This window comes from Ischnura elegans, chromosome 3 (genome assembly GCF_921293095.1).
Source record: "Ischnura elegans chromosome 3, ioIscEleg1.1, whole genome shotgun sequence".
NCBI lineage: Eukaryota > Metazoa > Arthropoda > Insecta > Odonata > Coenagrionidae > Ischnura > Ischnura elegans.
The window spans coordinates 39,835,915-39,957,702 of NC_060248.1; the positions used below are offsets into that span (position 1 = coordinate 39,835,915).

The window sequence follows — 121,788 nt, forward strand, 5'->3', positions numbered from 1 at the left end:
CAGTTTAGGCCCTGAGTATGTAAAGATGTTTCTTAAAAAACAACTTGAAAGCCTATAAAAATGATTTTTAATTTATAAAAATATTAAATTGTGTATGAAAATCTAAAAAGCATTCCATTAATTGTAAGTACCCAGAATAAACTTGAAAAATGACTTTGTTTAATGGCAGGAATTTGAAAATGCATTTGGATTCGAAAATATCCTATTGGAAAGATCAGGCTCCAAAAATCCTGGATCCGTCCATCCCTAGTTATTTTATTCCATTCAATTCTTAAATTTTAATGACAGCAATGCTACAGATAAATCAAAATCCCTCCTGTTAGAAGGAATAAGAATCGATGGAATCGGAATCGAGAATCGGGAATCGATTTGAAGGAATCGAAATTGGAATCGGAATCGAAAAAAAGTGGAATCGACTCATCCCTAGTTTCGATGACCAAGTCCGCCATCGTCTTCAGGGGTTGAATGTCGAGCCAAGTTCTTGCTGGTGTTTATACCCTTGAGAGCCGTTTAAGTGTGCCCTGATTGGTCCGTTCTCGATCGTTGAAACAAAAAAGAACATCAACAGAGAGATGTCACGCATTGGCAGCGCCGAAGGCGCGTGCAATTTACACTGTACCGGTGAGTCAACCTCACCTCCACCAGTCAGAATTACAAAGAATGAACGGTGGCGTGCGCATATGTTATGTTTTCGTCTGTGGTGTGGTTTGTGTGAAAAAGAAACTTACAAACTAAAACGACTTGAGATTTTACAAGAAGAAGCCAAAATATGATATACTTACTCGGATATGAGATACTTGGGTCGTAGTCCCATGTCTGTAATTAGCGTATTACCTGTGCCCTTCAGCCTGGACTTAAAGTTTATGCAGAGGTGGGAAATGAATTCATTGATTGTTGGAAGTTTGTGAGCTTTGCAGACATGGTGAGTATTGATTAATTTGCTGTTATTAAGAAGGAGATGGATGGGTTTATTTTGGAGACTCAATTTTTTTACGGATGTTTCTATTTTTGGCGAAGATTTCGCAACAAAGGCTTCCAGTTAAGTAATACGTGGAAGGGTGTCATCAACCACTATAAGCCACACCAATCAGGGCACACTTAAACGGATCTCAAGGTTATAAATATCAGCAAGGACTTTGCTCGACATTCAACCCCTGAAAACGATGGCGGGCTTAGTCATCGAAACGTTGGGACCTGTGACCCAAATCTACACCCGGTGCGAAACCCGAGAGCTATTCCTCCAGACTTTTATAATTAATAGTGGAACAAATAGGGTAGTTTCCTTCATCAAAGAAAACGAAATGCATTGATTGCGAGTCCTTACCCACCATTAGTGTATTCATAATATACAAATTATTTGGTTTTAGAAATCCCAGTTTAGACGAATGGCAACGGTCAATTTTAACCTCATTTGAAAAAGGCCCAGATTGGCGCCCATGCGATTCCACTCCACGTGACGTCACAGGGACCTAGTTTCTATACGAGTAGATAGGACTTTTACATTGTCTGAGATTACTTATGCATGCATGAGGCACAGAGCTAAGGGAAACATCTCTTAATAATCACACATTAAAATTACCTAAGTTAGGAGGGTTTCCTTCGTTTGATAGGGAAATAATAATCCTTATTTAAGCCAAGCGCTACCAGCTAGCAGGGTACTCAGCTATCTGCTAGCAGCCTCCGTCGTATCAGCGCTCAGAGCCTCGCCCCAAGGTCACCTCACACGCCGACAGCTGGAACCAGAAATACGTCACACGGACCTTTCCCATCATTCCTACTTAGCCGTCGCGTTTTCGCGCGCTTGAAAATTTTCACTTTTCGATTAATCGCGAAAAATAGATATCGTCATTCGAAAATCTAATAGCGTGAAATGCGCATTCCTGGATTAATAATCTTTCGATTTAGGCAATAAAAAAATAGTAGGAAACCACCCTATTGCACCCACTGCCCCCCTCCCATGCGAAGGAGGCAAGAAAGCAGGTCACTTGCCGAGGTACCATAAAAGTAACATAAACTTGCCGAATATTGTTTACACGTCAAAGCAGACAAATATGAAACAAAATTTGCTGCACAGCTACAAGTGATGCTGACGGAAAAATGTTACACAGGCGCGTGGGCCACACACGTGGTCCAAACACGCCCGCTTCCATTCGAGCGCTGTTTATTGCTAATCTTGTGCCGATTACTAACAAACAACTACGTGAGGCTTTCGAGGACTAAATAATGTGCAGCTACTGAAAATCACATGTATATTATGCCATCTTAAAAAAGACGGCACTGGAGTGAAACACAGTGGGCCACTCATACGGCCCATTCGCCCACTGAAAGCTTAAAACAGTCCCACCTTTGTAATGAATTCGCATTTCTTTTCCACCACTTTCCCACAAAAATAAACTGCATCTTGGAATTTTCATTCCAAAATATATAAAGATTATTTATTAAAATTAAGAATTAACTAACACAACAAAGGTTTTTCCTCCAGTATATATATATATTTTTTTTTTGTTCCGTACCGGCGTATGATACTGTTAAAATATTCTCGGGTTTTCCACCGGGTGAGTTGTTTGTAAGTCGACGTTTCGATAGGCCTACGCCTTTCGATAGGATCTACGTCTGCCATCCTCCTCTGGGCAAGTCTAGTTACTCAGCCGGTGAAAAACCTGAGAAGACTTCGCCTTTTTGTATTTCCTCCTTATCAGCAATGAATTAGTTCCATCCAGCTGCGAATGCAGTAAACTAGAACTTTACATCTACATAATACCCCGCAAGGCGCCTAAAAGGCGTTGTGGCAGGGGGTGTTAGGACACCAGCCGTTTACAAATAAAAAGGAAGTGCTCTAAGGAATGAACTTTACTAATGGACTTAACGAAGACACCATTAAACGAACTAGCAAGCATTTCACTTGCTCAATCATTTAATTTGCCCATTGAAATTGAGCATCTTCCGGAAGTCATACGTCAGAATTTCACGACGGAGATATGTATACGAAAGAAAATAATTGAATTCTTTCCGTCCAGCCATTTTAATATTTAACCACGTATCCTATGTAAGATAAAGTACGCCACATAAATAATTAGTTATCAATTATACGTGTTTAACGAATTGATAACGAAGAAAATATCTCTAATTGTTCGTACCTCATTTTGTGTATTATATAACATATATTATATAGCATTTCGTTTTCCAGCGACCAGTTTTTGTTCCTACACCTTAACGAAAATACCCTCTCCAAAATCATTGTCTTGTAGGATTTACTTATTGAGAAAGAATTTCATTTAAAATACTGAAATTTCTTTATTAATGATTGTGCACAAATAACTGTTTTAAGAATTTCTCACAGAAGATAGGTATACATCTTTGTTCACATTTCGTGAAAATTAAAATTATATAGCTGTAAAGTTGAATTTTTCCATTCTTACTTGAGCTGTCAGAAGTAGATGGAAAACCACTCGAAATGGCTTCATTTCCTTCTTTTAAATCCAGAATATGACTCATTTCATAAGATCATTGGCAGTTCCATTCCATTTGAAAGTCCAACTTTATGTTGTATGGTTATAATAGGATCCTAAATTCACCATTTAAGAAACCATAAATGCATTTAAAACATTTTGTTTTTGTCTGGGCGAAAAAATCTTATAAACTTGAGGTAAGACAATACAGACCACTAAACAGCATAAATTTATCCTCAAAAATGTTTTTTCCCCTACAGTTCATTTATATATTATAATATTATACGTATTACATACACATGTTTTACTTAAAATTATAAGAGGCATAAAATAATTCAAATCATAGACCTTGGGTCACCATGGCGACGAGTTACACATTGGTAACCGCACGGGTTTGAGCATCTTAATGTGATCAGTCTCAGGGTAGACGTATTATACATACTTGAAAGAGAATAAAATTACATTACACAGCTGAGAGTAAATAAAGTAGCCATAGAAATTCGGTGCGGACTAATGTACATAAACATTATTCCTGAAGTGTGATGATAACAAGAAAGATGAAAGACATCTCTCTCGTCAACATTAATAGCATTTAAATTCCAAAAAAATAAATCCTCAAGATCGCGATATTTCTCAATCAAAAATCTTATGCGTAGTGAAATAAGAAACTCATATAATCGCTTGCATGTGCATTCGGGGCTTTTTAATGCTTCATTAACAACCTCACGTTCTCAATACCTGCTTTAATGAGATTTGAACTTGACTTGATTATGCATTGAGGAGTCAATAAATGAATGAGAATGAAATGGGGAAACTTTGCCCTTTCCAAAACAATACCCATGAAATAGGCCTTAAAATATAGTTCTAATATTAATTAAATTAAATTAAACATGCGCCCCTTCTTCGCAAAAACTGACCTCTGGACCATATCTAAATGACTGTTGCAATGTTCTGTACGACCCTAATCTTCGCTACCCTAATGTAGGGAATTGGAACGCATGATTTTTTATTAATACCCATGGATTTATGTTTGTTACACAGCAGTCGCAGTTGTAACATATAAAAAAGCTAGAAAAGTCGCATCACAACGCACTGTCATCAATTACGCGAAAGGGCGCAAAATTAATGCACGGTCACCGTAGGATACACCCTTTCATTAGCTGAGCTGCGTTCTCGCAGGCATTCACGTATGTGCACACTGTCATCTAAGCATGCGGGATGCAAACAAGCCCCGCGGTCTAGCACAGGCATTCATTTAACTTCGGCTTGAATACCTAACGCACTAATATATTTTTTCCCTTGTTTTATCTACAGATAATTATTCTCTGAATTGCAGTTGAATGATTTCACTAAATTAGAAATGCCAGCATTTGGATCAATGGGAACTGAACTCTATCCTGTAAATTAAATATCAGGATAATCGACAAAAAAAATTATAGACAGGTTGGGCAGCTTAAAATAACGTTTTAAAATTCTTGACTACTGTGATGAGTAATTTAAAAACTTTTTTCTATATTTTACTACATATACAACTCATTAAAGTGAGTGCTGGAGTAAATCTGTCAACGCTAGTGTGTTGTAATGAATGTTTACCATGTAAAGCATACGTTTCCGGATCTATTTTTCTCCTCAGAAATGCTTCTTTAGTACAGCCCTAATAAAGCGTCAGCCATAGTTGCTGCACAGGACTAAACTTACAAGAGAGAAACTTTAAACGTGGGTGCGAACGGAAGCCGAGTATTTGGAGGGAATAAGGGTCGAAATAGGTTTAGTTGCCTGTTCAATTTATTTTAAGAATTTTATGGCCCCAACCTCCTCATAACAGGATAGCAAAGCAAAGGGTAAATTCTTTTCCATCATATATTCTCTCCATTTGGCTACCCCTTAACGTTGTGGGTACCCTTTCTATTTATGGCAAAAAAAACAACAGCTCCGAATGCGGTAAAAAGAACTCCGAAACCGCCTGAATCTTCTATATTTGCTGAAAACATTACTCACGATTTTTGAATAGGCAAAGGATGGTGTGATGGATAGATTGTTGGTGATGTGGTTATATCACTCCTCATGGGCCCGGGTTCCAATCCTGGGGGCAGCACAGATTTTGAACAGACTGTCCTATCCCTGCTTGAGTGTTTCGTGGAGGGCACTTGGCAAAGGCAAGTGTAGTACTCCGTCCGTTAGATGGGACGTTAAGCTGTGGGCACAGTAATGCCTTTTCTTATGAGCAGGCTAATAGCAGCGCCGGGTTCATTCACATCCTTCCTTTCCAATGGCGCAAATGAGCTGCCGACAGCCCTAATAGCCGTCGGTCGCCTCCTCCTAATACCATACCATATGAACCTTAGCATCATTACAAACCGACTTTTTATGAAGAAAACTTTTAATGCTGGAATTCAAAAAGTACGCGGGATTTTGACAAAGAATATATTTTTTGGTAAAACTGGTGACTAACCTTGTACACCGGGAAATGTTACATCGGGTGGATTTTATACGGGGCTATCCGGCACTAATTGATTAAATAAATATACCCTAGTATTGAATCGAGGCTGAACCGAATGAAGCTGTCTAGAATAAAATAAGTTATCAACATTTTTTTAGTAATTTCCACTAAGTTAGCTAAAAAAATTGAAAATGTACGGTATGTATTTCTTTTGGATTCTTTCAGTTTCAATAAAGACGCCCGAGGTAGCACAGATAACCGCGAATGCCTCCAGTCATCGAACGCACATGAAAGAATTTGGCCCGCAGCGACGACGCAAGAGGTTTCGAGGAGGGGCTGGCATGTGACCGTCAACTCCTCGATAGCTGCAGGGCTTCCCTCGGGCACACGCACCGCGGAGCGACCCCGAGAGGATCAGTCGAAGGCACGGATAGCGGAACACTTTCCCCCTTCACGGGCGCTCACTCTCGCTCAGGTTCGCGGGATGAGGAAAATTCAGCCTAATGAGAGGGACATTTTCTGTGCAATACTATACGCCTAACCATCCATTTTTGACTGATTGTGATATTTTTTCATGATGACGTCCCAGCTACTATGATAATACGGTGATCTAAGGTCATAAGACCGCATATTCTTTGCCCTTACGTAACCCACATTCGAGGAGGTAATTCGACAACAGGACGAAGCATAATATAAAGAACACTCATCTACCACACCATCGGCTCAGGAGGTTTAACGTGATCAGTGTATTGGAAACCTATTTCTACTCGAAATTCCACGGGAAGAAATTATTACCTTCTGTTAGCGCTGTAGTTGAGCTGGTACGGCGTATCTACCCCCTAAAATTCAAACTCGTCATAAGCGTACCGGTTAAAATACTTTCGCGGCCGGATGTATAATAAATGTTCAGCTATTGGAATTATTGGAGAGTACCGCCTAAATTTTTTTTCCAACTACAGCACTGCCTTCCTTGACGTTAAATTGGATGCGCCATATGTGCAGCATAAAAAAATGTTAAAAGATAACAGCACCAGGAATCCAATGATAAAATAGGAAAATAGTGTGGATGTAAACTATTAGACATAATTAAGATCACATATATGCACATATCGACCAAAATTTATGGAAAAAAGATATGCGACGGTGAATATGATTCCATATAGGTACTTATTGAAATCTTATCTAAAGACGAAGAAACTTATGAAACTTCGCTTATTAATTAGTAACAGTATTTTTTGATGCAAGAACAATCGCAAAAAAGTAATAAACATGAATGAGAACTCACCATCAAGGCATTAACACCACAAGAAATTCAAGTACAAATCATCGAAACGTAGAATAATGCGCAATATCATAGGAAGCACTATATTACTGAATGAAGCCGACACCAACGACACATGATATACATAAGGTTTGTTTTAACTGACTAGAGTCAATAGAGCTCCTTTGTAATTTCTTCGAGAAATGCTGAATATCCTCATTTCCGTTGTTCTAATCCTTTAAGTTCGCATTTTTCGCACGGTTCACAAGTAATTTTTCCTTTTCGCGCTAGTATCATACCACTTAGGAATGTAGGCACTCCGAAAATTGATGTGTTAATAACAGAAAAGTTAGATATTTATCTGGCATCCCTTAAAACAATTAAATGCTGAATTTTAGGATGCACTCAACATATTGGAGCATAATTTAACTTGGCGAATGTTAAAACCAAATTAATTTTACCATGGTGCCTCAACAAAATTACAAATATATCAATCAGACAGCCAAAAGAGTACCAATTGCTTTTCCAATACCACGAGATCATCAGAATGCACAATATTATCTACAGGATGATATTTCAAACAGTATCTGGATTCAACCATATACATTCCACAATCGATAAAATTAATGATAATAAAGAGAATCAACTTACGACGAAAAATCAGTCTCTGATGATTCATAAGAGAAATGGCCGTGAAGCCGGACCGTTTATCTTCCATCCCTTACCTAACCCTCTACCAAGCAATTGAATGTCTTCAGTGACTTCAATTATCATCGTGATCAACAAAACTATCACAGAGCGAAAACGGCGACCTACCGTAAGTTTCAGAACTTGCGATCACGATTTAAAAAATTACTTGTCATGAGGATATCACCCACCGATAATGTAGAGAGCGGTATTCAGGTCCGTGATCGCGTTACAAGAGAAAATACTAGCCTACCGGTCCAATATTGTTGCCATCCACTCAACAATAACAATAATTCAATGGCCTTGGTAAATACCTTCGTGAGTCTCATCCGACGAACTCATAAATAAGGGTAGAAAACCCCCTTTAAAATTAAAAATGTCTTAGCTTGGCTCTCTTTAATAATAATAATCAAGTAACAATGAATCCCTGCATTACCTACGTTTCCAGCAATATTAAAAGTACAGCCCTATCACAAGCATATGCCCTCACAGTTGTCTCGCAGAATGAAATAATTAGAATTTTTAAAGTAACTCCTAACTAATGAAACTTGCACGCGAACTTCGAAACTGCATTCAACCGCTACACGGGCATTAAAAATAAGGATAAAAATTCTTTCACAGGATTCGTCAAAATACGCAGAGAAATTAAATATGCCTATTGAATATCACACGTTACCTGTTATCAATGCAAGCTGAAGCACCAGCAGGGCCGAGATGAACACTGGTAGCCGGGAGGACCTCATGTCGATTGCGCAGATGTGTTGCTCTTAAAAAAAAACGCCGACAAATTATATGAAAATGATGTTTTACCGAAGCCTCAGTACCGACTTTTCTTCCTATGATAACATATCCCTAAGTCATAGCTGACGCTTCTTATTTCAAACCCTATGATGTTAAATCTTAGTGACTACGGAGAATTCAAACGCGCCAGTCTCAGCGGCAAGTCGTTCAGCCTGTTGCCCCGGCAACGACCCGGTTACGTTACACCTTCCACGAGGTGATGCAGAGAACTGAAACAACTCCACATGGGATCCCCCTGAGCGCTTTACTTGATCTCCCGTCCGCTAGGTGGAACCTAAGTATCGCGCAAGACCACACGACGGGTATTTCGAACGTCGGCGGCAATCAATCCATCGGCGTTCTGACCCTACCTCATACTTCAAGGACATTCTTTATGTTCGTTCTTGAAATCTCTCTCTACCAACCAAAAACAAAAAATTATTCACAAATCTAATCGGCGTCCTGAAGCAATACGAGCTAAAAAAAATTCCGGCGCTCCGTTTCCACAAATTATACAAATGTACCGCCCAGAAAATCTTTTGCAAACTGAACAATGCCACCAAAAGAGTGGAGTATGTAGCAAAAATTGTACTCAATACTCTTTCTCATAACTGAGTAATTACGAAGGCAGCTTTATCCTTGGTATTTTAATTGTAGCTACAACTTATTTTACTCATGAAGTTATCTAGTTTGATCCATGCATGGATCAAACTAGATAACTTCATAACTTAAATAAATTAACTAAAAAATGTATTAACTGCTTAAAACTGAAATAAGATTTCAATCTTTTCTCCGCGGGCCGTTAGGTTCATAATTTCGAATTTTCCGATTCAATTCAATGTTTTTCGCGAATTGTAAAGTATTTCAGATTAATAAACACTTCACAAACACAACTTAATTTTCCTCCGTGAATAGAACTGATCCTGCGCAATTTTCTGAGACCGAAAACTGTCTATTATCTCACTACTTATTGTTAGTAGTCTTTTATCCTATGATAAAAACAGAGTGATAAAATATGATTTAATATGGGCGAATATAATGGGGAGGCTCACACGAATTATTTACTTCCTGAAGCATTTATTGTGATTAATGATATCTTATTATTGGTATTGGCCCTACCAAAAAGTATTCTCTATGTTATTAATCATTGTGATTTAAAGTCAGCAAGGCAAATAGTATGCACCTCAAGATATGGCTGATAGAAATAGTTCAACAGGCTCATTCTGTTGAAAAAATAAAAAAAGAGAACCTGCACTGTATCCACTTTAGTCAATGTAATACATTTTCAACTCTGGTATAACAGTTAAAAGCCACATTCATCATGTTATTTAGCTAGCACATAAAATTTCAAATATATAGATGCATTTAGATAACTATAAGGATGTGACATTCATAACTGCTCAAGAATTTCAACCAGTTTCTTGGGATGGGTGAGGTAAAGCTCATCCAAGAGAAACCCACAAGCATGTGGATTTCACATACTTATTGTTAGTAAGGAAGGCTGCCACACACTCGGAGGATATTTTTTGGCTTGAAGAGTGACCAAGAGCTTCATCTGGGACACTTCAATCTTCACCCAAATGTTCTATTTAAAGTTCCTGACCCTTAAATGTACAGAAAGGCAAGAAAATGTTTTCAGGTAGGGAATGTTCCCCACCTGAAAATGAAATATGAATGTAATATAGATCAGCATTCTTTGATATTCCTGACACAATAAGTCTCCCTAACTGCCACTCACAACCAAAAATGGAGTTCCAACCTAGACATAGGTCTTTGATTGTCATAAAGGGAGCTTGGCAGCGTGTGCAAGCTTTTTCAACAGTCCTTGAAAGATTGATCGCATTTTCCCATTACTCGACACTACCTGCAGTTACCACAATTAGTTTGCAGCCATCCATGCAGGGGCGCAGCTAGGAAATGAGGCTAGGGGAGGTTTAGGGCACAACTAATACTGGGTAGTTAGGGCGTATGGAATAACCGCCAGGGGAAGCTGGAGGTGCGTGGCCCTCCCACAGAAAATTTTTAAGATAAATGGTTCAAAATGGTGAGTTTTACGGCCTTCTGAGGGATATTTTTATAATCCTTACATTATTCTAAAAGAAATATTAATCTAATTAAGTGAAATGGTTTCAACTTAGTAATTTCTCTGAGCTCTGGGGGGGGGGGGGGTTTATCCCCCAAAACCCCCTCCTTGCTGCACCACTGCATCCATGTACTGAACTATTATGGATCAAACATCCAATCTCGAGGGCCCCAAAAATGCTTGTCTATCGTGAGGCATATATGAAAGGTGTAGTAAAAAAAACTGATTACTTGGAACCAGTCTTCTTGTTATTACAAAATTCTACATATTGCATTAGTTACTTATTTACAACATACTCAAGTGCATAAAGATTATATAAAAAAATGTAATAAAAAGATAAAAGAGAACTTTTTGAAGTTAAGATAATGCTTTTTTGAAAGGGCTATCTTAGATTGGAGGGCAGTTTCGAGGAACAAATTCACTAAATAGATAACAGAGACATATAGTACATTATTAAATTTAATTAGCTGCAATATCTCACTTTGCATATTATTTCTTGCGAAATTGTGTTTTCTATAGTTTTAAAAAAGCCAGAAATGCATCAAAATCTATATACTCACCCCATCTCTTCATGAAGTGTTATATATAAAGACAATACACCCTCTCTTTAATCCAAAAAGATGCTTTCTACATTCTAGAAAGAAATATTCGCCTAAGTTCCCTATAATGAATCCCTTGAGGCCAGACATGACATCTTATATAATTTTATCCATCACTGGGCAAGCATCACTGGGCATTTGCCGACTGGCAAGTACCACATATTGGCCTTTTACACATACCGTCAATAGAATGATACTCAATAAGCTCTAGCTCTACCATTGAGATTGACCACTCACTCCCCATTTCTCATGGTCCTATAATAATGGTGTGAAAAAAACGACAGGGATTGGCGAGCTTCAGCAGATAATTTACAGCAGTTCTTGTTGAATAAACATAACTCATATCATGTTTAAAATAGCTCTACCAGTCAAATCCGTGGTCACTCTCCTCCAAACAGATTTACAAGAAACCTGATATAAACCTTGGTAGTGTGTAAACCATAACTGACCTACCTTTGGTTCAGGTAGCACCAAGGGCGTACCCAGGATGAAAACTAGGGGGGGGAGGGGAGGAAGCCAAGTTGTAGGTAAGATTTAAGCATGGAAAAGTTGGATGAAATTAACACTTTAAGGAAGCTGTAACAGCTCTTTAGTAATTTTAAAAATTATTTGCTTGAAAAAATATTAATTTCCTTGAAGACATTTGTGATTTATGCTTCCAAAGGGGGGCAGCTGCCCCCTCCTGCTCCTCGCTGGGTACGCCCATGGGTAGCACACTGCAATATTCTGTTTCCACTAAGCTTCTTGAAGAAAGCAAATGAAATCCTTGCATATTAGACTAATATACTTCAACATTCTTTGATATTCCTGACAAAATGTCTCCCTAACCACCACTCACTACCCGTGTAAATTATACAGCATGGGTAAGTAGTAAAAATAATGTTAAGTTTCTAACAGGTGCCCCCAACGACCAGTAATTTCATACGGCAAAAATCATGCCCTATTTGTAGACCCTCTCAACCCAACATTTGACACCCAACCTAGGACCTTCTAATTTGCTTAAGAATTCCTGGAACCTAAATAAACAGAAATTCATGGCACCCAAGGGAAAGTGACCATAATGTGCAGGTAGGGAGGGCATGAGTGCCTGGTGTTCTATACCCTAAAACGCAGGGTTGTTAGGAGACTAATTACGAATTGATAATTTCAAGCTTTAAATTTAACTTCAAGCTATATCTTAAAGTAATTGCTAGACTGCAGGCAGCAAAAGGTAGTGTTCTCAGTAGAATTCTGAAAGGGAATGATTTCCTCAACTCAAAATTAAGTTTTGCACAGGCAAAAAAAAAATGGAAGAATATGTAAGAATTTTTTAAAGAGCTCTATGTAACTGCCACAGAGGACATCCAGGAGAATTATTTCGCATTTTAAGAATCTTGAGATAGATGCATGCACATTGATGCGCACTCAAGCTGACAGATTCGCATGCTTGTTGGCAAATATAGCTATGATACTGAAAAGGAGACTTAAACATGGTACCATGACTGGGTCAAATATTCATTATCATTCGCTGGCATCAAAACATTGCCTACATCCTCTTATTTATGAGAAATGCCTATCATTAGATGAAACCCTGCAGTAAATTTCATCCCATGAAAGCCTCCTTTGAAATACTTGACTCTTGTCAAAGCACAACTCCTGATATATCACCGGACTTAGAAAAAACTCAATTATTGGTATGGTGACTAGCAGACCACCATTTCAGCCAGAGAGGAAATGGAAACATTTCATTTCGAAACAGACTATGGGGCGAGGTGTACATATTTTGAGAAGGCCAAAAGCAATTAATACTGAACAGAACAAAACCACTTGTCACCCTACACTTCGTAACTGGCCACTCCAGGTCTACCATTGGCGTAGTCTTAAAGTTTCCCACTCTGATTTTGGACACCCCCCCAAACGAAATTCCTGGCCTCTCCACTACATACTGGATTATCTAAGATCATTTTTAGATCAGAGGGTAAGGCCCACTATCTAACAAGTGCAAGGGACTGGTAGCCTTACCCTTCCTCTTCTATCCGAAGGGTTTACAGGAAGAGTAGTACTCACCTCAGCCTTACCCTTCCTCAACAAAGCACAGTTTACAGGAAGGGTACTACTACCTTCCTGTGAAAATTTGTTGTGCCCGATGTGTAGCTTATGGCAGGGGTGCAGCTAGGAATTAAGGCTAGTGGGGGTTTCAGGTGCAAAACCAAGAACCCTACATTTAGGATTCTTGTGCAAAACACTGGGGTATGAGGGTGTGGAATACCCACTAGGGTAAGCTGGAGGTGCAGGGACCCTCCCCTCGAATCTTTTTTAGATAAATGGTTCGAAATGGTGAGTTTTACGACCTTCTGAGGGATATTTTAGTTATATTTAAACTATTCTATAAGTAACATTAATCCAATTAAGTGAAATGGATTAAACTTAAAAAGTTCTCTCAGCTCTGGGGAGGGGTTTATCCCATAAAACGCCCCCCTCGCTGCGCCACTGGCTTATGGTGTGCTCACTGAGTGTAGAGGAAGGTTACACTCTAATGTGCCCATACTTTGTGGAGTGGACATGGGTAAGCATGTAAGTGACCATCAAATGTAGCACACTTTAACCACACTCAGCCTACTCAAAGTGATAACTCTGAAGCAAATGCATCAACCACACTTACTATATTTTATATACCTGATGGCATTAAAAGCAAACACACTCCAATAACGAATATTCTTTACCACTTATCCGAGGTTGAATGACAAAAAATAAAATTCGAACCAATGAATGGGAGGTTTTCTGTAGCAATATCATTTAGTATTCACTCCCCAACAGTTTTTCCATCAATCAATACTCTCTTTCATGTTGTCTATGAGACTGAAAGAATCAACATCATCCACCAGGGGTGTTGCCTTATAAAAAAGTATGTATATACTGGGGGTCGTGCCTGCGAAAATTTTATAAGTAACTGGCCACATAATTCACCCTCTCCTCAAAACAGTAGTAAAGTACCTTGGATTCATTCATTAGAATAAAAGTAATATTACTTCATATGGCACATGCCTTGTTTTTTCATATACCCTTTTTCCACATGCACTCCCACCGAAATTTACGAGTCAATAAGTTAGAAGAAATTCCACTTCTCAAGTATATTCCTAGTTCCTTCCTCGGCCAATGAAATTGTACTTAAAAAAACCCTGTACACAGCCACTAGCATAACATGCGATTAACACAGTGGCCCACATTAACTGTTACTGGCAGTAATATAATAAATAAAACCTCACAACGTACGAAGTGAAAACAACTTAATTTTCAAAGATTTGTAAGGTATTCAGTAATTCTTTACTCCCTCCTTACTATGATTACTCATACTGACCAAAATGTGAAGTCTATATGAAAGCAATTCACATCATGATGGAAACCAGAGAAGCCATTGTTTTAACTTTCATCTTAAAAGAGGAAGTTTCATCACACACTCAAGAAATATTTCTGGTGCAATGCACACGGCATTAGTTAATCACCATGGAAGTTAGTAAACAAATACGTAATCTAAATGAAATTCCAGAAAAAAATTGTTCTCATAAAAATTAGAAATGTCCCACCACTTTAAGCATAATACCTAAATGTAAAGCATAACAGACAATAAGAAAAAACAACAATTTCACCCCTAACATTAGAGACGATACAAATCATTTCACAGGCAGGTCTATGATGCAAGGAGGCATCTATAACTACAACGTAAAATGTAGTGAAATGGTTCAATTCAAGAGAGTGGCAATTCCAAAGGGATAAGTAACCAATAACATGTTCCACAAGCTGGATATATTGAGAAAAGGGTAAACAGAAAAAATAACTGGAGTACCTCTTGCTCTTAATTCAGAGGCAAGTTTGACATCCATTCAATTGTATAGCTTCCGTCCCTACCCTGAAGGTGGATGGTAGGCAGTCCGAAAAGAAAAAAAAGATTACATGCTCTTGCTGGCAATAGAAAATTATTTATTTTCAAACATTAATTGAATATATATTGGTATGTAAAGGGGTAAACCATCATTGCATTAAAATTAAATAAGAGTCACCTAACCCCGGGGTTAAGCTCATATCAGCAATTTTCCCCATCACCTGCTTCTTCATGCCCACCTCTTAAATTAAAGTGCAGATAGATATAAATAGTCCAAGAAATCTATTGTCCCCAACACTTGCAATTATGCAATCCAAAATATGAAAAATAGTGATCACAAAGATATTAACAAGACTTTTCATTTCATATATTGGCGATTAACAACTGCCAACTACACTCTCACAACTTTCTAGTATACTCAAGGTCACTGCAGGAATGTGGTGCATCGAACAGTTCTTAGAATTATGTGGTTTTTGAGTTTCATAATAGGATGTTTAAGTTTACAAAAATATAAGGGTATGCAAATGATATGCCTGACTACAAATGAACAAATATCATTAAAGGAAAGGACTCTTAACACCCATTGACTGCACCACACCACTGTCAGCAGTGAACTGAAAGCCCAGAAAGATAATCAATGTCAGATTCCCAAACCTTCAGAAGTAATAGCATGGAGTAGCTCATCGAGTGACCATATTTCTCTCATGAAATATTGTTATATCACAGTGAAATGTCGAAACATGTCAAGCGTTAAATTTTTGCTCTTAGTTTAACAAACACAATCTTTCAAGTCCAGGTAACTCATAACCATCACCAAACAATAAGCAAGAGAAATATTTTATGATAATGCCTCCCACCAGCAATGATATCAATAGAATACATTGTGTCAAGAAGTTCAAAATGATGCTATTGAAGCAATTTCCTCAACCTACCCATAGAATTTGACCATACCCTACACAAAGGCATTTACAGCAATTGAGCTGACAAACACGACTGAGAGGAAGTCGAAGTTCACTAATGTTTGAAAATAACTCCTCACCTTCAACAAATGCATCACTAGTCACTGCTTGCAAAATTCGAACACCAAATATCATACATTATCATGGAATATTAACTGCCTCTGCCACAAGGAAGTACACAAATTTACCCATCAAATGAATTATGATCATAATGTGACATGGTTGAACTAATTACTACTAAAGTGACTCCAGACTGAATGTAAGCCATGAACACAGAAAATAGGTTAAAACAGCAGCAATATTGACATTCTTGTCTTTACCCAACCATATGGGAAAATACAAAATGTACATAAAAATTGGATTATAGCAGCAACAACTGATCCACTGTCACATAAGAGAAATCCATTAAAGTTAAAATCGAATTACCCCAAGGAAATTAGAACACTGACATTGAATTCTTCGATAAGCAAGAATGGAAGTACCCAATCTCTTCACAAACATCCAATAACCATAGCCCTCAAGTGACGTCAACAGCAATGTGGTCCACTTGATCTATATGACTCTAAATTAATCCACATTACTGACCTGTCAAATACTACCTTGAAGTCTTTCCCTATAGTTCACATTTTCACAATGCAACCTGCTACAATTTGTTATGCTACAGAAAAATTGGGAATGGCCAGAAATTATTATTGTTTGCAACTGGATAAGGTATGTTTCCATGGAGTACTTAAGTATTCTGCGAGACTCCCTCCATTCACTATCTACTTAAAATTCGCTGTATGGACCATTCCCTTTCATTTTCTCTAATAATCCTATTCTTTTCCTTCCTCTCCACCATTTACCTAACATCCTTCTCCTCACAGTCTTATGCCCTGAAACGAATATCCCTAGCCCCAGAATATTTTGTCTAGTATTTTTACAATAAAAGATGCCCATAGTTATATTCCATGCACACCTAAAATTGGTTGAAAAAAGGCTGAAGTACCTCTACAGCAAAGATCACTGCACTGAACAGCCAGCTTGGTAGTGATCATGTGGTAGGATAGTACTGACTGGGATCTTTATCCTGTGACACAAAGTATTAAGTGGAATAAACAGGACTAATTAACTTCACGTCGCATCTAGGTAAGATAAAGGAAGAGAAAGTCTGGCTAATTAACTGAGCGACTTGGAAACTAGAACATTACTTGAGAAAGTTATTTTCTTCTATTTCCACTGTCTGAACTTGTACTTTCTAGATTAGCTGTTTAAGTGCAAATTAATTTTTCTCACAACACTTCATAATACTTACCTAAAATGTTCTCACCAAATGGAATAACCTCTCTCACATACTTGCCTGCGAACACCAATGCTATGCCACCACAGCAACGCAGTCACCAAGCACTCGCCAACATCTCTGCTACTACTACTACCCGCAAGTTATTTTGAAGGCTGGTCAGGTTTTCAAGATATTTTCTTTCCTTATTTTTAAGGAAAAAAGTATGTCTTATTTGAAGTAGTTTATTTCATAATGGCGAAGTAATACATTCATAGAAGAGTAGAAGGACTAATAAAGCATGTGCTCAAAAAATATGGCTATCAGTTTTAAAAATAAAACGGGAGCCCATTTGTACTTTTTTCAGTCCTGCATCAAAACAAAAAAACCTAAAACTCACAGAAATCACTGTACCACATCAACTTAGTAATTTTCATGAAGGGGATACTAATAGCTGCCTGTGCTTTGAGAGGCCAATTTAATGTTAAAATGAATTTTTTAAGTATGGCAATTTTCCAAAAAGCCCAGTTCCACATTAGCAGTACTTCACATTGGTAAATACAGGTTCTGCATTTTCACGCTGACTGATTGAACGTAATTCATGGTCTATGGAAATTATTTCTACACCAATGTTTGTTCTTATTCTCACAGTGCCTACCATAACCTAATTGAAATAGTGTACAAGCTGACAACTTAATTACGTATCCATATAGTGAAATCATAAGAGATCATTAACATCCTATCTCTCTATTAATAATTGCAGGTCATACACGCCCTGGACAAGAACAAGAATTAAAATATCCTTCAAAAGACTTCTCATACAAACATTCATCCGTTCAACAAATGACACTACTGAATCACTTATGCATGGTATAATGTGGTCATAAAACAAGGTCAAGAGAAAAATTCAAGAAAATTTAGGCTAAAATATGATGGCCAAAAATGGGGAAAATGTACTTCTTACTTGGTGACTCAAACATCCAATTCAGTCTGAAAGGGAAGGCCTATTGCGGTGTTTTGGCATGCCATCACTCACCATTCCTTTGCCAGTCCAAACAGGATGCACCGAGAAGTGTGCTTCGAGAGATCTGCAGAATATTTGAATGTCAGGCAAAGAAATAAATGGTATTTAACACATGACAAACAAACTGAAGACAATTGCGATGATAAAAGGAATCAAAAATGTTGAAGAGGGAAATCATTAAATCCTTAACTTGGAAACTAGCAATATCATCAACCCTAATTATATCAAGAGATGCAATATTTTTGCAAAGGACTTTCTAGAAAGGAAACTACTTGGCTATGCATTTCAGTTTTTACATATCAAATTGGCAAATATCACCACAGGAATATTCCATGAGCAAAATACAAGACATTATCTAAGAAAACATATTAACATATAATAAAACTAAACTGAAAGACTATATGTTATATTGTACATGGCTAAAAAGCATAACAAATGTCATTCCTAAAAACCCTGCAACAATATAGTTGCTCAGCAATTAATGTCATCACAAGAAAACAAATGGGCAAGTATCAGTCTACTATAAGTCAGCTCAAATAAACGTTGTATAAACCTGTTATGTTAAATATTAATACAATGCACTGATTGCAACAGTTACAGCAAACCTAACGAAGGTAAAAAAAGATTATAAAATCCCAAACAAATTGGAAATGACAATAGGGATAGGGTATAATGCCACATGATAATATATAACTCAAAAACTTCATCAATAATATAAACAGGTACTATAAGTAAATATGTATACTGGGCAGACAAGAAACAATGAAAATTCCTATGGAGCCTATCAATATCGGAATTAAACAAGTGCATATTATCATTATTTGCAGATATCATGGATACTTTTTCACAAATTTATAAGAAAAAGTAATTACTACCCAGAAGTCACTACTGGGAGGTATGTTACTATGATGACCTGACCAATTATGAGCCACAAAAACAATAAACACACAAGTTCTTTTATTCTCCGCCGACAATAAACTAAAAAGGCAGTTGCTGTAACAGAAGTCAAGGCAATAATTTTCATATATATTTCATAAATCTACAATGATTTCATTATCTACTCAAGAAATGACAAGCCCAGAAAATTCTCTCATCAACAATAATGTGTGTTGTCAAGGTGTAGACACATGAATATAAAAAGCAAAAACTTTGCATCTCTTCAGTTAAGGGTTCACGTACATTGTTTGGGTCCAAAGAATGCAACCTATTCATACACTCATATAATAGCTAAATGGTGTACTAAAATTCTGCTAACGATTCTAACTCAGGTAAAAACCCAACAAAATGAAATCACCAAAGAACGCAGCATAATAATCACATTTCAATCCTTCGAATCACTGAGATATTCTATCAAAAAAAAACAACAACAAGAAAATATTTTAGAAGAAATACAACTCCCACTCACAGAGGACGAAAGGAAAAATCCCATTAAAAGAATCATCTATGCAAGGAAAATTGTACACGATAGCATTGGTGTATAGGTAATACTCGCAATGGGATTTAAGATGGTATTAGACATGGGAATTCAATTGACTCAGAGATAGCCAAAATCTCCTATGTCGTACCTGTTAAGTTTCCTTTCGACAATTCTCCTTGTCCATCCCCTCCAAGCAGCTCAAGAGCTGAAGCTCCAAAATAGGAAAAGGCATGGTTGAAAACGAGTAAAAATGCATATTGAGACAGAGAATGTCCAATGACAATCTATCTCATAAGAAATCCTGAGAATGTCGATGCAGGATAATAAGAGTAGGGGGCAAGTATTCTCAGTAGAACAAGAAATAACCAACATATGTCAAAGACAAATATGCGCCATAGGAAATTCTGATAATCTATAATTCAGTATATGTACACAGGCATTTTAGTCAAAGTAATTAAGCATAATCCTATAAAGAGGGCATGACTTAAAAAAATCGAATGGAAAATATCACTTGAAATACGAATGCAAGATAACAATAAAGCACAAATTCAAATTGACTAAGTAAATTCCACAAGACTTCCACTATTGAACTATGAGAATCACAGCCGAAAATCAAATAAGCACACAGAAAAAGGTAAACCACAGGCATCAATATGAAAAAGACACAAAAAACTCGAAAGTTTGACAAAATGCAATAGTGAGACAGCATGTAATCCATAATAACCTAACACATGACGGAAAAATGTATAGGCAACGCTTCCTTTCTATTCTGCAGCATGGAACTGACAAAGATGCAAATATGGTTTCACTAGCCATGGGTCTTTATGATAATTATCAAAACAAATACCTACAGCAATTTAAAATGCGAGATTATCAAGTATCAATATCACGAGAACATTTGGCAGGTCACCTGAAATATCTATTTGGGAGTTCATTTAATTAAAAAACATTAGAACCTGAAATAATTAAATCCATAAAAACAGGCAATGAATCTGAAAATTTTGTGCGAAGTAGACAGCTCTGAAATGACATGAAAAACATATCATGCAATTGATTGAAATGGCCTTAAAATGCTCAATCTTAACCTATTTCATCACAACAAAAATAATATAACAAATAAAGAGGCCAACATCCAGTAAAATTAAGTCTGTGAATGTGCAGCAGGTAGAAAATGCAAATATGTAATTACATGTGAATATGAAACAAGTAATAAATGTCAGCTACCACAATCATTCATTGTTTTACAGTTGCAGGACAGAAAAATGATAGGTGATCCATCCTCACAGCATGGGCTATAAAATGTAGAAAGCAAAGATTTCATGAAGTGATGTCCTCGCGATGGTATCTGCCACACAGACTAAATGCAATTATTATGAGTGTCACTACATGAAACATTGGCATTCATCAAAATTACAAATTATGCAATTCTGTAGCTGTTATTTCAAAGATCTAAGAAAAGACAAGGCAAATAAGATAGGGAATATGGCATTAAGCAAAGCTAAGATAATCACTAGAGAAAGGAAAAAACCTATCATACAAGCATACAAGAATAAACATACTTTTAAATCTTAGCTTAAGACAGAACATAGGTCAAAATCTGTTAAATACACAAGGAAAAAAATAACCAAGAAACCATAAAGACAAAGTGAATCCCTTACATTAAACGTATTACCACAATCCCCAGGTAAATAAGGGAATATCTATTAATAATGAGTTTAAATGATAACATGGGGTCAAGGTTACTAAGATCACAGCTTTGCAAGTTGAGAAGGCAATTTATTACACTACTCCAACACCTTTATATAAATATGCATGTTAAAACAAAAATTAGAAAACGATAAAAAAAACTGTATTCCAATTATAAGTTAGTGAAGGTACCAAGCACAGCGAGGAAAATATTTCAAGTTTCAGTTTCTAGGTATGTCTTAGTGGTTTCAGACTTCAAATTATAAACTTGCAGCAAAGAATTTGTATGACTACGGGTTAAACAGTAAAAAAATAACCATTTAATGTAAAATTAACGAAGTAATCCCTTAAATTCAACTTTACTGTAGTATAGATTACATCAGCTCCCATTCTTCCTCCAAAAAAGTTCACAAATGCTTCTAGGATATCAATAATCATCACAGTAACATATATGGACATTACAAATACTATGTTAGCATCGGAAATAACAGCAAAGAACAAGAGCACCATTAGACAGTTTTAAGCCAAGTTTCTATGATAAGAAAAGTTGTTATACACAATTGCTGAATCTAAAAGCATGCATTAGCTATATTAGTTTTATAAAAAAACTTTCAATAACGCAAACGTTTCAATACATTGCATTCACAATATGGGGAGAAGCATGTTTACCTATGCTGAATGAAATTTGGTGTGGCAAAATTTGCGGTAGAAGAATGAAGTTATGTACTCCCTTGCTCACAATAACCTTCAAAGAATTGAGGAAATTGAAAGCCAGAATTTCTCCTTCTAGGTCATTATATTTCCATTCATGAAAAATGCCCTACTCAGCTGTGTCTGTTTGTAACTAATCCTCATTGGCACGCCACGGACCACAATTGAGTTCCACATTTAACATATAAGATATGCTGACAATACAGCCTTGTTTCAGAAATGATACATGTCACTCTTAAGCAAAAAACGTATGCAATAATTGTGTTCACCAGGGCTAGAGGAAATATATTTTTAAATGATTCATAGACCTTCCTCAAGACAAGAATGCATTCATCATAGTAACAGCATTTGAGCAACAACAGGAAAGCTTCTCCCAATGATAGAATACAGAAGGTGGCAAAGGAAGTGAATGAATAAGATGTACAGAATTCCCAATGGAATGGTAAGAGAGAAAATAACAGAAAATATTCAATACTTTATCATAACTTAGTTCTACAAAATGCATTGCTCAAAACAATATTGAACAGCGCTGAATCATTAAGTTTACAGCATATAGTGATATATTTACCGTATGAACACACAGAAATGTTACTCCTAAACAACAGCAACAACCCTAAAGCCATTTGAAGTACTTAAAAGTTAAAAATAACCTTATGTAAATGTATATAAATGTGTTTATGTAAATGTAGAAGGCTAAACTAAGGTCTACTCGTTCTCCTACACATTCTTAGGACGGATTTGAATAGTCCGTAGGCCTTTGATCATACAGAAACTTACCGTATATTTCCGAACATTATAGTAGACTCAACTCCGTTTCCATAACAGATTTCCCCTAATAAATTTTGTATAAACAACTTCCACAATATCAATTCAACTATATAGAAGATACTGTGCGACTTAAGCTAGTTGTGTCACATCAAGGCAAAAGATGGTAAGTTACTGCTGAAATGAGGTAGGTGAAAACTCAACAATGGTAGAACTTGAACTAGCCTTGAATATTAGGAGTTGTATCCAGGAATGGTGTGACTTAGATTACTGTAACTGTTAAGTACCAAACTAGAGCTAACACAATTATTTACAAGATTACAATTTAGGGTGACCAGATTCCCCAACATTTAACAAGACAACATTCTTTAAAGTTCATCAAGATCAAGAGAACCTTGAGGAAAGCTATATTATGAATATTTTTTGCAATTAGCCTGTTGCCTGCTCCACATTTACCACCGCTTTCACTTCAATATAATTTAGTGATTAAATGCTGATACTCGAGATCACCTTCAAACTGGTCCCTGAATAATTAAAAATTAAAATTGATATGGCTTATAGCCAAAAAACTACATAAAATTCAACCAGCATTATCACTTAACAGTATTAAACAGACTTCAAGGCACTGCAGCTCAAAACATCAAACAAACTTAAGAAGTGACATGAATTATTCCTAACTTCCATTTGATGTGCTTTTTTAAATAATTCATGGCTAACCTGCAATAACAAACTAAATTGTCTTTAAGGCTTTTCCACTTAGCTATCTTCAGGGCAAGATAGCCACAACTAATGACATCCCTCTCACATAGGCAGGTATATCCGAGTACTCTGTATGGACAACAGTTGAATAAGCACAGCAAAATCACTTCCACTGATAGAAAGGATATTCCCTTCTCGCCTATTTCCTTACATTTCAACTAAAATACCTCAATACAATGCCACATATCTCTAGTTCAGTATTCCCTTACAAATGTGGACCTTAACCGCAGACTCGCATTTTTAATGGCATAATGCAGTTTCAGTATAACGCAAAGAAAATCAGAATCATTGTATAAGCAATAAATGTATCTGTCTATGCATAAAAAATGTCTCTTAAAAGTTAAAAAGATTTTATTTTCACACCTTGTGAATATTGAATGCCAAATGAAATGCAGGATATTTGCTGTTATAACCAATTATCCCACAATTAGAAAAAACCTTGTGTCTCAGATTACCATTCTAACTCCGTGTGAAATTAATTGTAATTACCACGCAGATCTATTTAAGCAAATATGTTAGATTCTTAGGTTAATCTTACAAAAATCTCAAGAAAACTGAATTATAAAGACTACCCTCAAGATCAAATCACTTCAAGCAGCTCTATAGTAATCAATTTAATATAAGTTAAATGCTACCACAAATCAAAGATTGTATGTATTTGCATAGAAAGATAGACCCAATAGAAATGGCCTTTCAAAATAATTATAACAGAAACCTATGGATACTGACCGCATAAGGGAAATGTGTATCCAAAAATATATTACAGATAGGAAAGAATATTTAGACACCTCGAAGAAAAATGAACCTTACAGCACATTAGAAAAAATTCCATGGTACTGAATACCAAAGGCTTTTCCAATTCACAAAAAACCATTATCAGAACCCTGTATTAAAAAATTATTATGTATATATTCCAAAATAAGAATACATACTGAAACAGTCAATATTAACTTCACTAAAAATGCTTTCAAGGGTTCTAAAATATTCCCATCTATACAAGTAATGAGTCAGCAACTTTTAACACCAATTCCAGACAATTCTATTTCTTTTCTCTGGTCACCCTTACGCCAAGAGAATTTTTCTCATCTTATTGTTCGGAATTATACGGCAGAGGATGATTCTGTACCAATATTGTATTTCTATTGCTTTTTTTAGGGTTTGTTACAAAAGGACAACTAAGATTATTTAGAAACAGAACTTGCCATAATACCAAGGCAGTTTTTCAATGACACATTTTTAAATTAATCTCGTATTCTCTACCAGGCTTCTGACATGTAGAGAATGATATTGTCAAACTAATTTCACCAATTAGTAAATGCATATGATGGAAAACTTGCTTAATATTTCACACAACAATTTTGTTAGTAATAAATTCTGCTTAGATTAGTATAATAACTTTCTGATGAGAGCTTTTATACTAGTGATGTTCATTCTAGTCACTTTCAGATCATTTCCAATGCAGTTAATGTAAACATACAACAAAATCTTTGCAGGAATGCAGTAGTTAGGATTTTAGTGAAATCAATGTCCACAATTATCCCAATAAATTGACATTAAAGAATATAAAAAGCGTTTTGTAAAAAATCATTCTATTCATTATGAAATTGAAAATAATTCAACACTAAATAATATTCAATCAAATCACACAATGTAAATAATACTATTTCATCTTTAAAGTCTTCTCAAATAACTTAGGCATATACCATATTTGCGGACAGGAAAAGAAGGGTCACAGGAAAAATGAATCTCAACACCAGAAACAGAAAGCCTATTTTATCTACATTACAAAATGTACTTAACAATTCACTTCCACCTTCCTTGGTGCTTACTTTGGAGTTGCTAAGAATGAAATCACCAACAGCAGCATCTTGCTTACTAAGAGCCTAACTAAATAACTGATCACAACTGTGTGTGATACATACCAAGCTGAAAACACTCTTACCCCGAATGGTTCCGAATATCAATAACTTCTTCCCAAAGTATCCTCTTGAATTTATTTTCCTTTTTCTGGTTATTGACAGTACTAAAACATTTTCATATCCTACACAGTTATTTAATAGAAAACAAAACATTACATGCACATGAAATTAAAAGCCATACATTTGTGGTTGTTATAAACCTTTGTGAAATTATAATAATAATAATAATAATCTAAATGAAAAACCCTATGCATGATTTCAGACTTCACCTTTCCTAGAAATGTGTGATCCAGTACGTGAAAAGGAAACAGCTATGGGGGAGGCAGGCCTAGAGGAATTTAAGTATTGTTAAGGGCATGAGTCAAAAAAACTCTTCATTTGCCCATAGGTTGGTCTTTACACTTTAGCGGAATAGTCGTGGAGAGAACTAGCTTCTTTCCGGTCATGTATACACCACCTCCCCCATGGCAAAAATGAACAAATAGCAATTAACAAGAGGCACCATCTTTCTCAAGTTTTTCTCACATCTCATACTACCATCTTTTAATGTTTACTTTCAATATCAAGTACACACCTTATTTCTAGAGTAATGTGAGCATAGACACAAATCACACACACATATTTTTGTTTCATCTCTCTGTGAACATCTACAATGCAGAATCACACAATGTTTCACTCATTTGGAGGCAGAATCTTTATCTGGGGTTCAACCACATGGGGGCATATATCTGAAAAAAGACAAACATGGTATTTGTGCACTGTCCCCTCACATAATAAAAAAAGCAAAAAAAAATAACCTGTAAAAGAACTTATGATCTAATTATTAGCTCTTACATACTATTTTTAGCCTTTCTTACCTTGACCACCTAAGGATACTCACCACAGTACGACCCTTCCTAATTTGGATTAGGAGGCCATCTTTTGTGACCATGAAGCTGGTGATAATGGCAATAGGAGCAAAGCCTTGATGCTCACTATTACTTCTCTTATGTCACCTAGCTATTGACAGTGGGATAAGGTACAACCAAACCCAAAATTTTCCTCAAAATAACTATCTAAATCTCTATCAACTGATGATATTAAAAAAATAAGGTAGTGTGGAATGACAGGTTCCAGAATGACAGAGAATGCTTCAAAAATTTATGCTTAAACCAGAAAAGGCTGATATGAAGAACTTGCCATGAACTGTACTCATGGTTTCAATCAATGGCAAAAGTGGTGGTCAAGTTCTAGGCTCAAATACTTATCATAAAATTTCAGTACTGCTTTAAGAGCAAAATATCATGAAACTGTACACAGACTGCCCCTTTAAGTAATTAACCAAGCAATACTTACGGTCCTGACACTTCCCCATCACTTTCCTTGGGGGCACGAATGTACATAAACACATCACTGGTTTTCTGGCCCACCAGGCTGGCCTCCATATCCTCCATAGTTGGGATAACTATAAGGCTGTGCCTGCGGTCCTCCTGGTTGTCCTCCAGCTGGCTGGCCACCACCTCCATAGTAACCAGCAGCAGGATAACCATATGGTTGGTAAGCTTGTCCCGCTGGCATCTGGCCGGCAGCAGGGCCTCCCGCACCGGCACCAGGTCCTGGCTGGCCTGGTTGAGCACCCGTTCCCGGCTGCTGAGGATTAGGGCCACCTGTTGGCTGCCCAGGCTGAAAGTTCGCCATCTAAAGTAATCATTTGCTCTTGTCACAGCTACACAATCATTAAAACTAGCAATTCCAATTCAATTCCTTATCAATATATCCTTGACTGCTATGCCTACCAACACAGTAAAATTTCATTATTACGAGTGACCGATCTAAAACACCTAATACCAAAAAATATGATCCAATTTCTGATACAGTAGACTCTCGTTAATACAAACAACATTATTACGAAGCAATTTGTTGGTCCTGACGAAAAGGCCTATTTAATCTAATATAAAAGAAATGTTATTAGAAAATTACGAACCTCAGTCCCAGTCCCGGCGGTTACAAAATGAATTTTATTACAAAGTTCCACGAAAAAGCTACGGCATTTTAGGTGGATATACACTACGCTATGTTATCATCATTGATCTACGTTTAAGTTATCTTTTTTTACTGTGTCCAAGAGTATCAATTTTGGTTCTTACTTCAGTAGGAGATACTTCAATACGTGCACGCAATAGCATATAATAAGCTTCATTCCTGTGGAGTTATGGTGACCCACTCATTAACGCTCGTCAATTGGACGTACAGTTAGTCCTCTACCTACGCACATTAGATTTATGAACTTTCAGAGATACGAACATTTAAAAGAATTCAAGTGCACCCGAAATTTCAAATTTTGGTTTTTTCGGAGTTTGTCAATGGAGTTTGCCTTCGGAGTTTGCCAATGCGACACAACGAGCCGCAGAGGAACTCGCATTTTGGACATAATCTGAACAAAAGACCATTTAATCCTGTGTGAAGTCAGGAACTGTTCAATGTTTCACCCATTCTTTCTTCCTGTGAACAGCAATTTTTTCGGCTCTGGCTATGTTGCAAGCTGTAGTCTGTTCACTTCATGTCTGCGGGTGAGCTTTCGTGAGAGCCCCGACACTCTCAGATGGCTTTGCTGATAGGGGAGGGGTAGTACTGAGAGATAGAGGAGCGAACATAACGTTGCCTAATGTACATAACCACCCTACTTAGTCACTAAAAACGTGTGAGTCATAGGTGGCCACAGGTATTTTAGCCCCGGCACCGAGACAATGTAGCTACTCACTTGGAAGGCATTGGGGATAATCCTTTCACAGAAGCCCATGACATTGTCAGCTACTGAGCGGAATGAGGCACAGTTGGTGGAAGGCATACTTAGTCACATACAAGGAGACTGCGTGAGGCTTGGCAACACTGTTCCACAAGCAGAGTGACAATGTTCACTAAGTGGAGGTCAGAGCGACTCACTGAGGTCAGGCCTACTGTTTGCTGATTGGCAAATGCAAAGTCACAGGTCGAGAAACTTTCCCTCCCCTCCTCACTTGCTTTCCCATTTCCCTCACCACTTGCTTTGGCCTCACCAGCTCACCCGCAGAGATAAAATGAACAGAGTACAGATCAGTTCTTCACAATAATAAGTTAATGCAAGCTTGTGATGCAGTGTTGCATTCTGCAGGATAACCACTCTCCTCAATGCCTTGTATAATTTCCCCCTCCACTCTTCCACTGTTCGTGGCTTGGACAGTTCTCTTGCTAATCGGCGGTTGTTGCGATTGCATTGGTTGACTGAGAGAGTAATTTCTCAAAAATCATTTTTGGTGCTGGCAGGCAAACACAGCTTTGTACTTAGCTTAGTATTGGTTAGGTTCCTTATGAGATTATTAAATATCATCGTTGATTTTTGTAATAATTTTGACTTTGAATATTTCTACTTGGAATACATTGTGATTAGGGATGGTCGGATCGGATCCAAATATCCGCAGATATTGCACTTCATCGGATCCAAAGTTGAGGAAGACATCGGATCTGGATCCGAAATTAAATAATACCTTCAGTGAATGCAACGCCCCATAAGGGTGGAAAGAGTTCCGCTTCTCTTCGCTGCTACCTTAACTTTATATTAGTAATAGTCAAATCGAATTCTTAATTGTTCAGAGTAAACCTCGCGAACATATGTATTCTATTTCAAATATTGAGAATAAAGGGATGGCCTCGCGCTCACCGCCACGCTGCATACATTTTAGAAAACCGATTAAAAAGCACGCAAAGCGAGTGAATAATACGAACTGAGGCTTCCTAAATGTTGTCGATTTGCATTGCAGTTGAAGAAATCAGCACTGTTTTGAAGTATGCAAAGGTAGAATGAAGAAAGCGCATGCAGACTTGCTTCAATTTCTGTGCCCCTAGGATGATGCAACGTGCATATCACCTCCGGGGAATGAACTCCCGATCAATGAAACTGCAAAATTTCAGTCCCTCGAGTTTCATTTAAGAGAGGTTTCACTGTATGTATTCCGGGCTAGAGCTCAATTTAAACTTCATTATAGAATGCAAGGCAAAATTAATTTAGGCACCAAGGAACTGTTTAAGAGGCACATTTCTACTTAAAACAAAGCACAGTAGAACAAAGTTAACCTTATCAGAGGCCAACTAGGCTAACAATAGGTCTGGGCACTACATAATAAAACCTAAAATTATCAGCTAAATATTGATTAAGCTCAGCTTGATACAATTAATGTGAATTACTAAGGAAACCAGTAAAAATGGTCTGCTGGGGTAAAAAAAAAAAACACTTTTAGAATTATCTTCATGACTTAACATAGTTACAAAAAGAATTGCATTTTTTGTCTAGCTGACTGGCAACTAATATAATCCTGATATCAACAGAGGGTAAACAGTGTGAAAAATGCACAGAGAAATGGCTTTAAATATTTTGGAGCAAATATGAATGAACAAAAATTGTCTTTCCTGAAATAAAATTTAAATTTAATTCATTGACAGTTGAATTAAGTCTCTGGCTTCTGTAGCAGCCTTTATAGAAAGCACTTTCTTCATTAATTATCAACATGTGATTAAAATGAGCAAGAGAGAATATGGCTACATAAGATACTGAAAATTTAAGATAAGAAAAATGCTTACTGTCAACACTCAATACAAAATCATGACCACTACTTATCTACTCACCATATATGGTGTCAGATTCAACTTTTAGGCAATAATATCATAGGAAAATTTAATTATTCTATCATTCAATTTTTTTCATACACCTTCTTCCAATCATTATTCGTGAAATCAAATTGCAAATTTTACATTTAAACTTAATTCCTTAACAAAAGAGAGAATCACAACAAAAACAACAGAGCTTCAGGAAACAATCCTGATGATCCAAACGGAGAAGAAAGCCAGAACAAATAATTGAAACAAAGATTAGAAATCATTATTCACAAAATGTTAACAGTAGATTCTTATCACATCGCCTGTGCCCCATTAGTAAAAAAAACTAGTTGCCATAACACGTTGCGTACCAGGGTATTTAAATTCCTAGAAATTCTGGGAGGAGGTGTTGAGATTGGAAATATGTGCCTATTAGGGCGTAATGCCTTTGTTTTAAACATGGTTGAAAAGCTAATATTTAGAATATAACTTTACCCAATCAAATATTATCATGCATCAATTCATTATGAATAATGAACAACAACTGAAAACGTACTAACGAATACGTATTGTACGCTTTAAAATTGTTTAGGTTGACGCGCCTAAATGACGAGAATCTTCGTCATCCGTCCGGAACGTTCGGGAAAAAATGACGAGAATTCTTGCCATCCGTACGCAACGTGTTAATGTTGGTACAGGTTTGAAAGCTAGAATGGGATAGCAGCACCTGTGTCTAATGTGAGCGTCACTGGGAGATGAGCTGTTGCTAATATTGATTATATGCATTGAAGTTAATGGATTCGTAAAGGTTATCATTCGTTTAAGTGTTTCAAATAAAGTACAGGCGGTCCTCGACTTTCGTACAATTCGCACTTTCGTACGTTCAAAACTGACACCTTTTACTCGACTTTCGTACGCTAAATTCGGACTTTCGGACGCTGGTCTGTAATTTTTTTAAAATTCCCGCTATGTTTATTGCGCATCCCAACATTCAATTGTTTCAAATTGCAGTATCGGCAGTATATGCGAACAATATGAACGTATATAATGAAGGGAATTGTTGGTAATTGACTCTGATCTAGGTGATTTATTTGGGAGAGAGACTGCCTGCTATAGGCTCCTTTATCAAGAGAAGAGGAAAGCCTTCATTGAAGATATTTTTCAAAAGAAGTTGACTAGACATCATCGAATAGCTTTCAATAAAACTAGTAAGACCTTCTTTCTAATTGTGTTTTTTCGTTTGAGTGCTGTTTAATTCATGTAAACCTTCAGCAACGATATTGCACGACATATCACCCGAATTCCGTTTGTCTTTTGTCTTTTTTGAATAACATGCGGAATATACGCGATCACGAATGTCACCTGCCAAACATCGAATTTTGGTGTAAAAATTAAAAGGTATCCAGAGTGCGGATTCAATGAATACATTTTTTTATGCTACTTGATATGTCCTTTTATTTATAGTGGACGTAATAAGTGGAATGTCAACTTAAACACCAAGAGGAAGTCTCACTCGATAGCCAACGGAGTTCTTGTTTTTTAAACTTATATTTGCATTTTCTGCGTATTTTTGAAATAAATTATATGATTTGAGGAGTTTTATTAATATATTATTAAAATTAAGTCAATTGAAATGAATTCCGTGAAAAAAAAGGTTTTAGTACGTAAATTCTGCTCTTTTGGAACGTAACCCCTAATTAGTATGGAAGTCAATGGTTCGACTTTCGTACAAGTTTTCGGGAACGCATTGTGTACGAAAGTCGGGGACAGCTTATTTCGAGAAATATAACAGCCCTTTATTTGAAACACATAAACAAACGACATCCTATAAATAGGGATGTGCGTGTAGTGCTTTTTGATACTGAGTAGAGTAGAAAACTGCTTGCGAGTATTGAGTTGAGTCCAGTTTGGTCATTTCCGGATCTGGCAATGTGACTATGTTTGTACGAACTTATTCCCATTTTTCCAACCCCCTTGTGAATATTCTATTCTGAATGCTTAGCTTGATGTAAAATGCTAAAGAAAATGGGAATGTTGATAGTAATTGAGTCAGAATAAGGAGATGAATGTATTAAATAGTTCCTTATGTACAAATGAAACAAATTAACCTAAAGTAATGTGTCGTCAATTTAATTTCTAAATGTATATAAACTGCTAGAAAGAGCCCTGAGTAAAAGCACTTGCAGTATTTTAATAAAGATTACATACGTTAATGAATCCAAAAATATATTTCATCCTTTCAAATTCTCATGCAGAAAAAGCAATCGTTCTAAATGCTTAAGTAGCAGATTTTGACATATCCCTGTTACAGTACTACTGCCTGCAGAAAATTGTCTTTCTCTACTCGTGTGGCTGCATGAGTACTTCCTTGACAAAATTTCCATACTTGAGAACTATGAGAATTTTTATTAAAAATTATATCAACGTTTTTTAAGGATCTTGAATCTTCATGGAATTTAATTGGATGAAGTGAACTTAGCTTTAGCCTTGTGAATCAATTTTTTTTTCTCAAATTCTCACTTTGTTTAATCAACCTTAGCAACTCTCGTTTTGTTAGTTCAAGAAGGAAACAAAATGCAGCAAAGGAATAAGAAAATTAACACAGGATGTGGGTAATATTCAAATAGGCAAAATGATGGCACTACTTGTGACAGCAAACACAGGGTTTTCCCGGCACTGTCCGCTAAAAACCTAAAAGTTACATATTTTTTCCTGGAAATCTGTACAATTTTTACGTATTCAGTCGATGTTTGAGGTAAGAAAGCAGGGTAGGATATAAAAGTTTCGCAGAGCTAAGTATGAGTGACACCGAGGTTCACTCAGATTATTCCAAATATGCCACCTGGTCGGAAGACGGTCGGCCACCGCGGCTGACAGTAAGGTTTTTGCCACCCACAGTGACTACTAACTGCTACGTACACAGAAAGCTGAGACTTCACGGCCAAGGCATCAGAACGACTTATTGACTCTGGAAACGATATTATTGCATGGGTTTCATGATAGCACCTACTATCGGCAGATTCCTGAACTTACTGTCCTTGACAGCTCTGTAACCGAAAATACTACACTTGATATTTGCAATGCTACTTGAATCACTCAAGTCGAGTACCAACTACTCGACTCAAAATTTCGAGTACTCACACAACCCTTCCTATAAGAACCCATTAATATTAATGCAACCAAACAATATCAGCAATGCTGAAATAATAGTTTAATATCAAACTGATCAAAATGGAATGATCAAAAAGGAATAAGGAATAGGCTTGAGAAATGATTGATAAGGAAGGTTAAACAGATTATCGTGGCTTCACAATTACAACATTTACCACACAACAAGGAGCACAGTAGCCAATATGCAAAAATGTCTTACCTTTCCAGCCTTCATTTGAGCTTCAATAGCCTCTGCTTCCTTTATCTTCCCCATAGAGCGGTAATATTCTGCCCACTGGGCACTGTAGTCAGGAGATCCATTCTGGGCAGCAGTAGGAGCACCAGGTTGTGGGCCTGCAGGCTGTGGCCCGCCAGGGCCAGGTTGAGGCTGCGGTTGGCCTGGCTGAGGTTGCATGCCCTGGTAAGCCAATTGTGGGTTTAACTGTAAGACATCCCAAACTCAATAGTGTCAGACCTAACGTCAACAAATGGTATTCAGTCAACAACATTTACTATGGTATGAGGAATTACTTTTTCTGGGATAGTCGAGAGCTCTATGATTGAACTACACCAGTATTACATTTGAGCTGCTAGCATTATAATGGTGCGTACACTGGTAGGTCAGGAGATATCCTTGAAAAAATAGGGGTCTAATGGGGCTCTCTCATAAAATTAAAAAGGTAATTTTTTTACATGCCTAGATAAGTTATGCTGAAGTTATTAATGTCGGCAATACATTACTTAATTCTTTCACGCTATAAGAAAGGCCTGTGACGCCAGAATGTGAGTAAGCAGATTCGCTCCATTCGCGACGTTACCGATTCATAACATGAAGGGTGCATCAAAAACAGTTGTGAATGATTTTCAAGTTTTTAGGGCACGCATATAGCACAATTACTGACTCAGACTTCGTAAAGACACATTCTGGGAACATTCTGAAAGTATACTAGTTCTTGGTCACTTATTTCTTCTCCAGTAATGAAGATTTCAGGTGCGGAGTTGAGAAGATGTGAAATTTAAATGTAACATAAATTACACCAACAATCTCCTTCGCTAGTAATCCAAAGATTGGTTTCTATCTCATTTAATATGCTTGATGATTTGGCTATTTGAATGTTCCATCTCTTCTTGAGAGACAGCTTGCTTTCTAGGAAACTTAATAACAAGATACAGTAGAAGCCCGGTTTTCTGAGTGCTCATAATCCCTCGGATATTACTCGCAAAACCAAGCGCTCATTGTAGCTGAAAGCATTGAATAAACTGACCGAAGTCCCATAATCGTTCGTATTCACAGTTTTCTTTTGTTTCCGCAGTATTTAACGAAGCAAAACAACGAAAGAGTCATTATCAGGCACAATCTAGTTGACTATCAACATATTTGAAGAGAGAAATTTTTCAATTTTATAAAATAAAATTTTCAATTTTATAACATATTCATTACCCAGTTTCGGTGATTTTATTCCCGTTCTTGTATTTTTTGATCGCTGAATAAAGCTGTGAAAACTGTGTAATTATTCTTAATCAAGTGTTTGAAATGAGGTGGACGTTTGTGGATAATTTTGCGAATACATCATGCCGATAATATCAGTTTTGTCGAGTTTTCAAATCTTTATCCAGTACGTCAGTTGGAAAAGGTTCAGCGAAATACGGCATGATTCGGTGGTCGAAGATATTTCTCCCCATTGGAAATGATGTCAGCTTTCGTCTTTAACATGGCACCATTTATGGGTAGTCTTGGAAGACCTTTGTTGACAAAACCAATGGAAAAGTGCAGATTCCATTTATGGTCCCATGCCGCGAATGTTTTTGGCTGCTAGGGTGTTCCTAGTTCATTCACTACTGCACGAATTTTATCTTTAATATTGTGAACAATCTAAATGAAAAGACACCAAGCCGCCTCTCGATATCAGTCCTTAAAAGTCCAGCTACTTTCGCACTCATCTGTACTTTTAATTTTGGTATTGAGACCCAAATATTTATGTTTCCAGGACATAATGCACTCGTGCAAACAACCTGACACTACTAGACTCCTAAGACTTCAAACTACACTCCGCCCCTCCAAGTGAGTAAGATCCACCCCTTACCCGCACCCCAACTCTCCGTTGTCGTGTAATCGGGCACATCCAGTCCACAGGATGGTAGAAGTTTTTCAATCGCTCTATTCTGCTGAATGCTGAGGCCCCATCAGCCCTCTGCCTTGGATCGTGCTCAAAGGATCGGGTGCATTGAGTTCACCCCTCCATATAGTCCGGCCGCCGAGAATTGTCAGAGGACAGCCATAAAGGCCTAGTTTGGGGTATGGGGTATATTCCCGTCCCACTGATAACTGGGCATAACAAAAGAAGAACAAAATGGTAGCGCACGGAGCATACTTAAGGCTGTAAATCAGGTAAATGTTTGGACGTAACTGACTGTATATGTTTTAGATCTGACACACATCTTGTATTTTTAGTTTAATAAACAGACAATATAAAACATAATAGTTAATGCTTGGTCAGCGGTGCATCGCCCTCGAGAAATGTCTGTCGTAAAACGAGTACAAAGAGGAAGGAACTTTTTGACCTCACTAAATCAATTTATTTTAACTGTAAAACGTATGCCATTTGGTGGTACAAAGACTATCACTCGCAAAAATGCAATTCTCGTAAACCCAGGCTTCTACTGTATATGGAGGGAGAGAAGTAAGTGCTGAACTATTTCCCACCATACTTTGTCAACTTATGTTTTGTCCTGTGACATTGTCAGCATTCACAACTAATGAATAAACTAACTACATAATTCTGTGGCCCTAGATAAAAAATGAATCCGGAACATCTCATACAGTATGAGAAGAGGATATCACAAGCAATGATACTCACCTTGCTAGCTTTGGACTGTTGCTCTATCATCTCTGCCTCACGATGCATCCCCAAGGATCTGTAGTACTCAGCCCATTGGATGCTGTAGTCAGGCTGCCCCGTCTGAGGATTTACTTGAACCTGTCCACCACCATCTGAGGAAAATTGGGAAGTGTTCCAAAAGGCAACATCTGTTTTTGGACCAGACAAAAACACCACAAGCAAATATATAATATAATTCTAAATAGCAGCCATATATAGTATACAGCCTTGAAAAATTGCAGCCACTTACTAGGGTCAGTGGGATGTGCAGGATTCTGCCAGGCCTGGTATGCATTTCCCCATCCTTGAGGAGCATAATGCTGAGGTGGTGGCTGCTGACTAGAAGGTGAGCAATACAAAGATTGAATTTATTTTTATAGTTCCATACATTGTTTGACCTTAAGTAAAAGTAATTCCAAGCACTAATTACCATAAAACGTTTGCCACTAAAAAGATCACTTTCTAACGTAGTGGCGGCAAATGCAATTGGAGATGAGGTATCAGCATATACCGCCACCAATTAATAAACCATGTGAGAAATTCATCGTCATTTATTTCACAATTTTGACATCAAAGGTAACACAAACAGCTGAACACACTCAACCCAAGAAACCTTGATATGGTATCATCCATTACCAAGAAATAAACCTCCGGTAGACGGGGCAGAAAAATGATCAGAAAACACACAATTCGTATGGACCCTAGTGCTTAATGTGTATGTGGCTGAACCTCATTGCTGATATAAATGATACCATTAAAGTTCAAATTACGCAACTTAATGATACTTTCTCTATTACACTCAATTTTGAATTCAGGTCTGACACTAATACCAATTTTTTCTTGATAAATAGTTGGGCAAAATTACATTATCTGCATGTGATTAATTAAATCATTTTTAGCACTGACTAGCAAAGCATGTTTCATAATTAACTACAGTGCAACCTCGATATAACGACACCCCACGGTGCACTAATAAACACTCGCTATAGCGAATTGTAGCTTTACCGGAGGTGGAGCAAATAATAGCCAATATACCTGTTGCGAACAGATATACAGGAACAGGAGTGGTGCGGCGACAGATAAACATCTATCCGATAAACGTAAGCATAAATCCAGACAAAAGGCGATGTTTTTTTGCATCACTAAATTTCCTTACTCAAATAACGACTAACTATTCAAATTTATAAGTGCCGCACTGAATAAAAATCATGCAAAGCATTGTTTCGTCAATCATTGTATTTATCGAACGACAGTTTACCACATAAATTTGAGACTGAGCACTCCATTAACTTCATTTCTAACAGATCGCTAGCAATTACAGAGGTTAAGGAGTCTTGATGAAAGTCTTCCGGCGGTGAAACCCTCGCTATGGCGAGAGCCAACACCGAAAGGGTCTCGTAAAAAACGAATTTTTTAACACACTTATTATAGGGTCAATTGACGGTGCATCGGCTATCTCTCGTAATAGCGGGGGTGTCGCTATAGCCCGTACTCGCTTTAACGAGGTTCCACTGTACATATTCCTTTCGCACTATGTACTGACGCAGACAAAAATCTCACCACCAGGAAGCTGAAGGATAGATTCTCAAGTCCCAACCAGATGCCGCAGCCACATAAACAATTAAAATTATGAGCAAAGTGAAGCCTATTCTTCTAAGCAAGTCAAAAAGGGTTTCGAAACCCATTGATGACCTTTTGTCCTGCGATCTAGGGAGTGGTGCTCATGAGTCATACAGTAGATTTTTAGGGTTTGCCATTTTTTGCAATTGAACTCCATCTTCGTCAGCCAGGAAAGGCAATGGAGTAATCATAAAACCAGGGTTCCCTCTCTAACCTAAATAATGATACTCACAGTTTATTCCAGGTTTTCACATATTTTCTCAAGTTCTCGTGTTTTATTTGAGGTTTTCACGGTCTCAATGCCGTCAAATTAACGGTCCTTTAATAATCCAACAATAAAACAATCACAGGCCGTATATTAACAAATGACCAACGACAGACGCCGTGAATGTAAACGCAGCGATGAAAAATGATATCTGCTATGACATCACCTATCGTTTGCAAAATTCAGGGCTGACTCAAGGCCCGACCCAACCACGCTCTTGTCTGGATGCCAAATACATACTATGGCCTCCTTTAATATGTGAATCCCTTAGGTCTGGACACCGGAAGTCCTTTTTTGATTCATTGCCAAGGCATTTTTTTGCGCACTTTGCCATTACCGCACAGTAACTTAATTTGCCACACCCAATCTTTCTGAGATCACGGAAAATATTTTATTAAAATTGTTTATAGAATGTAATAAATCAAAAACTCAATTTCATATAATTATAAGGCACTTGGTTTGAAATATATGAAGACAAAATAAATACCAGCTGAAACAAGTTATTTTCGCTTTCACTTTATTATTCACATAAACTCAAACGATGTGAGTGCAGTCTATTGAGAGCTATTGCCATAAATTGAAAGCCTATTTGCCGTAAAAATGCTTTCTTAACCCTTTCACTCCCAAGCGGCCGATATATCGGCCGTGGCCTTCCTACCCAATACGCCCAAGCGGCCGATATATCGGCCGCTTGCTTAGAACAATATTTCACATAAACTATAATGTTTAATTATTTAATTTATTTTTATAATGAATGTATACATATTTTTCTATCCTTAAGTATTTTGAATATAATTTAATTTATACTTTTAACATTTTAATGGCCGTTATTTCGGCAACTCTTTGTAAAATGTAACTCGTATTTCGAAATTCTTACGCCACTTTATAACAATGCGAAATTAGAAAATTTGTCCGTCGTTGATGCTAGTTTTCGTTTATAATTTTCGTTTATAAGTGATATAGAGGATAAATTTTAATAATTTTCTAATTTAAATGTTCTTTGACTATAATTTTTTATGTACACTTACAGCTTATTGAACTTCTTTTTTTCCTCTCGTAAATTGCCGCGGCGGCTGACTTATGACCTTATGATATTCTCAACAAGCTTATGCACGCTTTTACGCGTGATTTATTGTATTCACTTGACTACATCACGTGCGTCTTTATTCATGTAATACATTGGTACCTTTGACTTCGTACTCTCCACGACGTAACATTTTATCCAACCTCTAATCTCTCGCCCGCTGCAATTATATTTTGGCGTCTCCTCATTACAATCAAATCCTTCTTCGGTATCGACATACATTTCAAAGGAATCTTCTTATCCGAATCAAATTACTAAATTTTATTCACACGGAAACAATACTTCTTGTTTACAGGAAGAGTACACAGTAAGATTATCGTGCGTAGCGCGGGAATAAAATGTTTTCAGCGAACCTCAGCAAGTGGCCGATAACGTCGCCGAATAGTCGCCGTGAAAGTGATGGCTTCACAGTTTTTTATCCTAATCTTCCTTATCTACGTAAGTGATTCATTGTATCACTGCTTTGCTAACACCTACTTTGTGGGCAACTCCTGAGAATGCGTCATCTAACGTCATGCGTTACTAATCTAATGGTTTGCATGCGGAGTCCCGACGGCTTATGTTTGCATCAGCTCGCGCGTATCAGAGGTTTGGATACGTTTCTTCGCGTTGTGTTTTCTGTGCATTGAGTCATTTGAATTTTCGTCAAAGTTCATCATTGCTGCGAAATCTGCACATAAAAGTCTAGCGCCTTTCTTGAGTGGTGTGTGATATTTTTCCCGAAAATATCACCCATAATGGCTGGAACATGGGCTGGGGTATACAGTGGTATTGAAACTCCTTCAGATGAACAATTATTTATACTAAGGCTACCATGTTTTTGTGGACAATTTTTTTATGTCAGTTCCCTTCGTGAACAAACTTTACCAAATGGGAACATATATTACAGGAACTATCACAAAAAACCGAAAATTTCTGCCCGTATTTTTCAAAAAGAAGTTCACCATCGGGGAAAAAATGTTTTGCCGTTCCGGGTGTATTCTAGCCAGTGCATTTAGGGAAAAAAATTCTCAATGAGGACCTGTGATCCTTCTTTCAAGCAAGGCGACTACAAAGCATAGTGAAGTGACAAAATTGAGACAAGGCTGCGAGAAAAAAACTGTGAAAACTGAAGTAATTTTGGAATATAACAAGTATATGGGAGGTATGGACTCTTCAGACTTGATGCTCTATGTATATTTAGATGAAAGGAAAAGAATAAGGAGAAAGAATAAGGAAACTGGGTGGGACATTAGAATACAGATGCTGTGTCTGCAGCACAAAGGAACAAAGAAGAAGATCCAGAACAGTGTGCGTCAGATACAACAGGGGTTTGCATGGGGAGCGTTTCCATAAGCATAAGTGCTGAAAGAGTGACTGTGAACAAAAGGAAAAATTTATTCCTACGTGATATTTTTATAAACTAATCAAAAGTGTACCTATGTACTTATTACATAAATAACTTGAACAAATAATGAAAAATCCTCCGTGAAACAATTTTCATCATATATGTTATCCTTCGTTTTTATAGAAAGAGCATTGCATATTTAATTCATTCATATGTATAAATAAATGCAATGTTAACATTTAAACAATTCCTTTAGCTATAATTTAAACTAACAATAATTTGTATTAATTAAGGCCTATATATATGACTATATACATATTTCATTGTTTTTTACAGAAGACTGGCTTAGGCACTGGTCGAAAGTGATTGAGAAAGATTTAAACAATTAAATTTTTATGGCAACATTTTTTCTGTTTATGCATAAAAAATTAAGTAGATCTGTCATAAACTAAATTCTTAATTAAATACAGTTTTCAATAATTGCAAAATAAAAACAATACTATGAATAAATAAGCCATAAAGTTGTGTTTTTCGTAAACATTTTTAAAAGTATTAAGTTTATAAATTTATTATTGCAAAACTGAAAATTATATATAATGATAATTAACATTTCTGAACACATCATTTATTTCTACATATGTGTGATTTTTTTCATGTCTATAAAGCCTAAAATAAATCCATAAGAATTTTTACAAAAAGTACTAACAATTTCATAAAAAAACCCTTGGGAATTTTTGGTATGGATATTGAAAAATGCTTGGGAGTGAAAGGGTTAAGTAAAATTCCAATGCCAAACTCAAACTTCGAAGCATAAGGCATGTGCCCTCATTTTGTGTGGGAACCGAACTTCAAGTTACAAATTAGATAGTTTTCGCAAAATTATTTTTCAATATAGTTTCCATGTAGATTACTAATTTGGTCCAACGAGATTCTAGTGCCTTGATCCCATCTAGAAAATGAGATTTCTTAGGCCTGCAAAATAGTGGTCAACTACGGCTATCAGTTCTTCATTTGAAGTAAATCATTTTATCCACCAGAGGTCCACCATCAAGAAATTTCAATTTGAGGAAGAGATGGAAGTCCTACGGAGGCAGACAGAGAGGTGAATAAAGCGGAAGTGGCAACAATTAATACCATGATTCGTGTTAATTTGCCATGGCGACAGCACATGTGTGCAGGCATGTATTGTATTGATGAAAGATGATATTTTTCCTTGCTACACCTGGCCTTTCTTCGCATATATTTTGTTGAAATTAGTCCAAGAGGTTAGCATAGTATCCTCTAGTAATTGTTTGACTAGTGGGGAGACAATCTATTCACAGAATCCCCTTCACATCCCAGAACACTGATACCATGACCTTTCCAGTCGAATTGTCTTTGCTTTCTTTGGTGGTGGATAATCACCATGCTTCCACAGCTTTCGCTGTTTTTTTGTCTCTGGGGAATAGTAATGGACCCAAGTTTCACCTCTGGTCATAAACCAGTGCAAAAAAAAAACTTGTTCGTTTTCCCTAAAACTGGTCAAACATTGTTCCGCTATACATTCTCATATATTTTTGATCCAGCATCAAGAGTCATCCTGCAGATAATTTTTTCATTTCTAATTTTTCAGTTAAAACATAATACAGTGGAACTTGGTTAGTACGTTTTCCTCCTTAGTACGACGATTTCTCTTGGTCCCGGTACCATCGGAACAAAATACAGGCAAAAGTATTTGGTTAGTACGTTTGAAAAAATTGCGCTTTCCTGGTTAGTACGCTCAATTGCTAGCCGTGACGCAACCCGCAATTCGTTCTCCAGTATCTTCTTAAGGGTCGTAAAGCTCTGAATTCATGATTTAATTTATTATTACTAGCCATTAACATTCTTGCATTCATTCTACATATCCTTCTTCGACCGTGATTAATGCAAATGCATTTCTCAATTCTTATGACGTGATGAATTTATCAGGAATGTCTGACTATGCAAAACTGCAGCCAACGAGAAGCCCCAATTTTCCCCACCCCGAGCTCCTCGCCTTCTGTTGCCTCTGGAGTGCCCACTGCGCACAAATTTCATGAGTGGGCAATTGTTGCTGTTGCACGAGTTATCATTATGAAGAAATGAGTCTTATCCAATTCCCACTTTATCTAAAGCAGTACTGCACGACGTCAATGCTATTGAGTACGTGCGTATTTGACTACTGCTGCGGGAGCAGACGATGTTCTGGATCTCCACGCGAAGCTTAGCTTAAAAATACTTGATCTCGGCACGAAAGCAGACGACATTAAACAAATTTTAAAAGTAAATTTCGACTGTATAATATAAAATCTTCTTGTAATTACGTCGTAATCTACTAATCTTGCGTGTTATTATTCGATATATCGATCGATATAACAATCGATATGGCTTTATTCCAGAAGCGAATGTGTACGGCTGTTGCCGTAATTTAAGGTTAATATAATTTTGTCCAATTTTTATGATGTTTAAAAACAACCCGTTGACATACTCAGGGTTGTTGTTATATTCTCCGAGTATACTGTGACAAAAAAGAAATGACTTAGCTTTACTTGTCCTCTTTCTATAAATACATATAGGATAAATCACAGGAGAAAGATGCCGTTTTCATGTAATTGTCTTCGGAAACTCTATGAAATATTGTGATTTTTATTCACATGGTATTGTTTTTCAAATTAGTGCCCATTTTCTTTATTTTAAAGGTGAAAAGAGTTCAGGAAGGCAATCCTACGAGAACTACCGATAGTAATTGTAATTGTGACGACTTTTCCACAGATTGCAATTACCCTGACAGCTATTTTTTACTTTCCTCGTTAGCACGTTTTCCTGGTTAGTACGTTCATTTTTTGTGGTCCCTTCAGAAACGTACTAAACAAGTTCCACTGTATACCCTTTTATATGACATCTAGCAAGTAAGAGCAATTTCACCCACATTCAATTGGCGATCCTCCATTACCATTTTGTGCACTTTTGCAATGCTTTCTGGATTAGTGACTCTTCTTGGATGACCTTTGCTCGTACCATCATCTATGCTCCCCCAACCAAATTTAAATTCTTTTGACCTCTTGGCAACAGTTGACTATGAAGGAGCAGAGTCCCCTAGTGTATTCTGGAAATTGGCATGAATGTCCTTTGCTTTCATACCTATTTTTACGAAGTACTTAATCACTGCACGAATCTCGATTTTTTTTATCTTCGAAAATCACTATGTGGGAACAACAAAAAAGCCATGTCTCCATCACAGTTCTTTTCCACGAGCATTGACGTGGCATGTGTTTACAGCGAACAGTCCTGTGGATATCATGTGAAAAGTTCATTGCACTAGTGCTGACAACACGTGGTGATTCCGAGAACTTTCCAAACCACCGGCCAATTTCGTAGTATTGCCAATTTACATTAGCAATAACGCATTTGTTTCTCCAGCTAGCATTAGTAGAAGTAACAGTTGACAGCCCAGCTTAAGTTTTATGTTATTTTTCAGTTTTTACAAATCTACAGGATCTTCAGAAGGAAAGGCAATTGAATAATCATGCAATTGTATACCCAAGATGATTATTCCTGATTCCATGTCTTTCAAACTGTGATAGATTATGGGCATTTATTTAGATAGTAAGAAACATTTGAATTTTGTTTGTCTATGGCTGACTACACTGCCCACAATTCAGAAGATTTTCAAAAATGGCATTGAATGTAATATTTGAAAAGTCAAAAACATTTCCTTTACTAAAACACCACTGACATGACTGGTTGTTTTAATACAGTGGAACTTGGTTAGTACGTTCCTCCTTAGTACGTTTTCCTCCTTAGTACGACGATTTCTCTCGGTCCCGGTACCATCGGAACAAAATACAGGTAAAAGTATTTGGTTAGTACGTTTGAAAAAATTGCGCTTTCCTGGTTAGTACGCTCAATTGCTAGCCGTGACGCAACCCGCAATTCGTTCTCCAGTATATTCTTAAGGGTCGTAAAGCTCCGAATTCATGATTTAATTTATTATTACTAGCCATTAAAATTCTTGCATTCATTCCACATATCTTTCTTCGACCGTGTTTTATCCAAATGCATTTTTCAATTGTTATGACGCGATGAATAATAAAATATGGCCATTTATCAGGAATGTCTGACTATGCAAAACTGCAGCCAATGAGAAGCCCCAATATTCCCCACCCCCAGCTTCTCACCTTCTGTTGCCTCTGGAGTGCCCACTGCGCACAAATTTAACGAGTGGGCAATTGTTGCTATTGCACGAGTTATCATGATGAAGAAATGAGTCTTATCCAATTCCCTCTTTATCTAAAGCAGTACTGCACGACGTCAATGCTACGTGGTACGTGCGTATTTGACTACTGCTGTGGGAGCAGACGATGCTCTGGATCTCCACGCGAAGCTTAGCTTAAAAATACTTGATCTCGGCACGAAAGCAGACGACATCAAACAAATTTTAAAAGTACATTTCAACTGTATAATATAAAATCTTGTAATTACCTCGTAATCTAATAATCTTGCGTGTTATTATTCGATATATCGATCGCTATAACAATCGATATGGCTTTATTCCAAAAGCGCGAATGTGTACGGCTGTTGCCGTAATTTAAGGTTAATATAATTTTGTCCAACTTTTATGATGTTTAAAAACAACCCGTTCACATACTCAGGGTTGTTTTTATATTCTCCGAGTATGCTGTGACAAAAAAGAAATGACTTATCTGTACTTGTCCTCTTTCTATAAATACATATAGGATAAATCACGGGAGAAAGATGCCGTTTTCATGTAATTGTCTTCGGGATATCTATGAAACATTGTGATTTTTTATTCACATGGTATTGTTTTTCAATGTAGTGCCCATTTTCTTTATTTTAATGGTGAAAAGAGTTCAGGAAGGCGATCCTACGAGAACTACCGATAGTAATTGTAATTATGACGACTTTTCCACAGATTGCAATAACCCCGACAGCTATTTTTTACTTTCCTCGTTAGCACGTTTTCCTGGTTAGTACGTTCATTTCTTGTGGTCCCTTCAGAAACGTACTAAACAGGTTCCACTGTAATTCAGGTATTGAGCACAAGCCAAGGCAGACAACTTTGATCCTGATTGCAACAAATTAAAGGCTCTAAGCATACAAAACACTACTATGATACCAGGGTTCCCACTCTACCTGAACAATGAAATTCACGGCTTTTTCCAGGTTTTCACGGTTATTTTTCACGTTTTCACGTTTTTTTAAGGTTTTCACGGTCTCAATTTTGCTAAATTCACGGTCCGTTAATAAGCCAACAATAAGAAAATCACTGGCCGTATATCAACAGAAAATTAACGTACGCGAAAAACGCCGTGAATGTTAACGCCGCAATGAAAAGTGATATCTGTTATGACGTGATCTATCGTTTGCAAAATTCAGGGCCGACTAAAGGACCAGCCCAACCGCACTCTTGCCCGGACGCCGAATACCCTTCGGACCTTCTTCCGTCCGGACACTTGAGGTCCTTTTTTAATTCCTCGCTGAGAGATTGTTTTTTGCGCACGTTGTTATTACTGCACAGTAACCGTATTTCCCCCACCCCAATATTTCTTATTTAACGGAAAATATTTTATTTAAATTGTTTATAGAATATAATAAATTGATTCTTTCTTATTCAGCGGAAAATATTTTATGAAAATTGTTAATAGAACATAATAAATCGAAAAACAATTTCATACACCGTATTAGCACGAATCTAAGACGAACACGATTCTAAGACTACCCTCCTATTTTGGAACTCCACTAGGGGACAATTTTTCTTTATTAATAACGATACGATTATAAAATGAATGCGAAAAAACGATCAATGCTTAATTTTTTTTGCTAGATTGCCTATGTCCCAGGAAACGCAGAATTTTGGCGAGTAATTAAGAAATTCATTAAAGGTTTCAAAACAATATTTTAGATAATAACAGGAATAGTAGTACTTTATCAAGATACATACGTCATATTGTTGATTCGACCCATGTCTCTTTCAAAATTCTGAATGTTTGCTCTCCACTCGGCATTTACACTGCTATTATGGATTTCAGTCAGATGTAAAAATTCTTATCCATCAAACACCATTTCCAGTACACGTATTCACGAGAGCAATGTGCATGTTGTGCCTAAAACAACCGCATTCGCCGGTGCAGTGACTGGTTGTGAGATGGATCACGAAGGCCAAAAATAGTCAATTACTTGAATTGTTCCTGTCTAATGAATATATTTTTAATACAATTGAGGTAGTGTGTAAAGCGTGAACAATGTTGCGTTAATCGTCAGCGGCACGCCCACCTGGATCTTCGCCTTCATATCTCTACTTGTTTTCTCCAGGTAGCTCACTCTACCCCCACCCCTACCGTCAGGTGCTAGCGGACAACCCAAGGCGCTCTGCAATATTCACGCGCATCTAGCCCGGATTCTTTTCTTCATGTTCAATTATTTTCAGTCCATCTCTTAAAGTTCTCAATAGTTTCTTCGGAGGGGCCATGGTCGGAAGACGACTAAAATTAAACTAGTGAAAATGACTTTATTAAACCCACATGGAAAACACTCGGTGGTTCGAAGTCCAGCCACCCCGGAAAGTAGGGAACCACTCAACCAGAGCACACTGCAGAGGGCGAAGCGTGACCATAGGACTGCGCCATGAAATTTTTTACCCTAAAGATGCCCATTCTTTTCTAATTAGCGTAGCGCCAGATGATCAGATGAATTCGGATTGTTAGTAGGGAGAAACAAATGTCCTGAGAAGATATCCCTTCGTCAGTAACTCTGATAAGTGAGACTAATAGTAGTAGTATAGCTCGTAAATTGATAACTGATAACAACCTGGTATCATGTTTTCGGAACAAAATGCCGAATTAACTGCCGTAAGCTCAGCTACGAGGATATCGCGTTTCGCCAAAAATCACCATCGTATTTTTCCATCTATTTCCTTGCTTAAAATACGTCATGTGTGGTCTCGTTTTTTTAACGTGCAAATTACTAACATTTCAATCTAATAAAAGCATAATAGCAATTACTGAATATCATTGTTAGATACCTTATGGGCTAATAGGTGATTCATGCAGCAGTTGACCTCCATAAACTGGGAACTTCGAAGCAGTTAGGCTGAAAAAGGTCAGTTGGTGAGAAGAGGGAGGAGCGCGAAACACGTTTCTATTGTTCTCGTGTAACTCGATATTTTTTTCGAAGCTAAGGTCTTCGTAATAAGATCCCTGCGCGAGCTGGGACCTGTTTTTATTTTGAAGAAGAGGAAAGCGTCAGAAGGGGGGAGGCGAATGGTGAATGGAGGGGGATAAAGGTTCTTGGGAAATGCGCTAATGTTACATTCCCACGGCACTGAGCTTCTCCCAATGGTAGTTCCATCTCTTGGAGAGGATTCCAACTACGTGCTTGTCGTTATTAGCCATAAATGACACATTGTATTTATTTCGTCTCATTTTCGTCAAACGATGGATGCGGGAAAATTCTGCGTCGGAACCGCGATCTTCAAACCATCAATGCGAGAAACGATACTTCGGGGAACGATAGATAAGGGAAAAAACTAAATTGTCTATAAGGAACTTTATTTGGGACCAGAAACGGCGAACGATCAATGCGGGAACGATAGATCGAGGTTCCACCGTATAACTTTCTTTTGAAAGCGGCAGTGTAATGACTTCTTTTCTCTGCTATTGTAATACTCTGAAACCAAAACTGAATCGATCTCTCTAATCAGAGGCAAATCATGTTCCCTTCTTACCGTTGCTCTGGGAAAAATGGAACGACTATGTAGCATAATTAATCGTATAGGGCGTAACTTGGTGGAAATCCATAATATCACGAATACAAGGATCAAGGAAATAGCAAAGTTCTTGATCCTTGTATTCGTGAGACTATGTAGCAGTTTATATCGCGACGGCATTGAGGCTTTAACGACACAAACAAACAGCATTACCTTAGATAGCACAAAGCGGAGGAACTGGATCACCACCGACAGTAAATAACTCCACTCAAACTTTCCGGTTGCGACGTAAAACTGGCAAGTTCCAGGTCGACGCATGCGACAATCGTGTAATGCTATGTTGCCATAAGCGGAAATCTTCTCTCGTTTTCAGGGCCGCAATGCGCGAGAATTAGTAACGTCACGCCGAAAGCTCGCTGTCACCCGGTTCAGACGCAGGGAGCGTAGTGTCCACAGCGCATGGCAGGTTGTCAAGGATAGCGGTCTTCCAGTCATAGGATTGAGGGTGTTGAATAAGCGTTCAAATTTTTCGACACAATGGCCATCTAGATTTAGTTTCGAAAGTGGTCGCTGCAGCCAGTGGGAAGGCTAATTGGGTGGAAGGGGGACTAAGCAGTGACCGAGGGAGGGGAAACCAAGCCATTTGAGGAAAGTAAACAAGCTGATGAGAAGTGGTGTCATATTTCAGGAGGGGGAGAGAAAAGGCCTGCGCTGGGGAAAGATGTTTTTTTCTTCAGGCAACATTCGTTCGCACGCTTTTCTGACCCATGCGACCGCATGCGACGATGCTCGCCACAATGAATAGAAGTGCGCTAGCTACGAACGAAGATGAAAATTTCTGGGAAGGTATTATTATCAAGATTGAGATATTTTTAAGGTCTTAAGACGAAATTCACGGCTATTTCCCGGTTTTTTCACGGTAGAGGAAATTCACGGCTAATTCACGGTTTTAAGGTTTTCACGGTTGAGTGGGAACCCTGGATACACAAACATACACAAGCAACGATTAAGTCATTATCATTAGGTCTTCTGCCTATCGACAGATCCCGTGCACCAACACTGTCTGGAGCCATTATTTCCTGTTTCCAGCCACTTCTGTTAACTCTCTGTATTTTCCCATTTACTATTAAGTAACAGGTGAATAACTTTTCACTTAACAAGAATAAAATTTCCATTAAAAATTCTGCATTTGTAACTGCCCATCTGAATTGAGAGGACAAGAACCACATAAACAAGAATGCCCTGAGTAAGGGTACTCACCATTATCCAGGACATATTGATCATGCTGGTCTTTACACATGCCAGAAAAGTGTGCTTCCACGAAGAACCCTGAAGGCAAAATATAATAACTCTTGTCACTATCAATACAACTCACCCGCCAGGTCCAGGCCCAGGATTAATTCCAGGATACTGAGTCGGAGGTTGAGTAGGTCCACCAGGTCCCGGAGGCTAAATAATAGTAAAAGTTATCTCATTAACTGGTATTAAGGAGAGGAAGAAAATAAATTAAATTATTAAATGATGCTGCTTACCATGCCTATCTTCTCATTGATGAGACGCTTTGCATGTTCTATTTGATCTGGTGTTCCACGAATAACAAACACCTTTTCATTTGGATTCAAAGGTGGCCGTCTGTCAAGCTCACAGTGAGCTCCAGTCTGCATATTTATTTGTTTGATTGTCTCCCCACCTGAAATATAAAGAAACATTCAGAACATTGAATAAAAATGCATAGCACTTTTTTGGCTTACTAATATTTTATCATGGCATACAGAGAAATGATAAACATAATTCACAGGGGACTCTGTCCCACCAGCATTAGTTTAGATAAACAGCTTCCTAGGATACATTGATTATGCTAAGGAGATATGCATAAGGTGAGAAATCAAAACTTGAAAGTCCCATATTAAACCGAAAGTGCACACCTGCAAACTATGATAGCCTCATCTTAACCAATGCTACTTCCTGAAAGGTTAGCAAATCTGGTTTAATTCAGACCTGATAGAAAAATAGAGATCTGATTTGGAGATCAATTTGAAATAAAATATAGATCAGATCCCACTAACTGCATTTTATGGAGTCCCAGTCGCCTGCTATCCCTCCTTTTAAGCTATCTACACCACCTCTAATGAATCTTCAATAGCCCTCCCTTAAGCATTAACACCTCTATCATTATTTCTGTCCCTCAGGAGTGATAGCTACAAGGATAGGTTCTCTATGACCAAAAGATTTCAAACTATCATTTTCGGAATCACACTAATTTCCATCATCCCTTTTCCCATCACTTCTCATATAACTGTTATTCAATTAAAGCCAAGCATAGTGTCACAATCGCCGTTAGTGAGCATGCATTCTGATTGGCTAAAGGACATTGCCGACGATGGTTTCAGCAGCAGTTAAGGGAAGTGCCAAGTGAGGTAAAACGAAATAGGATTTCCATTCCTTGAGCCTATGCAGAAAATGATCGCGTGAACTAGTCCTTTCTTTCTGCCATCATTGAAGCCATTACTGGAGATGTCCTTCAGAAGGGATGGGTAGAATAGTGGAGCGATTCAGCTTTAACCAAAGTAAAAAACACTAGCAGTATCATTTTGAAATCTTGGGGGAATAACATTTTTAGCACTAAATGAAAACCTGCCATTTTTTTGATCTTTGTGTAAGTAATGATCGGAATATCCTACCATGAATAAAAGTGAAATTTTAAGTCATACAAAGGAACCGCACGTAACAAAATTTTTTAAATGAAATGTAGTCTTCCCAAAAAAGTACAAGACACTTTTCAGAAAACTTTTAAAAACCGGGAAGCAAAATTAAATATTATAAGCAATTTGCTGTTGATATTTCAAGAATTATAATATCAATTACCTCGCAAACAGTCTCAATCAATATTTTTGTGAATGATTGCCACTACTGTTTTCAGTGAACGCCTGTTCAGTACTGCAGGAAATATTTTTACCTACACAATCACATTGTGGATTCAGAACGAGATTGTGAATAATTGATTTGTTAATTTAATTTTTCACCATTTCCCAGAGGTCTCCATGCAGTTCCACCGGTTTTAATAACTAAACGTGAGGTGTGGGTGGTTATGTACTAAAAAAATTATCAAGGCTTCACTTTAGCTGAACAATATAAAGAAACAGTAGACGATCAAGAATCAGGAATTATGAACTGGAGTCCAACAGCAAGTTTTCCAGAATTTTGCCAACTTGATATTTTCTGTCACACTGTGGTCTGAAAGCTGCCTGAATTTCACGTTTCAAGCAGCCTGCAAAAAAAGGCGTTTCTTCTGAATACAGGCTCAATGTAGCATTGTCTATATTTCAGTTTCATTGTTAGGCCGGATTGAAATGGGCCCTGTGCCATCAACAATGCTTTTCAACTCGTTTGAAGACATCCATAGAGACCCATGGCACAGTCTGAACATGTTTATGTTATGTTTAGACTGTGCCTATGGTAAGTTGAAAGAACGACACCGTACCATGTGCGGTGGCAGACAAAAAGTCAGCTCGTTTGAAAGCGGCCTAAGTGTGTGTTGCTACAGAAATGTTACAATGCTGGCGGGAGCAACGAACTAACGAACCCTTAAATGTGCGTGCTAGCACGCAACTCTCAAAAGGGAAAAAAAAAACTGGACACCATGCAATCAAGCATTAATATAAGCATTTAATTATTTCCCCACTTTTTGGCAGCAGTACCCAGAATCGACCCATCTCTAGTTAAACTATAGATTCACTCAACTCAAAAATTTATTTGGACACTCATGTAAATGAGTAGAAATTCGAGGTATTAGATAATCATTGGCAGGAACTGTCCTGAAAAATGATTTAATCTAGAGAGGGAAAATATTACAACCTAGATTTAGATAAGTCTCAGTATGTGTAAAAGTGAAATAAGCACAATTAGGTACGTACTGGGGTATGATTAATAGGGTACGGATAGGAGCATACCAATTACACAATCTTCAACACTATTTAAAATTCACATCAACAGTAAATTAGCACCATCTGAATATTAATTATTTTTTAATGCCTGACTTTCTATGATTTGCTAGACTAAGAAATTTCAACATTCTAGTGGACAGACTACCTAGATCCTTACATAAGAGACAAAAGTTTCATGTTCCTTCTGGAGTCTATTCCAGCGATTGAGATTGCTTGTTAAAGATATGACAGTAGTAAATATATACCACATACCTCGTCCAATGATAATTCCACACTTCCCTGCAGGGACTGAGAATGTGGCTTCTTGCTTATCGCCCATTGGGCCCCCGGGTCCACCCTGCATTCCTCCTGGTCTCCTCTCCCCCCAGCCACCTCCACCATATTGACCACCACCCCCAGCTCCTCCCCTTCCTCCACCCATTCTATCAAAGGGGGGCGGTGGGGGACCTCCACCACCTCCTCCCCTCCCCCGCCCTCTCCCCATCTCACTATCACGGCGCTGAAAATGCAACAAAAAATCATCAACAACGCCATATACACTAGGCTTATGAGCCATTACATTCAAAACCAAATGTAAGCCAAAAAGCAGTAACAAGTTCACACGTAAATGTCAATGACAAGGCCGATAAAAAAGACAACATTACCATGAATGGTCGGGGAAATTGATCTCCTTGCTACAAATGGCATACAGCAATGCCCATCAGCAAATTATTTCCAGAAGGTAGACCAAATCCCATGAAATAATTAAACGAAAGTTTTCTCACATCAAAAATTATAAATGCACTCAAAAATAAAACTTTTTTCAGACTTAATAAGAACACAAACGCACCACAGGCCTCAATAATAAATAAACAATTCAGTAACAAAAAATTCAATGCAGAGAAGTTTTCCTAATGTTTCTGGAGGGGTTAAACCTAGATACTCACCAAAACACTGTCTATTAGATCCTCTATCCGCTGTCTAGCCTGTTCCACCTGATTAGGCTTGCCTGTTAGGAGACACCGCCTTTCTCCTGGCCCATCATCTCTTCCCTGTTGGAATTGCACACGAGCTCCTGTCTCATTCTGGATTTTTTTGATCATGTCACCACCCTTGCCAATAACTACACCAACAGCTGCTCGTGGCACAGCAACCTGGTGAGATGAGCAGGGATGAAATGTTCAGTTAAACTAACATATCAACAGGATGAATTGATTGACACCATATTGAAAGTTACATCATGAATGCATGCATGGAAGGTATTGAAATTTTATGTTTACGATATGAAAAAATATCATAGTACAGTAGAACTCCATCACAGAGGCTGGCCTACAGCTAAATTCTTCTACAGTGTGTTCACAATTTTTTCTGATGGTTTGATAACATATTGAAATGCTAACAAGTTCAAGCAAAGCTAGGATTATAGGGATTTGAATGTTATAAGCATGTAACTAGAAGAGGTTTGATCGAAGAGAAATTGATCGATTTACATGCCCACAATAAAACCCTCCGCACTATGCTCCTATAACTAGTTAAGTCCAAATACATCTATTCCTCTAAATGAACAACATAACATCACTATAAGCCACAGGCAATCTATAATAAATGTAAGGAGACACTATCATATTTGTAAATTTTAGGCCAAACCAATGATTAAGTACGTACTCATAGCAAGCCAAAATTAAGTCGCCACATTAGTTAACATTGTTTAAATGGTTCACAGCCTCTCTGTCTATTTCTGATATAATATATTATTTAGAACTAAGAAATGAGTTCAACATCCTTGCTTAGAATTTAGAAGAGCAAAAAGATATAAAAAAAACTTATTATAAGAAGTTAACCCATAACATTAGGAGTAAGAATCATCCTGCACGGCATGAAAGAAAAATGCTTACATAACATGGTGACAGAAAATAAGAAAGTTTCCTGGCTTTAAGTTAATACCTTAAGACTTTAATCTTACAATTGCTTGAAAACAATGAACAAATTACATCACCATGATAACATTTAAATAAGGTCATAAACCTACATTATAAAAACAGTGAATTTTGAATTGACAGTAGCATTGTTTAAGCATTTCAGCAATCTGAATGTTATGAATTCACAGAAAGCAGGAGTACAACGTCACAGGATAGTTCACATAAAGGGGAATAAGGAAACTCTTAAGATACATACAAATACGAAAGTTTTCACCAACCTCTACAGAATCTCCTCCTCCAACACCGCCACCTCCCCCTCCGCCACCATACTCGTTGTATCCTCCAGGTCCTCCCTGGCCACTGCCTCGATTCTGTCCGTCATGATTATATGCCTGCTATCACATTATGTTTACCACATCGAAACAAATAAAGGAACTGACAAATCATACATATTTATATCCATAAAGAGATTGAATTACTAGTAAGGTACCAAAAAGACTCTCCAACCAGTTAACCATGAACTTCTACTACAGCACCAATTTACAATCAAGTTGGTTGAAATCTATGAGCATTACTTGGTATCTAATAATGGTCATTTACTCACCTGCATTTCTTTCTCTGCAATAAGGTCATACACTAGTTGCTTGGCGTACTGTAAAACAAAGAATGATTTAGTCTAGACCTGTGGAACAGGAGAAAAATACTCACTATAAGGAAAGCATAAGACAAGTTATATTTTACTATATGTTGCATGGTTATTATACCTCAACTTTCAGTGGTTCACCACTGATCCTCAGAGGTTTCTCCTGCTCTTGCTGCGGTCCATCTTGGATTACAACCATTTTTGCACCAGATTTCTCTTGAAGTTGCTTTATTGTTTCACCACCACGACCAATGATGAGACCAACTTTGGGCCCAGGGACCATAATCTCCACCTAAAATATGAAAGGGATGAGTGGTCTCACAGTAAAACCTATTACCTATTCAAAAAGTCAAAGGGGCCACAATTCCCTGAATTTGTAAATTAGAGCAGTTATACTAGTTAAGTTCCCACTATGAGCAGCATGGTTATATACATTTGACACCCTACAAATTGGTAACTAACCCAAAAAAATAGCACTCATCCTTGTGGCCAAAATTTAACTAAAAATGGGATAAAATTGAACGTACTAAGCATTAATATATAAATATATGAAATACAAGGCAGACACTGTGCATACTCCAAATTAAATTCAGCGATGAAGCTGGGCACAAACAAATAAGCTGATTCAATTGCAGCTCATTGATGGCTTTCTAATATTAACAGAGTTCATACCAACCTTCCCTTTTCAATCTCTCTAATTTCAAGCCCAGACTTTTTATTTCCATAACTTTAAATTAATAGCAAAGCACTAACACCGAATTAAAATTTTAAAATAAGATTCATTTCCCCCATGAGAGTAACAAATTCCATTCAGAATACATAAAATACAATACCCAAGTAGTCGAGGCCAAATATCCGAGATTATTATAAATCTCAAAATTCATCCAATATATCCAAAATATAAAATTGGCTTGCCATCACAGCCATTGTTTGAACTTATTTCTCGTTTGCTCACTTTCGACCTCTTGGTCTTCAGGTCAGCCACACTTTTATAAATAATCTTGTCTTCACCTTTTCTCTTTCCCTTTCATGCAAAAAAGGCAGCACACAAATAGCCTCACCATTTTCCGTACGTTCAACTACGACTTTAGCCATCATGCTGCTTCTATGAAGTTCTTCCCTGACCAAAATTATTTTCCCTGACATTCAGTCTCAACATAACTTCTCTGACCTATATGAAGCCTGATTAAATAAGCAGACAATCTGATTATCCCCTCAACCAATAAGCAATAACCCAGCCTGTTCCTCAAATTATTGATATTTATTCCTCTTTGAGAATGTTCAGATATATTCCTCGGCCCTTTGCTATGATCACACTAGGCTGTCAACCCCCAGCCACGAGCCAAGCTAGGCATGCCCTTTTAAACTTGCGCAGGGGAAGGCCCAAAAAAACCCTCTTATCTACCTCTGGACTGACATCTGCCGATCAAGTGTGGGTCATCTCATGGACTTGCACTTTGGACTAGCATGCCTACGTTCCAGCTCATGCGTAGCAATGGCTGCTGGATGCTACACAGTTGCTTCAGCCCCCTCATGAGCCAATTGCCTAATGAAACATAACAATGGGCTTCTAGATAGAGAATATACCATATATATATCTGAATATAGTCCCCCCTTTTTTTCCAAAAATGCCTATGGTAAAAGTAAAGGGGGGGACTATTTTCGGAGAAATACGGTATATCACTCCCATTCAGCCAAACTTTTTTCGGGTTAACATCTTCATTCAATACATAACTTGTTTAAAATTTTACCACCTTGAACTTAACAGCCTTCAGTAAACCCTAGACAAAACTTTCCTGCAAATCAAACAACCGACAGAATTTCTTTGATACAAACATTTATAAATGGGGACTGAGAGGGCAGTTTGTACACAGAGGAGTCACATTGTAGAGGTTCATGAATTGGAAGTTCTAAATTAATGCACAATCTGAAAAGATTAACACTTACATGTGCTGGATTACCACCACCCATGTTCATGTCACTCAAGCCCCCACCACTGCCTCCCCCACCCCCACCAACGCGGTCTCCTCCCCCACCTTCACTGCGACTCCTTTGGTGAACAATGTTTAGAATAAGTTCCCTAGCACGACTGTAAAAATATTAAGAACACACATTTAGAGCCATTACTAAACAGCATAGATAAAATCTTTTCTTTTAAAATTCAGAAAATTCAATTCTCAGACACACACAAAATTCTTTAAATAACAATAAGAATGCCTAAAATACACTATACATAAGTAAAAAATTAAAGATTCTCATTCACCAAGCATAATGTGACATAAGAAACAAACATAAATTTAATGTTTCATCTTGATATAAAGCTTTGAATGTCTTGTCTTAGACACATAAAAAGCATATTATCTAGGAATAAATGTACTGAATTATGTTTCATAATCTTTACTTAGATTAGTAATAATACAGAAAGGCTAACACTAACACCCGACTCTAAGCAATATTTGAATGATTGGCAAATTTGGAAAGTTAAATGACATATTAGTCCAAATTATTAGATAATATAGAAAGAGAACAGTTACTGAACTCAGAAAATAAATACCTCAATTCTTTAACTGATGGTGGGGCCAACTTTTGTTCAAACATGTTCACACTAGTAAGGTGCTGCCCCACAGGCTCAGTAGCCCTGGTATAAAGCAAATTCATTAGAAGTTCATGCACCAATCTAAATTCATCAACAGTGAGACAGGTAAAGATTAATCCTAAAATTTGTTCATAATCAAAACGGAAATACTCTGCAGACCACTAGTTTGAGGTAAAATAAACATTAGTATACCAGGGTTATTTCTTAAATGGCCCTTACATTGATTGCTAGATTATATTAAACCAGAGAATTAGATAACAGGTTTTCAAGAACCTTGCAACGCTAACTGAAAACAACATGTTGACACTTGACAAACCTTTTCGAGTTATATTCTAAGTTCGATTTCACCCCTAGCTAATCATTACTTCCACCATTGGATCTCAAAGCTGTTCAGTAACATTAAAGAATTATTTTGTCACATGTACATCAAAGACAGGAATTAGCATGAACTCATTGCACCATAATAAAAGGCAAAATAAATTGCAGCAGCCAAAGAGCGGGAAATTATAGATTTATTTCACTGTAACTCACTTACAAAATACAAATACCACCAGCATCAATATGCCCCATGCAATTTACTACAAGGCAAAGAACAAAAAATAATTATAAACCCGTTTCTTACTGACCCAAGTAATAAAGAGCATGCAATATGGGAATTTCATTAAGGGTATTCATTAAAACCACTATCAGAGCCCACTAGTGAAATTATTTAAACAAGATGCTTATATAACTTAGTGTAAACCCTTGATAATATGAAATCGTTAGGATTGAAAAATGTGCACCTCATGACATCAAATTAAGTAATTTCAAGACCTTTAATTAATGTCACATAACGTATCCTCTGGATTTTCCACCAACCTTGAAGCAATTGTATTGAATGTTACTGAATTTCATCCATCAGAATATTCCTAAATAAAAGCTTTTAAGCCATAAAATTTCAAAAACCTTGAAATAACTTAAGAAAAATGTATGTAATTGAGAAAAATAAAAAGATAACTGAGAAAATATTATTCCACTGATTATTAAGATCCCATCTCCACGAAGAATTCCTGTGTAATTTCTTATCTAATTCTTAAGTAAACACAATACCTTACCCTCTTTCATATTATAGATGATATTTCAGAACCCTTTGTCAAGATTGAAAAATATATTAACACAAAAAAAGTTGACTCCTATTCAATAAATAAGATAACATTCAGGATATGAATGCATCTTAAATCCGGAGTTGATAACAAGATTACAACGCAGTCGAGCTCTGCTCCCACTACGGCGAGATAAATGCTAACACATCTGCTGCCTTAACAGGTAAGGATGGACCCAGGAAGGGCATGGAGTATCTTGCCCCAAACATTTTTTTTATGAGGACAGCATTTTTCGAGTTCGCAAGCAAAAATTACAAGGATATTACCATCTGGCCATGAATCACTGGAACATATTTCGCTAAGTACATCGGGGAAATCTATTACATTGTTTTATTATGCTTATTCATTTTGCTCACACACTCACTGACCACAGTGAGTAGATAGTAGATTCAGTAGATAACCCTTTCCCCACTAGAACAATCAACGACCTGTACCTTATAAGTTACATTCTGGAATTGCTGAGAATTGAACCTCAAGTGACCATGTAACAAACCAAGTCAACGTAGTCAGGCACTACAACGCAATGAGAAATTTATGAGCTTGATTCCATTCCATCACAGTTGTCATCAGTCCACGGCAAGTCATTCTGTGTAATTCCCATCTTTCAGTCTTTCCATTCAAAGCAAGATACCATTTAAAAAATAAAGTAAACACATCACCTCCTTTAATAACTTTTGTTAAAAAATATACCTGATAACATTTTAATGCCCTTGTTCATAATAATGAATATAATTCTTCCAAGAGGTCAAGGTTTGCAATAAATTTTTTTTTCAAACCTTTTCATTTTCAAAGGTACCGTACATTTATCTAAGGCTTTTATAATGGTCCAATAGCTTCTTTTCATATAATCAAGAGTTTACTATAATATGTATGGAAAAACACCTAACTAGCATAAGTATCAATTTTAAATGCTTAGGGCTGTTAGCACATACTGAGCATTGATTAAGCAAGGGAAAAGAAAATAAGATAACAAAGCTAAAACGTTAGAAGTGCCCTAATGGTCCTTGATCTAAGTTCTTCAAATAAGTTAAAAGAAGTCTTCTGCAAGCAACTTTCACCATTATGAACTTCACATCCAGTCAGTCCAATTATTAATATTTTATGTATCTTAATTCAAATAGTCATACACCTCATCCTATAATACCATGTTTAATTGTTTCCATGAAAAGCTAATTATCACCACAGTATTGGAAATGCCCACTGATGTTGGACTAAAAAAACAATTTAATTTGTTCCGTTCTCAGAGATTCTCTTCTTCAACACTGTGGTAAAAACTAACAGAATTAGCATACATGAGCCATTTGCCATGGTCAATGTAGAAGTGCTGTTATATTTTTATGAGACTAAATGACCATAAAACCATTGGGAATGACCAATTTAAATAAAAAAATTACAAAATGGTCAGAATACTACAAAAAGAATCTTGAAGCTGGTAGAAAGGCAAACTATGGCATTAATATTCTACAAGGGCTATCATTAACCCTTTCTTCAGGTAAGAAAAAAAAACATATATAGTGTAGATTTAACTGAAAGTGTTTGCCAGATTGCAAGAATTTAACTTTAAACTGACTAGACACTACAGAGAAACTCCTTGCAACCTTTTTTCACATACATCTACTAATTCTTTTTCAATTCCTGCCCCATATTTCATGGAAATAATTAACATGAAAATTTAATAAATTCCATATTATCTCCATGCTTGACATGCACATGCTCTGAATAGTTAATAGAAAAAATAATTAAAAGGGACAAAGGAACCTGGCCATAATTTCTTACTTGATTGCATCCCTTGAACCAGTGAGTGTGCAATTACGATCTGGCATGCCACCACTGTCTGGGGCCATTTGAATTTTGCAACCGGATTCATTCTGCAATCTGCTTATTTGTTCACCACCACGTCCGATGACTGAAACATACACAAAAAATGATTACATCAATATTTACATCAAAATACATTCTTCGTAAAACAATAAAATGACAATTTTGCAAATCAGATATTCTTTTACAAAGCTTTCCCTTTACATAAGATTAGGAGCATTGTGACACTTTGCCAATGAGCTGTTGGTAAATTGGGATTTCAACTGTATTACCGTATAAGCGTGTGTAAAAGGCGCACCCCTATTTTGAGCATCGGAGCTATGAAGAAAAAAATTTTGCGGCATTTTTTTAATACTATCGCGAGGTGTTGCAGACGTACGCCTGGAATTACGACAGTTATCGCACTTTCCTCTTTCAATATTAATTGAAGGAGGAAATTATGATAACTGCGGCGGTAATAGCAGCATAAGAGGGAGTAGAAAGAGTTCCGATCCTCTCTTCGCATACGCCGTTGCTCTACGATGCTTGTCCTACTCACGAACAATTTTGTTTAAATGTTCTCGCAGGAGTATTGCAATAGAATTTTTTTTCCTATCCGAGACCCCACAGGAAAATAGGAAAACATCAAGTTACAGGGGAACAATGGAAACGTGTTTCATCCCTACCCCGTCTCACCAACTGACCTTGATCGATCTCCCAGTTTATGGAGGCCAAATGCAAGGTGAGTCATCTACTGAGCCTGAAGATATCTCGATAGCTTTCAATAATTGTATGACACGCACAAGGTTCAAAAAAATAAAGAGATCTAACGCATTACATATCTGACAGAATTTAAGTTTTTTAAGCTCTAATTGTTTGACACAAAGATTTATAGTTACAACAGGGCTACTAATATTCAAAATAGTCCAAACAGGACAATTTCGGAAGAAACAAGCGTAGCATAAGCGCATTCAAACAAGACGACACGGACTGGAAACTTTAGGCAACACAAACTACGAATATCACAATGTTGCACCTTCGCCCCTTCGCTTTGAAGGCAACGATGTCACATGCAATATCGGACATGTTCTTCCCATGCTCCTTCGCTCATAGCCTCGTAGCTTGAAATACGGAGAGGAGGAGCGCACTCCTTCCCCTCCGTATTTCGTTGCTTGCTTCGAAGACGGAGGGATCGCGCTCCTTCCCCTGGACATCTCTTTCCGTGCTCTTCACTTATAAGCATTTCTGATTTATTCCATCTACAATTTAGTCCAACAATGAACACACTCGTTCGAATTTTTTTAAGCGCAGGTTTTGACACCAATATAATTTTCAGTTGCAATAATCCTCATATTAGCGTCTGAAGATGATTTTTGGAAAAACAGGTCCTCAGCGTAATGGAAATTACTCGGCAAGACAGATATTGACTGTTAACCAGGTATGTCCTTCAAAAATACACGTTTATCTACGTTTGATAACCGATTACTATATGCAGTATAAATGTCGCGGGATGCCCACTCGCGGCAGTAAATTTAGCGCGCCCTCTGGAGCGAAAAACCCTGCACGATCTTCCATGTTCACCTCAGGGGTACCGACGTGACGGTGCGATGCGTACAAGTAAAGCAAACAGGAGCATTTTAAAAATACGTCACTAAGGGAGAAACTCCCCTGCCTGCCGCTTGTTTTTGACCTAGGATTACAGATGACTGACACACTGAAAACCAAGGCCACTCAGTTCTCCTTAGACTTGCGACCGGTGAAGGGGAGGGGGGAAGATAAGAAGTTTGTGTAAGAGGGAACCATCATTTTCGGCTGCAATTTCTGGGAAAAAAGGTGCGCCTCTTACACGCGCTTATACGGTACTCTTTATAAGATGTTCTACCTTCAAAGAAAAAGAAAAATGGTTAAATAACCATTTTGGAAATACTCACTGAGGCCAACCATTTTATCGGGAACCCTGATGTCTTCAGATTGTGTCCCACCTATGCTACCTCCTCCACCTAAAGATAATCGACCCTGTAAAATGAGTTAGTATGTAATTAAAAGTCATATTTGTTCTGCCAATTGACATTTTTTTGCAAAAAAAATAAAAATTTCAATTGAAAACCCCAGAATTTTTAAGTTAAGGGAGTTAATGAATAAAGTATGAAATAGTAACCGTAGTCAAATTTTTCTGGGGAAGAGCCATTCTTGCCCCCTTGAAATACTTGACCTATGGCTATAACAATTTTTCTTAAAAATTTCGGATGCTATATCAATAGAGTCAATTTGGAATCAGACACCTCATTTGCAGATGAGAATGAATAATTTATATCAGGCATAAGGCTAACTTGAGAAAACAGCAGGATAAGTCACAATAACAAACAAACGCATAACTCACTGAGGGTCCCCCACTACCACCCCCACCCGGAGGAGTCTGAGGTTGTTGCTGCTGTTGCTGCGATGATGAACCTGCTGTAGATGACGAGGACGACGAGGAAGACCCCGCCCCTGCAGCAGCTACCACGGCGGCGGCCGCTGCTGCCGCCGCCTGCTGCTGACGCAGGGCGACCGCCAGCGGGCTCCCACCTACGTCCCCCACCGCCGCCACCTTCTTCGCTTCCGGTTCTTCATTAGTAGAACAAGAAACCACACGTTAGACATTGTAAAAGAAAAATAAGCATGCTGGGGAATAACAAACAACATTCCAAGATAAGCATGCATTATGTATAAAGCTGGAATTCCACTGACAACATTTTGTTCTACTTTTTCAGGAACACGAAAATGAAGTCTTAAGGTTTGTTTACATGATACATTAACATGTACAGTAGGGCGGATCGCAAAAATCGATTTTTTTCAAATCCATCTGGCCCAATGAAAAAAAGTTGTGGGACCGATCAAAAATAAGGCCTGAAAATTTTCAGACCTGTACGTGAACCCCTGACCCTCGCTCAAATGCAACTTAGGGGGGGAAGGTCAAAATTCGAAAAATATAATATTTTATGGTCATTTCCTATAGATTTTGCCGAGTTACTGCCCTTTAGGGCAAAAATTTCGTGCATTTTGACGTATCTGCCACCGTTTAGCCACAAAATGCCTAATTTGAGTCCGCGAAGAAAATATTCCAACGCCCACGCAGCGTCGCGGATACCAGAGCCGCAGGCCGATCCCTTCCCCTCCACGCTCGCTTCTCCCCCTCCCACGCCTCTAATACAGCAAAATTCATTCCGCGCATGCTGCTAGGAGGTCGTTTATCTTTGATAATATAAATCAGAAGATGGTAGAAGGTAAAAAACGATGCGTAGTGAGACGACTTGTCCCTTATTTGGCGCCTCGTCGGCGTTAAACAAATCGATGTTACCAACTTTTAGAGAAGTGATGAAATATTTTCAGATCTGCGCACGCAGGAAAGGAGACTACGATCTATGAAGACGCCTCTCGAGTGGCTATGAAAGTTTGGGAACTTAGGTTATGCACTTCTATTCCGGTATTGTCCGACAGCTATGACTAAACGGATGAATAAGGGTGAAGGCCGCCGGCGTAACCTCCCCGCTCCCCTCTCGAACGCCCCAGATGCACCAAAATTCACACCAAGTGCGTCTTTCTTCGTTAGTCTTACTAATATTTGATGTATCAGCATCGTCCAGTGAGGAACAATCATGAAGGAATTACTCAATTGCCTGCTTTCCAGTCTGTTTTTCTCTTGTTGGTGTCATTCCTCGTCTTTTGCTGCCTTCAACAAAGTTTTGGCAAATTCTTTCGCGAATCTCTCGTCCGTATGTATAATAAAAGGAATGTTGAAATTCAAATTTGAACTTTCATCAATAGATTTTTAAATTCCACAGCTCTAAGCTCAGATATATCCGAAGGAACCGGAGTTTCTCTCCAATATATCATCAGCGGGTAGTCCTTTACGTCGATATTAAAATCCAGCAATTAAAAAATCTCGGATTGGTCGCCAAACGCATCCTTGCAGAAACGCAAATTGGGTCCCTAGATTACCCTCCCAACGTTTATGTAGCAAATCCAAGTCAACTTAGTGCAATTAGTAAATAGACCACTGTAAGGGATGAAATACAATTTGATGCTTTCCCGGCGAATGATGTGTGTAAACTCTTTTCGGGGTTCAACAAAATTTATCCCTTAGGATGAGCCCCCAGTCGGAGCTTGAAATGTTGGCCATTATGGAAAAATTAACCCGGTGGGAATCCCGAGAAGAGTCTACCCACACTGCAAGGGATGTTGTAATTATGCTTATAGCAAAGGGATGATGCCTCCTTTTTGGGCGCTATTCGCTTAGTACCATCATAATCAAATCCTTTTTAATTCTGTGTATCTAATTTTCACTCGGAAAGGAATCGATAATCGCAGATTTTATAACTTTTGCTAATCCTCCGACGGGGGAGGCAAACCTCCAAAAGAGGAACCCTGTTTCTTCAGCTAACACCACACATTCCCCTCTAAACTTGTATTGATAAGTCCTCTTCCCTTTTTTCATCAGACAAAAGTATAGTCTTTCATTCCAATAAAATAAGGCCCTTTGATGACACCTCTCTTTTCTTATTCACAGTAATTAGCATCTTTTCCGGTCTACGTAAGTAATTCTGGTAAACTAGCTTTGATGTATCTTACGAAGTTATGACTTTTGCGTCCGCTAAAATTGCGGGAACGATAATTGCTGTTGCTTGGTTCTTGCATATACCTCTATCACAGTTGGTAGACGCATTTTCCGCGAAGAAGTTCCAATTTGAGGTTATAGTCCTTAATGTTTATTTCATGAGGAAAGTAGAGATACAAATCGGCTAATTTCTCGCCAGTTTAATTTTCTTCGGATGAATAGATGAAGAAAATTTTTGATACTATTTTACCGTACAAGAATTGACGATGATGACTCAACGCTTTCCTACGATTCCCTTTTTTCCTCAGTTGTCGAGTTTCTTTAGGGTTCAATCCAGCAGCCATCATCTATCTTTTCGTCAGATTGTCTCTCAAAATACTTCTTCATTGGGGGAACCTTACGCTCCTCAATGCACTTACACGCAAAAATATCGCATAATTTAAAATGTTCCTTTAAAATTGTTTGAGTCTTTACTTCAATAAAACCCTACTTTTGGCAAATGACGATTTTCGTAAGTTTTAGTACTTCCTGTGGTACCGCTAAATCCATTTAGTCACATTCATAATGGAAGAGAAGCGCGTCACCATAGTTAGCACACCTTCATAGCCACTCGAGAGGTGTCTTCATAGATCGTAGTCTCCTTTCCTGCGTGCGTAGATCTGAAAATATTTCATCACTTCTCTAAAAGTTGGTAACATCGATTTGTTTAACGCCGACGAGGCGCCAAATAAGGGACAAGTCGTCTCACTACGCATCGTTTTTTACCTTCTACCATCTTCTGATTTATATTATCAAAGATAAACGACCTCCTAGCAGCATGCGCGGAATGAATTTTGCTGTATTGGAGGCGTGGGAGGGGTAGAAGCGAGCGGGGAGGGGAGGTGATCGGCCTGCGGCTCTTGTATCCGCGACGCTGCGTGGGCGTTGGAATATTTTCTTCGCGGACGCGGACTCAAATTAGGCATTTTGTGGCTAAACGGTGGCAGATACGTCAAAATGCACGAAATTTTTGCCCTAAAGGGCAGTAACTCGGCAAAATCTAAAGGAAATGACCATAAAATATTATATTTTTCGAATTTTGACCTTCCCCCCCTAAATTGCATTTGAGCGAGGGTCAGGGGTTCACGTACAGGTCTGAAAATTTTCAGGCCTTATTTTTGATCGGTCCCACAACTTTTTTTCATTGGGCCAGATGGATTTGAAAAAAATCGATTTTTGCGATCCGCCCTAATGTACAGGTTAATGTCTAAATTTACACGAACACATGAAGAGAAAATGGAACCTGTCCTAATTTGGTTCATACATTCACTCATGTTCCATTCCACCAAAGTTGTTCATGCATTCACACATTAACTCACGTGCTAATGTACAGTGTAACCAGGCCTTCCGGAAAATGTCTCACAAATTAGTGGTAATCAGATGCTGTTCACTAACAACAATGTGCCTCTGCATATGTATACATAGAAAAATTACAGCAACTTTTGCTAACTATTACTAAGAATTGAGAGTGTAAATCCAGCTTAGGAGAAAATTAACATCATTTGAATCATATCAACTGGCTCTAATACTACAACGTGGAGTTAGATAAAAAAAATCTAATGACACGAAAGAAGCCAAGAGACTACATAAAAGTCAACCTGCATATTTTGAACTAACATCTAAATTGGAATAGACAATGGCAATTCTTGAAGTAAGCTTAAACAACTTCTTCAATGACACTTATTTATTATTATATTTATCCCTTCTCAGGGTACTCGGCACATGCAAGGGGAACCAAAGAATGACATACCAAATCCATATGCGAGTACAACTTGCCCTAATAAAGAAACACAGAGAAAAATTTTCACTTCATCCCCAGTCCTAATGACAAAAAAGGACAAGAATAACAAATAACATCAACCTGCATATTTTGAAAGAATGCTAATGGGTATATTATTACATGTTAGTGGAATACTAAATTACTAAATACTTCAGGAAGCTCAAACAGCTTGTTAAGAGATGATACACTATCATTTGCAATAATCACGAAAGAAATTGAGCCACTTTCACTCCAATGTCAATTCTAACTCCAGTCAAGTTGTACCGGCCTACGTATAAATTCATGGCCCAAGATAGGTCCGTAATCTCACTGCAAATGGGTCATTATCACACGTATTCGAGGTGAATGAAATCATTCCAATGCTAAGTTCACTAAGACGAGAGCCATTAGACTAATATAATTTAATTAACTCTTTCCATCAGAATGTAATTCCAACATTTAAGACTACTTCCATTGGTGGCCAGGGAGGATTACTTGCTTCATGAACATAACAGCATGACAAAACAAGGGAGGGACAAACACTGTCTCTATTGATATCAGCTCACATGATGAACCTTCATTGGATTTAAGGTTAACTGGTGAGATAGCGGAAGGCATAACTCTCACACAGTTGTAGTCATGGCGATCTGATGCTAAGTTAGGCCTACCATACACATTCTGTCCTGGCCTCAAGGCTTAATCTAGAGGCCAGAACTGCGCAGTTTGGCCTCAAGGTCTGGACTGTTCAGTCCTGGACTGAAGGCAGAACTAAGAGTGTGTTGCGATTCCTTAAGGCTTAGCCTTGAGGCCGGACCTTATTGGATTCCCATCTGGCTGAAGATCCGCCTCAATGAATCACCACACATTGTCAGTTCTGCAATCAATCCAGGACTGAACAGTCCAGATCTTGAGGCCAAACTGAACGAGTATGGTAGGCCTTATTAAAATTTTAACTGCAACAATGATATCGCTAAGAATGGGCATATCCTTTCACTAGTCTGCCCAATAGGTGCTAATGTGGTGACTGCCTCATTTTACCTGTAGGAGGTCGACCGGAGTCTCGCCAAACAGTTAGAAAGAAAGAAGAATCCACCATAAAATGCCTTAGCTCATCAAAGTGGAGTGTGGGTATACTGACGAGCTGTACTTCACAGGTCATATATATAGTTTATTAATGAATTGTCTCTTACCCATGATTACACAAACATAGGCAAAGAAAGGAGATGTAGTGACTTCTTGATATATATTCATTTACAAACAACATTAATAGTGTCAGCTTCAGCAAATCACAAGAAAGCTGACTGTATGTTCAGAATAAATGGTAGATGGTCCAGGACTTTACTAGTGAGGAGATAAGTGAAGGTGAGATAAATCAGAAACCAGATGAGTTACTGGCAGAATTTTTGTACTACTTCTGTCAATGTGTATAGGCAGTTGAGTGCTTAAGAGCGGCAGACCATTGGGCCGTATTCGAATGTAAAGATGCAAGCTTTTTAAGTTCGAGGCAAAAGCATCGAGTGAAATGTTTGAGGTTAGTCTCCCTGAAAAAATGTGGGAAGGGGAGGGGAGATAAAGCAGTAGTACAGAGAAAGAGGCGAGTAAGGGCATAGTTATTTTTTACTTCAGAGGGGGAAGATCATTGAGTAATCGGCATTTTGGTACGTACTCATTTAAGAGTGCGCCCTGGGTTAGATTTCTTGATGTGTCCAACTCTAATCCTCTCCATTCCAAATTGTTAGCATGCAATATGACAGGTCTAGGTAGTTCTCAGTAAAGCAATTTTTACTTGTCAGCTTGGTTTAGACAAAGGCCTTCTATTGTCATAAAAGACTAGAAATAAGTTGGACCAGGGGCCGTACTCTGTATTTTGTCAGTACCACACCTGTCGGTTGCCATTGTGACCCCACCGACTGAACATCATTCTGAGCCGACAACGGTTTCCTGACCGACTATGGCACTTCCAGAGATTCCGTATGGTCGTTGAGTTTACAACCAGTCAGTACAGTTCTCCCTCCTTCACAAACAGGGAAAAACCGAATACGCCCGAAGTTAGAAGTCATGTGACGTGTCACCACCAATGAAAGAAGTGTAGAAACAAGTGAAGCCTTTAAATGCTCAATTCCAGCAGGTTCCAAGGATGGAAGCAATCGGTACACATTTTGTTGTCATTGAATTAAATCTTTTTTATTTGCGAAAGTTGTGATTTCGATTAAGATAATCAATATTGTATAACTGTTTATAGTGGTTATATAATGTGCAGTAGTAGTGCCCCAACTACAGAAGCGAAGGTAACTATCATAACATCAAAATATAGTTTGCATGTGATGGGGATTGTTGTTGGAATGAATAACTTCAATTATCCTTGAGATCATATTTTCTTTTTAAGATATTGGTACTGGAAATTGCTATTTATCCAAACCTTTGAAATGTATAGTTTTTATTAAGTAAGTTCTGTCCAAATGTTATCAATGGTAGGTTATTACAATGGCCCTGGGAGGTTGTAAATATAACTACAAACACTTCCAATAACATAGAAACAGTAAAACCTCCATGTAGTGAACCCCTTTACATCATCAACCTCCATACTTCACACCACCCCTACGGTCCCATCAGATTAACATGTTAATTTATTGGAAAACCTCTTTGTAGTGAACCTTTATCTCATAAAACCTTCACTTATCATACCAAGGAGACACCCCCGAGACTGCCAAACTACCTCCGCAAATCCTACTGAGACAACTAGACACTATTAATGCAGCCGCGGTTATGTACATGGAATGAAATTCTCAGCGATAAATGTTTCACCTGTATTTTTTACTTTATTATGCTGTAATTTTCACGTTAATCCTTAGTTCTGACCATTTTGTTCCATATGAGAGCATACCTAACAGTAAAAAAGGAAAAAGGTATCCAACTATCCAAATCATTTTAATTGACTGTTGAGGTAAGAGAGATCACATAGTTTTCTCTCGAATCGTGGCAAAAATCATGCAATAGCACTCGCTTTCTGTAATTATTAAATAATAAATGCATGGTCACTAATGCATGCATGTTTGTTTAAACACACAAATATAATGGTTTAAAAGACAGTAGTGCCTTCATTTCTGAAGGATATGATAAAAAGGTGCCTATCACAGAAACATCTCTATAGTGAACTTCCATACATCAAATTTTGGTCCCCTCCATTACGATGTAAAGAGGTTTTACTGTATTTACAATCTCCATTCATTAGCCCTATTGCAGATGAAAATCACACACCATGGAATATGAACAAAGGATTCAAAAGCAAACGTAAATGTTATATTGGAGGAACAAGGAAATTGTTATAAAAATATGGAGCTCGGAGTAATTAAAAGAAGAGTAATGATAAAGGAGTAAACACATAATTGGGTGAAATATAGCTGCCCATTTCAAGTTAGAGAAAGTGATAACACTGTGGTAAACCTCTTATTTAAAAAACAAATATCTTTCTCATTTTATCGTCTAGGGAATCAAAAGCTGACGATAAAAGGAAATATCTTTTTTATATTAAGGGGATTAATAAATGATGATTGAGTGATTTAAGTTGCCTAACACGAGTGAAAGAGATAACATTGAAACAAACCTCATATTTAACCCATTTATGCCCAAGGTTTATAAAATGTGAATTTTACCCTGATTTTTACATTTCGTAGATAAAAATACCAATGAAAACAATATCCAAAAGAAAAAACTATGTATCTCTTGCCAATTATTAATTACGAGGTGTTCCAAAAATGGATCACTAGGTAAATCCACTAAAATGACATACTCATTGATAACATGCAAGAACTTCGATTCAGACTTTAATTAAATCGCCATTAAGAATGATATCCAGGCGAACACTTGAAATGCAAGGATACATTGCAATTTTTACATTGAAAAGGGGTTTTTTATGACATTGGACACAGCAAGTTTGCTTTCCCTGCTTTACATTCTTATAATTCATTCCATCATGACGTGAGTCAAGTTTACTATTCATAGATGGTCTCCCTTTCCCACCAGTCTCAGCACTGTTACCATATGTCTCTATATATGGACAGGCCACACTGCGATGGTTCAATTTAGAATTATCAGCAAAATGCAAATTTGGAAATATTGTTTCAAATCTGTGATGTCTCATTGCACCACTAACTAGAGAATACGGCCCCAGGTACCTTTACATGTACTGTTCTGTAATTTAGATGATTGTGACATTTACCCTAGAGACACGACATGACCATAGCAAAAATTATTGAAGTCTTCATGAAAACAGTGCAAAAGGTTGCCAGTATAACAAAAACAGTTACCTCTTCCATAGATAATTATAGTTAATTTCGAAAATGTTGAATACTTGCTGATAAGAGTGCCCTTAGCAGAGCTGTAGTTTCCTAAAAGAATAGGGTAGTTTCCTTCATCATAATTTAAAAATCTAAAAGCGTGAAATACATACTCCAGGAGTCGATGTAGGCAATAAAAAAATAGGAAACCACCCTATTTGCCAGTGTTTAAACTCAATGTAAATCCATCAACATTACTTATTCATTCATTTGGCATTTGAAATGTGAAAAAATTGCCATTTGTTGGGGAAGAAAATGCATTCCTTCACAGAAATTTAAGCTTGCTACAAAAGAAATTTGTATGTTTTCTAAGACATGTATACCTACAGTTTTATAGTGCTGGCAGAGTTTCTGTGTGCTAGAGAGTTTCCCCGAGCCCAGTTGCCCATGGTAGAGGAACTCCTATTGGCTACCGGCGTCCAATCCCGTAAACTGGTTCTTCACTCAGTGCTAGCCGGGTACAACCTTCGAAAGTGGCGACCCTAAAGAATCACCAAAAGCGACCCCAATGCCTCGCAGGCACGCCTGTCTTTGACATAGAAATTCTTTGGATGAGTTACTACAATAAATAGTCTAAATTTACAATGATTCCTATATTCTTCGTTGGAGGTTGAGAAGATTATCCCCATCGGCCTACAGCCTGTCTCAAAGATTATGCAAACAAATGAAAACAACGTAAGACATCTTCAGCAACAAATTAAAAATTTGAGACTAACAGCAGAATTTAGACACCAGAAAAGGAATCAAATTAACCTCACAAGGCTTAATATTAACAAAAAAAGGTTTCTAAACGATACACGTTGCTGTTTTTTTATGGCTTTGCCGTTCTCATTGTGAGAGCATCTAATGTTGACAGCTGCTGATTTACTCCGATGCACCTTTCCATGGTTGGGGACGTTCCGGTAATTTTCAATTGACTTGATGCCGTTGGAGATTATGCGAGTGGATATAAATTGATTCCAAGGATTTCATAAATGCTCACTACTCGAAACTTCATCTAAACAGCCTTTCACGATCTGTGACAATCTCAGAGCATCTGTGCCAGTTGCAGTCACTATTTCTTCACAGAAGTATTGGTTAACGCAAATAACTCATTCCCTTAGCTCTGCAGAAAATTCCTTAGGTAAAACCTTAGGTATAATGGTAACACCAGAGAATTACACAAAACTACAGAAGACAAGATTTGCTTGGAAGGTTTTTATGGACTGACACATACAATGGTTTAGCCATAGTTCGAATAACATGGTTCCCACCCGAACTGAAATATAAAATTCACGGTCTAGATGTCGTCAAGTTCATGGTTTTTATATAAACTATTTTAGGCAGAAACATTGATCGCGTAACGATCATCAGCTGCAGGTTAACTAAAAATTTTGGTTCCCAGTCATTCGGCTTTGGTACAGGCTCTTTCAAACGTAGCTCTAAAAATCAAGTTTGAGAGATTTTTAAGGCTAAATGATGAAATTCACGGCTTTTTCCAGTTTTTTCAGGTAGAAGAAATTCACGGCTTATTCACGGTTGCGTGGGAACCCTGAATAATTGTACATAATTTAAATTTAGATCGGCTAGATGAACAGGCACCCATGGCGTACGAAGTACACCACGCAATGCCATGTACCTCTTGCTTTTCTTTACTTGAATGGCCTCATGTATTTTTACAATGATAATTTTACTGTCTAGCGTCAGCGAGACATTACGTTCGCTTTCGGATATTATTTCGGGTCGCCAATTTTGAAGGTTCGTACCTGGTACCGTGGTATGCACTAAGTCAAGAACCAGTTTAGGGGATTGGACGCCGGCAGCCAATCGCAGTTCCTCTACCATGGAAACTAAGCTTGGGGAAACTTTCTAGTGCACAGAAACTCTGCGAGCACTTTAGTACTTATTCTTGATTAAATAGATAATGGAAAAGTTTTGCAAACTATCAGTGAATCTGATATTTGATATCCATACATGCAATATCTGAATATGTACAGAAGGATTCTTCTGCAGAAGAATGCAGCTGCTACATTTGGAATAAGTTCATTGGTCTTTCTGTACTACACCACTCAAATGGAAGCTACTAAACTTCATCACAGTCAATAAATTGTACCAATATACAGTATTTCAGGACTAAAACTTTCGACTTAATGCAAGAAAATGCATCTGTGGATTGAAGCTCAAATGATATCCTTCAAGAGACAACTACAGCTGTTTGAAATCAAATACAGGCGGTCCCCGACTTTCGTACACAATGCGTTCCCGAAAACGTGTACGAAAGTCGAATGTACGAAAGTCGAATGTACGAAAGTCGAACCATTGACTTCCATACTAATTAGGAGTTACGTTCCCAAAGAGCGGAAACTACGTACTAAAACCTTTTTTTTCACGGAATTCATTTCAATTGACTTAATTTTAATAATATGTTAATAAAACTCCTCAAATCATCTAATTTCTTTCGAAAATACGCAGAAAATGCAAATAAAAGTTTAAAAAAACAAGAACTCCGTAGGCCATCGAGTGAAACTTCCTCTCGGCGTTTAGTTTGACATTCCACTTATTACGTCCACTATAAATAAAAAGACATCAAGAAGCATAATAAAATGTAGTTGTTGAACCCGCACTCTGGATACCTTTTAATTTTTGCACCAAAATTCGACATTTGGCAGGTGACATATTCGTGATCCCGTATATTTCGCATGTTATTCAAAAAAGACAAAAGACTAACGGAATTCGGGTGATATTTCGTGCAATATCGTTGCTGAAGGTGTACATGAATCAAACAGCACTCAAACGAAAAAACACAATTAGAAAGAAGATTTACTAGTTTTATTGAAAGCCATTTGATGATGTCTAGTCAACTTCTTTCGAAAAATATCTTCAATGAAGGCTTTCTTCTTCTCTTGATAAAGGAGCCTATAGCAGGCAGTTTCTCTCCCAAATAAATCACCTAAATTAGAGTCAACTACTAACAATTCCCTTTATTATATACGTTCGTATTGTTCGCATATACTGCCATTTGAAACAATTGAATGTTGGGATGCGCAATAAACATTGTGGGAATTTGAAAAAAATTACAAACCAACGTCCGAAAGTCCGAATTTAGAGTACGAAAGTCAAGTAAAAGGTGTCAATTTTGAACGTACGAAAGTGCGAATTGTACGAAAGTCGAGTGTAGGAAAGTCGAGGACCGCCTGTATTGTAGAATCAAATCCAAATTGTATGAATGGCAGGTTTTCTCCTCAGCCTATCATTAACAGACAGAAGTTATATTTACCACGTAAAAAAATGATTGATTTGCACATTCTACACATGGACGATACATTGACAGCTTCAACTTGAGAGGAGAAATTCAAGTTCATTAGTGACTTATCGCATGAAAAAGTTTTCCCTTAATACCTCAACTACTTACCAGTTTTCTTGTCAAGGGGTTATTGTACTCAATACAAAGCATTACTGCCAAACCAAAACTAATGAAAACTAAAAAAATATGAACGTTGTCACCAAAGTCAGCATTTTCAACTTAAAATAAATAATGAATGGAAAAAAACAAGCACACAAAATAAAAAATATATGCTTGTCTCTTGCAACCCATCGAGGAAAAACAACGACAGATATTATAACAAAAACAAGGATTTCAAAAGAGATTATTCATTAATAATGCAATCTCCAAAGGCAAGTTATTTACCTCACCATCAACTCCTTCAAAAGATAACACACATTTCAATTTTGAGCTTGACTTCATGCCTTAATATAATACAGTAATGAATAACAAAGAAAAGGAATAAGTGCTATATTTTAGTGTTAACAATAGATGCATGTTGTTCCCAAAAGAAGTTTCCTTGATCTTCTTAGAACTTACCAGGCAAGAAGCAAGATTTTTATTTTACACTGGCTGATTTGTGATCACCCCTATACTATGCATTTAAAACACAGCCAATGAAAAATCGAAGGTGATATTCCCCATAGAACTCAAAATTATGAACCAAGGACAAGCGTGCCACATTACTATAATCGACCTATGGCTAATAGCAGAGCCAGCCTTCACTCATGCACATACAACCAAGCTCTATTTAAGACGTAACATGTTTAAATATAAAATAACTGATGGAAAGTAATATGGGGGCAAAAGCACCATTTTTGCCATAAAGTCAAACATTTTAACAGCAAAACATCAAAGATTCATTTATTGAAAAAAACTCCTAACGATTCAAATTCTGGTAAATCAGAGAATGAAATGCGTTCATTACCGAAATAATTCATCACACGTTCGAAAGGAGAAAAATTCATTTGTCTGCAACAAGCACAGTATATTTACAATAATGATCTATGCGCATCAACGCAAACGCAACGTGTATTAACCCAAACCTTGAGACGAACCCTACGATTACCCATCAGACGAAAATAGCAAATGACCAAAACGGACTGCTTTCAAACAAACTCGCATGACTAGAGATATAATTCGTAAAAGTTAAAGGGCCAAGCACAACTAATAGATTCTGCAATGTTAAAAACGTCACTTGATAAAACTAGTAAGTGAAAAGAGAAAATATTCTCTACACCACAGTCATAAACGCATGCAATCGAATAAAAATATGAAACCGGCATGCACATTACCTTGGTTGCTTAAGGACCACTAGTGTAAAATCAAAATATGCAGGGGAAGGACGTAGCCAATTACTTACATGGCATTCTATCTACAAAAATGGCCAAGTCTCCATAATGCGACCATGAAAAACGGTGGGTCCATATGAGAGCAAGTCACCGAGAATGTTTGAAGCATTAGTAAAATAAACAACAATAAGCAGTATGAAAAACGATGACGAAATGATTAATTGATACCAAAAATTTCAAAATATTAAATTCATACATTAAATTTCATATACTGAAAACATGTTATGGTATGGAAACTTGGCCTATACTAAATTACCTGTCCATTCCATACCTGACCCGTCTTCCAACGGACGCTTCTGACCCACGCTTTCGCCGGCACTGCTAGGTTGGATCTTAGCAGCAACCTTCGCAAAATTAAACAAAATAAATACATTTAAGAGGTATTCTGGGAAATAAAATGATTATTTGCGGTACAATTCACCACTATCTATCAGTAAACTTGAGGAAATACTCCATAAAAATACATTTGTACACATGGCGATATCGAAATATTAATGCACAACTTAACATATAATAACATATCTTAGACCTAAAATCCATATAAAACTTAAAAGCTGGAATACTTTTGTCATGAGATACGATCATGGGTACTCTGTGAACTACAAAACATCAAAAAGTGACGCCGAAAATATTGAACTGGACAACGAAACGCCATTTAGGAAGCATGGCGCCAAATGACATACTCCGGTAGCCCTGACCAAGCCGACTGGTCAATAATGGTAATTTGAGTGTAGGGCTAAATATGACGAAAGAATACAAAACTAATGTTATTCCCACCTGTCTTGCACGTTGAACAGCAGCAAGAAAAGCTGAACTTTGAATAATACTCTGAGGCGGAGCAACCGCTGAATAATCACTCATGGTGAACCATGAAGCAGGATGGAGAAAATGGCGCCGAAGAAGTTAGAGAAAGCGCTAACTTGGCAATGGAGGCGCTACGAGCGTAACAAGAGACTGTTTTGACGCGCAACGAATGTGTCGCTGCAATCGCTGGCTTCAGGTTTTCTGCTGTTGGGCTGTGCGTAGATTATGGGGTTCTTGAGGAAGGACTATTTGGACGGGGATCGGTAGTTAAGGAAATTTCATTGCTCTTGAAAGAAACATAACATTTCCTATAGTAACCATGAAATTTATTTTAACTATACTAGATATTTTACTGATTTTATATTTTTTCTTTTAATATGTTCCGAATCTGGATTTTTTCCGATGATTTTCAAGTAATTTTTTTTCCGGTTTATGCTCATGTATGTATTTGATATTAGTAGTAAAAATCAATCGTAACATTTATTAATCTTTATTTTACGTATACATGTATAGAAATCAACATTTATCCTATAGAGCAAGGTAATAACACTTCTTCAATCAGTACACATTTGCCTTTTTTATCACTGTACAATTGCTTTTTATATTTCTTTCGATTTCCTTGAGTAGGTAAGTCTCATTTATTCGTTAAATAGTCTGGATAGTTAATCGATGGAAAGTTTGCGGAAAGATCCTTCCATGCCGAACAGTTCTGTTGCTCGCTCTCTGCTCCTCGAGTCTTGCCTTTTGGATTCATCAGCCTTCATATTATCAGTCTCGAAGAACCATGCCCTTCGGTCTTCAAAAGAAGCCTTAACTTTCTCTGAAATAAAATAAAATTTATGTTTACAAGTGGACCTGTAACTCTCCCATCTATGGCTACAGTTCCCTTCCTTTGCAACAAGTTAAAGTATCTCAAAAGAAGCAGGACTTGGTCCCAATATGATTTCCCATTCCTATATTATTATCCAACATTCTTTCTCGTAAATCACATTCAAGTCAGGGCACCAAAATGAGCACAGACTCATAACAGAATACAAATTCCATTGATTTATGTTTCAATTGGTAATTGAAAATCCTGAGGGACATAATATACCTCATAGAAGATAATGAGTACTTTTCACAACCTATTGTTTTTTAATGGGAAATGCTGATTACTTAAAGGTTTTTATAACCATCAAATGAGAAATTTTTATGAGCAGAGCTTCAATGGAAGTCTTATTTACCCTTTATTGCGGCCACAGTTTCCACATTTCCACCATAATCTGCTGGAAGTATCTCCTTGGGTATATATTTGTACAAAGTTGTGGATCCAGGTGTGTGAAAATGTAACTGATAAGGAGAAATAAATACTGTGATTAGCACAAAAAAAATTTACTGATGCAAATGAGCAATTGTTTGCTAGTACTTTTGTAGTAAATTACTGTCTCAGTTGTAATGAATTTCATTAATGTAGGATTGCTGTTATTAACCACGCAATTGCCAATTGTAAAAATTACTTCTTTGAGTCATCCTAATCACCTTACCATTTTTGCCATTTCTGCCTTCATGAATGGCCTCACTACTCCCATTAGCTTGTCAACAATGGGACTTGTGTTCATGATATGGATGCCTCTCAGCTTTACTGGATGTGCCTCCTAAAAGGGTAAAGAATTTTTTTTCAACAAGCACAATTCTATTGGAGCAAGTTGTCAATGTGGGTAATGGTACATGGCGGTGATTTGAAATGTGTCTTAACGAAATAATTTATAAGTTCTAAGTCATCATATTACTACAAATTTGGACTGTATTTGAAGATTCGTAGACATGCTTTGCCAGTAAAATTTGCACCCTTAACCTTGCTGGGCAAGTTTTGGCTAGAGATGTCAGGGATTTTTGCATGCAGAAGAAGCTGCTGAAAGCTATGTGAAAATGACCCCTACCAAAGAATCCAGGAAGGGTAATTTGTCAATCTTCCAGTCCCAACTTTGTGGGAGTCAAAACACTTTCCAGGTCATCTCAAGCCTCAATCTCAAAGCAAAGATCAAAGTAATTGTCTGTGCATATGTCTGCCCTCTCTAAATTTTTGAATTGTTTTTCCCAAAAGAATTCAAAACATACATCTATACAAAATTCATTGAAAGAAATTTCTCTTTATTATTTTTTAATATTCCTTAAATAATGATTTTACCATGAAAAATCACTTTATTAACTTCAGAGAATTATGATTTCTAGTTTGTGTTGAATAACTGCTGTAGGTAAAGATTGTGACTGCAAAAAATTGGTTGCAGGCATAGGTGGATCTAGGGGGGTGCCCCCCCCCCCCCCAGACCCTTAAAAAATATGCAAGATTTTACCTAAATACGGTCCCATTATCATTGCACTCGTTTGATATTACGAGGTGTCCTTGTGCCCCCCCAGAACAAAATCTTGGATATGGCTTGCTTGTGCCCCCCCAGAAAGAAATCCTGGATCTGCCCCTGGTTGTAAGCAATTGCATACTGTGAAAGAGTATGTGTATGAGCCGGAGGATGTTAAGAAAGGGATGGGAGTCCACTGAGCTTATTTAGCCCTTCCAAAGGTGGTTTCCTAACCATCCAAAAATGGAGATTTTCTGTCAGCCTCAGATTTGCTGAAAAATATAGATTTGAGACCTGCCTCAGTCCAAGATGTTTTAATTCCATGTTTGTGTTAAGCCTTGATAGTGTCAATAGTTTTTCTCGATTATCAAGTCAGTAAAATTGGTTTAAGTGGGGTAGTGGTTTAAGGAAATGATGAGCATTCCTTGAAAAATTTCATGCGTCTGCCTTCTTTTGTTGAAAAATAGGGTAGTATGTCATCACTTAAGCCACAATGATCTATAAAGTATGCATTAGACTTACTGGATCACCAGATATTTAGAGAAAGAAAAAAAAACATTGAGCTTGCGAGATTCCATAAAACAGAGTGTTGCTTAATGGTTATCATAGGTCAGGATCAGGATTACTTTTGTTCCCTGAAATGATAAACTTCTCTGCAGGAGTCCAACCCTCAGCCCAAGGTCTTAACCCTTACACCGGCACTGCTGACAGCAAAGGTGATATGTATGTATGTGTATGAAATTAATGTGTATGGGATATGAAATTAATTGAATGAATTAGTTAATAGATGTACCAGGGTTTTCTACTTCTACCTAAAACCATTAGAACCAAGTCATTGGAGATACAATCGTTGAGGATTAGATGATGCATCAGTGACACCTACCTGTGCATAGGTCATAAATTTCTTCAGAACAGGTGATGCCACCTTAGCTAGATGGGAAAGAGTAAAACCTTTCACATCGTACAAAGGGATATCACCAGCAGAAAAGCCATCTTCAAAATCATAGCGAGCTCTGCAGCCTTTAGGAAATTTGCTGGTGTCGATATCCAGTTCTCCATTAGCTTCAGCTCTCTTTCTGTTAGCCATGTACTCATCCTCTTCAGCCATCCTCATATCTCCCATCATTAGGAATACCTTTAAAAAAGTAGAAGGTCTTGAGGAAAGCGCACTACGCGATAGTATAAGTATGTGGCCGATCGAGGAGAACGGACAAAATAAACACTAATAAAAACATAGAAACACGTAGAAAAGGACACTCACAAGCGTTTGCAAGATTCTTTGTGAGTGTCCTTTCCTACGTGCTTCTATGTTTTTATTAGTGTTTATTTTGTCCGTTCTCCTCGATCGGCCACATACTTTAAAAAAAGTAGCATGCATATGATAGCTCATTCTAAATCTATTATTTCTGCAGTGTGCATCTACAAAATCACACTTGCTATATAATTACTTTATATTAGTGAACTGGATTTTAATGAACTCTTTTAAAGTATTATATTTATCTGTGTGCGGTGGTGGAGGGGGGGAAGGAGGAATGGGTGAGGGCATGAGCATAACTATAAGGGGTGGGGGTGAGGGGGATAGGTCTCTCCCAAAGCCTCAGTGAAATTCATAGTATATTAATGGTTTCCCTGTTGTGATGATTTCCTGCAAACTTATGAGTGAAACCCAAATTTTAACGCCGGAGAGAGCACGCAGTGAAATGTAACGTCACAATTTAAGGTGCGCGGGGTAGCATTGACACCCCAAAGAAAATATTTTTTTTTACTGGGAATGATACGATGATGATGTTGTGTTTGTTAATAAATAGGTCCACCGAATTAGGTTGATACTAAATATTTACTTTTACACTATTACCATAAAATTGATATTGGGAGAAATCTATTCAATGGAAGTTTTCTATGCTTGTTATTTGACATTGCCAACAAATTTAATGTTAACTTTACAACTTTGGGTTTCAAGGCATGAAATATCTTATAAAACATGCATAATGTAATGTTCTATGTGCTAAAAGAGAAAAAAAAATTAGCTCTAATGAAAGGAAATAGCTCAAGTGAAGTCCTATGGCTTGGAAGGGCACGTGGGGTGTAGATGACACCCCAGGACACTTTAACTCATTCCGATCCCGAAGCAAAATGAAAATTTTATGGGATACTGGCAGCATTTTGTCAAAATGTATGAGACTTGAAGGTATAAGAACTAACAACACTGTAGATACCACGATGTATTTACAATGGGTCAAAGAAGAATCATGGGGTGTCAGCAGTGGCGGATACAGAAAAAACTCAAGGGGGGGGCGCAACATATCTTGAGTTGTCTTTACTTTTATCGTAATAAAAGATGATCAAGTCACAGGTAAAGTATATGAAAATTTATTTAAAGTGATTATAAACATGTAAAAGACAATGCCATCTTATGAAATAAAAAAGTTACAATTGTGGTTTTGCAATGTTCGGCAATACAGGCGGACCCGCAAGGGGGGGGGGCGTGCGCCCCCCATCTGTATCCGCCACTGGGTGTCAGTAACACTCCACGTGCCCTTTCCCGGATTAATTGCCAAAATGATGTAAAATGCATTTCCAGGCATGTAATTTTTCAAAAATTTTACCCAGACTTCCCCGAATGAAAAATTTTTAAAGGTTGCTTGGGGGGAGGGGGCCACACCCCCCTCCCCTCAATCCCCTCCCAAAGCATATTCCTAGTTATTCCACTGGATGAGGGGGATAGAACCTCCCCAGAACCCTTTAAATAAATAAAATATTTGTGTCACAGCAATCCCTCTACATAGTTTGAAATATGTGCAGCAATCAAAAGTCGTGGTTGTAATTTTACACCTGTGATTCATACTAATTTGTAGTTTATTTGCACAGGGAATAAATTTTGGCAGATCTCTTCAGTTAATATGTACAGCCAATGTACCTACAGCAAAAAATTGTGTATCATCGTGTGGTGTGGTGTATCATTCAATCTAGTCCACCCGTCTCCCCCCCAGAGCCAAGTCCTAAACCACTTTAGTTGGAGGAATATAGTTGATTTTACATAGTATCATCTGAATTAGGTGCTATAATTTTTTAATTAAGAATTTTGAAGCTCTGCTTCACATTTTTTCTGGCAGCAGAAGGAGAGCCTAATACATTCCAGCGGCGTGGCCAGGAATTTCATGCTGCAGCATGAAATTCCTGGCCATTTTTCAAAACTTTTCCCATCCCATGGGATGGGAAAAGTTTTGAAAAACGGGGTACCTACTAAGTCGTGGGTTTTAAACTAATTTTAACACTTTTCATTTTTGAAAAAACTTAATTTGCTAAAGAAATATTTTGTAACTACATGATTTCTCAATATTTTGTTTTCTTTTGTGAAGGAAATTAATTATGTTTTTATATTTTTGGGGGGTCCCCCTGGCTATGCCACTGATACATTCAATATATAATTGTATAGGTGCTAGATGAGGAGTATGAAGTCCTCTAGCCAACTTCTGTTGTTTTAATTGAATTACATTCCTAATAAATGTAGTGAAGGTTGTGAGAACAGATGATGTCACATCAAGATGAAACCAGTTGTTAAAAATTATATGTGTGATATTTACAAAGTTTTTTCCCATTTCAACACGTTGTTACAAAGTCACACGGAAAATTACCTATTGCTTTTATTTTGCTGACACTTTATTTTTTTCTAAGTGCATCATGTTATAGAAGAAAATCACTGTCCTAAATTTTCTAATTAATACTTTGGAACTTGTATTCATAAAAATATTTAATTGAGAACCCAGCCTCAATAGCACTCAGTTAAAAATATCATAAGCATAAAATAATTCTAAATAAATTTATCTGTCATTGTTACCTTCCTCAAAAGTAGATATTTAATAGTATGTAGTTCTACATGAGGCAGTATTCCCTTCGGGCATTAGGCCTCTTGTTGTAAGGAAGAGCCTGACTGCATATATCCTTACCTATCAATGAGGAAAGGGAGGATTATGCTGAAGGAGGACTCATTTACATGGTGGGTCTTGGCAGTTGAGAAATCAATTTTGGAGTTTTTGGTTTTAACTTCATTTTATTGGTGTGGTAAGTAATCGATGATGGTGTGATTGTGAGACCATATATTGTCATTGAATTGGTATTATTTGATTGCTTTCATAATTTTGCCTCTGTCTCCCCTAGTAGAAAAAAGTGTGTTCATTCAGTGTTCTTTTTATGTGCATTTAATGTTCAAATTGTGTTCCTTCTATGTTCACCGAATGTTCACTTTATGTTCTTTTTATGTGTTTTGTGACAGAAAGAACATAAAAAGAACACAAAATGAACACTCGTCTGTGAACATAAAAAGAACATAATTTGAACACAAAATGAACACTTTTTTGAACATCAAAAGAAAACAAAATGAACATAAAAAGAACATTTTGTTGAACAACAAAGAAAAAGCTTTCACGGAAGTCCCATCATTACCATGAACACTTTCACATCTTTGTGAATCAGATGTCAGTGTTTGGATAAGTTTCAAATCATTTTATTTCCAGCTTTTTTTTATTAGAAACAAACTTATTTGCTGAAGCCAAATGCTCAGGCCTTATCCCTGTTTAGTATGCAATAAAGTACATATTGAGAGTGTTTTCAGGTGTTCCTTGATTGCATTCTCGGATCGTTCAATGTCCATTTTTTGATGATATGCCTTCATTTTGGGAAAATTTTCCTGGAAATTCATTATTTTAAATTTCTAGAAATATTATGGAAAACTGCTAAAAAAAATACAGTTTTGTGGATTTCAAGATGGCGAAATTCAAACTCATTTTTGGTAGACAAAGTCTCCAAAATCATCTGTATTACTTGTTTTATGTAAAGCTACTTGTCATGACACATGAACTGCAGTTATCCACAATCACCTCCAAGGAATGAGAATTTTTATACTGGTTTATTTTAAAGAACAACAAAGAAAAATGTTCATTTTGTGTTCAACATAGTGAACATAAAATGAACATATAAAAAAATGTTCAATTTGTGTTCACCATGGTGAACATAAAATGAACACAAAGTGAACATAAAATGAACGCATAAAAAAATGTTCATATTGTGTTCACCATGGTGAACATAAAATGAACTCAAAGGGAACACAAAATGAACATAAAGAAAAATGTTCATTTTGTGTTCACTGAGATGAACATAAAAAGAACATAAATTGAACATCAAAAGAACACACCAAGAAATTGTTGAACATAAAAGAACACCAAAAGAACATCAAAAGAACACTTGAACACTGAATGAACATATGAAGAACACCAAAAGAACACAATTTTTTCTACTAGGGTCATGACTGGGCAGATACACATGAGCACAATCTTTCGCTCTTAGTCAATTGAAAATTGCCAAAAATAGAACTATCCTCAATAGGAAAAAGGAGACTCATTGGTCGGGCTCCTAGATTATGGTAAATAAAAGCTTTACTAAATGGTATATGGACCAAAATTTGGTATATAAAGTCGGTAAAATGATCCATTTTGAGATAAAGGCGGTAAAAAAATCATTGAATGATTAAGCACAAATGGTAATATCCACACTATTTTATTTATCACTTAACCGACCATGGTTTCGACACTTGGTGTCATTTTCAAGGACACTAAGTGTCCTTGAAAAATAGTAATAAAATAGTGTGGATATTACCATTTGTACTTTAATCATGGATATAACATTATTCCAAAAAATTAAGCCGGAAACTATTTTTTTTTAAATCGTTGAATAAAACATCCTTTTCCAAGAAAAAAATGAACTTTTATCAAGCCAAATACTACTGAGCGCACACATACTGAAGGTAAAATACTGATCACAAGGTAATGCAAAATATTAAAAACTTCAAACTTAACTTAGCAAATTCCTAACATAGAAAATAATGAACAATGTACTTATGCATGCAATATTATAGATTATAACTTATCTCTTCATCCAAATAATAACAGGAGGCCCACCAACAAATGCCATTTCTTCGAGAAAAAAAAGCCACTGTTATAGCCCCCCGTTAATCTTAAGGTATGTTTTTGAGGAGAGTAGAAAGTGGAGCCTTCACTTCTCCACGTTGGAAATGACACTGCTTAAATACCTAAACGCCATTATGATGATAAAAAAATATTCTCATGTCTACCCTTGTCGCAGTTAAAATTAATGAAAAAGTTGACGCCGTACGGTCACAATGAAGACAACAAAATATACAGCTATCATGAAGGCCCTAACCCAGGTCCCCTGGGTGGTAGCCTTAAACGCTTCCACTACCCCACCTCACACATCTGCTGAGTGGTGCGATATTATGGAATTATACCCGGCTTGTGAAAAGTACTGCATGAAAATTAATTAATTACAGCCAAACTAAGGCCCATTCAACGGAACCACTACTAGTTCCGGGATGTGTTCACCATTCCAAAGGCAATAAAAAATACGGCGTTGAAAAAGGCTGAGCAAGTTTCGTGGTCTCCCCTTGTTAGACATGCCAAATTCAGGGATGCCTAGAAGAAAGGCCATCATATAGATCATCCTAATCAATAGTGCAGTTCTTGCTTATTAGTAGCATTAGTGTGGAATTAATTTTTCCATATTATGTTAATTGGTGTTTTAACTTTTAAATTACCTATATTGAATATCAATATTAAATTTCCTTTTTAATGTTAAATTTGATATCTTTGTGGAAGTATTCTAAAGCTATATTTATTAGTGTAGCATGTTTTAAAATTCTGTTTGAAAATATTACTTTAGTTGTTCCATTTTGGGCATTAAGATACATTAGAAAATAAATAGATATGTGATTACATAAATGCATAAAAGTACTAGAATTTATTTTTCTGTTAATAATCAAATGAGTTTGATTAATGGTTGATTTTTTCTAACTTCTGCTATAAAATGAGTCACCTAAAATTAACCATGCCCTGCCGCTTGCTGGGTACGCCCATGTACTGCACCACTTGCATTCCCCAAAACCCTAACTCCACTTATGTAAATACATTGCTTACTTGAGCAATTAAGTGGCTTTATAACAACAATGAAGATGGATTTCCCAGTTTGGTCAGTAGTTTCGTTGCTCATTATTCTAACCGCCTTATCTTTTCCAGCCTCTTTTCACTCCTAAGGAAAACTAACCAGGGCAGTTTTTGTTAAGGAAACCTCTTAGAGCAAGGTTTTCTATTTTTATAGTAGTATGACAGCCTTTATTAATGCTTCTGTTAAATCATAGTTGAACTGCTCTTTATCTAGCTTGATTGTCTTTGATTTATCCAGAGTCTTTCAGTGAAACCTGTTGTGCCGATGGTCAAGCTTCAAAGTAGCGTAACTAGGAATATGCTTCGGGGGGGATGGGGAAGAGCGACATCCCCCCTCCCCGTTTGGGTAAATTTTGTAAAAATGACATACCTGAAAGTAAATTTTACATAATTTTGGCACTTAAAATTTGGGTTTCATTAAAAGGTTACGTTAAAATTTACTATACGTCAAAACTAGACGTATATAGTTTTCAATATTACTTTTATTTCTCTGTGGCTTTGGGGGGGACCTATACCCTCACCCCCCCACCCCCATAGTTACGCCACTGCAGCTTCATGGGACTCCTCCTCGCTTTTGTGTAGAGCAGCGGCTATAGATGCTTCTGTCAGGAATCCTCATAATGCAATCAATTCTTACATTACTTTGCAGCTTTGAAAATTGCTGCGCACTGCGGCCATCTTGGAAAGATCGTTTTGATAACGAATGAAAATGCTGCATCTGGTGGAAATCATCGCAGTACGCGTGAATCTGATTCCAAATAAGCCACCATCCCACGATACCACCTTCTTCGCACGCAGTAAGGGGTTGGGGGCTCCTATGGAGCGTAACGGTAGTAGCCACGGCCCTCAACGCATTTGCTACAAGGGTGGAGCTATTTTTCGGAACATTCCTTGAGGCCGATTATTGCTCTAGCATTCGTTGCTGCTGAATTAATCCTTTGTGCCAGGGACGTGTTGCTATGAGGTATAAAAGCCAAAACTTGGGTGTCCTACCGAATCGTTTACTCATTGTCAGTCAGGGAGGTTCGCGTGGCGGCCGGCTCCAATGCGCATCGGGGACTAGCGGTCACTTCCTGAATGCACCCGTGTCTTCAACGTAATATCGGCCACTTTGCGAGCTCTTGGAACAAGCAATGTTTACTTGGTTTGGAAAAAGAACTTATTGGTGGCGTAGCGTTGTCGATGATAACGCTTTGAATGAGAGTTTTTGGGATGAGGAAATGCGGCGGCGTCGAGAGCTCGTAGTTTTAATTCACGGCATCAACATTATTCGCGTATTTGTTAAAAAAAAAGAAGAGCTTTTGATTGTTTGAAATTTAAAAAGTAGCGAAATGATCAAAAATCCTTTCTTAATCGTGGAAAAAATTGCAAAATAAGTCAAAAACATTAAATTCGCGTAAAAACTGAATAAGTGCCAAAAATCGCGAAAAACAGCAAAATTTCGCGTTCGTGAAAATCAAGAAGCCCTACTCATTGGTCTTACCTGAGTCATGCTACCAAAAGTTTTGATTTTGTTTCGCTCAACTGACTAGTTTTACTGCCAAACATTACGTAACTCTTCAACCTTTCCTGGCACAAGATATATAAGGGTTAAGTTTTCTTGGCGGAGTTGGTAAGGCATGGGCGACATTTTGATGGCTGACTCTACCATTGTTCTCAGGATATAGAGTGCTTAATTAAGTTGGTGGTGGCTATATACTCGTGACCACGCCAGAACTCAATCAAACAAATATAAAAAGTTTGCTTGTTTGACCTATGAACCTCCTTTTTCCTATTTTTCACTGTTTCATATTTTTTATTTTAAACTGTCTATCAGCATAAGGTTGTTCTCATATGTATCTGGCCCAGTGGCGGTTTGCCCATAAGGACTCTCGGACGCCGCCCCTCCCAAATATTTGAAAAAGTAAAAAAAATAAGTATCCATTAATTTATAATTATACATATGATTAATCAAAGCGTTTTTTCAGTCCCATACATCGAAAGTGTTGGAAAAACACGAAAAGAAATAGCGCGAGAAGTTCGTATTTGTAGCCGTGGGGCGCTGGCCAGAACGTCCCAATCCATCCCCATGCAGTTATATGGAGAGTGGTAGTGGTGGGGGCCGCTGGTGCTATGACGCGTCTAACGTTGCGTCTTATGGATGTCTTGGGACGTCGTCCGAAAATGCGCAGAGCGACGAGTGAGTTGACATCGCTGCGCAGGCCGGCGGGCGTATAATCTGGAGTCTACTTGGTGCTGCCACAGAAAAGGGACCTACGGACTCAGAATGGTCACTGTACTGGGTGTAGTTATACGATTTTAATTTTTAATTACTGGTAGGTATTGCTACAGTAAATAAATTATCCGATTATGCTTGCGTTTTTTGGTATTTGAATTCCGGAACACATAAAATCCAACCAGTTAAAGGCCGACGAAGGAAAACTATTCTCGAGTATTTGACACAGTTCTGTTATGATTACGAATTTCAAGAACCTTGGGGAAACTAATATTATAATATTTAGGCCTTAACAATGTATTCATATCTTCCCGATGATTAGAAATGCGGTACCTATTTTTCAGATAAATTTATCAAAAGACCTGCAGTATTAGGAAAAATCAGTTAACATTCCCCACTGATTTATAATTTAAGAAATAGTTGCGTGCGTGATAGGGTGAAGGATTAAATATGATTTAAATCGTTAAGCGCGAATTTAAATAGAGTCATTCAATTAATGTCATGAAGTGCCGCGTACAATGCACCTTTTGTGCGTAGGTTCATCATTTTTCTAGCCGTCCTTGTTGTATTAGTTCATGTTCACCTAATTCCTCAGCGGCAGAGTGGTAGCTGTCTGACGGAAAATGCCCACTTGGGTCTGATTTAAGTGGCCTCGAAGAGTTCATATCAGTGCGGAAATCCTTACAGCTCCCATCTGTGGCTCAGTCGAGTCGTCTTCTTTTACGATCTAGAACTTATTTTCTATTATATCATGGCAATGATTTCGAAGACACGGTTATTCCAAATGCGACCCGTTGGCGTCTCGTGTGTTTACCACATATGAATCTTAGACTCAAGGAGATGGTCCGTGACGTCCTTTGTTTGCTTGAATGCCTTTGCTGACCTTAAATTCGTCCCTCAGCTGAATCAGCACTAGTGGACCACGACTTCTATCTCCCTCGAGTCGTCCTTATAGTAACGGCAAGACTCTCGGAAAGAACGGAGTGAAATGAGTTCAGACATCATTTTCGAGGAGTTAATTGTGCGTAATTGCCGATTAAGAAGTTTCTTAGTGCTGTGTGTACATTCAAGAAGACAATTTTGAATTAATCAACAGTGCTCGTTTTTTTAAGGGAAATATAGGGAAAAATTGTCCCAATTCTGTGTCCTGGCACCTTGTTCTTTTTGGTCGTATTTTTCGTCGGACTATTTTTTGTGGAGTGCGCCCCCCCTAGCATTTGACGCACGAGCCGCCACTGATCTGGCCTTGATGTCATACATGCTAACTTTGACTTCCGGTACTCCCACTGTCATTCTTCACAGGCAACCACTAACTTGTGTCAGTGGCGCAGCGAGGGGGGTGTTTGGGGTTAAAACCCCCCCAGAGCTCAGAGAAATATTTAAGTTTAATCCATTTTACTTAATTGGATTGGTATTACTAATAGAAATGTGTACGGATTAATAAAATATCCCTCAGAAAGCCGTAAAACTCACCATTTTGAACAGTTTATCTTAAAATTCCGCAATTTAATAATCTCGCACCTACCGCTTATCCTGGTGGGTATTCCATACCACCATAAACCCCGGTATTAATTCCACCTAACTCCCCCCCCCCCAGCCTTAATTCCTGGCTGCGCCCCTGAATTGTTTCAATACTAAATGCCCTGAGGATGATGGCAAATTTAGTTATTCAAAACATAGGTTATGCCTTTCCAACACACCTCAGATGTTGTACCCACGATAAGTTCAATCATAACACACATTGCTATGGAGCGTTGCCCTATGACTATGACTTCACTCTGGCCCGACTAATACTCCTCATTTGAGGGTTGGAGGGTATATGTTAGTTATGGCTATTGTTGCGGTCATGGACTCACTGTCAGTGGCGTAACTATGGAGGAGGGATGAGGGGATGTATCACCCCCCAAAGCCTCAGAGAAATCAAAAAGTTATTATGAAATCAAGAAATTAAATCTTGTCTAGATTTTATATATAATAACTGCATCTGCTAAAAGTTAAATTTGAAGTGCCAAAATTTTCCTGAAATCTCCATTTCCTGGGGGGGTTGCCCCCACTAACCCCGTCATCCCCCCGTAAGCCCCCAAATACCCCCAAAACATATTCCTAGTTACGCCACTGGTCATTATCATGGCTGTACTAGTCTGTGTCTACTTTAAGGTGGGGTTGAATTTAATAAACCCTTTGAACTATTAATTAAGATATCCATGTCTAATACTATGTGACTTGTGCTCACTTGATGTCAATTCACATATAAATTGCTATAGTAATTGTGAATATACAAAGCTCAGAGTGAGGGCAGGTTTATCAACAAACCGTTAACATTATGTCAATGAGCATCTGGTCAACATTAAAATGGGCAAATCCAAATATTTTGAATAGTGTTGGTGTCCTCGACGTATCAGGAATTCCAAGGAATCATCTCACGTAATCATGCATTCTTACAGTCTAATAAATTTCCATGTAAAAGGCATTCAACTAGGCCAGAATCCAATTCACAGTGATATTTGGGTCACTAGACCAGTGCTTGGCTAGGTGGGATGCTTGGGGGGCATCCTCCCGGCAGTAGTGGGGGTCCGAACACCAGGGGCGCAGCTAAGAATTAAGGCTAGGGGGAGTGTTAGGAGCAACTACTACTTTGGGGTGTGGGGGTATTGCGTACCCGCCAGGGTAAGTGGGAGTTGCGGGGGCCCTCCTCCAGAAAATTTTAAGATTAATCGTTCAAAATGACTAGATTTACCGATTTTTGAGAGATATTTGATTAATCCTAACACTATTCTTTAAGTAATATTAATCCATTAAGTAAAATGGATTACACTTTAATTTCTCTGAGCTTTGGGGGGGTTTTATCCTCCAAAACCCCCCCCTCGCTGCGCCACTGCCGAACACAATACCATTTTATCTAGTGTAAATTGGATGCCCAAGGAGGGCTATAGCCCCCCTAGTCCCTCTCTGGATTCGCCACTGACTGTGATTGTGTTCTAACTGTTGTTCAGTCTTATTGGCTGTGATCCACGCATGTGCGCTGCGTTTGTCTGAATGAGAAATTTGCGCGATACATTACTCCAAATTCAGCAAAGAAGAACAGTTAGCTAAATAAGTCAATAATTAATCAATACATATCTCTCAGTTTTTACTGGTGAAATTGCCTATCATATGTATTGTTTAAAATTTCATGCAAGTAATTGGCAACTCAATTGAAAGCAGAAATAATACTGCCTCTAATCAATACAAAGTAATAGGAGAGTCTTCAGTGGCCGTAAAAACTTCTACGTAGTAAATATTTTTACGGCCAGTGAAGTGACTTTTTATTTTGTATTAATTGAAAGCACTGATGAATTCTACACATCCTATCAAAGGCATACCCATAATCAAAACTAGGGGGGGGGAAAGCCATGGTCATTCATGTTGCAACATTTTAGCATGGAAAAGGTGAATTAAACCAACATTTTAAGAAAAATATCGCAGCGATTTATTAGCTTTTAAAGTTACTTGCTTGAAAAAAATTATTTTAGCTACATGTCTTATAATAATATCATTTTTCGCGAGTTTAAAGAAAATTTGCGGAAAACATTCTTTTCAATCCAGTCCTGATTTCTTTAAAGACTTATGCAATTTTTACTCTTGGGGGAGGGGGGGAATACGTAGCGAATTTTTGGTAACCGACGGGACGCCCGCAAAAGCGATCTAAATGGGGACTGCCAAACCGGGACGTATGGCCACTTTAACTATCAAGCGTGTGCATAAAGGGCATAGCCGGATAAGAAGGTGAAAAGTCCCCCCTCCCGGATTTTTCACATACTTGGGGTATGCAATTGGGGATCAAATTGGACAAACCTCCCCATATTTCCAGCCCGCTATGTGCCCACCAGGGCCGGCTAGATCGAAAATACGATTTTAACTCTTTTTTAAATATCTCGGTCAAGAATGCATATTTTTTATTGCGGTTTGCGGCATTTGAAACCTTATTTAATGGCACATATTTCCAATTGTTTTTAAGAACTTTGGGCGGGGCAAGAAGATATGGCGTCGATTTGAAAATTTCTAATGCATGTTTTCATAAAATTTTCTTGAGAGGGCCAAAAAGAAAAAACGTTTTCTGGAAGGGTTTTTTTTAATACCTTTCGGCTGGCGTATTGAAAATATAACTTTTAGGTGGTGGAACATCGCGAAAAATGCGATTGAAAATATGCGATTTTGGCCATTTGGCTCTATACTCTGGCCCTCCATAACACCCATTTTTAGTTATTATAGTATTGTACCGATTAAGGTGCTCACTACAGGGACAGAATTGTATTGATACTGGTGCCGAAAATGACTTCAGGGCCTCCGAAAACTGCCGGAACGTAAGAATTTAGATTAAGAAAATGAGCTCGATTTGAGTTTTCCCCGCGTTGTATCTACGCGCAAGTGTTGTTTCATTTGTGGATATACCGCTGCAAATTACCTCCATCGTGTTCCCGTATAAGCTAGATTGAAGGTGGTGGAGTTTGATCATTTCTTTCAAAAATGTGGTCTGTAAATGTTATCTACATGATAAGCGGTTTTTACCTATGAAATTCCCAATTTCCGTATCTACTGAAAAAGTATTTCCTTGCATGTTTCTAAAATTCGTCTATTTGTGGACCAAGTCGCATATTTATCTAACCGCAGTTTGACGGCGAAACTTAGTGACTTCCTTTTTCTAGAGAACTGATTGTCCGCGAACTTTTACTGGTTTGTCATGGGACCAAGTAACAGAGTTACTTAGTGTGTTAACGTCGACGAGAAATTCGAATATTAGGTCAGTCACTCAAGGGCTGATAGTTTATCTTTTTAAGCTCCAAACCGGAAACATGAACAGTACTAGCTCCTCTTTGTAAACCATTCCCTATTTTTACCCTTGATGGGTTGTGATTGTTATGCCCGGACCCTTTTTGGCCATTCAAAATGATGTCGATTCTCTAAAATCAATCTTGCAATCGGCATATCCAATGATAATTTCATGAAAAAAGGTGACATTTTGATTCTGGATAGAGGATTTCGGGATGTTGTGTCATATTTAGAAGATAATTTAGAGTTCAGCGTGCTGATGCCGACGCTGAAAGGCATGCAAACTCAATTAACGACTAAAGAATTGAATAAATTGTGATTTCGTGGCTAAATTAAGACGGGTAAGTATTGATAGCATTAAGGAAAAATATCATTAAAATATAACGAACTATAATTTTTATTTAGAATATACTTACAGCGAATGGCATCGTATGGGGCAGCATATTGAGATATTTCTGTGATTGTGGTAATGGAATAGAAGAATAGGGTGTTGCGCTCATATAGCAGCAACAATTTATTATTTAACCTACGGGCAGTACCAAGATAAAATCGCAAGACCTTGATTTTATTAAGTAATATTAAATAATATTTTAACTAGCATTTGTTTTGACGGACAACGTAGTAACATGCATCAATGAATATTCAGAGGATGACGAATAACCTTTCAAGAGCGATTTTCAATGACATCCTGGAGTCAATATAAAATTGTATGGTGAAAATTCATCTGTTCGGCTAGTTACTGTTCACCAGATTTTTTTTATTTGTATGCCAACTGGGTTAAAGCTGACACCCATCATTTTTTTCATATAAGCAAACAGCTATCATAAACTTATCATGATATCCACATAGTTTAGCATAGGTGAGGTAATTTAAATGAATTTATATCTTATAAGGACATTGAGAAAGTTCAATAAATTCTCATTGAAAGGAATGGCGGAGGGGGTTGGAAGCCGGGAAATTCTTTTCGGGCGTTTTCAAGGGCCCTGAAGGCATTTTCGGAACCAGTATCAATACAATTCTGTCCCTGTGGTGAGCACCTTAATCGGTACAATACTATAATAACTAAAAAGGGGTGTTATGGAGGGCCAGAGCATAGAGCCAAATGGCCAAAATCGCATATTTTCAATCACATTTTCCGCGATGTTCCACCACCTAAAAGTTATATTTTCAATACGCCAGCCGAAAGGTATTAAAAAACGCTTCCAGGAAACGTTTTTTCTTTTTGGCCCTCTCAAGAAAATTTTATGAAAACATGCATTAGAAATTTTCAAATCGACACCATATCTTCTTGCCCCGCCCGAAGCTCTTGAAAACAATTGGAAATATGTGCCATTAAATAAGGTTTCAAATGCCGCAAACCGCAATAAAAAATATGCATTCTTGACCGAGATATTTAAAAAAGAGTTAAAATCGTATTTTCGATCTAGCCGGCCCTGGTGGGCACATAGCGGGCTGGAAGTATGGGGAGGTTTGTCCTATTTGATCCCCAATTGCATACCCCAAGTATGGGAAAAATCCGGGAGGGGGGACTTTTCACCTCCTTATCCGGCTATGCCCTTTATGTCAAGAAGGGTATGGACAAGGAGGAGCTTGGGGAAAGGCTGCTATTCCCACTTGAAGTAAGAGTATTATCTTGATAAAATTTATCTAAATTTATTTGAGAGGCTTACCTGCCCCCTCTTTCCTCCACAGAAAGACCATATGTACCCCTTAATCTCTTGTTTGCTATAACATAACATGCAAATTACCTTGAGCCAATCTGCTAGAACCATTTTTGTTGCATCTGTATCTGCTAAGCGGTAGAGCTGAACAGTGTATCCTTCTGGAGTTGTGACTGGCAGTGGGATCATATCACTGAAAAAAAAGATTCTGTGGATGAGTTTCACGTTATAGCTAAAACTACCTTGCAACTCGGACAAAATAGGCATGAATTTGAGACTTTGAACCATTATTGTTAAGAGGAGAGGCATTGAAAAAGGTAGCTGAAGATTTCACTGATATTGCAAATACCTACTGACACACTGGCGGCAGAGCACTGTACTGATAGGTTGTTGACCACGTGACAATAATGGAGAATGTCAATGGAACTCATCTGTACTATTTTCCGAATGGTGTAATGGAAATTCGATTAGAAAAAACTGAATTCAGTTCTACATGATAATTTTTGCACTAAATGCTGAATTTTACAGTTATTGCCGAGACATAAGCTGTATTTTTCAGCTGTCCACCACGTAAAAACTACAAGTTGCATTGTTTAAGCTATAAAGCTTTGTAAAAAAGTCCTAAATTATATTTTTCAGACTTTAAATGCCTTTCCGTTGGAAGTATTCTGCAAAAAGTGGGCTTGCTGTACCATGGTACCTAGCTTTGAGTCGCTGGTGAACAAGCGAAGAAACACGTAACGATAACTTTGCTTAAGCGAGGGGTTGGATGATGTGCGGGTTTCTTCAACTGATAATTTTTTGTAAATTTCTATGCATCGGAAATCTATGTTTTGTAAAATATTCTAAACATTTCGTTTCCATAACGCTAAAATTTATTGCCATAGTTGTTTTCTTTTTACCGAGACGGCAGTAGCAATTATTGTTTGATCTCCAAAGGCATTTGTTTCATAAATCTGCCTGCTTTTTGGAAGTATTTTAAAATTTAGGGCTCTGGGGGCTGTGGTCGATATTATCCGATTTGGAGCTGATTTCGTATCTGATACCCTGACCTCTGCAGTCCACAACTTTTAGTTATTAAGATGAAGTTATTATAAGTGCCCTTGAAGGTATGTAGCGAAAAGTAGCGGTAGGTATGTAGCGAACAAGTGAAAAAATGTCTGGGAAGAGGAGTGTAGCCTCAAAGAGAGGAGAATCCTGTGTTCCTGGAGTGTTAGAGAGAAAAATAAGAGTTATCAGTCGCTTTGAAATGCTTATTCATCAGGTATATTATGAATAATTATCGCTGACGCTCTTATCGTGGGTATTTAGATATTCCTCGGTGTACTAGAGCGGTTCCTTGTGCTCTTGTAGAATATTTAACATGGAAGATCATCGGTTGGCGCAAAAAGACGATGGTTGATGATGTTCTTTATGACGAAAGTGGTCGTCTCAAACCCGCCGTGTAGCGACGGTGAAAAATCAAATTAATTTCTATAAGAAAAACTATTTTTGAGCGGTAGTTGAACCAAGAGACAATCGGATTTATTATTTTCATACAGTAGTGATGCTGGCTAGATGTTTTACATTAGTGTTAAAATTTAATTATTTAAATATATATGTCTTCACATTATTTTTAACCGGTTAACGGTTGTCAATAACTGCTTACTATTCGTGTAATTTCTCAATATCAACAATCAAGGGGTGCCTATTGTGCAAACGGTGTTTTCAACCTGCGATTCTTGTAAAATGGTGTTTCAAGCAATAATTTGTTTCCTCAAGTGTTCCACGCTTGCTCAGCTCAAATTGAAACAAAAGAGCAATTTTTTTTCTTGAATTATAATCTAGATTTTCTTTATTAACGTAAGTACCTATGAAATTTCGCATCCGTTCGTTCTGCAGCATATTCCTCAAATTGGTAAGTTGATTAAGCTCATCGTCGTATTGGACTTAATATGGCTACCTCAAGTAGGTACCTGGATGGATGTTCTCCTAAGAGCGGCACGAAAAAAAAATGTCAGGTACTTCTTCGTTTGTAAACCTCGTACACAAAAGCTACGCACATTCCCGACCACGCGTGTACCTAACAATAAACCTTTCCCGAGGGGTTGGAGTTGGGTCACGGAAGTTATTGTTCGCATATCCCTTCGACTACTCTATGCATAATAAAGGCCATTATTTGCCTGTATACTTCCGCCCCCTTTATTTTACCCTAGCGTTCGAACTGGTTCCTCTGCTACCCCTTGGAGACGACGCGAAGGGTTGTGAGCCTTGCTATCCACAGAATTTAATGTGAAATTAATGTGAAATATTTATATCTCCCACTGCAGCTTAATGTGTTTTAGCCGCGAAAGAAAGGTTGGGGACCTTATGAAGTCTTGCATGTGGCGATGAGAACTTTTGCTCATTTGGAACTTCGAAATTGAATCAGGGAAACCTACCATGTGGTCATGCACGATTTCTTATTCACCGCTTTCTATGTCTAGGCTTACTTGCGTTCGCCTTGGTAGGTATAGTATGGCAGTTCGATTAATGCCTAAAAGCTAGAGTCAGGCCGTGTAGAGTTTTGAAAAAGGCATTAATAAAGGCATAAGCAATACAAACGCTGTTTTCTTTACATGGGGCCACAGTTATTTCATTTACTGCCCGCTAGAATAAAAAAATAAATCCTCAAATGTAATATTAAGACTTGATAAAGACTGGCTTTTCTCGCAAGAAATAATAGAAAATTTATTTTGATGTTATTTATTTGAAGCAATCATGTATAATTTACTGCATTATAATTTTTTTATTGGCATACATTTTATTATTTGATGGTGGCTCAATTCTGGTCCTATGACCTTGGAGACCACCTATAGCTCCTCCTCTTTGTTGTTTTTATATTCAGATGTGAAAACAAAATGTAGGAGTAAATACATTATTATTATTATTATTATTTACTGAGTTAGCTTTGTTGATATTTCGCGCGCAATTTTGTCGCGTTTCTTGTTTGATGTTTACATGCGGAATTTATTCGGACGTGCTTATTTCGATCTCGAAACGTCTCTTTTCAGCGTAACGTTCCTAGATTAATTTGATTGGTTGCATATCTGAAGAGATTATAACTTGATTGAGGAATGTAATTTTTCATTGCTTATATAGCTCTCTATATAAGCTTGGCGGAAATATCGAACCAACGAGCAGCATCGAGCCAAATGCCTTAATTTAATTTTAAGCTGGAATATAGTGGTCAGCAAAATAGCAGCTTTAAAACATCATTGCTGCATAAAAAATACTAGCTGTTAATTGTATCAGCCTATGTATTACGGAAGCATATTGTGTTCCTTTGTTTTAAATGGATTGTAATTACGATATCTCATATTTGTAATTATTTTTATGCATGTTTCAAAATAATTAATTTTTTGCCAATATATTGTTTTAAATCCTTATTATTCTAATTGGCAGTTTTAAAAACTTAGGAGCAGGGGTACCGTCTGCATTGAAAGGCTGTACGTACAATGTGGCATTAAAAAAGAAATATATAAATGAAATAAATTCTAAGTATAGAAACTAAAAATAACAATTATTGACATTGTGGTGAGCTGGACATTATAGGTCGATTCTCACGTGAGATTGAAGACTTCTTGTATTTCTGGCCTTGCGGGGTCTCGCCTCTCGAACAGCTCCGGAATAGCAGCCCTCAGGGTGAAGTACAACTCGATCACATTCTTCGCTCTCTCCTGGCTCCCGTTGCAGGCGTGGAGGAAGCGACGGAAAAACCTCTCGTCTGCGAAAGGAAAAATTCTTTCCGTAGGATGTACAAATTTTAAGTTTTTGGATTAGTTTTCTCAAAACATTGTTACTAAGCTATTTTATTAATACAACTTAAATGCTAGGATAAATTATGACTTGATCAGACAACCTATTTATGCACCGACATTTTGAATATACGTAATACTCTGTGAATAATGCCTAGATTTGAATTTAGCCTATGTTATGCTTGCATTCTATTTCTGAGAGTACATTTCTGTAAGAGAAGCTATACTCCAAGAAATACCACTATAGCATATTCATATTGAATTTCAAAATGTCACTGAAACGATTAAAACGGACTCATCAAATTGAAAAAGTAGAATTCATGAACGTAGTTTTTTTTAAGCACTGCACAGATCTTCCAACATCCTACGGATGGCATTGAAGTATATATGGAGGGTCTGGCTGATATCAAAAGTTATGTGAGAACAAAAAAATTAGTCCTAACAGAAGCTTGAGGAGAACTGAAAATATATTACCAAACTACCTCTTCAAAGCCTTCAATTAATGGTCTGATTTTTCTCTGCAAAATGTTTTTCAATCCCTGAGATATGACCTCAGGCTCTCATCGTATTTCCGTACCTTAACCACTGCTTTAATCCATTGCATTAAATTAATACAGTCTCCATCCTTTGGAACTCTCTTGAAAAATGAAAAAGAAGACGCCGATTGAATTCAAAAGGTTCAACGGCTACAGAATTTGAAGTTAAAACATTGCAGTAAAGAGGCCGTTTGCTAGTTGCTGCTCATAGTTGGTTAATCTGGACCAGTGAATTCAAGCTCAGAAATAACGATATCACATTTTTAAGTAGTATATGAAACGAAAAGTACATCTACCGTGCAAGACACCACCAGGGTGTGTGGGATGAGGTGATTCCACACCAGACAAGTATCATTTCTTTCAAAGACGTAGAGCACGACATTGCCTTATTATCATGCCTTAATTTAAATTTTCCTGTCTGCTCAAAAGTTTGTTTGGATTCTTCAATTATTTATATTAGCCTGCCTATCGTATTTTCTTCAAAACTGTTGTGTCATCTGAAGGATTGCACTGTAATTGAGGTTATGATGTGAACCGTTTATTTATTTATTGCTTAGTCAATTATATCTGAAGGTTGATGTTTATTTCAATCCTCTTTAAAGGAAACCCTTCACTTTTTGATGCATTTTTACCCATCAATCCTAAAAATAAATAAATAAATCATCCCGTTCTCGTGGAAGAAATGTTTCTCGCGTCCGCGAGTGTGAGTCGATTAGAAGAATGTAGATCGGTCGGTAAGAAGTGGAAGGATAAAGAGCTCCCTCTACTGAGTTTCAAGGAGTCTAGCAGTCACGAAACTCAGCGTTCAAGGACGAACGACCAGGTGAATTTAATTTTTGTTTTGCTCCGTTGCTTACGCAGGAAAACCTTCCTCTTTCCGGCCCTCAAATACTACCAGCGAATCCAACTGCGAGGCCATTCTATCAACACTGTATCTTAGTTTTCTGCGAGCTTTTTTTGGAGATATCCTGGCACCTTATCCAATCCGTCTCGAATTATGATTAATACTCTCATTAATTACCATTGATAATGTTCATATCATGGGCAAAGTTTTGGATTTGAGATGGCTGAATCAGAAAATGAATGTATTTGTACGTATAATGTGAATGAGGACTTCATGGTTGGCATTAGGTTTCTGATTAATTTTCGATGTGATGTTTTGATTTCCGATGTCGACTCGTGATCGCAACTTTCCCTCTTTTTTGCGAAACTGGGGAGCTGAATTTGGGTGCATGTAAGCATTTTGTTATTTTAAATTACAATTATTTAACATTCAGTTAGGTATTAATGTTTTTTGTTTAATTCTACTTGGTATAGGTTAATTGCTTGCGATAAACGTTATGTTCATGAGCATGGCCGTTTATATTCTTGGTAAAAAAATGCAAGACCTAATACACTATAATCGAAATCCCTGATGCTTGAGCTCTGCACGAATACGTTAAACCAATTCAGTATGAAATACTTTTAATACTAATTTATTTCTTATAGGTTTTACATGCCATCTGATCAGAAAATGCAATATTAATGAGATAATTGCGACATTTTATGAGTTTACAAATATTTCTAAAATCAAAGAACAGTTTACCAAAAAAATTACGTTAATGCTTTCTATTTTTCTTTTGGCTAATGGAAAAAATGCTAAGTATATCCCGAAGACTCTAATAAAATAATATATTTCATATGGTTACGTGTATATTTACTATTATAGCTCGGTCTCTAACATTTAAGCTCCAATTCTGTGGTCATAAAATCGTCGGATTGGTTGGGATCCGAGCGTCCGCACTGCTTGTGTATGTACAGCGAGCATGAGTTCAGGCTATGCGTAAACGGACGAAAGAGTTTACTACTAGAGATGTTTAAGAAATGAGAACGAAGGGCGACCAATTGAGGTGGGAGTAGAATTATTATTAGAGAGTAGATGTTATTTCTTGACGCGTTACGAGTCTCGTTTAGAATCGACGTCTCAAGTATGTGACCTAAATTTTCCATGGTTAGCTGAATTGGCCATTATATTTTCTGTATTTACTTCTCTACTATTAGATTCTACGTTGATTTATAGGTTAAATGATTTTTATTTTCTTGTTAGCGATTCTTAACATCTGATGGGAATGGAGATTATAATTTTTCGCGGATGGCTTTAAGAATTTATTCTCCTCATATGGTAGGTGATGGATTCTCAAGGACATCCTTCATTTTTTCTTTTTTAAGTTGAAAGATTGAATATTTACCCGATTATACTTTTTCACGAGAACTGGCGTTGGCTGTTTCATGGCAAGAGCAAATAGACTTGGTCATCGCTAACATCACTCGCCAAAGTTTTTCTTATTTCGTGGAATTGAAGGTCCTTTGGTAACATGTTTTTCATGGAATCTTCGAATGAATATCAGTTTATGACAAACAGAAGCTCTGTTGTGTTTACTGAGATGACGAGTGAGGAAATCATCTGTAAGCACTATTTTTTCTGTTGAATTTAAAATCATGTAAGTCCATCAAATTTAATGAAAACTGATTTGACGAAGATGACTCAAAAGGTAGGACTCGCAATTTTAGCTAATTGGTTATTGTAATGTTTATAAAGCCATTTTGGAAAATAGACTGATTTCTGATTTACTTGACTGCTGAAGTATTCCTTTTGCACGGTAGATTTTCGGGTAAAGTTAACTTTTTGCTGAAAGATGTCATGAAAACACATATCTACCTCATGATCAAATAAGATAATAATATGTAATGATCAACTAATATCCTATATTTTCGGGGTATTACAAGCTTTCAGTGGAAGCATAACTTCTCTGAGGTGGAAATGTCATACTTGAGATGTAGCCAAATGCCTGCAAGGGTCCACTCTGTATCCTCTAAAAACTCCAAGAGTATACCGCAAGGTATAAAAAAGCAAACAGGAAACAAATAATACGCACATCACCGGTGAATTGGCAGTGATACGTCCTCTAAAGGCATTGTTCGGGTGCCTTTTCATGCCCGAGAGCCTAGAGTTCCTATTTTCATGGCTTGATGGGACGTAAATACTAATTTGAGCATTGATTTTAAAAATATATAATAAACTTTCAGCATTTAAGTGGTAACCGCTCTTTTTAAATACTCGAATAACATAAAGTGCTCAATTAACCAGCAGGTAATGACAGTGTGGGTTGCTTGAAATTGTTCCAGCAGCCGCCTTTGACTCTTTAGCCTTAGGTCACCAACCTTTATCTAGAGGAATATGCCTACGATCTTCGAATCACTTTAAATTGTTGACCAACCCAAAAATTTTAATGTACCAAGGAATGCAGAAACGTTTTAATCTTAAACAAGAATTGCTATGAGAAAAAATTCCCCTGGAGCGGGAATCGAACCACGGACCTTTGACTTTCCGGGCCACTGCGCAGACCACTACGCTATCCAGGTTCTTTCATTCTCATGCCAATTATACCGAGGCTCATCGTACTAGGTGTTTTAATCGTGTTTGAACTTCGAACTCAACAAAAAACAAGCAATCAACCCAAAATACATGCATGAGAGTATAAAACCTATTAGTGCATAGCATATATTTGTTTTCCTGCTAAACATCCGTGGATAGTTGAGAATCATATAGACGTAAAATTTTAGTATATCTTCGAGGATATATTTTAAAAAGCTTGTTTACAAAGTAAGTTTTTGAAAATGTGTTTTTCATTGGCACCAGTAAAAAAACGCGTACAAAATTTTCCTGGGCAAAACTGTATCAATGGGAGTGCTATCGTTTCAACAAGCGTAGCTGAAGCATTTAAATATCTTGACTTGACGAGTGGAGAACGGCGTCGTCAATTAATTCTCTGCATACTTCGGCACTGCTTCAAGGCCTTTTAAAGGTGGAGGGACTTGGCTTTGTTTTATCGGGTTCATTGATGAACCGGAAACGATTAGTGTTGTCGTTTGGCTATACGCTTGGCAACTAAGAGGTAAATGTTATGATCCTTATTTATCTACGCAAATTGCCTACTAAAATATGAGAGCTCATTGCTTTGGGGGTCAGCAAATAAGGTACAAAATGACGGCTAAAATTACGTGCGTTCAGGGCACACGTTCTTTTCTTTTGTGAAAGTCATGATTTTACTGACGGTTGAAATATCACCGCTAAGCGAGTGCCTAATTTGTCTCCGCCAGCAAAAGTGACGTAAGTTTATAATAAAATTGTCTTATAATTACTGAGGTTTCTTATTTTTACTACGGGAGACTACGAAGGGAATTCCTTTACGCGAGGAAATTCCAAGTTTAACACATTCACACCAATCGCGAAAGTTTTAACAAACTGATTTGCGTTCGTGAAAATATGAAATAAGTAAAAACTTCAAAGATAGGACTCTGTGCTCCAAATGAACAACGACTGTATTGTATTGATTTATGATTGATACATATTCCATTAGGACCCATGGGTTTTGCTGCAGTGGACAGACTTGGATAGATTTCGAGAAACAATAATAACATAATGATTTTACTTAAAATGAAGCTAACGACTGATCTGATGATCGACCCGTATAGACATCATCCATACACATCTATTCCCTTTTGCAAAGAATTAAGTCTTGTATAAAATGCATAATTATATCATATCAGTACTGAACAATTTACGAAACCTATGAAAATGCATTTGATCAACCTTTGTGGCATTTTTGGGAATATGTATCTACTACTAATTTAATAATTTTTTGCATGTTTTTTTTGTCATTTTTGTGATTATTCCATGAGCTAAATTAATGGTGTAGTTCATAAATGGTGTGTTTACAAGAACAGTAAAACATTTGCTGTCTAATTACATTGTAAATATAAAAAAAAATGATATATTCAACGATGACCAGTTCTTATAGAGATAAGGCACGGTACGAAAATACGTATTTGATACTTTTTATGGCACCGCACAAGTGTAGCACGTGGGTAGGTTGAAACTACTGGATGGTTGCGCAGGACATTCCTGGCCTTCAGCATAGTCTCTCTGAGTTATCTGAGGCGGCTGATGCTTGTTACATCATTGAAGGCGAGATTCGGCTGTGGAATCGTCGAGACCTTGAACAAGTTACGGTGGCGACTCGTAAAACTTTCCCTTTTGCCTGCATAGGCTATCCAGCGTACTCAACCGCCGAAAAAGAAACATCACTGACGGAGTGGTCTTTCACACGCTGCTGAGAAAATTGAAAACCTGTTTTGCACTACGCAACGGGAAAGGTCAAGTTTGTCTGGAGCTGACACGCATACGATTTCAAGATTTGGCTTACTTTTGGAATTTTACATTCTTGCTCCACTTTGAATGTTCATCCCTACAGCGTCTACTCTATATTGAAACGTGCGCTCCCAAGGTATGGAAATTATTCATTTCTGGAATGATTTGAGCATGGAACTTCTTTCATTTCTCCATTATTTTTTATGAAGATTTGCAGCGCATACATCTATCGACTCTCCATTCCTGCTATAGCTTCACTTAAATTTGTTTATTTATTAATTACTGTTAAAATATCAACCAGAGCAATTCGTCATAAATTTTTATTCTTATTATGATTCAAACATAAAAATTTATGTTTGAATCATAAAAATGTATGTTTGAATCATAATAAGGCTTTGGTGAGACGTCATCTGCATTATTGCGATACAGATTCAAATTATGAATCATGTATGAAAAATAGTTTTAAAATAATTATAAAAGTATTTTACATTTATTCAATAAATGTAAAATAAATTTCCCTATCTTGGTGTCATGGATTAAATGTGTATTCCCATCAATATATTTAGAATGGTTTAAATTGCACAAATGTGGATATCTGTTCTTATCTGAACGGGATCAGAGCAGTAAAAGTTTCTCGTTTAAGTCATATAACAGCACAAGTGTTTATACAATTGCCAGACATTTTCCTATTGTTATCTTAATTCGGAAACCCTTACTCAGTGATTTAAATCGAAGGTTGGCATGGATTGGCAAGGATAGAGCTCACTCCGAACTAAGTTCGTAGGCGTATGAAAATCTGATACGGGGGCCAGTTCCTTCCCTGGGTCACTTCGCAATTTCGGGATTTTGATTTGGGGTGCCGGAAGCCTTCACCTGGGATTTGAACGTGAGACTTCTCGATCAGTAGCCAAGCGGTCTATCCACTGAACTACCTCGCTCCTTATTATCTGTATTAAATGTTCCAAAAACTATTCATGCAAGAAAACACGCCTTTTTCCACCTATTTTAGCCTTTCGTATTATTGAATAAACTAAAACTCTCATGTAGAAGGTACACTCTTCCGTTACTTTTGCGAAGAGTACCAACAATTTTATAATTCTAACATGTAAAAACTTACGGGGGAAAGATTTACGAATTAAAAAAAAAGATCCATTGGCCAGCCTACGGAGGAGCACCAACATATTTATTTTTCTCGTAGTCTATTAAAAAAAGGCGTAACTTAACGAAATTTAAGGACTCAGATCTCAACGAAATCTACGGAATTAGCTGTTTTAAGTGCGCCAGAAATTTTTTTACAAGATTTTTCTTACTTGATTTATCTTTTTTTCTATTTCATCGATGGAACGTTGTGATTGACTTTTAACCCAATTCGCATTGCCGGATTGGCTTGCAAATTTTATTAAAGATCAAAACCAGACGATAAGGGAGTCTTACACTATTCCTAGGTCTTCAGAGACAGTGGAGACAGAGTGAGGCTGAATTTTTGACAGTTAACATTTAAAGTGATCGCTTAGCTTTAGAGTAAGTATTAATGACTTCATTCTTCATTGGTTCAGCAGGGGTCATCCGGGATCATGGTTAACACGTCTGCCCAACCAAAAAGAAGGTTACAGGTTCGAATTCTGACATAGTCAGATAATGTCCTTAACTATTTAGATGTTGTTTACAAGGTGACTGTACGCGTCCAGCATCGTTTAAGTCTTTGCTATTTCGCACTTTACATGAGAAAGTTTTTAGTAGCCTTATATTCCTCACTTGTAAAATGAAATTGTGAAAATAACATTACAGTGGGTTAAAAAATCAATTACAAATTTACATTTATACCCTAACTGAAAAGATAAAAATGAAAAAGGTTAAAAAAACACGCTTTTTAAAAACAGTATAACTTGCAATAAATAGTAAAAAAATAAGCTTTTCATCACCCGGAGAAAAAAATCGTGCTTACCAATCCTTACTCACCTATAATGCTCTTCTACACTCATTTATAGTAAACCTAAAAAGTATTTTTTGGAAGAAGCGTGTTTTTTTTAATCTCTTTTTATTTTACCTGTACAGTGTACACATCTACGTAATTGATGGAGCCTTTATGGAATATATATGTTTTCACCACGAGTTAGTGTTCCTGTCGTGACATGATAAATATAGTCTTCTTTTTTCTTCTGTTTTATGAAATAAATGATGTTACTTGTACCAATATCTAAAAAAAATCCTCTCCATTGACAAATATTTTTTTTTCAAAGCGATCTAAATTCAAACATATGAATTTTTCGCGGAAAATGTTCCTCGTATCAATACCGAAAAGATTTAGCAACGAAAATATTCTATGATGACATTTTATATCGGGTATTTATCCGATTAACTAGGTACCTATGCACTGTATGACAAGTGAAAAAAGTGTTGATTTTACTTGTGTAATCAATGTAAATATCCCACAGTCTAAAACTTTTCCATCGGAACATACATCTACACCAGACGCATGGTATTGAGATTTTAAATTCTTTTCTTCTGTCATGTTCAAATACGTATTAGGAAACATGTTTGATGATAAATATATATTATTGTGGTGCCTTATTTTGGCCATCCAAAAATTTCATTGGAAAAAAGGCCCAAAACTACAAGTGTTCAAATTTTCTCTTTATGATTGTTAGCACAAAATAATCTTTCTCTAATCACACACATTTATATTATTAGCGATTAAAAGCGATAAACAAGAAAAAATATTCACTTTTAGATCAGATTTAGATTTAGATTCAGATCCGGAGACTTTATTTTATAGTATCATGTTACTATCATTAGAATTTATTTATTAGGGAGATTAGTGACCCATTGAGACGGGTGTTGGGTCACTAATCGGAGTATCCCGGGTTTTTATTCTGGATGAACCCTTTGGTCATCTCTGAAGGGAAAATACTAGAGGTGCGAGGTAGCCAGGTAAAGAAATCATACTAAGAATATGTCGTATCATACGTCTGTGCCTTATTCTGGGGTGAGCTTGACCCTCACTTTTCCAAGCCAACCATCGAGTTAGAGTGAATGATTTAGGAGAAAATAGCAGATGATGAGAAAACAAATAAATTTAAATCGCTTGAGCTAGGATTCACGTATGAGCTGGCTAACCAACTACTGAGAATATAAAGGACAAGCGACTATGGATATCTAAGCAATGAAATCGTTGGGAAAATGTAAATTAATTAAATTTTCTAAACTAACGGTCTAGTGCTAATAACTCAAATAGTTACTTTGATATGTATATCATACATACTGTATCCGATTTTCGGAAAATGAGGCTGCTTCAACATCCAGCACTGAAGTGCAACACAGTCCTGTTTCTTCTGCTCTTCCTTCTTCACATTATTAGCGTTTTCGCACTCACTGATCACCACCATCTTGAAAAATGTTTTGGTCCTGCTTGTATCAAAACACAATCTTCTCTCCGAAGTGTATGCGCGTAAACCCTTATCGATGGAATCCGAAGATCAAGCGAACTGACGCAGTTCGTCCGGAAACGTTGAGACGCCCTCCGCCGCTTCGAGCATCAGGGAATCCACTCGAGGAATGCGAATTTCGGTTTGTGAAGCAGGAAAATACTCGTGCGGGCGTCTTGCGACTTCGGTGTGAAATATGTCAAGGGCCAGCGAGCGTTGAAGTTCCCACAGCGATCAGTCCAGCCGCCCGACGAGCATTGAAGTCACCGCCTGCAGCGGACTCCGCGGAGGCTTGTCTCCTCCCCTCCCCGTCTTCGGGGTGCCCCTCCTTCACTCTCCCCGCACCGAGGAAACGACCATAAATATTACCCCACCCACAGCTCCGCGAAGCGTCTTCCGCACCTCCCATCCCCACGGAACTCTCCCTTTCTATGCCCAACCACCATTTCGCGTGCGGCGCCATCGAAATGAGACTCGCGAAACGAAGTGCATATATACGAGTGTTGTCCAGAAATGAAGGTCCGTTTACGAGTTAAACATACCCAATTATTTATAGCTTTCTAACTTAATGCCAATGAATTCCAACAATTACCGACCAAAAATTACTGAGAGCCATTACACAGAGGAAAACAGTAAGGAAACCAATTCGTGAGCTTACGGACAGTTTAGGATAGAATCTTCGCGATGCTCCATTGCACAGTACCAACGCAGCAATAAGTAATGTCCAATTGTCCCCTTCATAAGAAAAAGATACGGAAAAAGGAATGAAATATGATTGTAAGCAAAATAATAATACCTTTTGACATGAATATTTAACGTGTATTATAGATTATTTACCAGCATAAAAATCATAGTTAGCTAGCTTTTTTGTGGCTACTTTCTAAGTTATTAGCGGATAAATTCTGTTTCTCATATCGGAAAACGCTAATTTAACCCTGTGATAGAAGCAATTAATCTGTGAAATAGTGATACAGGCAACCGAAGTCTGAGAATATTTTGCCTGACTGATAAATGTTTGATCTTTGTAAATGGTACCTAGTTGAGTGTCAAAGAAGCAGCCTGATAATATTTTCAAGAATTTACAACTTTATAGAATATGTTATATGCTCCATTTTTATCATATAAAAGTGCAATGATATATGGAAATATTGTATAAAAGCAAAAATATACACAAGTTTAAATGGAAAGTTAACTTTTATATGTTATCTCCTAAGTCTATTAAAAATTTATATTACTTAATGTGACAGATGAATGGCGGCCGAACGTGGTAGGATTTGTATTGAGTCTATCAGAAAGTTAATAAAAAAGGCGCTTTAATGAGCACAACAAGCTAGAAAAAAATCTATTTTCTATGGAAACCGTTGTAAATACATGCATACTACGACTTTTTTTCCCTTACGTTGAAAGAGATAATCATATTTTTTATGATATGTGAATTGTATAATATAGAGGTAATCACATCAATCAATCAATATATAAGATGTAACCATATAAAAATTGATTATCTCTTTCAACGAATGGTATATTACAGAGATGAATTATTTTAAGCTAAATGTTAATAAAGTTGTCGCAGTTGCAATAAAGTTTGTACATCATTATTAGTTTTGAAATTACCGTATTCCGTAAAAAAGTATTTTGTATACTCTGACTCACTGATTGCTGAGAAACACCGCAAACCCATTTTTAAATTCTCTTTGAGAGCGCACCTGATTTAATTCTATAAATCAGCCCAGTACAGCCTTAAGCCTGAATTCTCAATGCTTTCGATTTCTTACTTCGGACGTAGGATCGAGAAAGTGCTTGAAAATGGAAACATGCTAGTCAGTGCAGTGGCGCAAACTTTCTAAGTAAAATACACCATTTTGAGCTTTTTAAGCTTTGCCATGCCTGAGATATTCGGCGTGTTCGAACCCATTAGATACTTTGGGACCCGAAGGATTTGCCATTGGTATTGAACAGAGGCAGATAAAGGTTTTCGCGGAGTTGACTCGGCCCAAATCCGACTCGGCTCACCAAAGTGGCCGAGCCAGTGATCCTTCGCTTTGAAGCTCGCTTTTTGACCCTTTTAGTTCTTTCTATCGGTTTAATATTATCTATACATTCAAGGCTGTATTACCTTGCTTTTGCATGATTATTTTGCCACGCAACATACTTGTCTCAACACGCAACCTCTTAGAATTTAAGCTAATTGAATTTTGATATTTTTGGTGGAGGAAGTACTGCAGGACAAAGTATTTATTGTTTTTGTCGGTCAATTCAGCCAAGGAGTGAATAATGATGTAGTTAGTCATCGGAAGAAAAATTTTTGGGAATTTTTGCCACTTTTACTTGATAAAGAATAAGTCTATCCAAGATTACGTCTGGTTCAGAGGAGAGGAGAGTTAGGGTTTTTCTACATCGTGACGGGTTATAAAACGGGGGAAAATATAAAAATTGCAAGATTAGGGACATAGTAACTTTTAAATCACTCGCAAAAAACTATGTAATATGATGCGGACTTTCAATACCTAATAAAAATTAATTATTTATAAATCTTACAGCGGTTTTTAAAAAGTATTCCCATAACATTTCGAAAGAATCCTGCTCCTTTGCTACCACACGATTAATATCCATATCGGTGATATCGGAGGTAAAGTTAATGGTGGGGTTATGTTGCAAATTTTAAATTGCAACTGCGGTGATAATTGGTATCACCGATATTTTTTCGTTCCTATTTAGATAAAAGTTCGCGTTTCCAGAAATGTTCGCATCGTCAGGATATTATTTATATTCGGTCACTCTCGACTGCAAGTCTCCCGTGCATTTTAGTCATTCCTATTCGCGATGTGATTCTTTTTGCGATAAAGCACCAGGTCATGGACAGTTTCGGGTAATGGCCTGAGAAATAAAGGGAGAGAGAGGGAAGAATTCGTGAATTTTCTGTGGGTCATGCTAGCGATTGCGTTTCTTCAATTCTTTCCAGGCATGAGCAGAATGAAAGCGGAGCTGGTCAAGGTCCTCTACCAAATGGATGCGTTGCGCAAAACTATTCGTCGGTTTTCGGTGGTTGCTTCTGCAGCGGTATACGACTCCCGCTCGGTTTCTCTCGGAGGTTTTTTTTTAACTGTACTTCTTTGCAATCATAGGACGCATATTACACCAAAGGCGTGTCATTTATGAAAAACATATTTTCAATGCCTTTAGCCTTAGTTTTTCGTCATTTTATTCCAAGGGGCCGATTTCTCTCAATGAAATGCATACATTTCAACTAAGGTTGTGATATTATTTCCTTCGAAAAATAAATGTGCTGGGTCTCATGCCACCTATGAATTATAGTACATCTTTGTAGCCTTCAAATACGGCAATATTTGGCTAGTTTAGTCGGGGAATATATTAAAAAATTTAGTTAGCCTCAATCGATCCCTTTGCAAGATTATCGCACAAAGTCTAATGAGGACACGGGATAATTTAGAGCTAATCACGGTACTCATGTTCTTTCGCAATTATATACACCGTTCGTTTGCTAAAATTATTCGATATCCACTGGTATTTTCCGATTCCTTTTAATATTTGATTATCTTGACTAGCTATTAATGACTGCTGCTTGCCAAAAATAACTCTTTTAGTACAGCTAGTAGCTCACCGTTCGTCTCTAGCTATAAAATGAAGCAATTACTCCATAATGTAAATGCTGTGCATAATTTACGTTTATATTGTAGAATCTATAATGTAACTGTGATTTTCTTTGGATTTTTAGTGCTTAGATGTTTGAACTCAATAGTTTGTCAACGGTGACGTCCATTAAATTGATTTTATGGAAAAAAAGCTATAATATACAAGGAGTAGCTCATGAGTGAGTAAATACCCGATTTAAAATTAAAAACATCTGTGAATCCCACACTCAATTGGCTTACATCTTATGTGAAAGTTTTCATCCTTCATTTTGCAATCGTTTCTACCTAATATTTTCATTGAGGGAACTATTCTTGCATGTTATTTACCTTCAGATACTGAGATAGAGCCTTTCAAAATTGGCTCATCTCAACCTAGCTGTTGTGTTACTCTTTTTAAAAAAGATAGCCTATCGGTATTTTGTCTTTTTTTACTTGACCCGATTATATCACTCGAGAAAGGTTTGCGGCGACTGCTCCGAAAATGACTGGGCCAAAACACGCCGCTCTCAAGGTTGTCGAGGTTAGTATTGCCACAAGACCAAAAGATTTCTACCACGGACCTTTCTCATTTCCCTTGTTTTGTTTTACTATCGCGTCAAATGTATTGTGATATTTTGGCTTCATGTAAGTTATGATCATGTAAGGTAGGTAATGCCTTATTTAGGCAATCTATCACCCAATGCACACTATCATCCCTTCTTTTGAGTAAGCAGCGGACATTTGTCGACATTTTGGGCATATTTTAAAAGTAGGTAATAGGTTGCATTTGATTTTTAACCCATTTGATTGTATGATCAGATACTTAATTTTATCAGCCATTTTTTATGGCAAAGTTTTTACATCCCTGTATAGATTATGGAACTTGATTAATATTCTTGGTAGGGCTATAATATTTTCATTATTGGTAACATTTTTAAGCTGTAAAAGAATGAAATTTGAGAATATTTTTGAATCGTTTTTCATTGAAAATATTTAAATCTGTTTTCAATCTTTAACACTTTTAAAGTCAATTTTAATAGCATCTTAATTTGCACCCGTCAAATAGTTTTTTTTAAAGAAATATCTATGATTTTAACAAATAATGTCAGCCATTATTTACATCAAAAAGGTTATATCGACTCAGTCACGAAAAAGTTGAAATGAACCGATGGGAGAAGCTTCGTTTTTTTATTGAGGTCAGAGTAAAATAAATTTTATGTTTATGGCTGCTTTGGTATGCATTGTGTTGCGTGAAAACGCATGCGTGTATAGAAAATATTTTTCCACAAATGTCAGAAGGGGTTGATGAGTGATTGAGGAAAATGTGTTTTCTAAGCTATCCAAATTTTTGATAACGCGACCAAATATGCGTAAAAATGTGTTTGATAACTCATGTTTGCCCAAGCTGGCAATTATAATTGTCCCCAACAAAAAACACAGTAGGCTACACTTAAGTCTCCTCATCAGAATAATTTAAATAGATTTCAAGAGAAAATTGTTGCGAAATATTTTGAGCTGTCCGTGTCTCAACTCCAAGAACGGTTAACCTTGAGATGCTGGCTTGAAAGAGTAACCGGTTATCCTGCACCTCAAGTTCATAAAATTGTATTGCAACACTTGCTGGTCTCAATTTTAGTGAACTAAGTTGTGCCCTTGACTGAATACCAATTTGTTTTACTATCGCGTCAAATGCATTGTGATATTTTGGCTTCATGTAAGTTACGATCATGTAAGGTAATGCCTTATTCAGGCAATCTATCATCCAATGCACACTATCATCCCTTCTTTTGAGTAAGCAGCGGACATTTGTCGACGTTTTGGGCATATTTTAAAAGTAGGTAATAGGTTGCATTTGATTTTTAACCCATTTGATTGTATGATCAGATACTTAATTTTCTCAGCCATTTTTTATGGCAAAGTTTTTACATCCCTGCATAGATTATGGAACTTGATTAATATTCTTTGTAGGGCTATAATCTTTTCATTATTGGTAACATTTTTAAGCTGTAAAAGAATGAAATTTGAGACCATCCATATAAATATGCCAATATATGCTTTTTAAAACATCTCGAACTACTCATCATGTAGAAGATAAATTTTAGTGACTGGGTAAATTAATGCGGAATATTGAATTACGAGATGGTAAAAGTCTTCTTTGGCTTCCAGATCATTTCATTTGTTTTTTATTTAATTCTTTTGTTGAGGTCCTCTTGCAAGAAAAAGTTCTAGGAGTTTAATTTTGTAAATGCTCACTATCGATATATTTTTGGAGATACTGTCATGGGAAGATTTTAGCGCTTGAATTTCGTTGTCGTATAGACATCAGGTGAATTCTTGTTAATGGGCGTCTTTTCTCTTAGTAATATAAAAATATTTTTGTTTCTACTATCTTCATGCAACTACTATTGCCTGCAATTTAAATTTGAAACGCTGCGCTGGAATAGAAAATTCTATACGTTAGAAAATATACAGTGAAACGAACCATTAAAATTTTTTTTCGCGGGACGTGTACCCTGTTGTTTGAGGAAGGTATACTTTATACTCCTCAAATTTAATCGCCATTGGATCTGTACTTAATTCCCTTAAACCTTCCTGGGTAACTTAGTGAGGTGATTTTTGCCAGCATTAGTAAAACTAAAGAAAGAGAAGTCTCAAAATGGAACAAATTGAGTTTAGCCCTGGAAGATAAAATTTGTTAATCCCAGTGAGAAACCCGAGAAAACTTTACTGCTTAATCTTGAGCATTTACTACTTTATTTTAATAAATACTGGTACAAAATTACCGTTTTCGAGTCCTTAAAATCACGTTTACAGCATCAAAAATTGATAAATATTCTAAACATCCCTTTGCCCTGGGATGTTTTCCATACACCCCAGAATGGCCCCGAAATCTCCGGTACCCCATTCCAAAATCCTGGATACGCTACAGAGTGAACTATAATCTTTTGTACACGATGAAGTAAATTTAAGCAGCAACGTAACATTCATCATTAATCCAACTGTAATGCCCAGATATTTGTTGCTAAATCCAAACCTTAATCGCAGAAATGAATCCGTGCTATTTTAAATTTTTGAATGAAATTAATCCCTGGCTTTATTCTTACTCGAGCTTCTGCCATGAGTGTGCCAACAAGAAACTCTATATGGAAAATGGGAACACTTGCCATGTAAAAATTCGTTTTTAGCTTGTACAAAAGGCCTTTCTGTTTGATTTTGAGTAACCTATCTCTGGCAATGGTAACAGTGTAATATATCCTCTCACGGTACAAGTGCTCGTGGGCAACTAGTTGCCGTCAGGATTGTGGTTGTATCATTATTCATTCGGAATTAGTTGCTTGAGTCAAACTTACCTTGAACATTTATCCGCCGATGATTTTTTTATCGCTGTTATGCGTATTAGGAAGCATATTACGTCAGCATTGCTGCTAGTTGCAACCAAAGCCCGACAGCCGTTCTGTTAAGCCAGCCAATCGACTGCAAAATATACCAATGAATTCATTGTAGTAAGGGACGGAAGTGCGTCATCCCGTTAGAAGGTTGAGTTTGAATGTCGCCAGTTTTAAGATCATATAATTTATCAACTCTTCCTTTGCGTCCAATAACCAGTTTTCACGGAATGTTTTTCCCGAAGTGATTTGATACTGACCTTGATGGGAACTATCATTAATGACGCTCTTGCCTTTCATGGTGCGTTCTAGTTTAACTCGTTTGGGAAGACCATTGAAGTGACGCATTGTAGTAATGGTTTTGATTATATGATATCCAGAATATTTTTTTTACCTTAAGCTGAATTATTTTTATCACTTTCATGAAGCCAGCTTTAAGTGGTTGCTGATTACGGTACCTTTGCTACCAATTAATGAGTGAAATACTAAGAATATTCGATTACTGAGCCGTAAACATCGTTGATTTCCTTTAAATATCAACGTATTAACCAAATATAACCCAATTTTGATTTCAAGTATCATAAAAAATGTATGGATTTTCATGTACACCAATAGGAGAGATCTACACAACCTCTTGTTTGGTGCTGTAACGTTTAATATCGAAATATTTAACTGCCCTAATGATAAGCAGAAAATTTTTACTTTCTCAAAGTGAGAAATCGGATAGATAGAATGAGCGGGTTGGAAAGGGTTAATAAGGATAACGCTACTCCTATTTGGATTGAAAACCTACATTTTTGCAACGTTAGGGACTCTTCTCCTTAATTTTGGCACATACCTCTATATTTTCTCAATTTTCGACGTGACGCTAATAAATCCCTCTCGGGCGTCACTAAGGTCTGTGTTAATAATTATTTTTTTGTTTTGGCTCTACATTAAAAGTACTTTTGTTGATGGTGCTATAAATGGTTAAAAATTATCAAGCTATTTTCCGTGGAATGTTTGCATTTCAATGAAATTTTTGTTCTTTGTTTCCTGGATAGGCAATTCTTATTGTGTCTCCTTAGTTTTTCCATTCATAATATCAAATTTACGTTGAAAAGAGCACAGGTTCAGTATGGAATGGAGTAATTTTACCACATAGCTTATCTTATCTTTGGATGAATTGCCCTCAATGCTTGAATTATGATATCTAAAAAGATAAAGGATCGCGTTTGGTGCATCTATTGTAGGTTTTTTTTTTTTAAATAGAATGGGTTCCAATATAATTTTAGGGGGAAAAATTAATTATATTTGTACACAATCGAAAAAAATACGTCAACGTGGAAACTTCATTCCGACGTTCGTGAATCGTGCATGGGAACATTTGTGCAAATGTTTTATGTGACTAAGATCCGTTAAAACTTCCTGTTTATGATTTACTGATTTTGGAATTATTCAGGAGAATTTAAACTTAATGAAGTGAAAATTTTATAAGTCTATCAAAAGTTTCATATCTTGCTTGAGACTTACGAGTACATCTTCGCAGAAGTGAAAGTCTAGCATGCGTTCTATCCACTATCTATGGCGAGATGCTCGCTTTCTGTGAAAGTCGCCGTCGAGGGCTGGATGTAAGTTCGTACTTTGCTAGGAAAAAGTCGGTAGAAAATAGATGGCCAAAGAAGGGTGACTATTTAACCTCGTTTCCGGTGAACTCTTTTCCGCGAATCCCACAGAATAAGCACACATGGTACCCATTCCTTTCGAGTTAAAACTCGATTCTTTGATGATTTGTAGGATTCGAGTTTTTTTTGACAGTAAGTACTTAATATTTGTCATTATAGGTTAATTAGATGAAAGCTAAAAACATTAACTACGTTAAATCTTTTCTGACATGCTGAAAGAGGAGAAAATGTGAGAGATGATATGGTCACCGATCAGCTTAACCATTGGAGCATCATGAGCGACTTGAGGATTTTTTAATCCATAATCTCATTTCAAACTAGAAAAATGAAGAATGTCCTACAGAGAAATGCGATTCTTTTATTTTAAAAATAAAAATTTCACCATTTATCTGATACTGAAAAAGCTTTATCGTTTCAATGGGTGGTAAAAAGAACTTTATCATTCCTTTGTCGGTTTCTTATTACCATTGATAGATTACTTGAAAGACTAAATTCGATTTTTGACTGTACCTGAAAGATTAATCGTTGCCATGAATACGCGATTTCACTGTTCAAAATGTGAATCACGGGATAAATAAAGGCTCTTGAGACAAAAGTCTTGTTTGTTCAACCTTCAATATCAATTATGACTTCGCAAGAAATAATTATGCACAGAAGACAGCACCCACACGTGGGACTCTAATAGAAGGAAACGAAAACTATTCTAGGAAGTAAATGATGACTATTACGTGCCTATTATCACATCGTGATTCGAAGGTTGATGGGCTCTTTCGATGCAATCTTTAAATGCTACGAATGAAAGCATAATAAGTAAGAAGGATTTGCACAATGAATGTGGAATTAGTTTCATCACGATAGCTATTTGATGAGGTTAAAACTTCTATATTGAACGTGGGTTGCCTAGTGGGTACAGCGCATGGCTTATGATTAAAGGGTCTTGGGTTTAAATCCCGGGTGAAACCTTCGAACATCCCCAAATTAAATCCTCGAAGTGCGAGGTGGACCAGATTTATTGGATCTCCTACCTTGAATGTGTGACATTCACAGGCTTTTTGTCTAGTCTAAGATTAGCACTACCAATTATTATTATTATAGTATTCTACCGATTAAGGTAGGTTTTCATGAAGTAATAAAGAAGTGATCTGGGAGCCTCCCTTTCCTTCCAGCGCTGCCTTCTTCAATTCACAATAAGGCCTACTCCCTTTAAATCTATCTAAAAATCCTATTCTTTTCCTTCCCCTCCCTCGTTTCCCTAACATTCTACCCTCTAACACCATTTTCAACATACCCTCCCCGCTAAGTACTCCCTCCATCCATACCTTCTGTCTCCTCCGTATCTCATCTAACAGCTGCTTCTCCTCGCCAACCATATCCAGCACTTCGTCGTTCCTTTTCCTCTCCGTCCATTTCACCCTCTCCATTCTTCTCCATACCCACATCTCGAATGCCTCCAATCTTCCTATTGAGGGTAAAATCGATTTCGATTAAAATTGAAAATCGAGTTAAAATAGTTAAAGAGCGAGGAAATCGAGATCGAGCCATGATCTTTGAGTTTCTATCAAAACTCGATTTTTCCACTTTGATCTTGACTATTTTGTTTGATCTCAGCAGTATCTCACTACCAGTCTATGATAACTTTATCCGTCCCATGCGAAAGACGTTTTCTATAAGGGCGATGAAATTGGAGAGGCATTCCCTCGATTACCAAATAAGAATCTAATTCGGTTGATCTATTTAAAAATGCCAACTGGCCCTCTCGATAAATCTTTTTCCTGCTATCCAGCCATTGTGTCTGAATGTGGATATATCTTAGCCTTATGAACATGCTCCTTTGGTTTTAAATTTACATTTTGACGAAACCTTCTTAGAGATGCGAAACTGGAACTGTTAAAGTGTGGAGCAAGTTTTTGAACATATTTTGCTCCTCCTCAAAAAATATTCTCAACTCATACACATTACATTTGTTTTTTAATAGTTCGTAAGTGTAGGTACTCACCTGTAGTTTATGTTCTCAGTTGACGCACGAGGCCATATGACGAAAGAACCGCGTTCGAGAGCGAGTAGTTCACTGTTTTATGAACGCTTATTTTTATCGTTCATGATAGACTTGGGGCGAAATGATTGCTAGGGATTACTGCCACAGCAGGTTGCATGACTGCATGCTGCACAATCCGTACAGCGCAATGGATTGAAAGCGTGAGACACCCGAATGACCTTGCCTACCACACATTGCAACTATCGGCGTCAAATGATCCGTCGAGAAATAAACGTACTCGTGGTTAATGTTTTCACCACTCTTGCGTTATTAAGTAAATTTTCGATACTTAAGCTAAATATTACCATCCAGCATATTGTCTTGAAATACTATTGATCGACTGCAGTAAATGGTGAAAACATGAGAAAAGTATTTTTTTTCTGTGGAATTGGGAATACGCTTTGGAGAAAGCAAAATGTTTATATATCCAGTTTTGCCTTTGATTTATGGATCTGGAAAAAGCATTTGACAGGGCAAAATGGGATAAGCTAATGGATATTCTTAAAGTAATGAAAGTTGAGTTGAAGGATAGGATGCTGATTAGGGAATTGTACAGAACCCAGATGGTGGCTATGAAAGTTACTGGAAAATTGACAGAATGGATGGACCTAGGAAGGGAGTGAGGCGGGAATTCTGCCTTTCACCCAACCCATTTATAAATTATAATTGAGAGTAAATTAAGAGTAAGAGTTAGTAAATAACAAAGAGATGGGAATTGGAGGACGAGAGATAAAATGTATCAGGTTTGCCGATGACAACCAGGCACTTCAAAGAATGATAAAAAGTTTAGAGGAAGGAATGAAAGTAAATGTTGGGAAAACGAAAGTTTTGAGAGTAAATCATAGCAGAAATGTGATTATAATGATCAATGAAGGAAAGATAGAGCAAGTTAGACGGTATTGATGTTCAGGAAGCGTGCTGACTGAAGACTGGAGGAGTGAGTTAAAAAAGAGACTAGCTATTGGAAAGGTAGCATTTAATAAGAAGAAAAAGGTGTTATGTAGCGGCTGAGGAAGAGAATGGTGAAATGCTATTTGTGGAGTGTTGTGTTGTATATATGCGAAACGTAGACCTTTGGGAAGAAAAGATAGGGATAGGATGACTTTCGAGATGTGGCTGTGGAGAAAGCTGGAGAGAGTGGAGTTGGGGGATAAAGTGAGGAATGAGGAGGTGCTGGAAAGAGCTGGGCAGGAAAAAATAATGAGGACTGTACTACAGAGAAAGGGGCATTATCTAGGGCATATTTGAAGAGGTAAGGGGATTTTAAATACAGCAGTCGAGGGGACAGTGGAAGGAGGATAGAGAACAGGAAGAAGAAGGTTGAAATTTACAGACGCAGTGAAGTTAGGAAGAAGGTATAATGAAAACAAAGAGGAGGCCTTAGACAGGTGGAGGCGGAGACATTGGTGTTTGGGACCAGTCAGGGGACAGAGAACCAGTTCAAGGGCGTACCCAGGATCATAACTAGGGGGGGGGGGGCAGGCCATGGTCTAGTGGGGGGCAAGCCATGGTCTAGGGTGGGGGCAAACCAAGTTGCAACATTAATTTATGAGATTATTTCCTTGAAAAAATAGTTTTATTTTAGTTACATATCTTATACTAATACATATCATTTGTCGTGGGTTTAAAGAAAATTCGTTGAATGCTTCCGTTTCAATTCAGTACTGATTTTACTTGAAGACTTTTGCGATTTTTGCTTCTAGGGGGAGGGGGGCAGCTGCCCTGCCCCTCGCTGGGTACGCCCATGAACCAGTTGATGATTATGAGCCAGTTTCTGCTGGAGGCCTTGTTAACTTCGACTACATATTTCAATTTATTCGCATAATAGGGTAAGAGTCAATATCAAATACATAGCTTCAGAATGATAAGCACTGAAGGTGATTTCTCTGCCCCGAAAAATTATTCATTGAAAATATTTCTTTGACCATGCATTCCCACGTTTCTTTATTTATGTTTAACCTCCGAGGAATTATTGAAATAAGCGTTTCTTCAATTCTTCCCTTCCTGAAATGTTGATTATTTTGTTGGTATTCATAGACTTCTTAGAGGTAACTTGACGAGGATAAAAGATATGAGGATGGTGAAGAATACCTCACTTACCTTGTACCATATACCTTATAATATAATACTTGGATAATAAGTGTAGTTTTAGATTGAAGGATGTGCACAGTTTGTAACCTTATGAAGTGTATGGAAAAGAACCGTAATTTCAAGACTGAAAACCATTCCATTACCTTCTGTTTTTTCCATTTTTTAATTATCCGGTTGCATTACTTGATGAAGGATTGGAGGGCAGCATTATCCTCAATGCAAACTTTCTCTTCCTTTAGTTAATACTGGATAACGCCGCGGTATTCACTAATCAACTGCCTTTAGCCAGTTAATTAGTGGATATCGCCGCTTCTGTATAATTTTTTTTCAATACTTCTCCTTAATTTGCGCCATAGGCAACTATAGATTCACAGTTGGAGCAATGCCTCCTTAAGCTCTTTAGAAACTTTATTGCTGTAATTATAGTTTCCGTTATGGGTGTAAGATTTCTCTTGCTCTAGTTTTAGTTATTGTGGCTACATACCATACTTTCTGTTGCGTAATTGGACATTTGCCGCCATGAATACATGACTCTTCTATTATTCAATCCCATTCTAAGATCGCGATAACTTCTGAAAAATAAAATATTCTAGCACCCTCCATGATGACGAATACGCCTCAATCACTTAATTTGGGAAAAATCCACAGAGGAAAAGTCATTCGCCTAGATCGAGAATCGAACCCAGATGGCTCGATTTCCGGGCGAGTGATTTATCCATTTAAGCTACCGAGACCTCATTCTCCCCTGTGGAAATTTATGGACTAAATTCGGGTTCGAATCCCGGTCAAGGCGAATAATTTTTCCTCAGTGGATTTTTCGCACAATTTGTGCATTGCGGGTGACTCCGTAAAAGTTATTACCGTGGCTTGCCCCAGTATACTTAACCACTTAATTTACTTTTTAAATCCAGCACAGAGCAGGAATTGGAGAGACAGCTATGGAGTTGCTGCATACAGATGTGTCTTTTAAAATCATTTCAATAAATGCTCTAAGTCTTCATGCTTCACATCTGCAGCGTTTTGCGTCTTTCTTTTTTACAGATTAAATTATCTATCCCTTAATGTCCACTCTAAAATCTTGAATAATATGTGAAAGGAGAATAGAGAAGAGGAAGAAACAGGCTGAAATTGGCAGGCGTAGTGAGGCTAGGAAGACGGTATAATGAAAATAAAGAGGCTACCTTGGACAGGAGGAGGCGGAGACTGAAGTATTTGGGACTTGCCAGTGGAAAGAGAACCAGTTGATGATTATGGGCCAGTTTCTGTTGAAGGCCTTGATACTTTCGTCTATTTCAATATATTCGCGTGATAGACTACACGTCAATATCAAATACTAATCAAGCTTAAGGGTGATGAGCTATGATGTTGATTCCTAGCTGAGGAAGCAGCATGTTTAGCATACAATGAATAGGGGTGAACGAGTTACACAATGGCTTAAAAAAACTGTAATGTGTAATAAGTAATTTGTTATTCAATTGTAATTAACCTTTATCA

At 37.3% G+C, this 121,788-nt stretch overlaps 2 protein-coding genes across 14 annotated transcripts; both read right to left on the minus strand.

The window, feature by feature from the left end:
• Positions 1–17,604: 17,604 nt before the first annotated feature.
• Positions 17,605–76,635, minus strand: LOC124155679 (far upstream element-binding protein 2). 13 transcript variants are annotated; one of them, XM_046529699.1, is made up of 20 exons: positions 76,498–76,635; positions 75,992–76,064; positions 62,716–62,942; positions 62,267–62,351; positions 60,315–60,444; positions 57,355–57,438; positions 56,748–56,889; positions 54,922–55,092; positions 54,762–54,809; positions 54,436–54,552; positions 53,186–53,392; positions 52,904–52,933; positions 52,512–52,758; positions 49,848–50,005; positions 49,691–49,764; positions 36,544–36,632; positions 36,273–36,442; positions 33,635–33,856; positions 26,992–27,333; positions 17,605–26,384 (listed from the first exon to the last, which is right to left on the minus strand). In XM_046529699.1, exons 1-19 carry the CDS (start codon positions 76,579–76,581, stop codon positions 27,046–27,048), a joined length of 2,646 nt encoding a protein of 881 aa, XP_046385655.1. In that variant the 5' UTR covers positions 76,582–76,635; the 3' UTR covers positions 17,605–26,384; positions 26,992–27,045. The 13 variants fall into 13 exon arrangements, with proteins under 13 accessions (XP_046385655.1, XP_046385657.1, XP_046385653.1 ...); XM_046529701.1 differs by having other exon boundaries at positions 54,436–54,528; positions 75,977–76,064; XM_046529697.1 differs by having other exon boundaries at positions 54,436–54,549; positions 75,977–76,064.
• Positions 76,636–76,998: 363 nt separating this feature from the next.
• On the minus strand, positions 76,999–107,761 carry LOC124155681 (alpha-tocopherol transfer protein-like). Its single transcript, XM_046529709.1, has 7 exons — positions 107,324–107,761; positions 98,144–98,303; positions 94,646–94,751; positions 79,744–79,995; positions 78,048–78,158; positions 77,748–77,853; positions 76,999–77,344 (listed from the first exon to the last, which is right to left on the minus strand). Exons 1-7 carry the CDS (start codon positions 107,445–107,447, stop codon positions 77,187–77,189), a joined length of 1,017 nt encoding a protein of 338 aa, XP_046385665.1. The 5' UTR covers positions 107,448–107,761; the 3' UTR covers positions 76,999–77,186.
• Positions 107,762–121,788: the final 14,027 nt, after the last annotated feature.

Coding starts and splice junctions, on each gene's coding strand:
- LOC124155681 (XM_046529709.1), bottom strand. CDS start 107,447: ATGGTGGTGATCAGTGAGTGCGAAAACGCTAATAATGTGAAGAAGGAA. Junction 79,996..94,645: donor TTCTAGCAGATTGGCTCAAG/GTAATTTGCATG, acceptor ACTTTTTTAAAG/GTATTCCTAATGATGGGAGA. Junction 77,854..78,047: donor AGGCAGAAATGGCAAAAATG/GTAAGGTGATTA, acceptor TCTCCTTATCAG/TTACATTTTCACACACCTGG.
- LOC124155679 (XM_046529696.1), bottom strand. CDS start 76,581: ATGAGTGATTATTCAGCGGTTGCTCCGCCTCAGAGTATTATTCAAAGT. Junction 62,943..75,976: donor GTCAGGTATGGAATGGACAG/GTAATTTAGTAT, acceptor CTACTAATGAAG/AACCGGAAGCGAAGAAGGTG. Junction 49,765..49,847: donor TCAATGAGAAGATAGGCATG/GTAAGCAGCATC, acceptor ACTATTATTTAG/CCTCCGGGACCTGGTGGACC.